Consider the following 119,133-nt stretch of genomic DNA (forward strand, 5'->3'; position numbering starts at 1 on the left):
ACCCCTATTGATTTTGGGGTCACTCCGTCAAAGGTCAAGGTCACAGGGGCCTGAACATGGAAAACCATTTCCGATCAATAACTAGAGAACCACTTGACCCAGAATGTTGAAACTTCATAGGTCGATTGTACATGCAAAGTAGATGACCCCTATCGATTTTGGGGTCACTTCATTAAAGGTCAAGGTCACAGGGGCCTGAACATTGAAAACAATTTCCGGTCAGTAACTTGAGAACCACTTGACCCAGAATGTTGATACGTAATAGGATGATTGCTCATGCAGAGTAGATGACCCCTAACGATTTTGGGTCACTCTGTGAAAGGTCAAGGTCACAGGGGCCTGAACATTGAAAACCATTTCCGGTCAGTAACTTGAGAACCACTTGACCCAGAATGTTGAAACTTAATAGGATGATTGGTCATGCAGAGTAGATGACCCCTAACAATTTTGAGGTCACTCTGTGAAAGGTGAAGGTCACAGGGGCCTGAACATTGAAAACCATTTCCGGTCAGTAACTTGAGAACCACCTGACCCAGAATGATGAAACTTCATAGGATGATTGGTCATGCAGAGTAGATGACCCCTAACGATTTTAGGGTCACTCCGTTAAAGGTCAAGGCCACAAAGGCCTGAACATGGAAAACCATTTCCAATCAATAAATTGAGAACCTCTCGACCCAGAATGTTGAAACTTCATAGGATGATTGTTCATGCAGAGTAAATGACCCCTATTGTTTTTGGGGTCACTCCGTTAAAGGTCAAGGTCACAGGGGCCTGAACATTGATAACCAGTTCCGATCAATTACTTGAGAACCACTTGACCCAGAATGTTGAAACTTCATAGGATGATTGAACATGCAGAGTAAGTGACCCCTATTGATTTTGGGGTCAGTCTATTAAAGGTCAAGGTCACAGTGGCCTGTTCATGTAAAATCATTTTTTGGAAATAACTTGAGAACCACTTTACCTACAATGTTGAAACTTAATAGGATGATTGGACATGCAGACTAGATGACCCCTATTTATTTTGAGGTCACTTGATCAAAGGTCAAGGTCACAGGAGCCTGAACAGTGACTTGAGAACCACTAGGCCAAGAGTGTTGAAATTTAGCGGGATGACTGGACATGCCAAGTAGATGATCCCTATTGCAGCCAACCATCAGTGTCTCTTTGACTTTCGCTCCTGACCCCTATTGACTTCTTGCCTATAGGACTTTGCATTGGGGGAGACATGCGCTTTTTTACAAAAGCATTTTCTAGTTATTTTATTGTTGAAGTGTTTCCAGAAAAATGCCTACATTTCTTGGAGTTTACAATATCGCATAGCTACCTAGCTATCTTTTGGCAGAAATATACCTTGGCTACTTTGCATTTTGTTCGTATTGTTGAAAAATTCTTCCGTTTGCAGACAATCTAGTTTCTGGTCAACACTTGTGTACTGTGGTCCATTCCATAGGATGATCATTGCCTGTAGTCAGATGGCCCCTATTTTTGGGGTGAAATTATGTGACCTGTCATGGTGAACTGGAGACCAGACGAGAGCTATAACAGGAGACAGCGTGCTCAACTATACCAGTGCTAGATAGTGAAATCAGGCACATCTGAATTATATCACTGGCGTCTTTAATGACTCCAGTTTGTTTGACAATAGTTTGTCTTTCGAAACTTACACAAAGTATAAAATGGACATAATTCATGGATTACTTCTGCAAGAGAAATGCAGCATTTGTCATATGATGTGGCTAATTATGTGAAACAACTATTTTAAGTTTGAACAAAATCCAGTAATAACTGAGATAGAAAAAAAGCATTAAAACTTAACCGTTTAAGTTAAAATATTGGCACCAGAGTTCACAATAAATATGAAAGTAGGACAAAAAGACCACCAATGTCAGTTTAAGGAAATACAAAAAAAATATCATTTGTTTCTCTGCACATGTTTTAACTTCAAGGGAATATTGCACAGGTATGATTGTAATGTTTTAGTAATATATTTCAAAATGTGTAGTCTTTTTATAAGACACTGAAAGGAAATTTGTGTTTATTTAGCACCTTTAAGTTTGAAAGAAATCCATTTAAAAAGCATGAATATTAAACTGACATTTTATTAAAGAAAAAAGGGACCATAATTCAAGAAATATTTGTGCAAGAGTACTTTACCTTATGTTGTATAATGAGGGAGAACTATTTTTAGTTTGATTCAAATTCACAATGTAATGATGGAAGTTTCAAATAAAAAGGGGGCATAATGCATGAAATATTTGCACGAGAGATATGATCCTTGTGTCGGGTGATGTAGAATAATTATTACGTTTAATTCAAATACTTATTGCAGAAATATAGTGAAAATGCACCAAATATACCCTAAAATTTTAAGTAAAAAAGGGGTATAACCCATGAAAAATTGGTATATGACATTTTGTCATATGATGTAAATGATGATGTGGAACAACTATTTTACATTTGAACAGAATCCATTTAGTTCTAACAAAGGTAGTGTGAAAGTGCACCAAAACCTTAACCTGAAATTCGAAGTTAATAGTGGGAATAATTCATGGAATATTCACCAGGTGCTAAAGTTATGGCCCTTGTGTCAGAAGATGCAAGCGATGATGAGGAATAACTGCTTCAATAAATTACAGAGATAACGTGAAAGTGCATCAAAACTTTTAACAAAGGTGTGGACACTGAAAGGATCCCATTGACGGATGGAGTACGATAGCTGTCCATATACTTCGTATGACTTTATCCTTGAATACCTATTCCTGTACTGAAATTAAAAAGATAGCTGATGGGGGGAAAACTTGCATGCTAACGTGTTTTGTAAGTAAATGACTTTGTGACAAGGATCATCAGGATGACTCCTTGGTGAGCAAATTAAGTTTGCTCTGATCAAGGACGATTTTACTAAGTACAAAAAGTTATTAAGACTGATATTTGACAGTTATTAAGGGCTCCAAGTCTTGTGGAATGATTTTCAAACACTGTCTACATCAGTTTTCCAGTTGTATTGACTGTCGGTATGGTATGGCAACATTTCAACTTCAGTGGATGCTCCTATTGGTGATGTACAGTGTACCAGTTTTAGTCGATTACACAAATAATGTACCGGTATTCCGCTATATTTCTATAATCTTAGGCATCCAAGAAGACCTATTCTGCTGTTTGTATAAACTTAGACATCCAGTAGGTTGGGAAACAAGTATTTTCAAACTAGCTGACTGGTGCTAGATCTATAATTATTTTGCTGCTAGAAGCAAGCTAAAGGTATTCGGTGCAGACCAAACCTGTATACCTGCGTATGAATGCAACTTGTGATACCCAACCCCAGACCCTGGCACCTAAGTAGAACCACAGACTTCCTGTAAGCAAACTGGAAAGTTTTATATCGTGAAAAAACTAAACCTTAAAGCAAGATGCGAGTCTCAAATGATTCTTTTCAGCCCAATTAACCATTCTGCCATTGTGACCCTTCACATCAGGCTTTGGCTGTACCAGCAAGAGGGTCAATTAGGTTATTCCTGTCGAGAGAAGCATCATCAGCGCCATGGCTTCCTGACGTAAAAATATATGATCTGTAGGTGGGAGACCTAAAACTACTTTTAAAACATATTCATTCAAAGATCTTCCATAGGGAAGTAGATATAATAATTCATTAAAAATCACTCTTAAAAGAGTGATTTTTAATGAATACTTTTAAAACAGTCGGCCATTTTTTGTTAGCTTCACTGGGCTTCCAGTTTTTTTTTGTCGGTTATATAACGTTACACTTTCCAAACCAGTTTTCTGCACAAACAACTGACACAGACGTTTGATTACACACCTTCTCTACTTTAAAATAATCACAGAGATCATAGAACACATCTGGAAATCAAACATGCAACCTCTGCATTCAGTCTTGTACTTGACAGAGTTTTGCCTAAAATGAGAAGCCTCTAGAAAGACTATGGCCTTGTTTTTTCCCTGTTAAACGATTTACGAAATGTGTTATGTCATACATTTGATACGCAGCCAGAATTTGTCATGTGCCATTTGCTAAGCATTTTTTTATTTCGTCAGCTTCACTTGTATACTGTGAAAATATTATATGTAGGAGCAGGGCCTCTTTTCACCCAAGGGTTATAATTTGAACATTTTGAAAGAGGACCACAAGGCAATGCTACATACCAAATATCAAAGGCCTAGGTCTTGTGGTTTTAGACAAAAAGATTTTTAAAGTTCTTTCCTATGTCCATGTAAAACTTGTGACCCATGGTGCGGGGCCTCTTTTCACCCCAGGGGCATAATTTGAACAATTTTCATAGAGGACCATTAGATGATGTCACATGCCAAATATCAAGGCACTTGGCCTTGCGGTTTGTGACAAGAAGATTTTTAAAGTTTTTCCTTTCGGTTGCCATGGCAACAAGAGTTCTGCATGGAATTCAATTCTTTGAACAATTTTGAAAGGGGACCACCCAAGGATCATTCCTGTGAAGTATGGTGTAATTCTGCCCAGTGGTTTTCAAGATTTATTTAGAAATTGTTGACGGACAGACGACGCACATTGAGCGGTCACAAAAGCTCACCATGAGCCTTTGGCTCAGGTGAGCTAAAAATTCAGCAAATAAAAAAGATAAGGTCGTTTTGCTAGACTGATTTGAAAACTTTGGCCCTCGCGCAAATTTTCAAAATGGGAGTCTATGGGAAAATCACAACTTCCGTAACATTTTCGCAAATAAATTTTTTTCTACAATGTAGATTTTAATGAAACTACTCACAGTTGTAAATAAACATGTGGTCTATAATGTGATGAAATAAAATATATAGGTCTGTGTGCTTATTTTTGAGACATTTGACCATGATTAAAGTGAAACAAACATTTCAAGCTAATTAAAGCCATTTTGAATTATTTAACATGTCAGATGTTTTAATATCATATTCTAACTTAAGAAAAATAGTAACAGTGTCATTGTAATAAATATAGTCACGGGTTGCCATTTATTCATAAAATGAATTTCATTTCTGTACACAGAATCCAGGCTTTCTTCCACGTTTTCCGGATAAAATGTTACGCCATCACTTCCAGTTTATCAAACGTGCAGAACTACCTTAAACAGGGGCTTAATTATGACAAAATAAGTTATGTAACTTGTCCTGTGTGGTCATCTGATGATGCAGAAGACATGTATGAAGTCTGAAAGCATTTGGTCTTGTGAAGGAACCTGCTTACATGCAAAACTTTTGTGACGCCTTATGGGTGATTACAGAAGTTCTATTATTTCAAACAGTTGAGCTTAAAAAGAAAAGTCAACAAGAGAGAAATTGCACTTTTTGTAATTCGGAACACTACAACAAGCAAACAAGATATACAAAATAAGAAAGACAAGCTTAAAGAAGTAATAAAAAGAGAAAATAAAATAATAAACATTATGTTTGTGATAATGGATATGCATTCAATTGTTTTGAAATAATGTAATAGTATTGTTCAAAATAGAGTTTTTAATGAAGTTCTAACCTTCCAGTATCATGAAAAAATTATACAAAACTAATGTCTATTATGTTAATAATGGAAAAATATATCAAAAGTGAACAATGAGTTAACATGTTTACAATGATTTTGTATTTATATTTATACAAGATGGCAGTCAATGAGAATTGCAAGGAACTGTCAGTTAGGTATGTAAAAATACCCACATTCTCGAAACTTAATATTCAACAAATTAACTGTAGAATAATATACTGTATCATTAGAAGAGCTACATGCTGAATTAAAACACAGCCCATTAGCTAAACCATAAATAACTTCTCCCATCTAATTAACTATCATATAAACTAAAGTGAGTGAACTTATTCTTAACTAAGAAAGGGAAACAGTTTTGACAAATGCCGCTGTCCATGCTATTCAATATGTTCCTATGCCATATCGCCATTTAATTATCCAGATGTTAAATCAGCTCATACCTATATAATTATGACTTTTTGTAACACCTTAAGAGTGACTACTATATTACATGTATAGAATATGTACTTTGAATGGAAACTGCAGCTCCATCACCTTGAAGTGAAGTAATAAAACTTGTTTTTATCACATTTGACATCTTGGTGGTGAAATAAAGCCATTACATAAATTTGATAATACACTAGTGTAATAAAGCCTTGACGTTGACATCGATTATCGATAGATGTTGGTTGCATTTACTTGGTCTATAATATTTAAAGAAAGAAGAAATTTTGATGTTTACAGCAGGAAAAGCTTACATGTGATAAATAGAATATTACATTTGTGTCTTTCCACATTTAATTTATTAAACTTGTTGAACAAAATTGATAAAATGCTCGGCGGGTCCTCACATTTTATTATTTTATACAACTCGTTTCATAAATTCAATATGAAAACACTCGTGTTACTGTAATATCCTCTATATAAATGCATCTAGTGAGTCATAGCAACAAGTGAATAATGCTGATATCTCTATCAGAAAGCTTTAACTATTACTGAATAAAACGGCCGGTTTCTCCAATGTTTACAAGCTGAACTTCAATAATTATTGACAAATATTTTATCAAACGAATGTATGTTTAATGTTATAACAAACAATACAAGTGTCAGGGTATTAATAGAATGAATTCTTACATTTTCCAAGTTCCATCTTGAGTGAGATCATCAAATGAACAGAGACAACAGTCCTATTGTCTTAAAATACAGATGGCCATGGAGGCTCTAGTCTGCTCACCAGAGTTTCATAGCTGGAACAGGCATAAATACACCAGGTTTCATACCTGTAGATTTTATACAGAAAAGTGACTAGTTTTCAGGAAGTTTTGGTCTACAGAAAATTCACAATTTTACACTGTAGAATCCAGCACTTCTGATTTATTCAAGAGCTAGTGTTACTGCAGCAATCTACCGGTATGTCACCATAGAACTTAAGCCTGATCTTGTGGCTAGATTCATTAAGTAAAAATTTAAGACGGTCACTCAAAAATTCAACCATTAATAATATGTTATCTTTATGAAATACAACCAAGTCATGAGCCATAACTGTTCTTTCTTGAGTAATACCAAATCTGACCACAAACATTTGGTATAAGTTTCATTAAGATTGCTATAGAAATGCAGTCTAAAGTGTGTAAACAGAGAAGGTGCTGACAAAGAACAGATGAATGGTAGTCATAACAGTTCCAACCTTGGGCACTTTATGCTCAGGTGGGCGTAAAAGATAAATAAATTGTTATTTCAAAAAGCTAAAAAATGTCAAAATGCTGATGAATGTGTTAAAATAATTTGGCTTTATGGCCAGCAGGCTAAAACAATGCGCCGTACATGCAGTAAAATAAAACAATAAGTACAAAAAAAAGAAGTATTCAAGAATAATGCAAAATCAAAAATATGTTTTCGAACAATGTTTATACTTATTAACTAATATACATGACAAGCAGGTAATCCTTAAGATCTGAAACTTGATACAAGGTAACTATTTTACAGCAGTAATAAGTACATGAACCTTGACTTGCTGAAAGAACATGCAAAATTTTATTAAAGGGGCATGCCTCTACATGTAAATCATCTCAATATTCAATTTTTTTTATATCTGATAGCAATTTATTGTGTAAATAATCCCTTGAATCGATGTCATTTAAGTTCAATAACTTTTATGAACCTTTTTGTTTTTACTTCATGAAAATAAATAAAAAAAGACCTAATGAAACAAAAAATCTAGAATGTGCCCCTTTAAAATGAATAAATGTTGATTAGGCATTTTTAAGGCAAGGAACCGTCAAAAATATTCAAATTAAATGAAAGAGAAATCTTCCTCATCAATGAAGCGTAGAAGTAAAAATGATTACATAATGAAGTGTTATCAGCTAGATCATGATGAGATATGTATTTATGTAAAGTCATAATCCTATATGGACTTCAGATATAATAATGTTATACACAATTTTGATCAAAAGGTGCATTTGAGCAGTTTATACTGCAATGCAAAATGTGTGAACAATTTTTATAAAATGATTCACTGAAGGTTATTCAATAAGTTAAAGCGGGATTATTAACTATATATAAATGGAGCTTTATCATGAAGTCTTTACATGTAAATTACCTTTAATATTTATAAATACATCACAAGCTTTTCCTCCCTTTTTGATCTATTATGTAATGCAATATCTTAACCTTTAGCCCACTAAATTTCTAAAATGGACCGGTCCATCATTCAATTCTGGCCATACCATTTATTATTCGAAGGGGTGTTCAATGAAAATTTACTGACTAGAACAGTGCAGAACATGATCAGCCTGCACGGATGTGCAGGCTGATCTTGGTCTGCACTGGTCGCAAAGGCAGTGACTTGCCGCCAGCAGGCTAAAGGTAATTTTTATACATCACAAGCATCTCCTCCCTTTTTGATATATCATGTAAAGCAATATCTTAATAAGCGTAATCATTTATCTATGTTTAAATGTATCAAAAATAAATCATGGAAACACTAAAAGTTAGGACAAAACAAGAGCTGTCTCCATAGGATGACACATGCCCCCGATGGCACTTTGAATGAATAGTTATGGCCGATGTTAGAGTTTAGGACCTTTGACCTACGGACCTGGGTCTTGCGCGCGACACGTCGTCTTACTGTGCCACACATTCATGCGTAGTTATTTTAAAATCCATGCATGAATGGCAAAGATATGGACCGCACATGCCCATCATTGCACTATCATGAAATATGACCTTAAAAGTCTAAGTGTGACCTTGACTTTTGAGCTAAGGACCTGGGTCTTGCGCGCGACACGTCCTCTTACTGTGGTACACATTCATGCCCAATAATTTTAAAATCCATGTATGAATGACAAAGATATGGACCGTACACGAAAATTGCGGACAGACCGACAGACGGTTCAAAAACTATATGCCTCCCTTCGGGGGCATAAAAATAAAATAAGTAGAACATATTGTTTGTATGAATTTTAAATTCATAAACTAGATACAAATATTAAGCAACTATAAGAACTAAATAATAATAAACAGAAATATGAAAATAAAATAAAACCATAAATTGGAACAGAAAACTTGTTTTTCCTATGTTTATAGGATGTCACATTAAACTGAAAATTTGTTAAGCAATGACCTTTATAGTGTATTACTAGTAATCTCTTTTCTTCTTAAGTTTTGATTTAAATTATTCCCACAACAAATGTCTTAAACAACCAAAATTTAATAATACAGTAAAAAAAAACATTGTCTTTTTACCTGTCCAATCAGTGGTCTGAGATTGTACTAATATTATGGCTATGTATTGTGCAAAATCTTTATACTTCATGGACATAAAATTTCTTACCTTTCGGCAAAAATAATGTCGGGTAATTAATTTGTGGATATCATATTCTAAAGAAAAAATTATTTTGTGCTTTGACAAAACTATAAAAATATTTCATTGACCAATAAATAACTAATGACCTTACACCAATTTGACATACACTTCTAACTACAGTGAAATATAACCACTACAGATCAAAATGACTGAAATACCCACAGTGTGCAAGTCTTTGGTATTTTGAGAAAACTGTTTCCATAGAACTGCAACTAGCACCACTTTTCTCATGAATTTCCTTTCTATCTTTTTTGCTCAGCAAAATCCCTTGTAAATTAGAAATCACCCAACAGAAGCATACAATTTTTTAAATAAATATCCTTTAAAATATCACATGTTATGATTTGATCCAAGTATCAGAAATATGGAAATACAAAATTATTGGCAAATATAATGTCTAAATTGGTAAACCTATTTCAAATGATGATGACGAAAATGTGCTTGTTACTTTTCTTTAAATGGCACAATCATGAAGCAAACATTATGTGTAAGTAATTAACCCTTACCCTGCTAAATTTCTCTAATGAACTTGTCCATCTTTCAATTTGGACAGTACCATTATCTGTTAAAAGGGGTGCTTACCAAAAAGATACTAACTGAATGGCAAACAGTGCAGATCATGATCAGACTACACAGATGTGCAGGCTGATCATGACCTACACTGGTCGCAAAGGCAGAATCAGTGGTGTTTAGCATGATAAGGGTTAAAGCAGTATTATTTGAGATTGTTGAATTCAGTTGGAATCACCCCCTAGTGTTATACTGTATACAGAATGTTTGTGTTAGCCTTGGGATTTTATACAACCTCATTCTTACAATGTCGTATTTAAAATGATCAACATGCTTTCAGCCCCTTTGTCTGCTATTAAAACGTAAACTTCTACAATTTAAGAGGACACCTCCCAAATTTAAACTGAAATTGTGTTCCAGTGTTAAAATTTTGTTTTGATTTTCACTGCAGAAACATACAGAAATATTTATATCTTGGGTGTATTTATTAATCCTTCTCAATTCTTGATCATGATTTTAATGTTTCGATACAAAACAGTAGTGAGAGATTCGTAAAAAAATAAATGGTATACAATTATTTATAAATTTGCTCACTACTTAGGAAATACATGAGAAATTTCTCACATAGTCACCCGATATCACTCTACAGACGCAACTGACTTTATCCTTGGTAATTTTCACATCTATAAGCCTTATTAAGCCATTTCATGATTAGCAGCCTTATTCATGGTATTAAGAACTCATGAAACTGGAGTGTTTTAGGATATGATGCAGATTAATATACAAGAACACTTTGTATTTTTGAGTGGCACTATTCATGAATATTAATGAAAATAAATTCACCAAAAAATCCCAATCAAGAAGTACTTAGGTCACAAAAATTTACATAATATATTCTAATGATCTAACCACAATATAAAACTTAGCACTGTCTAACTTCCAAACACTGAACATAAACATCAAACACTGTCCATACTATTGCCTAACAAAACAACATTAATTTTTCCATTCTATCCAGTGATATCCTGAATGTTACATTTCTCTTTGTACAAATACTACTAGTGACTTTAGTCAAATCTTTCATAACTGTGATTCTTTCAAAGCACTTTTCTCAAAATGAGCATCAATAGCATTTTGTAATACATGTATCTTTTGTTACTACTTTGCAAATACTCTTAAGGTACAAGTTTCATTCATTCATAAAAATTTCCTTCAAAAAAAAAAAAAAAAAAAAAAAAGCCCGACTGATGGTCAAATTCAGTTAAATAACAAAAACAAAAAAAAAAACCCATGTAGTTCCAGCAAGTTTTTTTTTTTTAAATGTTCATACTTTTGTAGAACTTACAAGTTATCATGTCAAATAACTAACAAATTATAGTACAACTATACTTAACAGCTGTTTAAGTGAAAAAAAATCACACTTCTTGCAACAACTTATAAAACTATAAAGAAAATCAAAAGCCACTAGACTTGCTCATCACAGAGTTCATCAGCAAGCTGTCATAACCTTCCTGCATCGAGACTGAATTGTAATGCTCCACCATACTTTCTGACACCGTGGTCACATGATCACCCGTGTGATTTGTGTTCTGATGAGTCATGTGACCATTGTTGAACAGCCAGCCATTCAGCTTGCATTTGTTCGACATTGGTTCTACAAGCAAAAATAAAAGTAGCCAGTGTTAGCAACGGAACAGCAAGACATTTCAAAAGCAATGCAGACAGGCTAAAGAAGGTTAAAAGCAATTTATTACACAGAATATGTGAATAAAACATAAACATTATATAAATATAAAAAAGTTTTTTAAAGATAAAACTGATAAATTTTCATTCCCACATACATCAACTAGCCTTTTACAGAAAATTCTGGAATCCAGCTGTAGGTTATAAATAACAACATAGTGGAATTCTGCAAAAATCAACATAATTTGAACTCTGTACATTTATAATATTAAAGTTGGGATGAAAATTTATCAATTTTTTCAGCAAATCCCAACAGGGTGAACACTTATCAGACTAAAGGTGTAAAAAGGGATAATCACTGGAAAGCCATGTTTGGCATACAGAAAATAAACAACTTCTGACTAGGCTCCCCGATGTATATTACAACAAACCACAATTCTCTAAACAAAATGTACATATAAAATTTGTAACATATGTGTGCCCTGCACTATATATAATGTGACATGAAGTTAATACATTTAACAGGCGGGTCTTTAAATCTCAGACATGAAAAGGGTTCAACACGGTTCTGATTAATCTCGCCAAGGTGACCCCTGTCTGCCATCCCTGCCTCATGACCCCATGAAGGGTCACACACCACTGTGAACCCTGATGAATTCTGGGGATTTTGAAAAGCTGAATTAAGGTGCTCATTGCTGCGTGGAGGGGCCATGTTTTCATTACAGTCCATACTGGGTGCTGCGTCAAAGCCATGTGCGAATGGAAGCTGGGCAAAGTCGTGTTGAACACTTTGGCGAAAGACAAAATCTGTGGATAAATATATCAAAGACAGAGCATAAGAAACCACAGTTATAATCAAATGTAAAGCATCAGTATCTTCATGTCTAGACAATATTTATTTGCTATTTGATTAAGTTAGGAATATTTCTTTTACACTAGGGAAACCAGGTAATTTCCAATGAATCAAATTCTAAATTAAATATCAGCTGAAAGCATTACATACAGAACTGTCTGTTGTGTTATTGATTGACATCCAGCCTGTCTGCTATTGAAACATGAATATTTTCCATTAAGATATCTTTCTAGGTGCAACTTTACTGGTTATAAGACTACTGCTAGGCTAGAGGACATATAAAGGACACTCAAATCACTTTCTAAGTGTATAAACAAGAACTGTCAGTGGACAGCACGCTCGACTATTCTCAGTGCTTGATAGTATAATATAAGCAATGAGTAAAACTTTAACATTACAATAAGCATATTCTAAGTCGAAAAGGGGCCATAATTAAGTCAAAATGCTTGATAGAGTTGCCTACTCCTTTTTACAGACTGGGGTCATGATGGTAAACAAGTATGCAAAATATGAAAGCAATACCTCAATGGACTTTGAAAATATTTGGGGTGGTACACAAACTTTAACATTTATTCTAAGTCGAAAAGGGGTCATAATTCAGTCAAAATGCTGGATAGAGTTGCCTCCTCCTTTTTACAGACTGGGGTCATGATGGTAAACAAGTATGCAAAATATGAAAGCAATATCTCAATGGACTTTGAAAATATTTGGGGTGGTACGCAAACTTTAACATTTGTGTGACGCCCACGCTCACGCTGCGCGAGTAGGATAGCTCCCCTATTCTTCGAATAGTCCAGCTAAAAATTATCTTCGTTATTTTTGTAATCTTAATTTAATTCCTCACCTAACTTGAACTATGCATCAGTTGCCTAGTCATGATATTTATATACAAGTCCAATAGGCCAGAACGATTGGGTTTCATTAATTGTAATGACTTAAACGGCACTGCAAATGAAGAGGATATTCCCAGCCGTACCCATCCTTCCCATGTCAGGCAAAAAAAATTATTTCCACTAATGGCTTAGAAATTGTAGGGTAAGTAAGTAGGTTAAACGTTTTTTTTTTTAACAAAGTATGGATTTATCTAACATTTAATAATTACTTTAAGTTATTTAACAACCATTATAACAATTACAATGAGGAAGTTATAAGGACCTTTTTTGTATTCATAGTAGAATAACTGAGTTTAAATTTTAGTCAGTCTTTTGTAAATATATCTGCGTTTTTTCCTGTGTGTTTCACAAGAACAATATAAATTTCACAATTCACAGAATATTTAGTCAGACCCTAATCTTAACATCTTTCTCTATTAAGTTTAACTTTATAAAATACCACATGGCACTATAAATGTCAATATGAAAATTTATCTACCCTGTCCGACAATAATTGTTATTGGACCAAAGCAAAGCTGAGTGTCAATTTAAACCTTAAATTGCTTTTTTTTCAGATTTTAATAATATCTTTGTGGGGTCAGACAGTTAAGCAGAAACAAACAACTTTTTTTCTTGTCCTAAAGGACAAACTGTCAAGTTACTTTGAATAAAAAAATATTGTTGGAAGACCAGTTTTATTGACCAAAAGATTATATCAATGATATCTGATTGCATATTTACACAATCAAAATTTTACATTTGACATTTATGTTGATTTGTTTGCTTTGATGTAACTTTTGTTTATCAAGAAATTCTTTAAACATCATCATCCATCAAAATGACCAGCCTGTTTGTTTACCAGCCTGTTTGTTTACCTGCATGTATTTTACCATACAGAATAAGAATGGGATCTGCATGTTTCAGTGAAAACCCATGTCATGTGTTCTAAAATACAATATGTATGTTAAGGTTTAGGAGTATATCACCAAAACACAGAAACATTCTATAAACGAACAACATCGTTACCAATATTTTAACTGACCATTACATGTTCTGCCGTACTGTCCCGTACTTAAAATATTCTGAAAAAGTTGTCCCCCTTTGAAAATGAATGCCATTTGTTAAAATATAAAAATAAACAATTGCTGAAAACTGTGTTCCACCTAGTTATGTGAAATTTCAACACTCGCACGCTATTTCAAATGCATCAAAACAAACATGATTGTGTAACAGTTCCTTGAAAATGGTGAGTTTTTAAAGGCATTTGACTGTCCGGAAGTGGGGCCCCTTTAGGCAGTCATTTTCTGGAATTCAATGTTTAAATCAGTATACTGACACTTGTTTTGTAGAGTAATATATACGCTATTATTACAAAAACTACAAAACATGTGTCAGTATACTGATATAAACATTGAATTCCGGAAAAGGACTGCCTAAAGGGGCCCCACTTCCAGTCAAACGCCTTTAAAAACTCACCATTTTCAAAGAACTGTTACACAAGTTTGTTTTGATGCATTTGCAATAGCGTACGAGTGTTGAAATTTCACATAACTAGGTGGAACACAGTTTTCAGCAATTGTTTATTTTTATTTCTTTACAAATGGCATTCATTTTCAAAGGGGAACAACTTTTTTAGAATATTTTAAGTACGGGACAGTACTGCAGAACATGTAATGGTCAGATAAAATATTGGTAACGATGTTGTTCGTTTATCAAAAATTTCTGTGTTTTGGTGGTATACTCCTAAACCTTAAAGTCTTGACTTTTAAAAAATGCTAAACTATCATTAAACTGTCTTTAGTATCTTAACCATAAAAAGATTTGCCTAAAAATTTGGTTAAAAATTATATATCTTGCAGCAGGGCATGGCCCGTCAAAATTTCCATACCATTTATCCATCCTTACTTGTGGTGTCTCCAGTAATTTAAATAAAATATTTCTTGATGATTCTATTTTAATAACATCTATCTTAGTCCTAGTTAACCTTACTTTTTTGTTTTGTGACTTTGAAAATAAAAGAAAACCTTTCATTGACAATTAATCACTCTGATTATTTTTTTGAAATGAAGTCTGGAAAACATACATGTATGAAATTTATGACATTGTCTCCATACATGAAATTAGATTGATGTTCTTTGTTTATGTGATACTGTTTAACAGATGACAATATCTTAGTAACTGATTAAAAGATGCACTTGGTTCATACATGTTTAATTCTGGAAAGGTTAGGTTGAAAGGGTATTATGTAAATTAAGTAAAATACGAAACTTGCAAACCCAAGCCTTTTAAGCATATCATTTGTTTCCATGACTATGATGAGAGAACTTAATGTACACTATTGAACACCTAAGCTGATTATCACATTCAACTCTCGAATGAAAAGCCAGTGTGCCTGAAATAAAGGTCAATGAAACTTGTCAGTGACAAAAATAGGTCCACAGATTTTTCATACAGAGAGAGTGTTATGTTGTTCTGCAATTAAATCTTCTTTCAAAAATGTAGTTATATTCTGGTCAGTCTTTTTATTTTGCAGTGTTTGATGCAGTTTTCAACAATCATTCTATTATGTGAATGTGTATTTATTTACATATGAATTTCGGCTGCCTTCATATATGCATGTACCAGTCCTATCAATAAAACATACACTGAATTTAAACACACTATGTTTGTCTTGTATTCCCTCAACCTCTTCTAAGGCCAACTTCTTTACTATTTTTCTAGAAATTTTCTCATTTGCCTCAAATGATTATTTCGTTAACTTCATGTTACAACTTTTCTTCAGTTTTGAATAAGTTATTCAGTTTACTTAAAATCAGTTCAGGATTTCTAACCTTCAAAAACTAACTGGCACAAAATGTCTTCAATTCATGAAGAATGCTTGTTGCCTTCCGAGACTTAAGGACGTATGCTAGAATTTGGTGCGAAAATTTTCCCAATAACAGAATTTCTTCAAACTTTGGATATTGAAGGACAATCATCTAAGAAACAAAAAAATGCAATAAAAATCATAGGTCACCGGATTCGAAAAAGAGTTATCTGCCCTTGAAAACGTCATTTTTGGGGGAAATGCCGTTTTCAAGGGCAGATAACTCTTTTTCGATACCGGTGACCTATGTTTTTTATTGCATTTTTTTGTTTCTTAGATGATTGTCCTTCAATATCCAAAGTTTGAAGAAATTCTGTTATTGGGAAAATTTTCGCCCATCTCATATACAGGGAATTCTAGCGTACGCCTTTAACTTTGATACTTAAAAAGCAGAATAAGTTATTTTTCACAAGTGCTGGGCTCAATAAAGAACCTATTCTTATCTGTCAATGACAAGACCATTAACCTACAAGTCATGTTTGATTTCTTTGACAGGCACGAAATTTGAGAACTATTTTTTTGTTATGTTGGTTTAAACTGATTTTTCACTGCATTTTGGTTTTAAAGTAACCAGTTATTAATCCTGGATTTCTTACCAATATTAACCTGTTCCCTGCAAATAACTGATAACTTCCTTACATGAATCTGCACTGGAGGGCAAATGACCTCAGACATTGTGGAGCCAGTCAGTAATCATGTAAACTATTGCCCTTTGCCAAAGATTAGGACAAGCAATCCCTTGTGCTGTACCCGTTAGGCGGGTTTTGTTCAGCTTCATGTTACATCAACAGTCCAGATCATATGGGGATTTCCTGCTTCAATGATGGAGGATTTTGTTTTTGTTTGGTTTAACGTTGCACCGACACAAATATAGGTCATATGGAACTTTCAGCTTTAATGGTGGAGGAAGACCCCAGGTGCCACTTGGTGCATAATTTCATCACGGGCAGGCACCTGGGTAGAACCACCGACCTTCCGTAAGCCAGTTGGATGGCTTCCTCACATTAAGAATTCAACACCCTGAGTGAGGCTCAAACCCACATTGGTGAGGGGCGAGTGATTCGAAGTCAGCGACATTGACAACTCTGCCATGGCGGCCCCTTCAATGATGGAGGAAGAATCCTGGTGCACCTCCAGGCATTTAAGAACTAAAGGCACTGGCAGAACCTGGGTAGAACCACTGAGCTTCTGAAGGCCAGCTGAATGGCTGAACATGATGACCTGACCGGACTCAAAACCCACAAAAATCCAGAAAGCTACTCACTATTATATACATGGGGAAAAGGTCAATGATTTTGAGCTAGAGGGAAATGTTTTCTTGACAGTTCCAGGAGTATGCTTCCAAAACACTGGATGGCTTCCTCACATGAAGAACTCAACACCCCGAGTGAGGCTCTTTTTACTCACATTGGTGAGGGGCGAGTGATTCAAAGTCAGCGACATTGACAACTCTGCCATGGCGGCCCCTTCAATGATAGAGGAAGAATCCTGGTGCACCTCCAGGCATTTAAGAACTAAAGTAACTGGCAGAACCTGGGTAGAACCACTGAGCTTCTGAAGGCCAGCTGAATGGCTTTTGAGCTAGAGGGAAATGTTTTCTTGACAGTTCCAGGAAAATGCTTCAAAAACACTGGATGGCTTCCTCACATGAAGAATTCAACACCCCGAGTGAGGCTCGAACCCACATCGATGAGAGGCAAGTGATTTGAAGTCAGCAACCATAACCACTCAGCCCCCTAGTAAATGGAAGATTAAAGGTTCGATTCCCACTTGGACAGACTCCAATGTGACCAATAAGTGAGCTGCCACCTATTTAAAGAGTGTTTACCAACTGCACACTTTCCTGATGCCTTAAAGGATAGTATGTGTATAAGGCAAAGGTGGAAATTACAATGACTGGCCCTATATTTAACACTTTACCTTTTCACAGGATATTATCATATATGTAGGAAGGTGAATAACAAGATTAACTGATCAATGAAGTCCGATAAAGTTACATTCTAACCACCATGTGTAAATCATTCACAAATCCAGGGATGTGAAAACTTTCATATTTTTAAATCAGTTAAAGGCAAAAAATCAGTGCACATCAAATAACTGTCTAAACAAAATTTTTCTAAAATCTTCTATCAAATCACACCCCTGAATATGTTAGAAAATTGAACCAATTTAATATAAAATACAAGCATTCATAAATGTTACATGATGTTATTCTGGGATAAGTAAATCTCCTGTATCACTCCTTGATTAGCCATCACTAACCTGTGTCACTCTAGACCAGAGTTAGTGCCCTTGACTACTCTCAATGGAGACCAGAATGTTCTCGACTGAACGGTTCCGTAGAAATCGCAAGCACGGCAAAGTAACTACTCAGGATATTATTATTATCACCGGTTGCCTCCCTTTGATTGGACAACCCTGTCAGAAAGTTCATTAATTATCAACATACTTAATATGCTACAATTATACAATATGCAAAATCACATAAGTACATGTTAATTTGCATGCATCTATGTTTAATATCAACAAGAGGGTTATGATGATCCTGGATCGCTCACTGGAGTAATTGGGCCTACAGCCTCTAGTGTTAACAGGCTTTTCCTTTGATTTGCCCGGGTGACCTAGTTTTCCAACCCACATGACCCAGATTCGAACATGGCACAGAGGTCATCAAGATAAACATTCTGACTAAGTTTCATGAAGATAGGATCATAAATGTGGCCTCTAGAGTATCAACAAGGTTTTCATGCGATTTGAGCATGAGACCTAGTTTTTGACCCCACATGACTCAGGTTTGAGCTTGACCTAAGGATCATTAAGATAAACATTCTGATCAACTTTCATAAGGACAGGGTCATAAATGTGGCATCTAGAATGTTAACAATCGTTCCTTTAATTTGAGCGGGTGACCTAGTTTTTGAACCCACATGACCCAGTTTCAAATTTGGCCTTATGGGATCATCAAGATAAACATTCTGACCAAGTTTCATGAGTTCTCTTGTGTTTAACAAGCTTTTCCTTTGATTTGAGTGAGTGGCCTAGTTTTTGAATCCAAATCACTCAGATTCAAACTTGGCCTAGGAATCATCAAGATAAACTTTCTGACCAAGTTTTATGAAGATTGGGTCATAAATGTGGCCTCTAGAGTGTTAACAAGCTTTTGCTTTGATTTGAGTAGGTGACCTAGTTTTTGACCCCATATGACCCAGATTCGAACTTGACCTATAGGTGATCAAGACAAACATTCTGATTAGTTCTCATGAGTTTCAAACTATAATTGTGGACTGTAGAGTGTTAACAAGATTTTCCTTTGATCTGGCCTACTGACCTAGTTTTTGACCCCACATGACCCAGTTTCAAATCTGACCTAGAGATCATCAAGACAGACATTCTGACCAATTCTCATGAGTTTCAAATTTAAAATGTGGTCTCTTAGAGTGTTAACAAGATTTTCCTTTGATCTGGCCTACTGACCTAGTTTTTGACCCCACATGACCAAGTTTTGATCTTTGCCTAAAGATCATCAAGATAAACATTCTGGCCAAGTTTCATGAATATACAGTCACATATGTGGCATCTAGAGTGTTAACAAGCTTTTCATGTGATCTGAGCATGAGATCTAGGTTTTGACTCACATGACCCAGATTTGAGCTTGACCTAGGAATCATCAAGATAAACATTTGGATCAACTTTCATGAAGACAGGGTCATAAATGTGGCCTCTAGAATGTTAACATGTGTTCCTTTGATTTGAGCAGGTGACCTAGTTTTTGACCCCAAATAACCCAGTTTTAAACTTGGCCTATGGGATCATCAAGATAAACATTCTGACCGAGTTTCATGAAGATAGGGTCATAAATGTGGCCTCTATTCTAGTGTGTTAACAAGCTTTTCATGTGATTTGAGCGAGTAACCTAGTTTTTTAATCCACATCACCCAGATTCAAACTTGGCCTTGGAATCATCAAGATAAACATTTTGACCAAGTTTTATGAAGATAGGGTCATAAATGTGGCCTCTAGAGTGTTAACAAGCTTTTACTTTGATTTGTTTGACCCACATGACCAAGTTTCAATCTTGCCCTAGGAATCATCAAGATAAACATTCTGACCAAGTTTCATGAAGATAGGGTCATAAATGTGGTCTCTAGAGTGTTAACAAGCTTGCCCTTAGATCTGAGTGGGTGCCCTAGTTTTTGACCCACATGGCCCAGATTCGAACTTGACCTAGAGATCATCAAGACAAACATTTTCACCAATTCTCATGAGATTAAACTAAAACTGTGGACTGTAGTGTTAACAAGATTTTCCTTCAATCTGGCCTACTGGCCTAGTTTTTGACCCCACATGACTAAGTTTTGAACTCGGCCTAAAGATCATCAAGATAAACATTCTGGCCAAGTTTCATGAAGATTGGGTCAGAAATGTGGCCTCTAGAGTGTAACAAGCTTTTCCTTTGATTTGACCGGGTGACCTAGCTTTTGACCCCACATGACCAAGTTTCAAGCTTGACCTAGAGATCATCATGACAAACTTCTGACCAAGTTTCATAAGGATTAGGCCACAACTGTGACATTTAGTGTTATCAAGGACAACTGTGGCATTTAGAGTGTTATCAAGGCAAATGTTGGCGGAAGACACACAATGACCGGTCACAATAGTTCATCTTGAGCACTTTGTGCTCAGGTGAGCTAAAAATGTTTTCAGAAATTCTGTATATAGAAATTCATATATATATTGCAAGGCAAATAAGACACTTTTGTAACACAATTATATGAGCGAAGGAGTTGCCCATAAAATCTTCACTCGCTTTAAAAACTGGTTCTTGTTTACAATTTACCTATCTTAAATGACAGACAACATTCTCGACTTCTGTCATTTTTTTTTACCCTTGGAACCATTCTAAGATTATATAAGAAGAAACAACACAGCAACTGATGTCCCCTGCCTAATGATGTACAGAGCAAATAATGTCTCCCGCCTAACTACATTTTGTGGCTTCTTGTTTGCCTATACAAAAGACTAAGCATAAATTTGGACCCGTCTTTTGGTAATGGGTTTGTACTGATGTTCTCATCCTAAGAAATACACTTGTATCTAAAATAGAGTTACAGGCTATATACAAGAGACCATGTGGACTTCCCCTCCTCCTCCACAATTTTTTTTAAAGCCCCTAAATGGATGGCAGTTTCACCTTTGATCTAAAGGCCTTGGTCTCTTACATGTTTCATTTTTAGGAACACTTGTGGTGAATAAAATCAAAATACCTTGACTGATGGGAATGACATGAACCAGAAACAAGGAGGAAGTAACATGGACCAGAAACAAGGAGGCAGTGACATGGACCAGAAACAGGAAGGCAGTGACATGGACTGAAAACAAGAAGGCAGTGACATGGACCAGAAACAAAGAGGCAGAGAAATGAACCAGCAACAAGGAGGCAGTGACCTGGACAAGAAGCAAGACTGCTGTGACATGGACCAGAGACAAAAAGCAGTGACATACTTCAGAATCAAGGAGGCAGTGACATGGACCAGAGACAAGGGGGCAGTGATATGGACCAGAGACAAGGGGGCAGTGACATGGACCAGCAACAAGGAGGCAGTGACCTGGACTAGAAGCAAGACTGCTGTGACATGGACCAGAGACAAAGAAACAGTGACATACTTCAGAATCAAGGAGGCAGTGACATGGACCAGAGACAAGGGGGCAGTGATATGGACCAGAGACAAGGGGGCAGTGACATGGACCAGCAACAAGGAGGCAGTGACCTGGACTAGAAGCAAGACTGCTGTGACATGGACCAGAGACATACTTCAGAATCAAGGAGGCAGTGACATGGAACAGAGACAAGGGGACAGTGAAATGGACCAGAGATAAGGGGCAGTGAGATGGACCAGAGACAAGGGGGCAGTGAAATGGACCAGAGACAAGGGGGCAGTGACATGGACCAGCAACAAGGACGCAGTGACCTGGACTAGAAGCAAGACTGCTGTGACATGGACCAGAGACATACTTCAGAATCAAGGAGGCAGTGACATGGAACAGAGACAAGGGGACAGTGAAATGGACCAGAGATAAGGGGCAGTGAGATGGACCAGAGACAAGGGGGCAGTAAAATGGACCAGAGACAAGGGGGCAGTGACATTGACCAGAGACAAGGGAGCAGTGACATGGATCAGAGACAAGGGGCAGTGACATGGACCAGAGACAAGGGGCAGTGAGATGGACCAGCAACAAGGAGGCAGTGACCTGGACTAGAAGTAAGACTGCTGTGACATGGACCAGAGACAAAGAAGCAGTGACATACTTCAGAATCAAGGAGGCAGTGACATGGACCAGAGACAAGGGGCAGTGATATGGACCAGCAACAAGGAGGCAGTGACCTGGACTAGAAGCAAAACTGCTGTGACATGGACCAGAGACAAAAAGCAGTGACATACTTCAGAATCAAGGAGGCATTGACATTGACCAGAGACAAGGGGGCAGTGACATGGACCAGAAGCAAGGAGGCAGAGAAATGAACCAGCAACAAGGAGGCAGTGACCTTGACAAGAAGCAAGACTGCTGTGACATGGACCAGAGACAAAGAAGCAGTGACATACTTCAGAATCAAGGAGGCAGTGACATGGACCAGAGACAAGGGGGAAGTGACACTGACCAGAGACAAGGGGGCAGTGACATAGAACAGAGACAAGGGGGCAGTGAGATGGACCAGAGACAAGGGGCAGTGAGATGGACCAGCAACAAGGAGGCAGTGACATGGACCAGAGACAAAGAAGCAGTGACATACTTCAGAATCAAGGAGGTCAGCAACAAGGAGGCAGTGACCTGGACAAGAAGCAAGACTGCTGTGACATGGACCAGAGACAAAGAAGCAGTGACATATTTCAGAATCAAGGAGGCAGTGACATGGACCAGAGACAAGGGGGTAGTGACACTGACCAGTAGAAAAACTGCAGTGACATGGACCAGAGACAAGGGGGCAGTGACATGGACCAGAGACAATGGGGTAGTGACATGGGCCAAATGGAAGGAGGCAGTGACATGGACTAGAAGCAAGGGGGCAGTGACATGGACCAGAAGCAAGGGGGCAGTTACATGGACCAGAGACAAGGGGGCAGTGACATGGACCAGAAGCAAGGAGGCAGTGACATGGACCAACAACAAGGTGGTGACATGGACCAACAACAAGGAGGTGGTGACATGGACCAACAGCAAGGAGGCTGTGACATGGACCTGAAACAAAAAGCAAGTTACATGGACTGGAAACAAGAAGGCGGTAACATGAACTGGAAACAAGGAGGCAGTGACATGGATCAGAAACTCGGTGGCAGTGACATAAAATGGAAAAACGGACCTTGTAAACATTTGACTTTCAAATGTGACCTTGGAGCTATAGGTTTCTTTCCCTTGACATGCAAGATGTTTGTGCCGGCCAAATTAGATTATCAGAATTTTGATGCCAAAAGGGTAATAATGTCGAACCATTTTTTGTTGACTCAGATGTAACCTTTAACTCCCAAAGTGTGACCTTGACCTGTGTGACACGGACACTGATCTTGCACTTCAAAATACAATCTCAATGAAGCAACCAGTTTTTCCAGGTAAGGAACATTACTCCATGCATGTAAAAGTAAAATGGCCTTGACAAGATATGACAGGACATTTACCACAAAATTGTAACCTTGGGCTTTGAGAACGGGACCTTTTGATAGGGACCTGGGTCTTCAATGCTTCATGCTTTTTCCTTGAAGCAAACATTTCTGCCAAAGAAAAAAAGATTTTATCGAGCATGTTGCAGTAACAGTCCTTAAAGAATCTGTTAGACTAGGCATGTCAATCAGACATGTTGATAACAATGTTAAGCTTGTCACAAGTCAGTCTGACATAACAAACCCTGATGGATGGCAGAACTATAGACAGGACAAGTACTGGACCATCACCCAATAAACATCTGACCTGTAAGGGTGACTCTTGACTCTGAGTTGCAGTCTAGGACTTGCACATAAGACACCAGCTTGTTTTGGAGATCATGGTGTCAAGTAACACTGTTATTCCTTGACTGGCAGCAGGTTTAATGACAGAACATAAACACATTCTCTATAAACCTTTGACCTCCAACTGTGACCTAGATTTTAAGAGCTTTAGGCCTTAATCTAGTATGTCACATGTCACCTGATTATTGTAAATACTTGTGCCAAATAATATTAAAATCCTCCGAAGAATAACAACTACTATACAGGAAGATTTACAGATGGGCGGATGTGTCACCTTTTTTTCCTCTAAAAAGGACAGGGCAATTACCTTGATCAAATAAGCCTGCATATTTGTTAAATTCTATCTAGAAATACTGAAGCTGTATGACTGAAGTTCTAGTTCTTTGGCAAGCATTATAGTAAAAAGATCCATTAAGCAGTGCTCTTGTAGTTATTACAGAGGAACGTGAAAATCACGCAGAACCCAGAGTAATTAAAAGTAAACGATGCAAAGAAGCTATTAAAATACCAGTTTTAGTGATGATAGAGAAAGTGGTTCGTGAGTTTTCTCTATTCTACCTGTAGATGACAATCTGTGCATAAGACAGCTTAGAAGTAAAAAAAGAGTTAATCAAGGGGTGACAGCAAAAGAGGTCTATCGGCTTCTTTGTTGAAAGGCTCTTACACTTCTTTCACTCTCAACCCTGGATCATTAAATTGAATCAACATTTCATGTGGTTTATCTATTTTAGACAGGACTAAAACCTGTGTCTCAGATTACCATTCTTTACAGTATATTTTCTCAGATTTTAATTTGTCCTCCACACAGAAAAAGACCACTTTCAAAATTCTTTAATCAAGTCTAAAAAATGTATTTTGTTCAAGTGCAAATCAATTGTGTAATATTTGCTGTGCAACACATTTCTGACAATCCTAAAGACTCTATGAAACTAAATATATATCTAAATTGTCAAGATTTTCGAAGACCAAAAAATATAAATAATTATGTATGCTATTAAGATATTTCCTCTTAAAAATATTTATTTCCACAGTCTTACCTCACTGTTCGGCTAAAAAATGTGTTTCCAGACTACATGTGACATGTTCTTACACGATGTAGGAAGACCCTTGCTTCATTAATAAACTCAACCACAAATTTACAACAAGTAACTGGCAACTTACGAAATTATTAAACGGGTCACTTTAAATTCAAATGGTCGAAATATTTATCTCTAACCAAAAGTTGCAAAAACATTTATATTACCATCTTGTCTTGCTCTTTTGTACGAGTCTTCATCAACATCCTCTCTCCCCCTCTTTCTACCAGCCAATGGGATGAGATTCTGCAACACACCATGATTCAGCAGGACATCTCCATTCTGTAATGCAGGGGAGACACCATTTGACATTGCTGATTGGCTGAACTCTTGTGACCCTTCCTCCATCTCCATATCACAGTCTTCTGATTGGTTGTTATTGAGCCCATTTTCTATATGGGTGTGATGGGGTGTGCCATTTATTGCAACATGGGGGTGAGAATGATATGTATTTGTGGAAATAAAGTTTTGACCACTTGACTGGCCTTCAGGAGATGTTCTACCATTATGAAATGAGCTGAACGATGAGTTTGTTCCAATATTTGCTGGGTTGGTGGCAGGTTGATTTTCCTTCTGTAATTGAGTTGCCCTCTCCAAATAACTTGCACATTCTGTGTAACCTGCAGCAGCCGCCACTTCACTCGGCAGACAGCCACTGTAATTCTTTAGCCTGTAATAGAATATTGCAAATTTATCAAAAGCTTTCAAAATATTTTGATGACAAAATACATCAATGACTTTTTTAAACCATCAGCAATGTGAAAATCAAGCAATTTAGCTGTTATTCTTTCGCTATTTAAATAAATTAAAGTAACCAGGCATTCACAGATTGAGACAAGAGCTGTCTATAACAGTGCCTTCAACTATCTGGAGCACTACCACCGAATACTAGCTTACAAAAAATTCTTTAGCAAACTTTCCTCCATTGTCCATTGAAAATTTGTTTTTTGTTTTGTGTAGATGGGTGAAACGTTGCACCAACACTATTATAGGTCATATTTCGACTTTCAAGCTTTCATACAGGTGCCCCTTGGTGCATTATTTTATTTCTGGCAGGTACCTTGGTAGAATCATCGACATTCTGTAAGCCTGCTGGATGGCTTCCTCACATGAGGAGTTCAACATGGTGTCACCCGAAACGATGCTCCAACCCACACTGGTGATAGGAAAGTTTTTAAAGTAATCAGAGTTCAGGGACATTAACCACTGAAAATGGGGCGTAATTTTGCCAAAATGTGGACATAAGTTATTCAACTCATGTAGCCCAAGATTTGTGGATAACCTCAAAACATTCATTCGAGTAGTTTCTGAGAAATATGCTTAGTTTTTAAACATATTTATTGCATGAATTCCTCAAATAACAATAGTACAGTAACCATTTTGCATGCAAAGGATATTGATGAAAGCACATTGTACTTATAAGGTCAATCTTCTATTATAAAATATACACCAAAAACATGGCTTAAATTTACAAAACAAAATAATATTTCTTGTGCAATACATCCAATTTTAGAAGAAAATATATATAAGAGATGTTTTTGAAAATTGTAGACACTTAACATTATATTTTTAACATATAAGGCTCTTTTATTTTATGCTAACTAATGAAATACTGTATTCTATCGGTTAGGAATATATCTCACCTCGAAGTGAGAAAATGTTCACATTTTCACTCGCGCTACGCGCTCATGAAAATATTTGAAATTTTCTCACTTCTCAGTGAGATATATTCCACATTCACTCAAAACAAACAAATATCCTCTATATATTTGACATTTAAATATACAAGCTAGAGTTAAATAACTTGCCCTGTTAAGGCATCCATGATTCAGAATACATGTTCAATTTCAAACAACCTTGGAAGATAAATATTCAAAATTTAATAAAGACTTTCTAGTTAATTCCTTAATTGGAAATGCAAACAAGCTACTGAGAAACAGAAATATTAAGCAGTAACTCTTGTTTCTGCCTAAAAAGGGAAATCAACAACTTGTATTACACTAACAGTATCTCTGAGCTATCCTCACGCCTTTTTAAAAGTTGGATCCATCACCTGAATAACATACACTAAGACTTCCTAAGATGACCCTCAGATGGATGAGAGTGTTAAAACAAGAGCTGTCACATGAGACAGCGCGCTCGACTATTTCGATGCTGGATAGTGAAACTGGGCACATATGAAGAAACTAGAGCTGTCACTGGAGTGTTTAATGACTCCAATTGTGGATGAAGATATTGCACAATAGTCTGAGTCTATGTCAAAAATATTAACTTAAGGTAATAAGAGAGGTAAAGATAAAATGTATCAAAACACTAAGTATATCCTAAGCAAAAAGGGGCATAATTCATAAATATTGGTGCAAGAATTATGCATCTTGTGTCATGGTGTGGGTGATGATGTTGAACAACTATTTTAAGTTTGAATCAAATCCATTCAGTAATAACAGAGACAGAGTGAAAGTGCATCAAAACTTTAACCTAAAATTCTAAGTAAAAAGGGGAATAATTCATGAAAATTGTGCCAGAGTTATGCATCTTGTGTCATATGATGTGGGTGATGATGCTGAACAACTGTAAGTTTGAATCAAATCCATTCAGTAATAACAGAGGTAGAGTGAAAGTGCACCAAAACTTTAACCTGAAATTCTAAGTAAAAAGGTGGGGGGGGGGGGGGGGGGGCCAATAATTCATGAAACAAGAGCTGTCTGATGACAGCGCGCTCGACTATTCGAAGAATTGATTGAAGAATGGGGTCAAAATATTTCCACAGATATTCAGACAAAAGAAATAAATAGATTAGACAAACAATGTTCCTGTATTTCTTTGATTTCGATAAGTCTTGCACTAAATGGCAATGTATGAACCAATTTCAAAGTCCAAAAAGGGCCATAATTCAGTCAAAATAGTTATGTACTCTTGCCTACAGATGGAAATCATAATGATAAACAAGTGTTCAAAGTTTAAAAGCCATATGTCTAATAGTTTTGACAAAACGTGGACTTGTATGAAAACAGAACCAATTTTGAAGTCCAGAAAGGGCCATAATTCAGCCAAAATAGATGACAGAGTTATGTACTCTTTCCCACGGATAGAGACTATTATACTAAACAAATGATAAAAGTTTCAAAGCCATATGTCAAACACTTTACAAAAAATATAAACTGTTACGGAAAACTTTACCAAGATTTCTAAGTCAAAAGGGGCCATAATTCAGCCAAAATCCTTGATGGAGTTATGTACTCTTGCCTATAACTGGATATGATGATGGTAAACAGGTGTTGAAAGTTTCAAAGCTTTATCTCAAAAGACTTTGTCAAAATGTGAACTGGTACGAAATATTAACCCAGATTTCTATGTCAAAAAGGGCCATAATTCAGCCAAAATCCTTGATGGAGTTATGTGCTCTTGCCTATAACTAGACATGGTGATGGTAAACAAGTGTTAAAAGTTTCAAAGCTTTATCTCAAAAGACTTTGTCAAAATATGAACTGGTACGAAAAACTTAACCAAGGTTTCTAAGTCGAAAGGGGCCATAATTCAGCCAAAATCCTTGATGGAGTTATGTACTCTTACCTATAACTGGCCATAGTGATGGTAAACAAGTGTTGAAAATTTCAAAGCTTTATCTTAAAAGACTTTGTCAAAATATGAACTGGTACGAAAAACTTAACCATGATTTCTAAGTCAAAAGGGGCCATAATTCAGCCAAAATCCTTGATGGAGTTATGTACTCTTGCATATAACTGGCCATGGTGATGGTAAATAAGTGTTGAAAGTTTCGAAGCTTTATCTCAAAAGACTTCGTCAAAATGTGGACTGGTACGAAAAACTTAACCAAGGTGTGACGCCGACGCCAAAGCCGTGGTGAGTAGGATAGCTCTACTTATTCTTCGAATAGTCGAGCTAAAAATAAGTTTCAAATCTATATGCCTTTTCAGAGCTCCAGATAAGATGCGTATTTGCGTAAATACGTTTTGAAATTTACAAAAAACGCATTTAAAATCAAACCTACGCGTACTGATACGCATTGAAAAAACGGGATACGTATTTTACTCGATTTAAGTGCGTAATCCAATTTTATCGTAAATCAAGCATATCCTTTTTGTAATCGAGTACAACAAACAAAATGGTGTCTCATAAAAGCAAACGCAAACGATATCGTAAAATAATGCCATTTTCTTCTTCAAGTGTATTAGTGTGTGACAGGAGATGACTCGGACAATGCCTATCGCTAAGCACGTGATCTATGATATATAATGGGTAACTGTTGAAAAAGCCGAAGCACACACATGTTGGTGTTTCTGAAAAAAACATTGACAGTCAAAGTATCACTGGCTGTTGATATATCGCAGTGGTCAGTAACTGAAATTAAGATGTAGTGTAAGATGTAATGTATGCAGTAAACTAAATGTTAAAACTATTTGAATGAAGGCTCAAAAATATTCAGGAAAACAGCATTAGTCGACAAAGGCACTTCAGCGGAGCACATGAATATCAGAAAATTATACAAACAGTTATTATTATTACCCTTTTAAATGATTTCGAATTCTGAAAAACCATTTAGAATTCTAAAATACCCTTTTGAAAAAACATCTAGGAGTAAAATACCATTTGAAAAAAAAAACTAGGGGGTAAAATACCCTTTAACCTAAAATCTTATCTGGAGCTCTGCCTTTTGGCAATAGCTGTATGTACTTGCATGCAAAACTTTAACCAGAATTTTCTAAGTCCAAAAGGGGGCATAATTTGGTCAAAATGAAGGTCAGAGTTATGGGACTTGCTGCTATCAACTAGTTTTATAACCCCGAAGACACATGTGAAGTTTCAATTCAATATCTGCATTAGGTTTGGAGATAGTAACTTGCATGTAAAACTTTAACCAGAATTTTCTAAGTCCATAAGGGGGCATAATTTGCTCAAAATACATGTTAGAGTTATGGAACTTGACCCAGTGAGGTTGGTAATTGACCTAGAAAAAGAATAAATAAGTTTCAAAGCTATATGCCTTTAAATGATAGCTGTATGTACTTGCATGCAAAAACTTAACCAAGGTGTGACGCCGACGCCAACACCAGGGTGAGTAGAATAGCTAGACTATTCTTTGAATAGTCGAGCTAAAAATGGTGCCAGAGTTATGCACCTTGTGTCAATGATGTGGGTGATGATGTTGAACAACTATTTTAAGTTTGAATCAAATCCATTCAGTAATAACAGAGATAGAGTGAAAGTGCATCAAAACTTTAACCTGAAAATCTAAGTGAAAAGGGGGGATAACTCATGAAATATTGGCGCCAGAGTTATGGCCCTTATGTCCGATGATGTGGATGATGTTGAGGAATAAGTATTTCAAGTTTGAATCAAATCCATCAGGTAATTACAGAGATAAGTTGAAAAAAGAAAAAGTGTAAAAAAAACTAACCAAGGTGGGGACGCAGAAAGACGCCAGGTCGAGTAGGATAGCTCTCCTTATACTTCGTATAGTCGAGCTAAAAATACCATTTTTCTCATCCACCAGAGGGTCAACTTAGTCCTGAAACAAGCTTCAACAGAACCACAGTAGACCTCTGGTGTGCAAGAACAGATTAAAACTCTAATCAGTAAAACAAAATGGCATGGTTATAATATCTAAGTTCCTTACTCGAGTTTAGCACCCTGAGATACCAGCAGGCTGACACACTCCATGCTGCCTGTTCTTGCTGCCTTGTGTATAGGGGTCTCACCCATGTAGTCCTGAAATATACACAATACACAAATATTTTACAACTTCAGAAAACTGCTCATTTGGTAGCCATTTAAAGTTCATTGCACATGCTTTTGCAATTTGAGGTATAAATTAAAGCTCTTATAAAACATTATTCAAGAAAAATGGACAGCAATAAAATATACAAAGAACAGCCAATTTTCTCAGTACAAAAGGGCTACATTGGCAAAATGCAAGAAAGTGCAAATTAATGGTTCCCTGCCTACTTAAGGCCACTATAGAGGATTGTTTTGGTTGTTTGTTTGTTTTGGGTTTAACGCCGTTTTTCAACAGTATTTCAGTCATGTAACGGCGGGCAGTTTACCTAACCAGTTTTCCTGGATTCTGTACCAGTACAAACCTGTTCTCCGCAAGTAACTGCCAACTTCCCCACGTGAATCAGAGGTGGAGGACTAATGATTTCAGACACAATGTCGTTTATCAAATAGTCACGGAGAACATACGCCCCGTCCGAGGATCGAACTCACGACCCTGCGATCCGTAGACCAACGCTCTACCTACTGAGCTAAGCGGGCGGGCTACTATAGAGGATTGTCTTTGGCATACATGCATTTTTTATTTCACAGGTGTTCAACAATTATAGTCCAATTCAAATGGTATTTCATCTGTCATAGAGTAAAAAATCTATATATGAAAATGCAAAATGATTTTGCTTTTGTTGTCAATAAAAGCTTTATCCCATTTCCATCTTTTTTATCAGCACAGAAAATATCTTAAGTTAAAAAGTTATAGACCATTCCATGAAATAATAGTAGTAATCATGCATGTGTTGTGTATACAATGTACATCTTAAATCTGGTAGTTCTGGAATTGCATTTCATTAGTACATTCCAATTAATGATTCAAACAAAAGGGCTTGTCAGTGCAAGAGGTAGACAGGGCTTGAAATAAAGGTACATTTTTATTTACCGTCACTTTGTGAAACAATTAACATGAGCTCTGTCGAGCTTTTGAGCAACCCTATTTTAAGAACAGTTAAAACTAATTAATTAATAGGAATAGGAAAATAGAGTATGTCCTCTTGTCTATTTCTTGGGCTGTAATCTCTTGTAATTTCTTGTAACTGTTTTCTTTTTCTAGGCCAATTACCAACCTCACTGGGTCAAGTCCCATAACTCTGACATGTATTTTGGCCATGTAATAGTAATCATGTTAAGACAGTGAAATTCTGTGGCATGTTACATTTTAAAAAACTAGCGTTTGGCTAAGGTGTATCATCTGTAGTGATCTTTACTCACCTTCTAACAATAAACAAGTGTAAAAACATTCAAAGCTGTAACAAACGTCACATACGTCTTATTGTTAACATTCTCCAACACCTAAACATGCAGAATCAACATGAACAAGTGGCTATATAATACAGTATTGCAAAGATCGTGAACAAGTTAAAATTAAGTTCAAGACTTCAAGTTATTAGTTAACCCAACTTAGATTAGTAATTATAAAGATAAGTAAGGTACACCAAGAAAGTTATGTAAAGTGAAATCACAACCATGTAAGACAAGTGTACGAAGAAAGCAAAATAACGTAAAACATGTGCATTTATCACAAATCCATCACTGAGTATAATCATATTCAAATATCACTGAATTTTCCATAATGACATGTAATTATACTTTGCAAGTCCATTATACTTTGCAAGTCACTTTATAACAATAACTTGTGCACATACTTATAAAGGCTGAAGGAAACTTTTTACAACATTTTGGCTTTAAATTACATTTTCATGTTTAACATATAAAATATCATTTAGCGATTCCTTCTTTTTAGGTATGCAGAGTTTCAATTATTACAGAAGCAGAAGGTGGAAGTGGCAAAGCAGAGGGATGGGGGACCTTTAATGTTGAACTTTACTTGCCACAGCAAAAGTAGTCAGACCCACACCACTATAACAGAGGAAAACCCTGCCCAATTCCCCACCCCTCCCTGTTAATGAAACTCAGGTGCATGGATGAGCACCTCAGTAGAACCACTGACCTATAATATTCATTAACCCTTACCCTGCTAAATTTCTATAATGAAATTGTCCATCTTTCAATTTGGAGAGTACCATTACCTGCTGAAAGGGGTGCTTACCAAAAAGATACTGACTGAATGGCGAACAGTGCAGACCATGATCAGACTGCACGGATGTGCAGGCTGATCTTGGTCTGCACTGGTTGCAAAGGCAGAATCACTTGCCGCCAGCATGCTTAGGGTTAAGGCTGAAATGAACAGAAATGAGGATGGCCTTGCAACTGAATTGAAGTCAGAAAGGAAATATTACACTGAATTTATTCTCAAATAATCATGCCTCACAATACAATCCAAGCTGCAGCAAAAAGAAATGGACCTATTACCTGTGCATTTAGATCACATTTTGATTGAGCCAGCCAGTAGAGACACTGTGGGTGACCTCCAAAAGCACTTAAATGTGCAGGGCTTTGAGAAAACCTGGAGGACACTACATCACACCCTTTCACTATTCCCTCCAAGGAATTAGTCAAGCGTCTCAAACAAGCCAGCTACAATGTAGAAAAGTGGTAGGTGTTTCAGTTGAATAAGCAATTATCTCCATAGAAAGGGAATATTTTTAGCTAAAAGCAGCACTTTGTGTCAAAGTAAAATATGCATGACCTTCAAACACTTCCAAACAGTTAATGGCATCAAGTTTTACATAGACTATAGCAATGTATTTTGTGAAAAGGATCAACTGATGACAATTTTTCATTTGCTTCACTGTTATTTCATTGCTCAAAATACTCTTAATTTTTACTAAACAGGCTTTAGTTAACTAACGTATTTTTTTTTGGGTAAATATTTAAGCAATGTAATGCTTTAAATTGGCAAACCATAATGCTGCAATCAGATTTTCAAATATTCCCTTTCAAGTGTTATTATCATAAGAAAACAAACAATACCTGTCTATTTATAGTGGCACCACAGTGGAGAAGCCATTTTAAACAGTGACAATAACCGCCATAAGCTGCTATATGAGATGGAGTCTGGTTTAATCGTTCTGTAGGTGCATCACAATTTCCACCTCTTTGCAGCAAAAGCGTCAAGCATTGTAACTGAATCACATTAATAATAATTTTGAATTATGACACTGACTCATTATAACAGCTCTTGTTTGTAAACAAAATAATTATAAGATTAAAAACAAAATATTTTCTAACATCATTCAAGGTTACTGCATGTCACGAAATAACAAATTTAGTAAGATTACTAATGCAAGTAACGAAGTAATCTAATGCCACACGCCATATTCTCCCCACTGAATAATTGTCACGTGACTACTTTCGGTTTACATTGGCTGAAAATTATTTGGGTCAAGGCCATTTACATTTTTTTTTAGAATTTATGGAAACTTTGTATTCTAAACTGAAACTCACATCAATCATGACTACAAAATTACCTTTCCAAAATATGCTGCCCAATGTACAGGTGACCAGCCGTAAAAATCGTCTTCTTCATACAAATCAAAATCGCCGGCAGACAACAAAGAGGCAAGTTGTTCAATATCACCGTCTCGGCACGCGCGGTGAACTGGGAAACTTCTCCTTAAATAGTCCTCGCTGGCAGGCGTCCAATTTCCATCATCGTGTGACATTTCTATTGTTTTATATGTCTACTTGAGCCTGTTCCTAAATTTGTTGTTTAAAATGTGTGATCAAACACATTTCAAATTTAATTTTTCAAAGTTCATCACCCCCGCCATTCACATGTATGTTTTGCTAATGCGGGCACCTGTTTTGTTTTGACGTCAGTCACATTAATTTTATAAGCGAAATATTAATTTGAATTTTTAAAAATAAATGGGGAAAAAACGTAAAAATTATACCAACAAGGATTTTGTATAAAGTTTATTTGTTTGAAATAAACCTGCCACTGTTCATTCCCACAAAATTCATCTGAATGCAATTTCAAAGAAAAAAGTACCCAATAAATTTTCGTCATAATTTTTCTATTTTATTGGAAATAAAATCAGCTGTCTGCAATTTTCGGCAATGTAAATTTGTAACTTGTGAACAGTCACCAGCTGTATTTGAAGGTTTTAAGTTTTACTCTCATTAAAGGATTAATGTATCATTTCATGTTTAATAAAAGATTAAGAGTTTAGCACTTTTTCCTATTTCCTTTAGTGAATATATATCCGGACATACAAATTCGGACTACAAAAAACATATGCACTTTTAAGCTACTTGTTCCTTGTCTGTCTTTTAGGACAAAAGCAATGATTAGAATATTCTTTCTGTTTATAAGGAAGGTTGAAACCTTGTTATAGCACTGAATTAAATTTTGCTAATGTAGTAAAATACCCAGGATCTAACCCCAGACCTCGTGATCTGTAGGCAGACACTCTTAACCACATCATTGAAGGGTTAGCTGAACAGCTATGGCTGTTGGAAGTGGCCTTTATACCTACAACCACTACACTCCTGTCCTCTAGCATTGAAGGACCTGGCATCAACTGAACCTCCTATCAGTTCCTAGCCTATAGCACGAGGCATCAATTGAACTCTACTATCAGTTTCTAGCCTTAGGCATCAACCGAACCTCCTATCAGTATCAGTTTCTACTTTCTAGCCTTAGGCATCAACTGTACCTCCTATCAGTATCAGTTTCTAGCCTGAGGCATTAACTAAACCTCCTATCAGTGTCAGTTTCTACTTTCCAGCCTGAGGCATCAACCGAACCTCCTATATTATAAAATATGTATAATTTATAATAAATGTAAATATGGTCGAAATTCTTGTACACACCAGTTTTTACTTTCTAAATAATCAATATAATAAATATAATTATGCTGTTAAAGTCTTGCTCTGTGTTGAAAATATTTATAGATTTATATAGGGGCCTACTTTCTAATGAAAAACTGTTTATTTCTCACATGTCACCAGACTTTTGGAGCGCATTGTATTTTGTTACAATTATTATAAATCATCTGTAATTTCCTGTTATAGCAGTGATGAGTCTTCCGCCACCAGTTGCTTGTGGATGTATTATTGGTATATTAGCAGTTCTCTACCACTACGACTTGCTGTTTACAACATTTACTATCTGTGTTCATCTTGCCGTGGGTACACTAGGAATATATCTAGGTGTATCATGGGCGCTGGTACGAGGGAAGCAGTACACTCCACCGGAACTACCCAAGGCGTTAAGGCATCCTCACATCAGTTTAGTTCTACAAAATATGATGGTAAGTCAGTGGCAGAAGGGTCGGCAAAATCAACTGTCCTGCTTGCCCAGCTTGGCTCAGAGCCCGTATGGACATGTAATTATTTCATCATATTTTACTCTATAACCATTATACAGACAAGTAGAAAGTAGCTCTTGGCAAAAACCTATAAGTAAGTCGAAGTCATATTGTCTTTGGATGCAGATTCATCCAAAGCTGAACAAAGTCTATATTTTGTGACAGTCTGGCTGCATGAACCAGGATGATTGAAAAACACTTCTTGGATTTTTTTGTAATCTTTGTCATGAGCAGGTAGCTTTATTGTCACAATGTTTTTCCTGTGGCATCCTTCCATTACCTCCATCATCTTTATTTAAATATATAAAGTGGGCCTAATGCAAGAATTAGCAAATCCTACAGTACCATACTTGATTGAAAAAAGATAATTACTTTATAAGAAAACCCCTGCTATATTCAGACTGCGGCATTGTCAGGCTCCTTGTATATTTTCTAGTTTTCTTCTAGTTTTAAATGCCATTTTGTATCATTTCTGTGTTGCCATTGAAGCATTTGAAATTACTGATTCTAAAGGAAATTTACTGCATTTCAATGTTGCCAATAGTAAAGATGCTAAATTTTCAGTAGAAGATTTATATTAGTTTCCTTTGCTTGGAACAGAAATTGATGACAAACAAATGCCATATGTGGCTTGAACAAATTGATAGTCACTGTGTAATATTACAGTTATACTGACCTGCTCTAGAAACATTTTTGTCTACAGGGTATAATTTATACATGTATATATTGAAAACAGAATTTCTAAAAGTTTGTGAAGGCTACAGCAATGCCAATAGACATGATATTGAGCCGTGCCGTGAGAAAACCAATGTAGTGGGTTTGCGACCAGCATGGATCCAGACCAGCCTGCGCATCTGCACAGTGGTCAGGATCCATGCTGTTCGCTAAAGGTTTCTCTAATTATAATAGGCTTTGAAAGCGAACAGCATGGATCCTGACCAGACTGCGCGGATGTGCAGGCTGGTCTGGATCCATGCTGGTTGCAAACCCACTATGTTGGTTTTCTTATGGCACGGCTCAATTATGTATCTGATACATGTTTTATTTTCACAGGAGGCTAGGTCAGAGTTTAAGCCAGGCCTGAATAAAGTGGTGATTTCACGCAACATGGATTTAGCCTTACAAGATATTATAAATTTGCTGCTGCGTGATTTTATACTGACATGGTACAAGGACCTATCAGTAGACCATGATTCCCTGCAAACATATTTACAGTAAGATATTACTAAGTCTTATTTTTCATACTTTAATTAAGATAGAATATAATTTATAACAGAATCATGTTTTAAGGAGGTAGGTTACCTTTATATTTGTATGTGCGCATGTCCAACCGGAAGCTAACGTGACGGTTTACGACGACGTTTACGACAAACTAAATGTGTTTGTATATTCATTCTTCTGAAAACAAATCATAGACCTGTCATCGATCTGACGCTTTATGGTTTAATAATGCAGAAATAATGAATAAATTGCCGCAGAAACGCTTCAAAACAATGTTGCCTTAAAATGACGTCATGATGTTACGTGTCAGTTACCGCGCAAAATTAATAGCTTTTATCTTGAAAGTACGTAATTCTGTGCATTTTCTTTATTCAAATTATTTTCAAGTTACTTATATACTAAAACTAAGATCTAAAATTGTTCAAATTTCAGTAGAAAATTGTGGTTTCTTGAATTGAATTGATGTTACCATGGAAACGAAGCCCGTGACCTATGTATCTAAATGTAAAATTCAATAGCGTTGACACTAGTCTATTTAGGAAACACAGCTTCGGCTTTTTTTTTTCATTTCAACAATATCCATGAGAATAATAGTAGCATGCTGAACGATTTTTCCATGAAAAATGCCAGACGATGGGTACTGCTGTAAGTATTCTAAGCTTAGAAATTTGTTTGAATAAATGCAGATAACACGAAAATATAACTTACGTTAGAAATAATATGTTTTAAAGCTACATCAACTAGAAAGATAATCTTATTCAATATTATTTTATAAGAAATTACGACAAAAAGCAAGATATAAGCCATTTTAAACATCTCTGTTGCCATGGTTACTTTAAACTTTAAGAAAAATAGGGTACCATGTATAGTGCTTGGTATTTTGCTAATAATATTACCCAAATATTCCATTTTGGTCATTAACAGAATGGCACTGAAGCTGTCGAAAACCCCTATTTTTATACATAGTTGTTTAAAAATGAGAGAAAATGCGTTACCATGGAAACACGAGCCCCGCGACATATACATTTTAAGCTTATATTAGAAAGCTAACGTGCATATTAGTAAAATTATAGATTATGCTGACTTCTACGGATATCAATGAAACTAAAATACACTGAAAAGTGTTAAATATCCGTATTTTCCTTCTTCTTTCAATATAAAATACCTTTGAAGGGTCATGTTCTTCAAACCTGGATAAAAATTGAACTTGAAGGGACAGAGACAAACGAAACTGATATTTTAGCAGTTAAAACTTCATATTACACGAAATACAAAAAGATGCTGCGGTTCAACTAATTTGAATTTACCCTTGTAACAAGGTAACCTACCTCCTTAAGGTATCTTAAAAATGAGCAAAGGTTATATGCCTGTGGAATAAATATTATATGTGGCATATAACCAGTTTAAAGTGTTTAAATATATTAAAACATGGACCTGCTATATTTCATATTGATTCTTATTTGTCTTTTTTGTGAACAAGTAGATGAAATAGTGAAGCACATGTATGATGCCAAATGTAGGTGGATGTAACTTGAGTGTATATCAAAATCCCATTGTTCAAAATCCCCTCCACTGAAAAATGACTGGGTGTTACAAACCCCTTCACACATTTGCAGGAGGTATCATAATCCCCTCTGCGATTAACATTATAGATATATAGATATCAGTGCTCCAAATTATTTTATGTTTGCTAAAGGCATTGTATTTTCGTGCTTTATGCAATAGACTTTTAAGTTGTATATAGTTGTATTTGAACTTGATGAAAGAAGTAAAAATCACAGAGGGGATTATGATACCCCCTGCAAAAGTATGAAGGGGATTTTGTAACACCCTGTCATTTTTCAGTGGAGGGGATTTTGATCAAGGGGATTTTGATTGTCTCCCAGATGTGACATCTACATTTAACAGTTAAAATGTTAAAATACAGGAGGTAGCAAGTCCCATTGTGAAATGGGTTTAGTGAGGGTTTTTTTTGTGTGCCTAATAATTGATTCAGAGTGTGTGAATTAAGAATAACACTGTTCTGTTATATCATCCAGTTCTAAAAATCTTTTATATAAAATAATAGACCAAAACAAAAAAAACGCTCTCTCAGTATAATTGAACTATATTTGTATACATAGACACAGCTTCAGATTTGTGGAAGCAACACAAAATGTTTTTGCATGGCATATTTGATTCCCTATTCTGAATTCTGTGAAGTAACTTTCATGCATTAGAGAATGTACCATGTTTTGCTGAAACAACACTGTTTTATGTCCCCGTGCTTTGGACATCTTAATTGATTGTATATAATTATTCAGTGTTATTACATGACACTTTAATATACAAGTCGCTGTTGAATATATTCAATCATTTTTTTTGAAATAGTTTTCTTTTGTTTATTAGGACAGATTTGTGGAAACTGATAGAGAACGTCAGTGACAGATTGACAAAAATAGACACTGTCCAGTTCATTACACAAGATGTTGTCAATAAACTCAAACAACACTTTCAAGACATTCGATTGGCAACAAAGAAGTATGTTATTTAGCTTAAATTTGTATTGAGTGGTTTGCTGATTAATTGTAAGAGCCTAGTCGAAACCATTGCCTTAGGCAATACTTTTATGTCTTCCAGAAAATTGAAGTACGATTAAGACAAGCTTGTTTTTATGCCCCCGAAGGGAGGCATATATTAGTTCGTTAGTTTGTTCGTTTGTCACAACGTTAACTTTTTGCATGAAGGCACTTTACTCGCGAACCACTGCACCCAGGACCTTCAAACTTCACATGCTGATAGTACTTATTGAGTACATGACCCCTATTGACTTTGGGGTCACCAGATCAAAGGTCAAGGCGCTGCGGGGGCATTTGTCACTATAAGTGACAGCTCTTGTTTGGTCTGGTTGTCTGTCAGGCTCTGAATCCATTACAAAATCCACTCTTCATCTTTATAACCCAAATTAAATGCCACAAATGCTAGCCATACTGAAACAACACAAAGAAAGCAACTTTCTATCATGTTTAAGGTCAAGGTTGCTCAATAAGATCAAAGGTCAAATAGAGATTATATTTATTTTGTTCACTCTGTATCTTTTAATTTCAAATAATTTACAACAAATGTTAACAGTAATAAGAAGATGAGCAAAAAGCAACTTACTTAAAACTTTCATGTTTCAAGGTCAGGGTCGCATATTTGGATCATGGGTCAAATAGGAATTATTTTCTGTCCACACTGTATCTTTTTATGTGGTGAAATTTTCATTTAGAGTTCTAAGTGGTTTGTCTTCCAACAAAACGTTTATTTGAATGCTTTATATAGTAAGTTAATACAAGTATTTGCTGCCTTTAAAACAACTTTGTTGAAAATCTTTATTTAATGATTTATTTATATGAAAAACATAACTTTTAATTGTACTTTTACTGATTTCAGAGGACCGTCAGATGAACCTATGAGGAAGTTTGTGTTACATCCCTGGCTACAATCTGAAGAGCAGGAATTAAACTTCCAGAGAAAAGTCAGCGAGGCCCTCTTGTTGGTGTTTCTGCCAAAATATTATTCCAAGTCTCCACCAATCAGACAACTACTGAGAGAAGTTGTAGCTAATACAGGTCTGCTTAGTTCTTAACCCTTACCCTGCTATATTTCTATAATGGACTGGTCCATCTTTCAATTTGGACAGTACCACTTATTACTCAAAGGGGTTTTCACTGAAAATTTACTGACTGAATAGCGAACAGTGCAGACCATGATCTGACTGCACGGATGTGCAGGCTGATCTTGGTCTGCACTGGTCGCAAAGGCAGAATCATCTGCCAACAGCAGGCTAAGGGTTAAGTTTATGTTTATATTCTGTGTTTGTTGGATTTTGAATCACATTGACACAACTTTAGGTCATATGGCAATTTCTTAAAGGTGCTGCAGAGCACCTGCCAGTGGATAGAACCATCAACTTTCTGTAAGCTAGCATGATGTCTTCATCACATGAAAGAATTTTACCCTATTAGTAAAGTTTTGAGCCAACAGTGATGGGTTGCAAGTGATTTGAAGTTAATGACCTTAACCACTCAGTCATGGAGATCCCTTATATATTGTTGAGAAGAATCTGAGGACTGAGTCCCAATTGTGAGAGTTTTTTTCTGGCTGAAAATTCCATCATACAGTCAAGCCTGTATAGAAAAGAAGAGCAAAAATGTGTGCTTTATTTGTAGACATATGAGCCGCGCCATGAGAAAACCAACATAGTGGCTTTGCGACCAGCATGGATCCAGACCAGACTGCGCAGTCTGGTCAGGATCCATGCTGTTAGCTAATGGTTTCTCTAATTCAGAAAGGCTTTGAAAGCGAACAGCATGGATCCTGGCCAGACTGCGCAAACCCACTGTGTTGTTTTTCCCATGGCACGGCTCATATGGTATTTTAGTTGCCTTCAGTTCAAAATGAGGGTTGTTGTCTTTGTCACAGATGATATTTATCATAAGTTTGACTTTACTGGGTGAAATTACAAAAAGTTATTGGTTTCTGCCGTCGAGTTTCATGCATTAAAATCAAGTTTTTATACTGTACTTATCATTTCATTTTAGTTTAACCTATTAAGAAACTGTTAAAGTTGGGTACTGTCATTACTATTTTTAGAACCAAGACTGAATACATTAACAATTTATAGCAAGTAAGTAAATAAATGATGTTATAATACAATGCATTTTGTTCGTTTCTGAAGAGAGAAAGTAATATTATATTACATACCTGTTAAAAAGCAGTGACCATTTTGTAAACAACCTAAGAATAGATATGTATAATTATATATATTTACATATGAAAGCACGTAACTGTTAAAAATGTAGAATTGCTTAGTTAAGACATACTATTAGGCTAAGCCAGAAATACTGCTGCTATTATATATGTTTACCTTCTGTTGTTAATGCTAACTATGGTTTTTCAGTTCTCAAGCCCTCCATAGATTTGATATGTGACCCAGATTATATCAACCTGCAGTTACTATCATATATTGAATATCGAGAGAAGCTCTCAGAAGACACCAGGAGAACCTATACATACGCTGCAACTTACGAAGATTTTGTTAAAATGATTGAGCAGTACGATGATATTGAACACTTGAAACAGTTAAGGTAAATATAAAAATCACGTCACAGTCAGAAAACATTCCTGGTAAAGTTGTGTCCATTCACCAAAACATTTTAGTAGTGATCAAGCAAGACTGTCAATCTAGAGGTTCTATCAAGATGTGGTGACCTTAAGCTCAAAGGTTAAGGTCACACTATGAGGTGAAAGATTTTACCTTATTTGATTTTATAGCAAATATGCTCTTTTTGAAGTATGAAATTATTCATCCTCCCATTTTCATTTCATGTATGGAAGTTGTCAGTAACTAACTTGTACGAAACAAACGTATAGTTGTGTGACATCTCTTGACTATTACCTAGAATAAACAATGGATCCCTTCTGTACTGTTACAGTGTAAACAGTAATTGTAGAATGACATGTAACAAAAACATGTGTTAAGTGGTTACCTGTCTTAAGCAGCCATTTTGGACTGTGGCGAACAAGGAAAGCAATGCTTTTTTTTGTAATCTTTCCATTATAAGAAAAAACCTCCCAAGGATATGTTTTAAAAATGTAAGATAGAATTTTGCAAGTTTCAGTATTGCAGAACATATCTTTAATATTGCACTTTAATAGTGGATATTTTTCTTCCTTTGACAGGTTTAACATAATGACTGAAATTATGCAGGCCACTACAATCAACAATTTGAAAAAGTCCAATTTTACAGGTAAAATATTTCATACATGTGTTCATCACTATATACATATGGTGACTGGTGATTAAAGGGTTGTCTGCTCAGTTAGGATGTCATGATAAAGAGCCCTACTAGACAATGAACATGCCTTCTAAGATATTATCTGTACTGGTTTTTCCAGGAAGCAGACTCGTTAGTGACTCAAATAAGCTTTAACTTTCACCACAGTCAAGCTAAAATAAATTAGTATAATTAAACTAAACTTTACATACTCATTTTATCTAAAACTATTCTTGCTTTATTGGCAGTATTTATGCAAAAACATTTAAGTGTCATATTTTTTATGTGTTCTGTGGCTTTACCATCTGGTTGAATGTTTTTTATTCTTTCTCCTAAAAAGGAGAAATAATTCAACAAGTTTTTATCAAGTCTTCTACTATTAATTTGAAGAGGGATTAAATTGGAGAAGGGGAAGCGAATGGTTTGACTAGTAATTTAATTTATCAAACCTCCAAAGGTCAGTTAATGTAGGTAAGCACAGTATTCAGCTAATGAAGTACACTATTTGTTACTAGATAATCCAGGGACCAGTAATAGCTGGGGACCAGTAAAAATTACTACATTTGACAGGCCAGTAAAAGATACTCATTTACTGAGATGCAATATTTTTGTTACTAGATAAGCCGGGGACCAGTAAAGGAGAAAGAAGACAAAGTACAGCAAAAGGAGAACTTCTGAAACAGAGGAATCTTAAAAGATACATCAATCAGGTTTACTAATTAATTAAATTTATTCTTTTAGTTGCATCTTTTCATGATATTTTATGGCTACTGTGTAATCTGATATTCAGGTGGCTACTTATTTGTAGATGATTTTGAGTGAAAGAGGAAATCGAATTCTTTGAACAGATGAAATTTACTTTTATTTTATCTTTAAATTTTGAAAATCTATGAAGTCAACCCATGAATAGCCATTTTTAGCTTGACTATATGAAATTTTCAAATAGTAAGCTATTGTAATCAATCTTCTGTCGGTGTCTGCATCCACGTCAAAAGGTTAAAGTTTTACATGTAAGCAGGTTTCTCAGAAACTACTAAGCCAAGTGCTTTCAAACTTCACACATATCTTTGGCATCATTAGATGACCTCCCAGGACAAGTAACATAACCCTAGCTTTTATTTGTCAAAATTATGCCCCTTTTTAAGTTAGAATTTCAGGTTACAATTTTGCATGTAAGCTGGTTTCTCAGAAACTACTGGGTACTTGGTCAAATGCTTTCAAAATACACACATATCTTTGGCATTACGAGATGACTTCTCAGGACCAGTTACATAACCCTAGCTTTTATTTTGTCAAAATCATGCCCCTTTTGAACATAGATTTGTGACAGTTTTGCTTGGAAGCATATTTCTCAGGAATTACTTGACCAAATGTTTTCAGATTCTCCACGCATCTTTGGCATTAAGAGATGACCTCACATAGCAAGTTTCATAACTCTGGCTTACATTTTAGCAAAATTATGCCCCTTTTTCTACTTAAAAAAACTTGCTAAAGCTTTTGTATGTAAGCTGGTATTAGGTAGAAGAGCTTCAAATAGTAAAGTACTGTCATCAGACAGCTGTTGTGAAATGTTATGCTACTGCAATTGATAAGGGGTTATTGACTGTCAGTAAATTATTCTAATTTATGACATGATTTTTATGTTGTGGTTTTATTTATCTGTTGTAATGTAAGTATGAAGCTAATTCAGTCTTTGCCAAGTCTTCTTCATTGGAAATCTAAAGCTGGTTTCCATTGAGGAAGTTTTGTCATTCTTCCTACTTGTAAGTGAGGAAGCTATTCCATCTCTTTATACTTGCATGTAACCTACAACTGGCAGGATATATTGCCAAGTTTGCTCATTAGGTAGAGAGCAGGACTAAGAATCAGTCTTGAGTTCTGTCCCTTAGCAACATGTTTGTTTTCTGCAATGATTTAACATAAGGCAGTGTGTCCAAAGTCTTTCTTTCTCCACTTTTGATCTTCTGATTCAAAACATCATCATGTGAGCAAGTTGTCATATTCTTGTGAAGAACAGAATCTTAGCACTTTTTAGACTATATGCTTATACATGATAACTGAAGTTGGAAAATAGTGCAGACAAACATAAACTGTCAAACATATCATTAAAATAGAACAATATTTCTAGTTGACAGTTGCTAAGGCTCGCTGTGAGAAAAGGATACATAAACTTGGTGGACCAGACTATAAATACTACACAGGGGAAACAGAGGAGGGGAGTAAACAGTCTTCAGCTTTACCTGGCCGTAAGGTACTTGTCTCTAATTTTTTTTGCCCTGACGTCACAAATTATATTGGTTTAGATGTTCATTATGTGGGAGGTTGTGCTTCAATTCCTGGCCAGGCATACAAAATCCTTGATAAAAATGTCTCAGGTAACTCTCTCATTTTGTGCTCAACGTTAAGAATATAGTTCTAGATGTAGTCCGTATGATGAAACTGGAAGGCGTATTTTGTTTGGTGTCTGTGGCGTAATATTCAATTGAGGCAGCACCATAAACACAGGATTTGTTTTCCACTGCTGGAAGTAGACATTGTCATTAAATGAAGGAAAAATGGGTACAAAAATGTTAAAATCTGAATACATACAACTGTTCAATAGTAAGGTTTTGAAGCTGTTTTTTGATGGATTGAAAAGTAAGAAAAGAAGAAAAGCTGGTTTAAAATTATATACATTTATGTGGGGGGCATATATAGTGTTGGTGCTTTCCATTCGTCTGTCCCCATACATCCATATGTACGTATGTCCCGAAATCTTGTGTGTCCAACTCCTCCCACACTATTGGCCTGATTTGCTTCATATTTTCACAGATGAACAAGCTTGATGTGCAGATGACTATAAAGGAAGGAACTGTTGCTGTGACATTTTTTACCACAGTTATGGCCCTTTGATAGTTTTGCTATATAGAATATAGAGAACAATCTTGTGTGTCCAACTCCTCAAAGGAAAGAATGGGTTCAAAGGTGAAGAACCTTGATATAAATTTGCATGTGGCGGAAGAATATCTGTCATGAAAACTGGTTCACAGAAATTAGAAAAATATATCTGCAGTTCTAATCAGTCATCTAAAAAATGGTTTGTAACATTAATGTTGATCAGCTTTTACATATTAGTAAAAAAGTAATGAGTTGATGGCTTTGTTAGTTAATGTCAATGAGGTAAAATTCATAACATTTTACTCTACAAGTGTTTTGGTCATTATTTTTCAGGTGATGTCATTTAGTGTAATAATGGATTCAGCAATTGCTAGAGGATATTTTGAAAATTTTCTGCAGAGAGAAAGCAATGAGTCATTGCTAGGGTGAGAAATAATTTACTGTAGAGTGATATTGTGGATCTTAGTCCCTTTGTCCGATGTCTATTGTTACCTTAATTGTAATGAAAGCTTTAAACCTTGTTTAGTTACTTTAATGTCTCAAAAACAAGAAAAGTGGGCATTTGAAGAGACATATTCAGCAACCAATATAAGGCTTGGTTCTATGACTTGAGGTGAATATTCAATACTTTATTGACTATATGTAGTCTACAGATGTTACAAAGTCTGAGGAAACATAGATTGTACAATGTTCAGTGATAACTCTGATTCTCTTACCATTTATATTATCCTTTCTGAACTTGACTGCAGTTTAGTGATGGTCACTAAGGGAGTCAGCAACTTCCTAAGGTAACAGGATCTGTGTCTTCACTTTAATATTTGAGCATTGCATACATTCATTAAATATCTTTAACTGCATTATTTGTAAAAATGGTGTAAATAATACAGTTTAAACTCAAACTCACTTATCTCAAAATTCCAGCTGTCTCATACATTTTCAAGCCCCATCCCAAAAACACGTGCACAGAATATCATTTAAGTTGAATTTCGGTTATCCCGAAGTAAAATGCTTGATTCCTTGGAATTCTAGATATGGAGTTTCAACTATATATGTTCAGGCAATCATATTAATTTTGTTGCCTTTCAGGTTTTGGAATGCTGTTGAAAAATTGAAGGATGCAGACAAGGTAAATATATATAGCAACAACAACGTTACTGTTCTTTCTTATCCACCTTTTCCTACAATGGCTTTTCCTTGATTTCCCTTTAAATATATGATAATACAATTAAACTTTTACATCTTTCTAAAGAACTTCAAGGGTAGTCAAAGGATCTTTTTGAGTTTTTAAGATATCTTGATTAGTTTTCAATCTTTTATCAAAAAACAATGATTTCGATGGGATATTTCCATAATTGTAAATTTTAGCCATTGTGGGCCATAAAATTTGAAAACTTAAATTTTGATTCCATATCTCACTAGACCCATATGAAACGTTCTGAATATCTTACTTAGAATGAAAAATATCCATACTGACTATGTATCAGTAGCTGGAAAATACTAGCTTCAAGACAAGTGTAATAATTGCTTCATTTGAACAATTCTCATTCAGTAGTTTGATTTGGATTATTCAGATGTTTGGTTTTCATGTCTTACAGTAATCATCAAGGACTAGTGAATAATTTCAACCCAGCTGTATAATTTGACTGAATCAACTTTGTAATTCTGCTGTTAAAGTGTTTTCCCTTAATTTTGACAGTATTTTGTTTAAAGATAGTGTGTAATGTTGTATTTTTAACAGGTTTGGTTTAAAAAGTAATTACATATTTAAAAGATATTCCACTGTATTTTGTCTTTAGAGAACATGCCTGTTAACAATTTTTAAATACTATGTATTTTCATTGCACAATTACCTTTTAGCGTAACATGACTTAATAATATATTTATTTTACAACACTAGAAACAGCATCACCATCTGGGTGCAGACATCTACCAGAGGTATATCTCTAGCACAACAAGTGTTGTCAAGGTGGATAAATCACTTGCCAAGAAAATGGAGACTTTTATGCTGGGTGACTCTGTAAGATACTTTTTAATTCCGTAAAATAGATTTGTTCAGAAGATTGATTCATGGGTTGTCAGTTTGCCTAACAGGTTTTAATTGATTTTTTACCAGTATTAACATTTAGCCTGCTGGCGGCGTTATTCTGCCGTTGCGACCAGTGCAAACCAAGATCAGCCTGCACATCCATGCAGTCTGGTCATGGTCTGCACTGTTCGCTATTCAGTCAATAAATTTTCAGTAAACACCCCTTCAAATAATAAATGGTTCTGCCCAAATTGAATGACGGTCCAGTCCATTATAGAAATTTAGAAGGGTAAAGGTTAATCTGCTTTCTATCTAAGTAACTCCCCGGCATGAGCCATGTATGGAAGACATATGGCTGAACACGCACAGTTTCCAGTCAGTCATCACAGAGAAAATACACCTCGTGTGGTATTTGAACCTACAGTCTTGTGCTGTGCCTATACAGGTAACTGTGCAGGTTCTTTCACATTGAATGGACAACCACTGACTTATTCTAGGGTAGCTAGGTGATAATTACCAGTTTTAATGTTAAAACACACTGAAATTTTAGTCAAGGTAGTATGACCATGCTTTCATGCTTGTGTATTAATAGGAGCGGAAAAATGTGCAGCCCGATACAGGACTCGAACCTGCGACCTTCTGCTTGCAAGTCAGATGCTCTACCAACTGAGCTAATCAGACAATCGATATCATAGACTAATTATATACATTATATACACACTGCTACACTTGCATTCTAGATTGTTTCTTTCACTTTTTGTCAGCCTGATCGAGAGTAAATGTACTCAACAATTCGGACAAAACATATGTTCCAAAGTTGAGAAGTTGCAAATAAGAAAGCCATTGTTGGACAGCCAAGTTGCTTTGGACAGTTTTCAGTATTGATATAAGGGAGAAAGTAAATGAATATTTTTCATATTATTAGACGTTGTAATGCTAAATATTGTAGGGACCAGATGCGTTCTTTGAAGCACAGCAGCAAGTATACAAAGTACTAGAGAGGCAGCATTATCCTTCATTCCTTGTCAGTGACCTCTACCATAAATATGTGACTTTAACTGAAGAGCAAGGAGGGGAGACAACTGGTTCTGCAGGAAAAGGTAATACATCCTCCAGCTGTCAGAGGGGCCTGCTTTTGACATATTTGACTATATGTCTCAGATTTCTATTCAGATCATTAAGGACTTTTTAGGAGGACTTTTTAACCATTAATTAACCATAATCTTGCTGGAAACGATTGATTCTGCCTTTGCAGGCTGATCATGATCTGCACTGTTCGCTATTCAGTCAGTATCTTTTTGGCAAGCACCCCTTTTAACAATTAATGGTACTGCCCAAATTGAAAGATGGACAAGTTCATTACAGAAATTTAGCAGGGTAAGGGTTAATTTTTCTAAATAAATTACCAACGTCACTGGGTAAAGTACCATAACTCTGACATGTATTTTGGGCAAATTATGCCCCCTTTTGGACTTAGAAAATCCTGGTTAAAGTTTTACATGCAAGTTACTATCTCCAAAACTAATGCAGATATTGAATTGAAACTTAATATCTGTCTTCGGGGTTATAAAACTAGTTGATAGCATCAAGTCCCATAACTCTGACCTTCATTTTAGCCAAATTATGCCCCCTTTGGACTTAGAAAATCCTGGTTAAAGTTTTGCGTGCAAGTACATACAGCTATTACTTAAAGGCATATAGATTTGAAACTTATTTTTTCATTTTCTAGATCAATTACCAACCTCACTGGGTCAAGTCCCATAACTCTGACATGTATTTTTGGCAAATTATGCCCCCTTTTGGACTTAAAAAATTCTGGTTAAAGTTTTACATGCAAGTTACTATCTCCAAAACTAATGCAGATATTGAATTGAAACTTCACATGTGCCTTCGGGGTTATAAAACTAGTTGATAGCATCAAGTCCCATAACTCTGATATGCATTTTGGTCAAATTATGTCCCCTTTTGAACTTAAAACTCTTTTGATATTTAACATTTTGGGTAATATTTTCCTGCTTCTGGGACAATATTTCAAATAGTTGAGCTTGGCTGTCTTATGGACAGCTCTTGTTTTGTTTTTTTCAAAAGAAAATGTAGGGTCCTGTTTTATATGTTTTCTGTGAAATTATTGATATTTGTGAGAGCTTATCCCTTATCATGCTGGACATGATTGATTCTGCCTTTGCAACCAGCGCAGATCATGATCAGCCTGCACATCCGTGTTCGCCATTCAGTCAGTATCTTTTTGGTATGCACCCCTTTTAACAGTTAATGGTACTGTCCAAATTGAAAGATGGACAAGTTCATTATAAAAGTTTAGCAGGGTAAGGGTTAATTTTTGTTGTTATGAAGGTTGCTTTAATCCATGAAATTAAATGCCAACAAACAAATAGAACTCTCATTCATATAATCTTCAAAAGGTGAAATCCACTTAATATACCCACACAAAGGAGCCATTTTGGTCAAACCACAAAATTTCATACCCGAGAAATTACATTTTTACACAATAATTGGATCAAAAATTAAGACATGACTATTGTGGTGTTTAAAGATATCCAATATGAATCTTTCGCTAAAATAGTTTACTTTTATATACTATCCTTAAAGGCACTGGCCTCCAGATCGTTCGAAAATAAAAAAAAAAAGATTTTTTTAGATATCTGGAAATTAATGCTGTATTTCTTAAGAATGCTTTGAAACTTAATAACTGACAGACCATATGTTACGAAAACACATGAGAATTAGTTGTTTTTACTACTTTTTACGATGAAAATCGAAAAGCGTTTGTAACGCTATACGTGAGGTAAATTGCTTCAATTATAAATATCTATATTTAACGCACTTTGTACAGCGGTATTGGTAACGACAACGGAAAACTTCTTTATTGCCGCGGCAATCCGGGCTCAATTCCCGACGCGGTCATCTTTTTCTTGATTTGGCATATTACAAATAGTTTAGAAACAAAAACTCATATTCTATTGTTCATAATATGACCAAACTTCAATTTGAAAGAAAGATAATTTTTTAGCCAAAATCTGGAGGTCAGTGCCTTTAAAGTAGAAACCCCTCAGCAATTGAATTTAACTTGACTAAATATATAAACTACATGTAACTGTGTTTGTAGAGCTACATTCACATTTGAATGTCATGATTAACAGTCATTTGTTAAAAAACTTTTTTTCTCAGTTTTATTGGTAGTACACACATTTATACTAGGCCTAAAATAAAATATTGTTTGTTTCCCCATCCCCTACCTACCCAGTGAAAATGGGCCCTACCCAAAAGATTTTATTGCCAAAACCAAACAAAAAATATTTTTTTAACTTTTGGCAATTGTTTAAAGAATAAGTATGAAATCAATCTTATGATCTTTTTAAAGAATACTGCATAACTGATATTTATATATGTATGTCAGATTGTTGGTATTTTTTGAAGTTTTTCTTCTACAATTTTTTGTGTGGATCAATAGTGACGAATTTAAAAAAAAAAAAAAAATATTCTGCCTACCTACCTACCCGAACTTCGTCAGCTAGGGTCGGGATGGGGAAACAAAGAATATTTTAAGTTCGGCCCTATACTTAGCTATACATGTATTTGGTGTGCTGTTTTAAACATAACACAGAAGACTGTTTATACTCACAAAATGTTAATTTTATGTTTACTTTGATACAATGATGTAAGTGTTCATACTTTCAAATATGACTTAGGGTCTAATATATCTTTAACCTGTGTATTGATGATACATTCGTTATGTTGTATTCAGATGAGCTATTCTTCGAGCCAAAGGAAGGTTGGTCGGATGAAGAAGATAAAATGTTCTCGCAGCAGGCATACGAAGCTGAGAAGAAACTTCAACAGCTGAACACAAAAATCCTCAACAAAACACAAGCTCTTGAAGCTCTCAGGAACTCTGGCAAACCTGATCCAAAGGTTAGTCTTTGTCACACATTGTGAAATCATTAATATTTATGGGGTACTAAGCTTTAGCTCGACTTTTCAAAGAAAAAGTAGAGCTATTGCACTCGCCCCATTGTCGGCGTCACCATCGCCTGTTGGTTAAAAGTGCTCAAGGTGAGGTATTGTGACTGGTCATTGTGACATGTGCGTCGTCCGTTGTCCGTCAACATTTGCCTTGTGAACACTCTAGAGGCCACAATTGTGACCCAATCTTTATGAAACTTGGTCAGAATGTTTGTCTTGATGATCTCTAGGTCAAGTTTGAAACTGGGTATTGTGGGGTCAAAAACTAGGTCAGTAGGCCAGATCATAGGAAAAGCTTGTGAACACTCTAGAGGCCACAGTTGTGACTCAATCTTTATGAAGCTTGGATAGAATGTTTGTCTTGATGATCTCTAGGTCAAAATTGAGTCTGGGTCATGTGGGTTCAAAAACTAGGTCACCCGGTCAAATCAAAGGAAAAGCTTGTGAACACTCTAGAGGCCACAGTTGTGACTCAATCTTTATGAAACTTGGTCAGAATGTTTGTCTTGATCTCTAGGTCAAATTTGAAACTGGGTCATGTGGGGTCAGAAACTAGGTCATCCCATAAAATCAAAGGAAAAGTTTGATAACACTCCAAAGGCCACGTTTATGACCCTATCTTCATGAAACTAGGCACTAGGCCAGATCGAAGGAAAATCTTGTTAACACTCTAGAGTCCACAGTTTAAGTTTGAAACTCATGAGAATTGGTCAGAATGTTTGTCTTGATGACCTCTAGGTCAAGTTTTAATCTGGGTCATGTTGGATCAAAAACTAGGTCATACCATCAAATCAAAGGAAAAGTTTGATAACACTCCAAAGGCCACGTTTATGACCCTATCTTCATGAAACTTGGTCAAAATGATGATCTTAAGCCCAATTTCGAATCTTGATCATCTGGGGTCAAAAACTAGGTCACCTGTTAAAATAAAAGAAAAACCTTGAGCATGCAATAGGGGCTGCATTTTTCATTTGATGTGCATGAAACTTGGTCAGAATGTTTGTCTGCATGAAATCTCGGATGAATTTTTATCTGGGTCATGTGGGGTCAAAAACAAGGTCACCAGGTCAAATCAAAGAATAAGCTTGTTTACACCCTAGGGGGGCACATTTTTGATTCTATCTTCATAAAACTTGGTCAGAATGTTTATCATGAAGTCTTGGAGTATTTGAAATCTGGGTCATGAAGGAAAATTTTGTATACACTCTAGAGGCCACTTTTTTGCCCCAATCTTCCTAAAACTTTGTCAGAATGTTTTTCATGAAATTTTTGACATGTTCGAATCTGGGTCATCTGGACTAAAAAAACTAGGTCACTAGGTCAAATCAAAGAAAATGCTTGTTTACACTCAAGAGGCCACGTTTTTTGGTCCAATCTTAATGAAAATTGGTCAGAATATTTGTCTCCATGAAATCACTAGGTAAAACATGTTAACACTGTTATGTTGTGTTACTCAGGTGAGCGACCTAGGGCCATCCTGGCCCTCTTGTTTAGTTAAAGTTTTATAAAGTTTTTACTTCTAATTCAGAGTCAAGCACTGAAAAAAGTCGAGCGTGCTGTCTTACGGACAGCTCTTGTTGTTAATCTTGTGGTTGCATCAGTCCATAAAATATTTAATCCTAACAAAAAATCCAGATTATTGTATTTTTAACATTATAATCCATGAATCCATGTCCAAGTGAAATATCCACTTTTGATGAAACAACAAATTTTGATGCCCACAAAATTTAGAGATATCACAGTCATATGAAATCAATGAGTATGACTGGCATCAGTTATTGACCTCATCAAAATAACCTACAGAGCGTGCAACCAAGGTCACTAGGTCCAAGGTCAAGGTCACACTTGTAGGACTAATACCATGACTTTGTGTCTGCTCCATATCGTCTTAACATCTTGAAAAGATTTTCATTAACCTAGCATCAATTGTTTACCTGACTAATATGACATGCAGAGCACATGACCTGGGTCACTACATCCAAAGTCAAGGTCACACTTAGAGGTCAAAAATAAAATCTGTTTTGTCAACCTATTTTAAAATTACAGTTGACAAATTTATGTCAAATCAGGGCCCACGCTGTCGTTCGCCACCCGAGCCATTTGGCGAATCTGCGATGAAAGTGGCGAAGAAAAATCGCGAGTGGCGAAAATGAAAAAATGTTCGTAATTTGGACCGCCATTTTGTTTCAGACGTTCTAATTATGTTAAAAAAAACAGTTGACTGGTTCCGATAATTTTACCTTATAAAATTAACTTATTTCAGGATAGTACTACCCAGTCTGTGTTTACTTTACATATAACAATGTGTAATAAACATCTTGACACGCGAGAAGATGCAATTTGCAATCAATTAGCAACCGATTATCGGGTTAAAATAATCTTTTTGTTTTATTGTCATTACGACAGATTAAATGATTGATGCATTTAATTTCCATGGATCAAATAATTAATAAATAAATCGGCAAAATAATGAATGGTTTGATGAATTTTTTAACCTTGTGGCCACCGTCAGACAGTATCTTAGTCACAGGCACAGGTCCAGTGTATTTTTTGTTTAATATAAAAATCCTTTTTTTCACACAAATATACTTTTTATATGTTAGTCAAATGAAAAAAAAGATGCAGACAAAAAATCCGGTCACAGTATCATACACGACACTGTGACCGGATTTTTGTCATCATTTTTTTTTCATTTGACTAACATATAGAAAGCATATTTCTGTGAAAAAAGGTGTTTTTTTTATATTAATCAAAATAAAAAATACATTGGACCCGTGTCTGTGATCTTAGTAAGTAATTAGTAAAGGTGTTTGCCAAGTTTTTTGAATGTCTTTAAAAGTTAGGAATGGATTTGAAATGTAATCCTGTATCAGGGTAGATTTCTCGAAAGCACAGAGCACCAAAAACACAGCCCCCGGGCCATGCATTTACATAGTAGGCCCACAACAAAAAGAAGCTGTAATGGAAAAATATTTCAGACAGGTTGCTTCAAACATCCAACAACATTTTAAAATACAAAACTTGCTTTAGAGGTATACCCACTTTCATTCAAAAGTCCCCCTATATAGCTAGAATATCACCATTTGCTTATGGGAAGTAACAAAAATTTTCAATGCGCCGCGGGAAGGGAAACCTCTCCAGCACCCTCCCTACCGTTGGCTCCAACTTTTTTCAGACCAGTGTGGGCCCTGCAAATACCATATAGATAAATGAAGAAACTGCAAGCAGAACATGTTTGATGGATTAATTATTTTGTTACCATTGAACTTACATTATGTATAGGGAGAGAGTTTCTAAAAAAGCTTATAGCTTCCTACTCAATCCTCTATGTTTGTATATTTGTAAAACTGTAACAATTGTAACTATATATTCAATAAATACTGTTTAAACAAATACGCTCATAGTGTGGGAGTGATTAATACATGTTGTATATTAATTGTTTCACAAACAAGATAAAATAAATGAGTATAAATTAAATATATATATATAGATGCAGAAAGTTCAGGAGGAGATGGATAGTGAACTAGCTGCAATGCAAGAAGAGAAAAGAAGATTAGATTCACATATAATGAGAACTGAACAGTGGTGTGAAAATGTCGGCAAGTGGACAGCACATATATATGAAGCTGATGTAAGTAGAATGAAGACATGTGTTGCATTTTCAGACACCTGTATGTTCAAGGGCTTGTAGGATATTTTCAGATGTGTATGGTGTTTTTTCAGACAAGGTAATTTAAGTATATTATATGGAACTGTTACGTTGCAGTATTTCCATACTACTATTAAAGATAATTTCAAATTTTTAATTCACCTGAACCTGGCTGAGCAATTGAAATAGATAGATGGTCCAGTGTCTATCATCGTTCATTTTACTGTTAATAAATATGCTTCTTTATGATACCTAGGTTAAGTTCCTACCAGGATCATCTTGGATCAACAACCTGGCCGCTTAGTGAGAACAAAGTAAATCTTTGTTAATACTTCTATTTTTTCTACCTGATCTGGATGAATCTTGGTCAGAATGTTTGTTGTTATATGGTATGTTAAGGTAAAATTTGAAAATGGGTTATATGGGTCCAAAATACTTACTTGTTGGTTAAAAGATAGAAAAACCTTATTATCACTCTAGAGGCCACATTTTATTCCTGACCTTTAGGAAATCTGGTCAGAGAGTTGTTGATATGAAATGAGTGGCAGTTGCAAAACTGGGTCACCTTTGCTTAATATCTTGGCCACTTGGTCAGATTATAGTAAAACATTATTAACACCCTACAAGTCTTATTTTATCTCCATGAAACATTTTCATGTCCACTTTGTTCCATACTAAACAGAATTATTACCTGTTATAATGCATTGTGCCATGCCATATATTTAAGGCCAAATAGTCAAGGTCAGACATGAGTGACTAGGGGCCATCATGTTTTTAGCTCACCTGTCACAAAGTGACAAGGTGAGCTTTTGTGATCGCGCGGTAGCCGTCGTCCGTCCATGCGTCCGTAAACTTTTGCTTGTGACCACTCTAGAGGTCACATTTTTCATAGGATCTTTATGAAAGTTGGTCAGAGTGTTCATCTTGATGATATCTAGGTCAATTTCGAAACTGGGTCACGTGCCTTCAAAAACTAGGTCAGTAGGTCTAAAAATAGAATAACCTTGTGACCTCTCTAGAGGCCATATATTTCATAAGATCTTCATGAAACTTGGTCAGAATGTTCACCTTGATGATATCTAGGTCAAGTTCGAAACTGGGTAACGTGCCTTCAAAAACTAGGTCAGTAGGTCTAAAAATAGAAAAACCTTGTGACCTCTCTAGAGGCCATAATTTTCATGGGATCTGTATGAAAGTTGGTCTGAATGTTCATCATGATGATATCTAGGTCAAGTTCGAAACTGGGTCATGTGCGGTCAAAAACTAGGTCAGTAGGTCTAAAAATAGAAAAACCTTGTGACCTCTCTAGAGGCCATATATTTCATGAGATCTTCATGAAAATTAGTCAGAATGTTCACCTTGATGATATCTAGGTCAAGTTTGAAAGTGGGTCACCTGCCATCAAAAACTAGGTCAGTAGGTCAAATAATAGAAAAACCTTGTGACCTCTCTAAAGGCCATATTTTTCATGGGATCTGTATGAAAATTGGTCTGAATGTTCATCTTGATGATATCTAGGTCAAGTTCGAAACAGGGTCATGTGCGGTCAAAAACTAGGTCATTAGGTCTAAAAATAGAAAAACCTTGTGACCTCTCTAGAGACCATACTTATGAATGGATCTCCATAAAAATTGATCAGAATGTTCACCTTGATGATATCTAGGTCAAGTTTGAAACTGGGTCATGTGCCGTAAAAAACTAGGTCAGTAGGTCAAATAATAAAAAAAACCTTGTGACCTCTCTAGAGGCCATACTTTTCATGGGATCTGTATGAAAGTTGGTCTGAATGTTCATCTTGATGGTATCTAGGTCAAGTTTGAAACTGGGTCAACTGCGGTCAAAAACTAGGTCAGTAGGTCTAAAATTATTAAAATCTTTTGACCTCTCTAGAGACCATATTTTTCAATGGTTCTTCATGAAAATTGGTCAGAATTTTTATCTTGATAATATCTAGGTCAAGTTCAAAACTGGGTCACATGAGCTCAAAAACTAGGTCACTATGTCAAATAATAGAAAAAACGACGTCATACTCAAAACTGGGTCATGTGGGAAGAGGTGAGCGATTCAGGACCATCATGGTCCTCTTGTTTTTTGTAATTTATCAGTTTTGTATGATATTTTCAGATTTGTATTTCCTTTCCAGATTTTTATGGAAGGAGATAAGAAGGTGCCATTATTTGTTCTAGTCATTCATCTGTCAGGAAGTTCTTCCCAAAACCTACAGAATAGCACCCAGGGCTGGGTTGTCAACAGAAAACTACAGGATTTTTATGCTGTACATGAAAAACTTGTGCAGGTAAGTTTTTTTGCTTCCTAGAATACCTTATGGTTCACAGAAAATTTATGGAGTCTTTTCATAATGAAAATAACTAACTGATAAGCACTTTTAACTGTTTTATGTTTTATTAAAAAAAATAGAGAATTTTTTTTTTCAAAGTCTGTTTTCACCTTGTCAGTAACCTGCTTTTATATTATTACCTAAAGAAGTACATGTAGCAGCAAGATAATGTACATGTAGGTGAAGAGATGTATGTATAGCTTTTTACACATTGCATCATTATACATGTACCTGTTAGACTTCCGTAAAAATGATTGGAATTTGAATGTGTATAGATTGCTGGATCATGGTTGAAAAATAAAGAGCTGCCGAAAGTAGGAAGGTTTACAACAGTAGATGCCAAATTTTTGAAAGATGCCAAAGCACAACTAAATGACTACCTCAAGGTATGTAACTGATATTGTATTTTAAGTACTGTTTAACCCTTACCCTGCTAAATTTCTAAAATGGACTGGTCCATCATTCAATTTGGGCAGTACCACTTATTATTCAAAGGAGTGTTAACTGAAAATTTACTGACTGAATAGCGAACAGTGCAGACCATGATCAGCCTGCACGGATGTTCAGGCTGATCTTGGTCTGCACTGGTCGCAAAGGCAAAAACACTTGCCGCCAGCAGGCTAAGAGTTAAGAAATAATTTATAGCAAAAGAGTGTTTTAACACTATTTATGCACGATGGGCGGTTATACGTCAGGCGTAATAATTTCACGGGGGCACAGCTCTTGTACACAAAATAGGTAAGATTACTGACTTTGAATCACTGTGAGGTATTTGTGTATAGTTTAGAATTAAGTAAATATTTTGTAAAGATGGTAACAGTCTGTAAGAAACACACATGAAATGGTTTAATATACTTCAAAGTAGTTGGGGATGTGGGTGGGGGAAAGTAGGATAATAGTGTAGCATCTCTGCTAAAACCACAATTTTATGACAACAAAATTAATCTGTCAGTCTATTTCCACCATCTCTATGAATGGAAAATGCAGTTAACCAACAGTTAAGCTGCTCGTTTTCATTTAGGAAAACAAAAGCCGTCTTAGATTGTACAGTTATTTTTTGATGTATTAGTAACAGTCTACAAAATATTAAATGATTTCACAGCACTTAGAAACAGTTTGTTTCCGTGATGTTGAATGGCATATTACATACATATGAGGTTTTCTATAACTAGGCTATAATGAAGGACGAGCGTCTATCAGACAGCCAGGCCCTGTATGGGTTTTTGACTCCAACACCAGAATACTTCCAGCAACCTGGGCAGGATAAGAAGAGCGGATTTTTTCTTAAAAATATTTTCAAAAGGTATGTAGCAGATTTCATTTTATCAGCTGCATGAATGTGTGTAGGGTAAGTATAAATCAGGGCATCTGATGAATAGTCAGATATAGGGTAAAGAGCACTTGCAAACACAGACCACCTGGCTCTTCAGACAACTCATTTAATTTCATCTGTAATAATGGGCAATGTATTTTAATTTGTCATTGAAAACTATCTGCATATGAAGGTCACCTATAGGCCGTTTCATATAAGGTCTTTTAATACACATTTGATTGTATGTTGTATTATAGCTAGCTATCTTACAGGACAGTTTATAATGTAAATATTAATTAAAGCCAATGTAACTTATTTTTAAAGATATTTTAAAATTTTGCACATCTTTTTATTGTACTCCATGTTTTTATTTGTTTGTGTTTCCCTTTGGGTTTTTTTAGGTAGAAAGAAACTCTTTAAACTCTCCTCACTTTCCTTGCAGTTGCATGTTGTCTTTCTGCTTGCTAGTTGTAGACACAAAGCTCTGTATGCAAACATTTTGAAATTTTTAAAATACAGTGAAACACCGCTCGCTCGAGGTTGCAAGGGGATGAGCAAAATGCTCGAGTTATCCATGGTTTCGAGCGACCCAACATTGAGCAACATACGAAGAAAAATTGAAGTTTGTTTTACCAATTGTCATCCAGACCATTTGCAGAGGAAACGGTGATGCGTAATAATAACACACTCGTGACATTTTCAAAAAACGTATTACAAATGTTATTTATGATAGATCGTAATTGGCACATGTGAAGAAACAGCTTAGACATTTTTTTTTTATTTGAAATACTGTTATCGAATTCACGATTTTCTTCTCCAAATTAAGATCTCATAATTATCGTCTCAATTTTATGAAAAGGCTATCTTATTTCCTTTATTTGCATGCCAACAACTGTTGATTAAAATATTAAGATCTCATAATTATCTTCTCGATCCCGCAGAAAAAAAATAGTATTTAATAACAATTTTGATCAATAAATTTTTTCTTCCACCTTTCACCAATACACGGCCTGTAAACACTGGCTCGTCCTCTTTGAGGAGATGAGTTGATAAAAGAGCCAATGATACTTCCGAGGAGGCGCTAATGACCGGAACTTTATGCAGAATGTAAACAAAGAGGAAGGGTGAGTAGATTGTTTCCTTTCTCAGATAAATGTAAGGCCCTATTTCAAAAAATAGCCAATGTAGTTCCATTCAGAAATGATTATACTTTTTATATATGCAGGCCATTTTGCAAGGTAAATGCATTCCTTGACGTGAGAACTTTTGAAAGTTGGAAAATGGGGCAAGTTCGAACCAAACGTGGAGATTTACACATATATTTTGTCCCAATTTACACATATAAGAGTAAACATACATTGTACCAAGTTTTCCCATAATGGTATGTTAAATCTGTATTATTTATGTGTTTTAACGGCGGATTTTACCCCTCTATGCTCAATTTTGGCTAAGAGGAGGAGCCAAAGCCTTGGAGGAGGCGCAAATGTCCAGAGTCGGAGCCACTGACCAGTTCATTTCCTGAGTGATGAACACTCGTATAAAGCGTTTTCGTTCTCGCAATGTAATATCTATTTCGTTTTAATGTTTATAATTTGATGCTTGAAAATGTATTATACTGCCCAAATGCACATAATCTACCTAAAATAACAAGAGCTGTCCATAAGACAGCCCACTCGACTTTTCTCAGTACTTGACTCTGAATTAGAGCTTTGCCAGTAAAACTTTATAAAACTTAAAACTCTAAGTTAAAAAGGGGATAACTCTGTCAAAATTCAATCAGAGTTATAGAGATTGTTTCTCCTGGTGTAGACTTTGATAGTAAATAACTGTTTTACGTTTCAAGTCAATAGCTTTGATAGTAACAGAAATATTTGACTTTATAAAAAAAATAACCAACGGCGACGCCAACTCCGACTCCGACGCCGACACCGGTGCGAGTGCAATAGCTCTACTTTTTCTTCCAAAAATCGAGCTAAATATATGTGTATGTATCAGCGCAACGGCTAAAAAGTTTAATGTTTAATGGTCAATTTTATTTTAAAAGTTTGAAAGGAATCGCAAAGAAAGGATGCTCAGTTCTGTATGATATTATTACTTTTGTTCTTTCCAGATGGGTCTGTTTAAAGGCAAACGTAGGATAGGGTTATCATTGACAACCAAAAAGAATGATGTAACATACAAATTTAAAAGAAAAGAAAATAAAGCACAGCAAAATACATCAAATTTAGATGAACAGTTTAGAAATGTAACCATGAGCACCCCAAATAAAATGAAGCGCAAGAGAACGATTGTCACCAGCAATAAAGTGAGCACATTCAGATCTCATTTGCACAAAAATTGTATTATCACCAATCGTTCGCTTGTACAATACACACCAGGACCGAAAATGGTAATACTTCTTGCGGAAATGATGGCGATGTATTCTGCAAACCATTAATCAGCTTAGTATATGTGTAAATTAAACAAAACAGTTGTGCTATTTGACATTTGGTTTTATACTTGCTACTAAGTAAAATGTTTTATTAAACTTTCAACCGCTATTTCTGGGTGCATACATGGCGCTAAATACAACGTTCACGTGACGTAAACACAATATTGTTTTGACGATTTAAGCATTGCTAGTCATGTTAGAATGTACACTTTATTTATAAAACTCCCTCGATATTTTTGCTAATTTGTTTTTTTTTATCTTTTCAGTATATTTATGTCTTTTCTCACCCATTTAGAAACAAATTTTTAAGAGTTATTTGAAAGCATAAATAAAATCGAGTAAGGCAGTGATACTATATAATGTAAATATAAGAAATGATATTTTTTCAAATCAATGAATCGCGCTAGCTGGAAATTAAGTATCAACATACATGTTTCCTTACAAACGTTATTTAAGTAAAATTAGAAAACTGTATTTATAATTCTGTAACTGTAAGTTCAGTAACGGTCAATACCCATTCTTACTACGTAGCATTAATTAAAAACAAATCTGACATCAAATATTGCTTCAACAGATGGCACCCTCCCAGTACTAAATAATAACTAATTAATATGACTTTGACTCAGAACGACTACTGACAAACGGACAAGGATAAGACAAAAGCTGTATGATGCATGCGGTTCGACAGGGGAATAAATATCTAACGTTTTCAGTTTCTTTGTTATCGTTAGAACATCTGGGAGAGGTATTTTGAGTGTTAGCATTTTCATATACGTATATGTAATCGAATTAAGCAACTTACAAGTAAACAATTATATTTATTTAGCATTTGTAAGTACCTAGTGAAACACATATTGCAATTGCATTTCAAGACTACCACAAAGTTAACACTAACTATTAAAAATCCAAAATGCGTTGAACATGAAAACCGTTGTGCATTAGGAAATGTCCCTTTCACAGAAAATATCATAATTATACAACTTATAACGCCATGATAGCCCATCATTAGACAAGTGCAAAAGAAAAGAGAAGTGCAAATATCTCGTAATACATTCTAAGGAAATGAATAGGATGTTGTTAGAACATCATTCATCAGCTGTTTGTAACAATCCAAGGAAAGCATGATAAAGCTCTGGTATGTGAGAATTGATGACACATTAAAAAATCTCCATTTCAAAGTGCTTTGGCTCCCACTCCGGTTCTTAGCGCCTCCTCTGCGGCGGTGGCTCCTCCACATGGTGATTAATGCACATGTACGAGATAAACACGCTAGTAAACCACGTACGTCATGCAGTAGTAAGATATGCTTTTCAGCAAGGTTGATGCAGGGACTATAAAATCTTAAATTTGTGTAAATTAGGGTGAAATATATGGAAAAATGTCTACATTTGGTTTGGACTTACTGTATTTTCCAACTTTCAAAAGTTCTCACGTCAAGGAATGCATTTACCTTGCAAAATGGCCTGCATATATAAAAAGTATAATCATTTCTGAATGGAACTACATTGGCTATTTTTTGAAATAGGGCCTTACATTTATCTGAGAAAGGAAACAATCAACTCACCCTTTTTCTTTGTTTACATTCTGCATGAAGTTCCGGTCATTAGCGCCTCCTCGGAAGTATCATTGGCTCTTTTTTCAACTCATCTCCTCAAAGAGGACGAGCCAGTGTTTACAGGCCGTGCAATAATTAATCTCATTATCAGATCAAATATACCGACAAACTAACATTTAAGATAGTTGGGGAGTAGACCATGCAATTCTCACGGCGTGCGAAAATTTTAAATTAACCAATACATTCTGACCGCCGAAGGTGTGAAAAATTTTGACACCTCTGCTCGTGTTCGCCATAAGCAACAAAGAATAAATTAATACACAGGGACCAGGTGTCATGCTCGAGCGATCGAGTTATCGATGCTCGACCCAGCCATGGTAATTTCACATAGAAAATAGAAGGAAATCGGCCGGGACCACATTAATTGCTCGAGCGAGCCCGGGTGCTCGAGTCATCGATGCTCGAGCGAGCGGTGTTTCACTGTACATTAATTTTGTATATTTTGTGTCATTTTCTGCAGTAACTTGATGTTTGTTTAATATGTTATCTATGCATGTTTTATTTGTCTTTTGCATGAATAATAAAAATGTATAGATAAAACAATAGCTTTTGATTTTGTCACTTGCTTTTAGAATAATTTTCAAGTGGAACCTCTCCAGATCAAAACCCATGATTAACAGAACTACTAGAAAATCTGAAACTCAGGATAAATATAAAGCCTAGAAAAACAGAAGCTCCGGATGAATGAATTCCAACCTACACTGCACAGTCTTCTTCCTGAAATTTCCTCATTTCTACACTTTTTCTTTGATAAAGAATACTCTGGTATAAATCTCTAATACAGATACACAAGTTTGAATGAACTAGGTGCTGTGATGTATTGGACGTTGTAGCTAAAGCGAAGTACGACTTAACCCTTACCCTGCTAAACTTCTATGATGAGCTTCCATCTTCCAAGTTGGACAGTACCATTAACTGTTAAAAGGGATGCAAAACGATACTGGCTGAATAGCGAACAGTGCAGATCATGATCAGACTGCATGGATGTGCAGGCTGATCATGATCTACACTGGTCGCAAAGGCAGAATCAATTGTGTCCAGCATGATAAGGGTAAACATGCTTTAGCAGCCACCTGAATTAGGCAGTCACTTGCCTTTAGTAGGCAGCCAGTTTAACTTCCCCAATTCACATCTGATTCTGGTTTCCACTTGCCTGAAGTAGCCACCCTTACCTGACTGCTAAGCATAGGTTTAACTGTATCACCATTTTATCTGCCTGCTATTTCTGTCAGCCATTTTTAGCTCATCTGATTTTTAAAAAAAAAAAATGATGAGTTATTGTCATCACTTGGTTGGCATCGACCTTGCCTGGTTAAGTTTTATGTTTAGGTCAGCTTTTCTCCTAAACTATCAAAGCTGTTACTTTAAAATTTGCAACACTTGTACACCATCATTAGCTGACTCTGTACAGCAAAAAACATAACTCCGTCCTGCTTTTTGCAAGAACTATGGCCCCTTTTGGACTTAGAAAATCAGATTCCTTGGTTAAGTTTTGTGTTTAAGTCAGCTTTTCTCCTAAACTATCAAAGCTATTGCTTTAAAACTTGCAACACTTGTTCACCATCAAAAGCTGACTCTGTACAACAAGAAACATAACTCCATCCTGCTTTTTGCAAGAATTATGGCCCCTTTTGGACTTAGAAAATATCAGATTTCTTGATTAAGTTTTGCGTTTAGGTCAACTTTTCTCTTTACGGTCATAGCTATTGCTTTAAAACTTGGAGCAGTTATTTGCCATTAAAAGTTGACACTGCACAACAAGTACCACAACTTTGCATTGCTTTTTGCAAATTATGGCCCCTTTTGGACTTAGAAAATCATGGGTAGGTCAATATTTCTATTATAGAGATAAAAAAATCAGATGAGCGTCTGCACCCGCAAGGCCGTGCTCTTGTTACCTTCAGGACCAAGTTGCTCGAAAAAGTACCCCACTAGACTAGATGCCCAATTGATACTTATTATGAATCTACCCTCCATATATTGATGAAAATCCCCTGAATTAATAAACAAAAAGATTGTGGTTTTTCGAACAAAGTGACTATACTGTCTGGTTTTTTTTTTCGAAAAAGTTAACCGTGTGTATTTTCTGGATTCAAAATTTACCAGTTAGACAGCTTATGCAGCGGAAAAAAGGTCTAAGCAACTGGCCAGGTTTTTACATTGTAGTTCAGCTTTAATGGATCATTGATAATTTATTAGATCTAAAAACTTCTGACCAGTTTTCTGCGCTGATCACAAGTTGATGACTGAATGACTTTAGGCCTTGCAGAAGTATTTAAGAAATAATATATCTCATTTAGTGATTTGTCGCTGAATAAATCATTGGAGTTCAGATGTGAAGGAATTATATCATAAGGGCGCAGCCCGAGTGATATAATAATACGCATCTGAACGACAAACAATGATTTTATTCAAAAGCAAATCACTAAATGAGATATATTATTTCGATTCTAACACGTTACCAAGGACTTTAAAGTACATCCTTGACGGCATTCATTAAATACTTGCCAGTTTTCAATCGGTTTCTTTTCCAGCGCGCCGCTATGCCATTAGACGATATGACGTAATAATTGTGATGTCAGAACAGTGAATTGTTGTATAATACTTCACTGTTTTCAGCCTTCTTTGTTTAATAGGAAAATGAATTGGATCGTGTTAGAATAAATGATAGATGTAAGGCACACAGTCAGTTTGATTTACAAGAACAAAAATTGTAATGACAAAATTTTAACCCGACTGTTTACTTTTGGTTACGAGAAAAGCAGAACCAATGTAAGATATTAGAGCCTCCATGCCAGAGCGGCCACTTACTTCAAACCACTTGCACTTTACAGCTTTGGGTTTAAAATATCAACAAGAGGGCAAAGATGGCCCTAGGTCGCTCACCTGATAAACACACCATAACAGTGTTTGACATAGTGATTTCATGGAAACAAATATTCTGACCAATTTTCATTAAGATTGGATCAAAAATGTGGTCTCTTAAGTGTAAACAAGCATTTTCTTCAATTTGACCTAGTGACCTAGTTTTTGATGTTTGTTTGTTGTTTTGGGTTTAACGCCATTTTCAACAGTATTTCAGTCATGTAACGGCGGGCAGTTAACCTAACCAGTGTTCCTGGATTCTGTACCAGTACAAACCTGTTCTCCGCAAGTAACTGCCAACTTCCCCACATGAATTATCAGAGGTGGAGGACTAATGATTTCAGACACAATGTCGTTTATCAAATAGTCACGGAGAACATACGCCCCGCCGAGGATCGAACTCGCGACCCCGCGATCCGTAGACCAACGCTCTTACCTACTGAGCTAAGCGGGCGGGCTCAGTTTTGAGCTTAGATGACTATATTCGAATTTGACATAGATTTGATCAAGGCAATCATTCTGACTAAATTTCATCAACCTCGATTAAAAAATACAGCCTGTATTGCATACAAAACGTTTTTCTTTGATTTGACTTAGTGACCTAGTTTTTGACCCCAGATGGCCCATTTTCAAAATTGGTCTAGATTTCATCAAGATTATCATTCTGACAAAATTTCATGAAGATCAGTTAAAAAATACAGCCTCTATCGCATACATAAGGGTTTTCTTTGATTTGACCTAGTGACCTACTTTTAAACCCCAGATAACCCATTTTCAAACTCGGCCTAGATTTCATCAAGGTAATTATTCTGACCAAAATTCATGAAGATAAATTGAAAAATACAGCTTCTATCGCATACACAAGGTTTTTCCTTGATTTGACCTAGTGACCTAGTTTTTGACCCCGATTGACCCGTTTTCGAACTTGACCTAGATTTCATCAAGATTCATTCTGACAAAATTTCATGAAGATCAATTGAAAAATACAGCCTCTATCGCATACACAAGGTTTTTCCTTGATTTGACCTGGTGACCTAGTTTTTGATCCCAGATGACCCATTTTCGAACTCGGCCTAGATTTCATCAAGGTAATTATTCTGACCAAAATTCATGAAGATAAAATGAAAAATACAGCTTCTATCGCATACACAAGGTTTTTCCTTGATTTGACCTAGTGACCTAGTTTTTGACCCCAGGTGACCCATTTTCGAACTTGGCCTAGATTTCATCAAGGTAATCATTCTGACAAAATTTCATGAAGATCAATTGAAAAATACAGCCTCTATCGCATACACAAGGTTTTTCCTTGATTTGACCTAGTGACCTAGTTTTTGACCCCAGATGACCCATTTTCGAACTCTTCCTAGATTTCATCAAGGTAATCATTCTGACAAAAATTCATGGAGATCATTTGAAAAATACAGCCTCTATCGCATACACAAGCTAAATGTTGACGGACGACAGACGACGGACATCGAGCGATCAGAAAAGTGAGCTAAAAAGTAGAATTCTTTCTAATGAAGGAAGAATCCAACTGGCTTACAGAAGGTCTGTTATTCTATCCAGGTGTCCACCAGTGCCTGAAAAATTGTGTGGGATCTTCTTCCAACACCACCTCATGTACAGTTGGAAAGTATGGCTTAAAAACAACCCATAATTTAAGTCTGAAACAGAATTTATGAGGCAAAAGAAATAACAGATAACTGATTATTAATACTTATTATGTCCCCCCCCGCCCCTTTCAAAGAAGGTGTATATTTTTAGCTCACCAGAGCACAAAGTGCTCAAGGTGAGCTTTTCTGATCGCCCCGTGTCCGTCGTCAACAATTTGACTGTTAACACTCTAGAGGTCACAATTTTGGCCCAATCTTAATGAAACTTGGTCAGAATGTTACCCTCAATAAAATCTTGGACGAGTTCAATATTGGGTCATCTGGGGTCAAAAACTAGGTCACCAGGTCAAATCAAAGGAAAAGCTTGTTAACACACTAGAGGCCACATTTATGACTATCTTCGTGAAACTTGGTCAAAATGTTTATCTTGATGACCTCTAGGCCAAGTTCTAACCTGGGTAATGTTGGGTCAGAAACTAGGTCACCCAGTCAAATCAAAGGAAAAGCTTGTTAACACTCTAGAGGCCACTTTTATGACCCTATCATCGTGAAACTTGGTCAGAATGTTTATCTTGATGGTCTTTAGGCCAAGTTTGTGAATCTGTGTCATGTGGGGTCAAAAACTAGGTCACTAGGCCAGATCAAAGGAAAATCTTGTTCTAATTCTAGTGACCGCATTTTAAGTTTGAAACTCATGAGAATTTGTCAGAATATTTGTCTTGATGATTTCTAGTTCAGGTTTGAATCTGGGTCATGTGGGGTCAAAAACTAGGTCACTAAGTCAAATTACAGGACAAGCTTGTTAACACTCTAGAGCCCACATTTATGACCCTATCTTCATGAATCTTGGTCAGAATGTTTATCTTGATGACCTCTAGGCCAAGTTCGAATCTGGGTCATGTGGGATCATGGGGGTGGGGAGGGGAGTGCATTTTGTGTTCTATGAGCTCTGTTTTCTGATAACAATGGATTGCTCAACCCAGTATCACTGGTATCAATGACTAGCTTTACCGAGATATTAAGGGCATATAATATACAGTCTAACTCCATTTACTCGAACTCCTAGGGACTGACAAAATTTGTTCGAGTTATCGGTAGTTTGAGTCATTGCACAATATTCACTATGCAGGGATTTTGCTGGGACCTGATGACGAGTTTGAGTGCAGGATGGTCCGAGTTCGAGCGAACGAAGTTTGACTGTATCGCAGTTTTTGATAAATTAAGGGTGAAATGCTTGGCCTTTTAGTCTGATACGGCCCATAATTGAATGTCAATGATACTTTATCGCCATATACGGCAGGTACTAGGTATCTCGTACTAGGTTTCCTTAAATTACGGTATTAAAATTCTCAAAGAAGTCCCGTCTTAAAAACATATGCACAAAGTGTGATTTTTATGTTGAATCTCAATGGAACATGCTCAGACTCTTGGAATTTGAGATACCCAGTTTCAACTGTAAGTCCAATTTGACTAAAGTACATATCCTATTACGCTACGCATAGGATCTGACAACGAGCTATTGATAGCCTCGTTCTGACGACCCTTCCGCTAGCCAATCAAAAGCTAACTTACAACATTCTGCAAGCTTTAAAAAGCCTTGGTTTTTGATATCTACAATTTTTATGTAGAAAGATGTCAGATAGCCGGTTAGCTCAGTCGGTAGGGCACTTGCTCTGTAAGCGAGAGGTCCCGGGTTCGAGCCCTGGATTGACTGCAAATTTTTCTTACTCTTTTGACATTGAACAAGTTGTCTGATTGGTTCAAATCAAAATAGATTTGCGAAAATAAAAATAGCAATTTTGGAAACCCAAAATATACAGAAGACAAATGTGAATGGGTCATTCTCAGATCTTCGTTTAGAAGATCAAGTACTTTAGTCAGATTGCTGTAAGTCATATTATAGTTTGATTAAAGTTGCTCAGAAATGTTGATTTTAGTGAATAAACAAACCGGATCTGGATGGAAGTTAAATATCCAGCAGTCCTAAAAGCTCACCATTAGCACTTCATGCTTGGGTAAACTAACAAAATCTACATGTAACTTGTAAGAAACACAATCAGTTTACCCACTTGAATCTTTTCAACATAGTTTTTTTTTTATAGAAATATTGTTTTGTTTTGTTGTTTTCACGGACATATGAACCCATTCTCTGTAAGCAACTGATAACTTAACCAGACACAGAAACTGAATAGTAATTTTTCTGAAAGCATTGGGAACCAGTTAATGGCTTTATAAAGGCTCAAGATCCAGACATCATAAATTCAACTAACATTTAATTCCAAATGCAAAACTACACCAGAGGCATTACATTCAAGGTCATTAGTCCTACATCCCTTTTTCATGGAAGGTGTAGCATACTTAACTCCGTAGGTAAAAGCGCAAGACTTGGTGGATAAGAGAGGTTGGTAATTCAAGTCCAGGTGCTGCCATGTCTGTTCTGTGATGATTCTACAGAAACCAGTGTACCTGAAACCTTTCATCAACCACATCTGGTTCATTTACGGGAAGTTGTCATTTGCTTACAAAGAACAAGTCATTCCTTTTATAGAATCCAAGAAAGTTAAATAACAGACCTTTCAAACAATTAATATATGCTGTTGGCTAACAAATCACTTCAGGTATAACAACCACTGTAACACTAGGCTGCTTTCAGGTCAATGAACAAAAAAAGACACATCATTTTTATGTGTCATATAATAACCTGCTCTAGGCAGTAGTGATTTTAGTTATTTCACAGACAGAGATATTTTTTTTATGAATGTTAAAGAAAAGCAGTCAAGTAGTGCATAGTAATAACAAGGTTTATTTCAACATGCCACCTTTGTGACCTACCTTAAAGTGACCATGCACTGACTTTGGGTCAGTTGTCACACTAAATTTATTTCACAAAAGGTAAGAAGCATCAGTAAAATAATCAAATTTTTGTTATAAATACAAATATAAAAATAATTCTCATCCATCTTCAAATATTTTGCCTACTGTTTGATCTACAAAATATGTAAAACTGTTTTTTGTGTGAAATTCAGCATGATCTTGCAGGAGCAATAAATCAGTTAAAAATTATCCTATTAATTAAAAATCTCCTGTACTGATAGTAGCATATTTTTTATAAGATTTAAGATGTAAAGGCCAAAACTAGATTTTTTCCTGTGTAAAAATCTAGCTAATGAAAAATTCAGGAAAAAAAAAAACGTTGAAGGATTTACTTCACATATATAAAATAGTACAGATATCACAAGGTTTCCTTATATTACAACTGTATTTTTTCCTTTTATACTCGCTATTCATCATACTAACAAACTAGTATATTCAAAACTATCTGACATTGTAATTCAAGTTGATAAAACAGTGACAAATTTATACTTTAACAAGAATGTTTTCTCTTAATGTACTTCTTTTAATTTGTAGTGAATGTTGGCTGTATTAATTTTCATTTTTGCTTTGAGTCCACTAATTTCTGCTGCTTATTCTTGCAGCTACTTGCTACTGGAGTCTTTGGGACAGTCCAAACCTTCATGAGCTCTAATGTTTTCAGCATATTTTTTGAGTCATTTCTTTTGTCACATGTCTGCTCTTCTATTTCTTTGTCTTTGACTTTTACTCGCCTGGGCCTTAGTCTTGTAAGTGTGGAATGAGTTGTGACAGTTGCTGATGAACTGTAATTACTCGCTGATTTGCCTTTTGTTGGTGCTTCGCATAAAATGCAGCCGTAAGTATGTAGAGATGTTGCAATCTTTTGTTCTACCGGTTTCTGTTTTGTACATTTTCTTTTTACGCCTTTATGAGTGGTAGACTTTCCTTTAATCGTTTTTTGTTTCATTCTTTCATGTATTTCATCAGTGAAAACTTTAACTTGTGTGCCTGTGATATGTGTTTGACTAACACCTGTGTCTGATCTCTGATTCACCAAATGCTGGGTTTGTCCACATGCTCCATTAATTAAAGCTTGTGGTGGCTGAAGCTTGGCTTGTAATTTGTTTCCCCGTATTGCTCTTTGGTCCATTTTACCATTTAAAAATGCACTCTCAGCAATTTCAAGCGCAGTTCTTACAGTATCAGTTTCAAGTTGTGTTGTAATTTGGTGATTCAATTTGGATTCCAAATCTGCACTCAATTTGTTTACAATTTCAAATTTCTCATCATTGGTAATAACTGAGATACTTTTTTCCCACTTGTACAAAAGTCTATTTATTTCACGTAGAAAAAATACTCTAAATTTATCAGTTAGCATCCTTTTTAAATCAGTAAGGCCCTGATATAAAGTAACATTTCTACGCTCAGACAAATTAGGTGAACATAATCGATTTTCAAGTTCAAAAGTGAGGGTCTCAATCAGTTGTTGCGTTAGAAATATTTTTAACTGTGATAAAAATTTCTCTGCATTAACCTGTGTTGTTTTGTAAAGATTGCATTTTATATTTAATTTCTTTTGGCTTGAGTCTAGTTCTGTTACAACAGTGGGTATATTGCTTTGGTTTTCTTCACACTGAGACTCAAAAGTACAGCCATCACCTTTGACTTGCTGTGGGGTTTGGGTAATTATACTAATACTCTTATCAATACTTTCTCCCATTTTCATGGTATCTAGTTTTTCTTGTGTGTGGTTTGTAGGGTCTTTCATAGAATTCTTCTCCGGGTGCAGGTTTCCTTTCATGATATCTATAGACTTCACTCCAAAATCATTCTCTTCAATTGGTTCTGATTTTATCTTGATGGTCTCTTTTTGTTCATTTTCTGTGAGGTCTGACATTACTTCAGGAATCTCTTCAGGTTTTCTTACTGAACATTCCTGTTCGGACTGTTTTAATGCTTCTGTAAGATCTGTTGTAATGTCTTCCGTTTCCATGGCTTCTGCTTTTACATCAGTGGTATCTACAGGCTCATTTGCAACACCTGTTTCTACTGGACCTGATTTTACTTCATCAGTCTCTACTGATTCTGTTTTCACTTCCACTTTCTGGTCAGATTTAGTTTCAGAAAGTTTGAAAGAATCACTTAATGTGGCAACTGATTCATTTCTGACACCAGTGCACCTTTCCATTTGTCTTAGTTTGACTGCAACAGCATCAGCAACCAGTTTTGGATCATTTTTGCAATTTTCTGGAATTACAAATGAATCTGAAAATTTTCTTTTATTCTTAGATCTTTCTTCTCTTAATTCAGCATTGGGGTAATTCTCATATTCTTCAAAAGATGTTAAATTACGATTTTCACAGATACTAGAAATATTGTGTTCATGAAATGACTTATCAGAATTACTGTTTGCCACTTGACTTTGTTTTAAGTGTTCCTTATCATTCTCTTTCAATATGAAAGAATCAACAAGTTTTCCATCTTCTTGCTTTTCAATATGCACAATTATTGGTTCAGTAGAAGTGGTATGTGGAGCCGCCTTATTCTCCATTTCATTAATGCCCTCAAGGTTCACAATTCTTTCTGGCACACAATTTGCTGACGATGATTTTGTTTTTGTTGTAGAAAAATAAAGAATTGATGGTATGGGAAAAGGTCTTTCAGACAATCTTTTAGCTTGTTCTAATACATAAGGATATACTGAGGCCCTTGGATAGGATGTTTTTACTTTGGGAGACTTCTTACAACTAGGTTTATTTTTCTTATAACCAGAAGTAGGTCTTTTAGCTTTTTGCTTTTGTTTAGTCTTAGCATTTGCAATTTTGAAAAATGCTTCATCAGTTTGTACTTCAATAGATTTAGAGAGAGGTTCACCAGTTGCAGGAATCTGTTTCAATGGTGCAGAGTCATTTTCGTAATCTATAATGAAAGAATTAAATGTTTCCTCATCTTGATTTTCAATTTTCACAACAGTTGATTTTGTGATGCTTGAAACATGCGAGTCATTTTTAAAGTCTATTTCATTTGCTGCATCTAAACTCTGTTCACTTTTTATATTGCCTTTTATTGAAGATGTTGTTAGTTCTTTAGAATAATTAAATGCATTGTTTTTATTTTTCCTTTCCTCTGGACATGCCATTTTCCCAGGAGATAGAGGTGCTGCAGTTATATCTTCTTCATGAACACTTACAGCATATTTTGCAATAAGCTCTTACTTTGAATGGTCAGTAGATAGCTCTGAATCCTTCAGACTTGTTGTCATCTTTTTTGTACTTTCCTCTTTAGCACTATCTTATAACTTAACTGGAGAGCATGAATTCTGGTCACTTGCAACTCTGTTGTCTTGTTTTGCCTGGAATAAAAAGCAAAGAAACTAGCGATTGTTTTTCACAAATGAGCTGTCATAGGACAGTAATGCTTGACCATTCAACAGTCTTGTCAACTGAATTGATATAAGAAGGTTGAAAAAGGGTATAATTTTGTAAAAAGAGATTTATGTAACCTATAGAATGTGTCGTGTCAGATCATCATAGTGGACAAATATGTGAAGTTTCAATCCATTCCCATTAGTTGGTACTGAGCTAACAGCTTACATACAAACCTAAACCAAAAATTGTCACAAGGGGCATAATTTTGTAAAACTGCAAAGCAAGAGTTATAAACCCTGTGCAATGTATGTCAGATCATCACAGTAAACAAGTGTGTAAAGTTTCAGTCCATAACCTTAACTAGTGGGTACTGAGATACAAGCTTACATATAAAAACTTAACCAAAAATTGCTAAGTCAAGAAAGGGGCATAATTTTGTAAAAAAGCAAATAGAGTTATGGAACCTCTGCAGTGTATGTCAGTTTATCACAGTGAATAAGTGTATGAAGCTTCAATCCATTCCCTCCAGTGGTTACTGAGATACCACCTTACATAAAAAACTTAACCAAATTGGGACGCTGGCACCGACACATGGATGAGTCCAATAGCTCTATCTATTCATTGAATAGTCAAGCTAAAAACATATGTTTTTCACCACTTATCATGCAGAAATTGTAAATTGTCACAAATTAAGGGCCGTAACTCCAGGGACAATCAATGAACCATAACATTCCTACAATATACACTCTAGGCTTGGCAGTGGTAACTTGTGTGAAGTTTGCATAGTTGTGCATATGACAGCATGTTAGAGCTTATTTTCTTCCAGCAGAGTTGTGGCCCTTGATTCATCAAATTTTATTATATTTTTAGCCACTTTCCTTTATATATATAATACCGCAAATTCCACCAAACCTTACAAGAGTGATAAGTGCCACAACATTGTCTTTATTATGTTGACGTATTGCCGGCATGTTCAGCTTCAGTGATTTTCAGCAGAGTTATGGTCCTTGATTTGTCATATTTTGCAGTTTTTACACTACTTGCTTAATAAAGTTATGCTGATTTACCTAATTAGTGACTGTGAAGCATAGATGTGCGTATTATCATAATGTTCTGATGAAATGATTTTCAGCAGAATCTTGACCCCCGATTTGTCAAATTCTTTGATCTGTTCTACTTCTCCTATACAAATGATTGTTATCTCAATTTTGAAATTTTTGTCACCAAATAGAGGTTTTCTCCTGGAACACCCCATATACAGTGCTTTAGGGTCTAACCGATAGCTAACTAATTTTTCCTGCCTTCCAATTCAAAGAAATGAAATTTAGTAGCTTTTAGCTCACCTATCACAAAGTGACAAGGGGAGTTTTTGTGATCACGCGACGTCTGTCGTCCATCCATAAACTTTTGCTTGTGACCACTCTAGCGGTCACATTTTTCATGGGATCTTTATGAAATTTGGTCAGAATGTTCATCTTGATGATATCTAGGTCAATTTCGAAACTGGGTCATGTGCGGTCAAAAACTAGGTCAGTAGGTCTAAAAATAGAAAATCCTTGTGACCTCCATAGAGGCCATATTTATCAATGGATCTTCATGAAAATTGGTCAGAATGTTCACCTTGATGATATCTAGGTCAAGTTCGAAACTGGGTCATGTGCGGTCAAAAACTAGGTAAGTAGGTCTAACAAGAGGGCTATAAAGGCCCTGTATCGCTCACCTGACCTATTGACCTAAAGATCATCAAGATTAACATTCTGACCAAGTTTCATTAAGATATGGTCATAAATGTGGCCTCTAAAGTGTTAAAAAGCTTTTCCTTTGATTTGACCTGGTGACCTAGTTTTTGACCCCACATGACCCAGATTAGAACTTGACCTAAAGATCATCAAGATTAACATTCTAAGTTTCATGAAGATAAGTCATAAATGTGGCCTCTAGAGTGTTAGCTTTTCCTTTGATTTGACCTAGTGACCTAGTTTTTTAACCCCACCTGACCCAGATTTAAATTTGACTATAGATCATCAAGCCTAACATTCTGACTAAGTTTCATCAAGATATGGTCATAAATGTGGCCCCTACAATGTAAACTAGCTTTTCCTTTGATTTGACCTAGTGACCTAGTTTTTGAACCTACATGACCCATATTCAGACTGGACCTTGAAATCATAAAGATTAACATTCTGACCAAGTTTCATGAAGATACAGTCATAAATGTGGCCTCTACAATATTAACAAGCTTTTCCTTTGATTTGACTTGGTGACCTAGTTTTTGACCCCACATGACCCAGATTCGAACTTCACCTAAAGATCATCAAGATTAACATACTGACCAAGTTTCATGAGGATACAATCATAAATGTGGCCTCTAGAGTGTTAACAAGCTTTTCCTTTGATTTGTCCTAATGACCTAGTTTTTGACCACACCTGACCCAGATTTAATGTTGACCTATAGATCATCAAGCTTAACATTCTGACTAAGCTTCATTAAGATATGGTCATAAATGTGGCCTCTACAGTGTAAACTAGCTTTTCCTTTGATTTGACCTGGTGACCTAGTTTTTGATCCTACATGACCCATATTCAAACTGGACCTTGAGATTATCAAGATTAACATTCTGACCAAGTTTCATGAAGATACAGTCATATGTGGCCTCTACAGTGTTAACAAGCTTTTCCTTAGATTTGACCTGGTGATCTAGTTTTTGACCCCAGATGACCCAATATCTAACTCGTCCAAGACTTTATTGAGGGTAACATTCTGACCAAGTGTAATTAAGATTGGACCAAAATTGTGACCTCTACAGTGTTAACAAGCTTTTCCTTTGATTTGACCCAGTGACCTAGTTTTTTGACCCCAGATGACATAATATCGAATTCGTCCTAGATTTTATTGAGGGTAACATTCTGACCAAGTTTCATTAAGATTGGGCCAAATATGTGACCTCTAGAGTGTTAACAAGCTTTCCCATTGATTTGACCTGGTGACCTAGTTTTTGATCCCAGATGACCCAATATCGAACTAATCCAAGATTTTATTGAGGTCAACATTCTGACCAAGTTTCATTAAGATTGGGCCAAAATTGTGACCTCTGGAACGGTAACAAACTTTGCCTTTGATTTGACCTGGTGACCTAGTTTTTGACCCCAGATGACCCAATATCAAACCCATCCAAGATTTTATTTAGGGTAACATTCTGACCAAGTTCCATTAAGATTGGGCCAAAATTGTGACCTCTAGAGTATTAACAGTCAATTTGTTGACGACGACGCCGCCGACGACGGACACTGGGTGATCCCAAAAGCACACCTTGAGCACTTCGTGCTTAGGTTAGCTAAAAATAGAGAAACCTTGTGACCTCTCTAGAGGCCATACTTTTCAATGGATCTTCATGAAAATTGGTCAGAATGTTCAACTTCATGATATCTAGGTCAAGTTCAAAACTGGGTCATGTGCGGTCAAAAACTAGGTCAGTAGGTCAAATAATAGAAAAACCTTGTGACCTCCCTAGAGGCCATAATTTTCAATGGATCTTCTTAAAAATTGGTCATAATGTTCATCTTGATGATATCTAGGTCAAGTTCGAAAATGGGTCATGTGTGGTCAAAAAACTAGGTCAGTAGGTCTAAAAATAGAAAAACCTTGTGACCTCTCTAGAGTCTATACTTTTCAATGGATTTTCATGAAAATTGGTCAGAATGTTCACTTTGATGATATCTAGTTCAAGTTCGAAACTGGGTCACGTGCCATCAAAAACTAGGTCAGTAGGTCAAATAATAGAAAAACCTTGTGACCTCTCTAGAGGCGATATTTTTCATGGGATCTGTATGAAAATTGGTCAGAATATTCATCTTGATGATATCTAGGTCAAGATCAAAACTGGGTCAACTGCAGTCAAAAACTACTAGTCTAGGGCAGTAGGTCTACGTGGTCCGTGTGTCCGTGCGTAAACTTTTGGTTGTGACCACTCTAGTATAAGATCCAGCCTTGAAATTTGGATGACATGTACAGTTTTGCACACCAATCTTTAAACTGTCTTTCAGTGACCATAAATGTGACCTACTGATCTACTTTCTAATATTTTAGCATCAGTTTACCATTTGAAACATGTGGTTCAATATACTCAGGTGAGCGATTCAGGGTCATCATGACCCTCTTGTTTCTGTATATCAAACAGAAAACAGCCATTCTTTTCAAAACATTTAGCTTTTAATAGAAATTCATGTGTTTTTTCTCTCCATGCCATTGTTTACATATGTGCTGGTTTAGGATGTACAGGTTAGCTTTGATCATGTTTTCCATTATTAGTTTAAAATCCACATCTAAACAAACTTCCAAAGATTTTTTTACTATAAATCAGAATAATAATGTATTCTCTTCAAAAACATTCAGCTTCTTAAATTTCTACCAAATACTTTTCATTCACTGATGTGTTTTACATACACACACACTGATTTAGTCAGTAAGGGATAGCTTCGATTTTCATTTGATGACATAATATAAATACTACAACAGGCAAACATTTAAAATATATGTCAGAATGTCTGTCTGCATGCCAGTAAAAGAATGCTATGAAAAATTATACAATATTTCAAGTCTAAATACAAAATTTATCAACCTATCCTCTGTTCCCTAAAATCCGCTATACCCCAGGGCTCCAGATAGTTCTTTTGGCCTATGAGTACTCACTCATGATATTTTTTGCGATTTCATGAGTAAAATCCGAAATTGACCAGGAGTAATTTTACTCCTGAAAATTTGTTAATGTGAAAAAACAGAATTTATAACATATTTATTGGGTATTACAATGCCCATGAATTTGTTTGCAGTTCAGTTTCAATTCAGCATTAAAGTGTTTGCTTCTTTTTTCTCCCTTGGCATGCTTTGGCTTCACACTCGCTACTAAATCCAATAGAATATTCAATAGGGCTGTAACGAATACATTGAGGGACGAATTATGATACGTATCACAAATAAAGGGTGACGAATACAAATATTTATTCATGAATATGAATTCTATACTAAAAGTAAAAGGTCACTGAACATTATGATCGTGGCTTATGCCAACAATAATTACAGTCTGCTGGCTAGATTATAGTACTTTGGTCTTGATTTGGTCTTGAGTCTTCTTAAGTCGACGACTTGTATAGTCCCCCTATACGAGTGTTATCATTAACTGACTTACTGGGTACTAAAAGCACTGAACTAACAATGTTCAAAAGTAAAAAAAACAAACAAAAAAAAACACTGAGTAATCACGTAAGCTTAAAGAGCTTTGGATTCAAATAACTAAAACTGTCAAAGTTCTGTTTGGCAAAAAAAAAATTACTAGACGCAACAAAAACTGACGGACCTCCAATATTCAACGTTGCTCGACATGTTGTTTATATTGACAGTTTTCGGATGTCTTAAAATGGGAATTCCAACAATGTTGAAATCAAATATTATATATAAATTTGATTATGAATTCAATCACATTTCAAACCCAGAAAATTATCTAAAAAAGCATTTTTAGCTCGACTATTCATAGAATAGTAGAGCTATTGGACCCGCTCATGCGTCGGCGTCAGCTTCGGGCGTCCCGATTTGGTTAAGGTTTTGTATGTAAGTTGGTATCTCAGTAACCACTTGTGGGAATGGATTGAAACTTCACACACTTATTCACTGTGATAAACTGACTTATACTGCACAGGTTCCATAACTCTGTTTTGCTATTTTACAAAATTATGCCCCTTTTTTGACTTAGAAATTTTTGGTTAAGATTTTGTATGTAAGCTGGTATCTCAGTACTCACTAATGGGAATGGATTGAAACTTCACACACTTATTTACTGTGATAAACTGACTTATATGCACAGGTTCCATAACTCTATTTTGCATTTTTACAAAATTATTCCCCTTTTTCGACTTAGAAATTTTTGGTTAAGGTTTTGTATGTAAGCTGGTATTTCAGTACTCACTAATGGGAATGGATTGAAACTTCACACACTTGTTCACTGTCATGATCTTACATGCACAAAGCAGGTCCCATATGATAACTCTGTTCATTTTTTTTCCCAAATTATGCCCCTTTTTCGACTTAGCAGTTCTTGCTTAAGTTTTTGTATGTAAGTTGGTATCACAGTATCCACTAATGGGAAAGGATTGGAACTTCACACACATGTTCACTGTCATGATATGACATGCAGTGCAAAGGGTCAATAACTCTATTTGCATTTTACAAAATTATGCCCCTTTTTCAACTTAGGAGTTTTTGGTTAAATTCTTATACGTAAGCTGGTATCTCGGTACCCACTAATGGGAATGGATTGAAACTTCACACGCCTGTCCACTGTCATGAGCTGATAAGCACTATGCAGGTTCCAAAACCCTGTTTCGCTTTTTTACTGAATTATGCCCCCTTTTCGACTTTTGTATTAATTCAATTGACAAGGCTGTTGAATAGTCGAGCGTTGCTGTCCTCTGACAGCTCTTGTATTAATGGTAAACCAACATCAAATATCGACCCTATGTCTTATCAAATCAATGTTGTGAAAATATCCGTTAGGCGGAGTAATACGGAGAAAACGAAGAAATAGTGCGAAATGCTATATAAAATGGGAGCGTTTTCGGTAGATTTCTTGTGTTTTAGGTAAATTCAAGTGATGTTAGTTTGAATCATGCAGTTTTTATTAATATTCGTTAATACCGGTTCGGGTCACGGCGATTAACGAATACAATTCGGACAAAAGTGTATTCAACTAAATCGAATATTTGAATGTATCGTTACAGCCCTAATATTCAATATACCTTTAGCTATGTTTTGGGGATCATTTTTGTTGGTTTAAAGAATGCATAGTGTTTGTTCACTTTCACATTCTTAGAAAAAAGACATTTTTGTTGTTTACTCCGCTCCGGAAGTTGATATTTTAAATCGGCACCTCTTTTAAAATACACTACCATGCCATCAATATTAATCCCAACTGTTTGATAAACGCACGCATTGATTGTATGATAAAGTTTAACCTAGGTTTTTAGAGAACCATTCAGTGCGTATGTTCAATGTGGGAGAATTAATGTTGACCGTGCTCTGTTACATAAAGCATCCAGACGATTCAGATTTTGTTTACGCTAGTAAAAAGTCATTGCCTGCGTTTCTGTAATTAAGTATACATTTCTATGCACTTAAAAATTATCAGACATGCGTATATGCATTATTTCAAAGCGTTATTTATGCTAATACACATCTTACCTGGAGCCCTGTACCCTAAAGCAGTGTATGTATTTCAAGCGCTTTGCGTCACTGCTAATATACACATAGAAGGAAAACTTTCTGCATTGTTTTGAAATGTAGCTTAAGTATTTAAAAACATGCCGATCCAGTAAAACTACTATACCTGTATCGCCCACTATTCGTTGGCAGTTTCATAATAGCCAAATTACGCCTACCCGAATTCTGATACACTATTTTGATTTCCTTTGCATATTCGCATAAAGAATCATATTTAGTCTGTGTGTTATGAGTTTTTCTGTAGGATTATTGTGCATATAACCTCATCTGCAAAGAAACATTATGAAAATTACCATTAGGAGAAGTTATTCGACAGTTGTTTCGGCCGAATTCTTTCTTTTTGTTGTTATTGTTGTGTTGTTCTGTCTGGTAACTCGGGTACGAATTAATTATCATTGTCATCCTCTGTACTGCGCTCGAGTACTCACAGGAGTCTGAAATTCTATGAATAAGATCATAGAAGTCAATCTTTACAAAAATTACCCCCTAGATATATATAAAATTATTTTATATATATAGGGGGTAATTTTTGTAAAGATAGACTTCTATGGTCTTATTGATAGAATTTCAGACTCCTGTGGTGTATTTATTCTTGTGCACTTTTTCATTTCATGACAGGGAAGATGTTTATTCGGATTCGCTGTTGAAGCGACCAAAATTTTGAATATATTGGCAAAATGCTTGGATTAAGTCAATCCTACCATCCAGTCTAATGTCTATTATTTCTAACAAGGGTAGCCAATGTAATGTTAGTGATTATATATTTTCCCTGTGTAATATCAGTTCGATATCTTTTTCCAGTATCTATCTTTGATTTCTGAATTTTGTACAATAAAATATATAGTGCTTGACTGTTTCTGGTATATGACATTCATCACATAGCATTGATTTGTTTGTGTCAATCTTTGACCAGTGTGCATTTAGTATAGAGCGGCCACTAAGTAGCTGGTTGGAGTTCATTGTTTACCACAAAGAGTGTCCTGTGCGCGGACAGAGAGGGGTCCGTTTTCTCATTTTCCACAGAGAGGGATCCGATATGCATGTTTACACCGTGTGATTGATTGTACAAAAAGCCTGTCTATTAACTTCCCCTACCAATGATCTATTTCCTGCAAGTTGGTAAATTTCCTGGATACAGTCTACACTTTCTGATACCTTGTACTTGTTATTTCCTTTCTGTTTAATCTTTTCTTTCATATTATTAACTACACCATTGCTTCTCTCTTCTCTGTGGTCTCCTCAGTATCTGTTATGCTCATTTCGACTGCAGCAGCTTTTTGCATGGGAATCTGCCAATTCATTGTCTCAAAGTTCTTTATGACCTGGGATCCAGTGAATTTCTATGTCATATTTTCTGTCTTGTAGGTTTGCCAGATGTTTCTTTATTGTAATGATGTTTTCTATCATTTTTGTTTGTACTTCTTTACAGAACTCTTTTTTTGAAGCAGCAGTTTTCGTTGTTATAGTCTGTTTCAATAAGTGGAGTATGAAATTTTTAAAGCGTGATAAATGGTAGAGATTTACGTACTAAAGAATAGAATGTTCTGTATACTACATCTCTGTAAAGGGGTAAACAAGAAAGGAATATAGATAGACCATTCTTTCCCTCATTTTTATATGCTCAAAGGGACGCATTTTGTGATGACGCTAGGACGTCCGCCATCCATTTAGTTTCCAGTCCTAACAACTAAGACTGGTTTGACTAACGATACTCGAAAATTTGGCAGGTGCATTGGTGACGTGCAGTGGATGACCCAGATTTTTATACCTTAATTTCGAGGTCGCTTGTTCACAGGTTTGGGTCATACCCTGTACAATACCATTTCAGTTTAATATCTTAAAACCTGTTGACCTATGATTATGAAAATGACATCCACCTAGTGAATGACCCTATTAATTTTGAAGTTTTAGGTCACGATGACAGCTTTGCACAAAATCCGTGGGGGCTGTATTGAATTTATCTGGATATAATTTCTTTCACGGAGGAATATCTCCAAAACATTTTCATGAATTTTCATAACTACACATTTATAAATGTTCTCGATAATATGAAAATCAGGTATGAGCCAGATCACTTCATCCAAGGTCGGGGTCACAGTTTCAAGTCAGGAAGCTTAATTTTGTGTGCGCTCCATATCTTCTTAATCTATGGAAAGATTTGTATGAACCCATCATTAACGTATGAAGATGATATGCAGAAGGCCCAGCTCTGGTCTCTATACTAAACGTCAGTGTCACTTAAAAAAGTCAAAGGTCGCTTTATTTCAGTCGTTTCAATTGACTTTCAAGTACTTACATGTAAATGATCGCCACCATCATATCAAAATCATGCTCGACCCAGGTCTCTAGGAGGTCTAAGTACATGGTCACAGTGACTTGAAGGTCAGAAAAAAAACATTTCCGTTCCATGTTTAGCTTCTGAATCAGTTGTTGACTTCATCAAGGGGATGCGCTGAGTGCACAGATCTGGCCGCTAGGTTCAAGTTCAAGGTCACAGTTAGAGGTCTAAGGTCATGATCGTGACATATCAGGATGGTGTCCAGGGGTATTAACTGGATTTAGTGATAGCTCTACATTGAGCATAATCTGATATATTTTTAGCTCAGACATTTTATTGAAAGATGTGTTAAGTTTGTTTAAATCATGAAATGTGTGAGGGAAAAGACTTTTATAACATTTGAATAATACACAATTCTGTTATTTTTATTTTTCAGTTTGCCAAGTATTGGCCAAGACAGCCGGGATACAGAGGACGACTTGTTGTTTAGTGCTGAAGACAGGTATTACATGTCAAAATCAAATACGAGATTCTCATGTTGATGACTTTTACGATAAATAAAGTGGCATATACATATACCATATAATTTTAATCGCTAGTGACTAGAGGTCGAGCACTCATTGACCTGAAAAAATTATACAGTCTGTGAATATAAAAATTCTTATACTACACTATATGAGATGGTTGTTCAGATGCGCAAACTTCTTTAATTGCAATGACAGTTTTTTTTATCAGAACGTTAAAAATAGATAGGTCTTTGTTACTCGAAATCATTGAGTTTACACCAGAGCGAAGTGCACTGTTGATCAGTAAATGCTTGATGGATTGGTGTACACATTCATTTAACAGATATATTTTGTCAGTATGCATGTATATGATTTTACAGGACGGATGATAGAAGTAAGGATTCGATTGCAGAACCTTTGTATGATCTTATCAATGAAGTCTATGAGCTAAAAGGCATGTTTAAGTGGCTGAGAAAGAGTTTTATTGCATTTGTTGAAGTGACTTTTGGAAGGTCTATAAACAGGTAATCTAACGATAATAGTTCTAAGTATGAGTTATATGGCATGTTCAAGAACTAGCTTAAAACAACGGCTGATTGCTGTGTCTTGAAAAGACATCTGAAAGGTCTGTAAACAGGTTAGTCAACGATAAAAGAGTCTTGAATGACAGACTTAGAATTCTTTCTGAATTTGTTGGAATTTGGATGAAATTTAAACATGTAATTCGATTAGTTAAATTAAGGTGATCAACCCACGCGACTTTTGGATACCGTACACACGGATTAAACGTCTCTATTCAGGTAACATTTTGCCTATATTTTCTTTATCACTGGACAGATTTTCAGTAATTTAAATGCATCAAAGACAACAAAATGGGTGCTTTCATCCACAAAAAGCATCTCCCATCCGTTCTTGATACTTTTCACTTATTCACCGCCCAGCTGCTTTTCGTGGACTGACTAGATATAGTAAAACTTTCGCATAGACTGAGAAAACTACTGAGAATCGAAAGCAGACGTTTCAAGTTGTGCGGAGGAAAGCACTCATTTTCTGTCTTCGACACTGTCTTACGACAATCCGAGAAGTAATAACGAAAATATAGGCAAAATGCTACATAAATCGGGAAATTTTCTCCGTGTGCACGATATACAAAAGTCTCATGGGTTGGCCACCCTGTAAATCGTAACACTCCCGTCACAGATAACATTTTGATGGTAGACAACTCGGGTGAAACGAAACAGGTACCTCGCTGATAAGTAACTTGGTTGTAACATTACTCCCTGTTAGCAAGTGACTAGCATGTAAGTGTAACTCTGACTCTGTTTAAATATGTATTGATGACGTGTGTTATTGAATTTGTTTTACAGACAGCTGAGGGAAACAGTCGACTGGATTTTCTCTGAGCCGATGATCATTTACTATATCAAGAGTTTCAAAGATTCCATGTGGCCAAATGATGTGCTAGCTGAACCATTACCTTCCAGGTCAGATGAAGAAAAATTGAGGACCAGATTAAAAGCCAAGGAAAAGTTCTTACTCATTCAGCCAGGTACTATAAATGACCTGTACATGATTAACTTTTCTGGGCATTCCGTTTATTCTAAACATAGCTTTGCTGGATGTATATGTAGTAAAATAACCAAGACGCCTAAAATGTAAATACATGTACACACATCAGTTAAGCAGCGTATCCCGGATATATAGAAAACGAGAGTAACGAAAAAAAAAAATGAATTTGTTTATACATAATAGAGCAGTTTTTAAAATTTCTGTTTCCAGAACATGAGGTAATCTGTAGATGTGGCCTTTTGAGATTTTATTTAAACAGAATTAATACTGCTTGATTAGGGAAAAGCTGTGCAATAAAAGTATCAGTTTGAGACATGTCTAATCAGTTTAAGCACTGCGTTCCAATTTACTTCCGGATGGGGATAGCAATTTATGATAGAAATATTATCTGTGTGACTCTGTATGACAAGTGTCCGAATCATATACAGACTACTTTCTGTCTAGAAAGGCATTTCCAGTAGCTTATAAATAATCATATGGAAGTCTTAAATGAAACATATTTGTGTCATAATTGAAACATGAAGCCTATGTTGAAGAGCACGAGTCATTTTTGCAGGAAATATTTTGAAAAGTATATAATGCATTAATCAGCTTCCCTTTCATGCGAGCTTACTTAAGTGACCGCTTTGTATGTTTTTAGTTTTTACTATTTTAGTATAAATTTTTTAGCAGCCCAAATAGGTCAAATGTGTATGAGCTTGACATTTTCACGCTATTTATTCAGCTGTGATAAACTTTTTGCGTTTCAGATGCTGTGAAAACTCTTGTAGGAGAAGAAAACAAGAGACGAGGAACAATAAAAATGTTCGAGGTTCTTCAGGACACAAGACTTAATAAACAACTATTTTATGTAAGTGCTTTGTTGTTTATAAGAAGATATAAATTAAGAGTCATAGTAACCTTTAATGAATTTGCCCTATTACTATTACTATTGGTACAAAATATTATATTTTTAGTTGAAAGCTAAATTGTGCCACAGTTAAATAAATTTAAAAAAAGCTGGAGTTACATGTACTTGCTGTGCTAATGATTATAGACACTTCTATTTATTTGTATACGGCAGTTAATGTAAGAGGACTAAATTTTGCTAGTTCAGCTTGTAGTACAGACATGATTCATTTACGAGTCCATTTAAATAACTTTGACTCGGCTTGCAAGTTTTGTATGTGTAAAGTCTGAGTGGTATATCGTGTTATCAAAACAGGGCTTGTAACAATAATAAAATCTGTAAAAAGATCTTCAGGAAGCATCGAATGCAACCTAGCCAAAAATAGTAGACTCGGTCTGTTAATGAAAGTCACACAGCTCGCACACTCGACCTTAATTTTCCAAAACTGAAACTTCAATTCAATTTTCAGGCATTACTGCTATTGCTTCTTCAACACCTTATACCAGAACTGGGTGCCATGTTGACACAAGATGATGCTGTAGAAGACAGTAGTGATGTACCTGTTGTAATAAGTGGTGAACAACAGACTGATGTCAAATGAATGAACAATGTTCTTGGAAGTTCATAACTGTCGCTTATATTATGTTTGGTATCGCTAACAACTATTATTTACGATACGGAGGTCACTATGATCCCAAGGCGGCAGCTATAACCTTAAAGCTGCTTCGTTGTAGCAACGTGGGATGTGCAATTTCATTTTTTCATTTCTAATGCATATTTACACTTACTTGAGGCAGCTAATTTATAACAAGTCCAATTGCAGTATAAACACTGAAGGTATAGATTAGTTTGTTAAGTATATCAGAAAGGGTAATGCAAGGAACAAAAACTTGAAAAACGGCTTTGATATTGTTTTTTTCCCAGGAAATAAGCTGAAGATCGTGGGTACTTGCTACAGGTATTGTACACATGCTGACCTCTAGGCAGTTATCATATATTGCATCTTAAATGCTTTTTACATTCCGAAGATTTTTTTGTGTTTCGTTGTCTTTCCTTGTTATTCCAAATAGATGTCTTTCATTTTCATAAATTGTTGCTTAAACTGTAGATTCTTCATGTAAGGAGAAATATTCGTTTTTCTTGGTCAGTATATAATTGTAGTGAATTTAGAAATTCTCTCAACTGCATGTTTCATACTGGTACAAGATATTGTGAACTGTGATGATCTTTTTGCTTACTTATATCTTTAGTGAAACTCTGATTCACATTTTAGTATAACTGAGAGACATTTCTTTAAATTCATAAGAACCTTTTCTTCACTGTCCCGTCTCTAAACTAATGCAAAGGTCTTTAAGAAATGCGACAGTAAAAGAGTACTCCTTGCATTTCCATTCCATTTGCTGTGATCAATGTCCTCAAGGGTCCAAAGAAAATACATTTATTTATATTTTACATCATGTAACTCGATAAATCACCTGACACATCCAAATACTGCTTAAAATTAATTTGAAAACCAGATCTGCACGAATCTTGTGGCCAGACACGTATTGCCAGAATTTGCTCGAGTAACGCTAACAGAATTCTCAATTTATTTATCAGTTTGCTGACTTCCTGGCTACGCGTTTAAGCCGGCAAAGCATCATCCTTGATCAGTAATTCCCTTTTGAATGTCTTTTTATGGTATGCCAGGTATAGCGTCATTGTCGAGAGTGTTTATGGCCCTTTTTTGACATTGACAGTGTTCGAGGATAGGGAACATTCTCACTTTATCTTGAGACCGTTTTTAATGATGATAGAATTTGTATATATTACATTGTATTGTTTTTGAATAAGAATGTATATGATATTTTGTTTATTGTTTTACAGATATTTGTGCAATAAAACATTTAAAGTAAAGCGTGCAGTTGTTGTTGGTTACGGGTTTAAAGCTGTGTGTAGGTATATACGGCAGCAGTAAAAATCTGTTTCATTGACCAGAATGAACTTGTTCTCGGCAACAGTTTCTATTACACTTGTAAATCGGTTCTTATTGAAAGAGAACCTGGCAATTGAAATGACAGTTAATTAGATTAAAGCACACAACTGGATAATATTAAAAAAAACGACTTAAATTTCCAGCTTTTGATGTGGAGGAAGACCCAAGGCGCCTCTCAAGGCATTTTTCATATAGGAAGAGTATCTGGGTAGAACCACTGAACTTCCATAAGCCAGCTCAACGGCTTCTTGACATAACAGAAGTCAACACCCGAGTAAGGTATCGAACCCCAGTTGTGAGGGCAAGTGATTTGAAGTTGGCCACGGATGCCCCACTGTTTGGTTTATACTGTCATGTTAACTCGAAAAGCTGTGTTGTTTTTATCATTATTTTAGATCATGTACAAAGAGGAGTTGCAGACATCATTTCTAATACGTTAGAATGTTCACATATTTAATTCAGTAAGACACCAGCAATTTTTATGTGGAAGCTTTTGAAAATGTCTACCGGGATGGGTTGCCACATCAGTTGAAAATTTTAGTTTTTCTCCTTTGGTTAGATTTGTATATATTTTGTCTACTAATGGTTTCGTTATATTCCGTATAACCTGGGGCTCGGATCTATATGCCGGGGTTAATTGAAAACGCTTTTAACATTGACTGACTGAACTACTAGGCTATTTGCAAAAAGAAAAACTCCCGTTTGTTATTCGTTTGAACCAAGCATGAAAACTACAATTTTTTACTTCGACACATCGAGGCATAAGTACATAGGAGTTTGGCTGACTGGACTTGTAATTTACTTCGGCAATATGTCGAATTTGGCTTAAAAGGACTGAAAATGCATACATATATAGGAGTTTTGACGGGACTTGAAAACTTCTTCGAGATAGCCGGAATTTCGAAACAGGTGATTTCGAGATAATTATCGAGTTCAAAATCTGTCAACAGAAATGCAACATCTAACTACAAAAAGCCGTCTGAAACTACTAACAGATGACAGAATGTGATTAGATAACAATATCAAACTTTAAAGAACAATGTGAATATCTTACAAAATTTTATGTTAGTTAACAAGCGGACAATATCGAGTTTGTCTTTATTACTGGTTTGTAAGAGAGAGATATATATAGGCATTAAACTATATCAAAGGAAAAAAAGTAAAACATATCATTTACATGAACATTTACCATTTTCCCCTAAAATACGGTTGTCAATATGAGATCAACTTACAATATCAGTACCCGTAATGACAATCGTGCACATCCGTAGAAGTTTGACACGTAAGACACTCGTGTTTTTCCGTTACTATCTTTTTGTTGTGGGCCTACTTTGCGATACATGGCTCTATGGCTGTGTTTGGGGTGCTCTGTGCTTCCTGGAAATCTACCCTTACATTTGATCTTTTACATGGTTGATGCATGGATGATACATGAATGACTCCTTTATAATCCTGCAATGATTTATTGAAAACCATCGTACTATTTCGGAGATATTAATTTTTGTGCACCGCCCCCCCCCCCCCCCACCCCGCCCCCCTTGAGTGGTGGGGGCATATAGATATGGTCTTGTCCGTCCGAAGTTCGTGACACGCCTAGCTAAAAAGTATTTGATATAAATTGATGAAACATTGCAGGAGTCTTTATCATGATATGAACTTGCGCACCTCCTATTTTTCGTCTGGCTCCACCCCCTATTTCTAGAGTTACGGCCCCTGAAATAGAAAAAAATGCACATTTTCACCTTGTGACACGCCTAGCTCAAAATGTATTTGATATAGATTCATGAAACCTTGCATGAGTCTTAATCATGATATGAACTTGCGCACCTCTTACTCTTCATCTGGCATCGCCCCGTATTTCCAGAGTTATGGCCCCTGAACTAGTAAAGAAATACACATTTTCTCCTTGTGACGCGCCTAACTCAAAAAGTGTTTAATATAAATTAATAAAACTTTGCATGAGTCTTTATCATAATATAAACCTGCGCACCTTTTATTTTTTGGGTGGCTTCTCCCCTATTTTTAAAGTTATGGCCCCTGAAATAGTCAAAATTGCACATTTTCGCCTAATAATGTGCTTAGCTCAAAAAGTATTTGATGTAAATTCATGAAACCTTGCTCGAGTCTTTATCATGATGTGACCTTGCACACTTGGTATTCTTCTTGGGAATCTTAGTGCTTATTACAGAGTTATGGCACTTGAAATAGCCCAAATAGTGGATTTTTTGTTTGTGATGCTCATAGCTCAAAAAGTATATGGCCTAGAATAATAAATCCTTTCCATAAAATGTTTGTTGAGGCTATACCCCCTTAAGACTGCAAACATTTGAATTATTGCCCCTTATTTGTGGCAAATGTACCAGTGGGGGGAGGGGTGGTGGGGGGTCACACCCTGTGTCCTACAGACACATTCTAGTTTTATCATGTGTAGTCATGTACATGTATACTAAGCTAAATGCACATACCTATGAAACGCTAACAAAAATCTGAAATAAGGGCGTACATAACAGTATGTTGTTCTTCTGAAATACGTGCAAGGAAGATACTCATGCAGTGAACTGCATATTTCATATGGGAAGTCTGTAGTATCAGGGAAAACTGTTTACAAGTGAGTTAAACGAGAGAAAAAGACCAATGGGGTCAAACGCACTGAGGTTTTCAAAAGATGATCGCAAAATGGAGACCTGGATGAAAAGTCGACCGTAGACCAGTAATTGCAAAAAGAACTACGTGTAAATGTGTCATAAAGGTTTTGTATTCCATCTTTTTCTAACTAAATGGATAATGTTGTGCAAACTCCTACACCGTCAGGAAGGTCAGTCACTGGAAAGATTTATATAGTGACAATATATATATAGTACTTAAAACTGTTGAAATAAAATACAAAAAAAGCGTCCTAGAACTGGTCTTCGCGGTCTTCAGTTGTTCCATGACAACGCTGCAACTCACAGAAGTGCCATAGTTCAAACGTTCCGGAGGGATGAGAAAGTGGCACAAATCAATCATCCGGCTTATCCTCCACGTCTAATTCCTTGTGACTTTTTCCACTTTCAAGGCTAAAAAAGATGCTGGCTGGGCGCAAATATTTATCGAATAAAGCACTTGGGAGTGGTATTTAACATACCGAGGGAAGACTATTCTGCAGCGTAAGGGCGAATATGTTGAAAGGATAAACTAAATTTGAAGTCTGTACACATACTGTGTGCCATATTTCAGCATGTGTGAATGGCTTTCGTATATATTGTCTGAGAATTAACATGAAATTGTTTATATAAATAGCTTTTGAAAAGAAAAGTGCATATTAAACACTGAAAAGTTGGCAGGCTACAGAAAAATTTAGAAATCTTACAATAAAAACAACACATTTACCACTGCACTGCAAGACTTAGTATTTTAATAGATACCTGCATATATATATATAATTGAACGCTGAACTATTATCAATATATTACAACCAAATAGTCACTTCCGTTTTTAAACATTATCTGTGTTTGTCATCAGATAATCCATGAGAATATATTAACAAACTACTTAAAATTAAATTACTTTTGACAGGAACAACCACTCATTTCGTAATATATACATATGCACCAGGTTCTTGGAAAAAATTAAAACACGTATCATTTAAATATGTTAAACTAGCATACATTAGAAATATTTGAAATTATTTTAGCATTTCTTTTCAAATGAAGAGGAATACATATGAATACGTTTTTGGATTGTTTATAGTCGTAATATTTATTAAGAATGACACAAGGAAACAATAAGAAAACCTCCCATATAATTGTAATGATCTATATGGTGAATTCCGAACAAAAGAGGTTTATTTGTAAGTTTTGCACAAATTCATTTCACCGGTATCGTGAAAAAAAAAACGTTGTGAACAAATTATGAAACACGTCCTCTAGAGTCTGACTTCTAGGGACACTTCGAGTGTATCAGGACCACTTTCTCTCGGCCCTGTCTTCTGTGAAAACTTCTGGCGTATTTGGGGCCACATCTGAGGAGATTTCGAGTGTATTTGGACCACGTTTTTGTGGAAACCGGGTATATTGGGACCACTTTCTTTACACCCCGACTTCTGTGGAACCTTCGGGTATATTGGGACCACTTTCTCTACACCCCGACTACTGTGGAAACTTCGGGTATATTGGAACCACTTTCTCTACACCCCGACTTCTGTGGAAACTTCGGGTATATTGGGACCACTTTCTCTACACCCCGACTTCTGTGGAAACTTCGGGTATATTGGGACCACTTTCTCTACACACCGACTTCTGTGGAACCTTTGGGTGTACTGGGACCACTTTCTCTACACCCCGACTTCTGTGGAACCTTCGGGTGTACTGGGACCACTTTCTCTACACCCCGACTTCTGTGGAAACTTCGGGTGTACTGACTACTGGGACCACTTTCTCTACATCCCGACTTCTGTGGAACCTTCGGGTGTACTGGGACCAACCCAACTTCTGAGGAAACTTCGGGCATATTGGAGTCACGTTCTCTTGAGCCCCACTTCTGAGAAAACTTCCAATGGACATATCAGTTAAGATTTTGAAGCTCTTCTTCAAGAAGTCTTAGGCTTAATCGCTACAGTATTTTACAACTAGCACGACCGTGATCAGAGAGACATTAACATACAGCGTACTTCATAGAAATGATAAATAAAAAATATTAAAATTACAATGGAAGTGACAGATTTACAAATATTAGTATCTGTGCTTCTATGCATTTTCATCGCAGTCGGGGTTTCTGGAAACATTATTTCTTTCATAGTTTGGACAAAAGGTCAAAGGTGTTCAAGGATGTCTTCTTCAATCTACTTCAAATTTCTGGCAGTCGGTGACGTCATGATACTGCTTGTGCCTGGCGTTGAATTTTTGCTAATATTAAATCCATTCAAACCTATAATTTTTCGTGAAATGAGTACTTTCTTGTGCCGACTTCTTAACTTTTGTATCAATTTCGGCTTCGAGCTGTCGGCATGGATTACAGTCACTTTAACAGCTGAACGGACACTCTCTTTGTGCTTTCCATTAAAATTTTATAAGTTCACACGACTGAATGCTTGTAGAATTTTCACAATATCCTTCATTAGCTTAGTTTTAATTGCTGCAAATATACCTTATACACTTGAAATGGACATAATTGATTCAGAACAAACGTTCAACAGCAGTGACGACGTACTGACACAAAAATGCAACTTTTCTACAGAAGCTGCTGCATATATATTTATGGTAACTGTTCTCTGTTTTCATATAGCGATACCAATACCTCTATCTGTCGTCTGCAACATTATTATCATTGTTAAGTTATGCAAAGGGCAAAAACTAGCGAGCTCGAACACTGCACGAAACAAGAGCATAAAACATTTAACTATTCTCACTGTATGTATAAGTGTCATACATTGTCTGTCAACTCTCCCGGAAAGTTTCCTCTGGTTTGGAATAATACCGGCAAATAACAAAACTAGAGTTTTAACAAATGTATGTCTTTACCTAAATAACAGCGTTCACTGTCTGCTGTACTGGTTCATTGGAACTGAATTCAGACAGGATTTAAAATGTATTTGCAAGAAAGGAATGTGTACATGCTGTAGTACAGTTGGTAGAACACAGGCATAAAGGTGTCGCCAGTGAAGATATGTTGGCTATATTCACAGCACACTATAGTAATTGGTGTTTGAAAGCTGCACGCCTTCAGATTAATGTTGAATTTCTCGAAATTCAGGAAATGATTTCATTAGTTATTAATTACAATAATAAAAAAGTGTGAATTGATTTTAAGGACTTTCTATCTATAAATGCTTTCATTGTATCAAGCCGAGCTCTCTATAAAGCATACTGACCCTACATATTTCCGTAGAGGGTCAGTAACAAACCCAATAATTTAATAATAATAATAATGCGACAGTGTTTTATTACTCGTAATTATGAAAAGCATATTTCATAAAATTTGTGTTGCCAGATTCAGACTCCTAAACATTTCACAACATGTACGAACGTTATAGGATGGATTGTCTTGTCAATCAAAAATATACCTACGGAAGCCGGACAGAGACGTGTACGAAACTCTAGCGCTCGAATGTTAGCATGTATGTGGAGTTTGTAAAGGGAAGGAATGTTTGTGCGTTTTTATGTCTTTGTTTTACCATCATTTCCTTACAGGATGCTGTATGCGTGGCTTGCTGCTTCTTTGAATGTAGCATTTCTTATTGGACGTCTGTCCTCGCTTTTTTTAAAATCATGAGGCTGTAATGACAAAGGTCCAACACAGAAAAAAAACATTCAAAGAACACTGTCGCCCATACCCATACAGCACCACACAGTGCACTATACAGTGGTAAAGGTAAATGTACTCACACGTGCTTCGGTTCAACACCTGTATACATTAACACATATCACTTGTATGATCCAAGCATACATAGAGAAGAAACGCAGCAGGGCACTGCCTAGGAATGGTCAGTGGCAGAAATACCACTGGGAATTTAAGGTAGCTTACTCAGCCTGTACGGAAATACGACCTGTTTTACAGCTATAAAACGTCAAATGGAGAAATATCAGAAACCCGTTTGAAATTTACAGGTGTAAAACAACTGCAGGTCTCAGATATACAGCTGTAAAAATGTAGTCGAAACTTACAGCTGTGAATTGGTCATGTCTCAAAATCACATCTGTATTTTCTTGTTAGGGAAATGTGAGTACTGTCGGCCATCTTTAATGCATTTTGGCGGGATATAACTGAAATTCACAGAGGCACCACACCATCTAAAATATTGGAATTTTACCCAAGTTTCAAGGATGCAGCGTGCCCCCCCCCCCACCCCCCACCAACACACACACACACACACACACACACACCGCACTCCCCCACCCCCAACAAGCATCAGAGATTCAAGCTCACTGTACGCATTTTAAAATAATCATTGAAAACACATCTCTTTAACAAATGTTATATAAAATAACAATATCTGAAATACTGTTGAAAAATGGCGTTGAACATCAAACGAACGAACAAACAAAAATAACAGTCATGACAGATTTATTTCGTGTTGAGAAAGGGATTGCAATCCTTTAATAGTGTATGTAATGTGATTTAACGCTGAGCAAAATTTAAGGATGATCTTGTTTTAATTACTGTTCTTTTTGATCTTTTACCAATGTATTTACATGCATATATATATAAATGTATGTGCTCTTTGGTGTCTTTGTAAAGAACGTTTGAATGCACATATTTTGTATGAAAAAAGTTGCTATATAAATGTGGTATAATAATAATGATAATAATAATAATAATAATAATAATAATAAATCTACACTTTTGTTAATATTACTGCATTATTTTCTTTTCTACGAAAACTTTTTTTTTTGCTATTTAAGTTCAACAACGCAATAAATTGTCGATGGAAACATGTAATACTTTGTATAATTTTACGATTTTCTTAATTATTTACCCTTCTATTTAAATAAAGACATACCAATCTATTATGGTACGTTTTTATCCTAAAAATTGTTGGTACAAAAATTTACCTTGGCAAAAGGGCTTTGTCTTAAAACCAAGTCCAAGCCTGACACATTTAGCGTCAGGAACATGCCCCTAATCCATTTTTCCGTAACTCAACAATTTTGGGACTTAAGGTGTCCGATCCACAAATAAGTAAGTTCTATAACAGTGCTATTAAAATATATCAAATATTGAAGCTTGGTAAGCTCACACAATTTTGAAATCTTTTCAAAGTGTAATGTCTACTGAAAAAGAAAATATAAATTACATGACAAAAATATGTTACAGAATTTTATTGGTTTTACTTTATAGTTTTCAGTGATACTTCAAAAAATTCCAGTTATTACAGTGTAAGATTTATTAATTCGCAGCCAAAAACATGACTGAAATGATTCTTGCATATTATCTATGGTCATCTTATTTAGGACTTAGTAATTCAAATGATACCAAAAACATGGGACATGGGTATCGAATTTTACCTATTTGTGGACCGGATACCTTAAAAAAGATCCGAGACTGTAACCATTACTTGTACGTCACCCGATCTAGGTGCGTAGCACGGTCATAAAAAGTAGTTACCATTTTTTCTAACACTGTTCTTACTAGTATGTCGTGTTAGAATCGAAATAATAAGTTCCCAAGTCTTTTAAGGCTATATAGTTGCCCGTCCAAATTTGATTACTATGGCAAAATATATCTGAAAGAATAAGTTTTGTTTTTTCTCATATTTAAGCCTATGTAGCACTAAGTTACTCTTTGGGATGGGGCCAGTTTGACCCTGGGGCCATGATTTGAATATCTTTTGTAATTGTCTGGTAGACAATGATGCACACACTCACGTGACCTACAAAACACGAGTTTTAGCTAAATGTATTTCGGTATCAGTACATCTGTAATCTTGTATGATATCTAAATTCTATCATGCGAAAAATATCGCGTTTTCGCGCTATTAATATCGTGTTTTCACGATTTCACCCATAGGACGACAGCGCGAAACCACGATGGCCCTAACGGAACACCGTAAATAAATGTCCCCACCACCTTTTACTTGAAAAAACAAAACAACTCCAAAGTCTTAACGTTTGTATTACAACAATATATAATAAAAATAAAATATCTAAAGTAAATTGTTACAAAACCAAATGATAACCAAAAACTTAACTATGATTCAAGGTTTTACATGCACATTATTTTGTATACATACTTATAATACCATATATATAATAAGATCTCAAATAATTGTCCCGTTTGAAAAGCGTTTAACCACGGATAGGAGCGCTTTCTTCAAAGAGTAAACGGTATCTGATTGTTAAGTGTATAAGCTCGAGATCTATAAAATAACATACAAAAGTATGAAATGAATAGCAAACAAAATGTACTGTAAAATTCCTGTTTTAAGGGTATATCAATCAAATAACTAGTAAAAGAAACGATAATCGAGTTAAACACGGTTTAAAAAAGATACTGACTGAATAGCAAACAGTGCAAATCAGACTTCACGGATATGCGGGATGATGGTCGCAAAGGCTAAATCAATCGTGCCCAGCATGATAAGAGTTAGAATAAATACCACCCCCCACCCCTCAAAAAAAATATGATCATATCTAACAGTAAACACATAAATGTATAAAAGTTGGTTATGAATATTAGGAACAAATGAATAAAAAGGATGAATGGTTATACTTATTAATATATTAATATAGTTAATAATTCTTATTTTTCCTTCTAATTATATACACATATAATTAATCAAAGTTATTAAAACAACCTTTTACAATACTCTTATTTACAGAACTTATAGCTAGTTTTATCTGACGTGTGTTAATACCATTTATCATTTAATGCAGTTTAACTTCCACCTTTTTCTTCTGTTGCCAAACTTCCTTATTTTGTTTTATATATGTATATTATGCACCATGTTATAAAATGTTGAAATATGAAATAAATAAATGAATGAATGAATGCTCTATTGTCATAATCCAAGTGCTTCCGAGTGCGGGTTTAATAAATTACGCACGTCCTTCTACTGAGACACAGGACTGCATTTAGCAATTCTTGCCTCTGTAAGACTGGAAACAGGAAGACATTATGAGAAGTTAGCTAATGGTGGAGGACAATTTATGTCATTTTGCGGCGTTCTAGATGAAGCCCACAGTCTGCTAAAACGTATCTTGTGTAACGACTAACATGCTAATAAGTTTGAAACTGGAGCTTCCTTTTACTGAAACATTCAAAATTAATTCTACTTTCTTTAAATGTTTTAGACCAAGCCTGTTCGACCATCTTCTTCTCTATTTAACATCAACGTCCAAATTATTACAGCAGTATAATAACAACAATATGTCTTTGACTTGATTTCACTCCCACAAAGTCAAACATTTGATAAACATATTTAAGAAACAATGTGGTGTTTCTATGGAAGCCCTTGAGGGACACTTGACTTTCGTACTTCCCATTTTTGACTTCTAACTTTTGCACTTTTCACTTCTAACTTCTTGACTTCTTACTTCACACTTCTAAATTCCGCACGTCTGACTTTCGCACTTCTCACTTCCAATTTCCCGACTTTCTACTTCTGATTTCTAACTTCCACACTTCTTACTTCCGACTTCTTGACTTCTTACTTCCGTCTTCTAACTTCCGCACTTCTGACTTCTAACTTCCACACTTCTGACTTCCAGCTTCCTGACTTTCGACTTCTTATTTCCATTTTCCACACTTCTTACTTCCAACATCCAAAGAGGGAAAGTTGAAAGTCAAAAGTTTTGAAGCCGGAAATCAGGAAGTTAGAAGTCAGAAGTGCAGAAGTGCAGAAGTGCAGAAGTGCAGAAGTCAGAAGTTGGAAGTTGGAAGTCAGAAACCAGGAAATTAGAACTTAGAAGTTTGAAGTTGGAAGTTGGAAGTTAAAAGAGTGGAAGTTAGAAGTCAGAAGTGAGGAAGTTGGAAATCAGAAGTCAGAAGTCAGTAAGTTAGAAGTTAGAAGTGTCGAAACTGTAACTAAGAAATGAAAAGGTCGCAAGTTATAAGTTAGAAGTTAAGTAATTGGAAGTCTGTAGTCGGAAGCGAGGTAGAAGTGAGGAAGTTGGAAGTAAGAAGTTTGAAAGGTGGAAGTCGACAACTTGCAAGTGAGAAGTGCAGAACTCAGAAATTAAAAGTAGGAAGTACGGAAGTCAAATGTCTCTCAAGAGTTTCCATATGTTTCAGATGTAACATTTCCTATGCGTAAGAGCTTTATTTTTAGATAACAAATAGAAACTAACTACATTAATTTGTAATGGTAACATGTACATGTAACACAAATATCAGCTCACAAAAACGTTATAAATCAAGTTGGTTCTTTAAACATGAATCTCACAATTACATGCTAAACTCTTTAAACATTTTCAAAAACATTTTATAGTCTTCTATCAGATTTAACAACACAGGAAGTCAAAATTAAGGCGGGTGTATTTAACCACAGACTGAAAATTAGACTTGTAATTCTTTCATTTAGAGTCCATTCAAACTTCCTTAATTAAAACAGGTTAAATGTTCTTTGAAAAACAGAAAAGAAGGCATAGATGTAGTACATGTTTTATAAGAGGCAAAATGTATGTCCAAACATATCAATTGACATTTCTAGAAAGTCTTCCTAAGTACTTCATTTGAAAAGTTTTTACACAGTTCGAGAATAGTGGTCAGTACAGTATGAAATGTTTAACACTATTCTGTGGTTGCTGAAACTACATTATGTGAAACAATAGCCGCTGTTCTGAAAAAATGTAAACGAGTATAAATGAAGTCGCTTTGCATTATATTTTGAAAGTTCAATATTTAATCAAATAAAACAAGCCTAGTAGTTTAGAAAGTCTATTTTATCAGGTCAAGAATTGATGAGCACACATTTTCCCATGTTGTTTTCAGTACATACTCCCCGTTTTCTTCTGACCACAATACTCTAGCGTTCTTACGATAAAGTTGTTTCATAGCAGGTGACATCATATCCTCATCAACGTGCCCACGTACCATCAGAACGATAGGCTTTCCATAAATATGAGCTTGATCAAACTCACTGCGACAGTACACACTTGAACAGTATAAATCTGATATTAATACGACCATAACACACGAACGCTCTAAGCATGTCGCGATTTCGTCATGGACCATGCGGCCAGGCCGGAAGTACTTGTCACCCGTGCATATTAGATTTCGGTTTATTCCAATTATCTGCTGAAGGGTTTCATTCATTTGATTAATGACGTAAGTATTTACGAAATTTTCATCGTCACTACTATATCCTAGAAAAGCCACAAATTCATACGCATTTTCGCCGTCTCGAAGGCGACTCAGAACTTCTGCTTTGTTTTTCCGGTGTTTCATTATTTTTCTTCTCTTGTAAATTATAACTGAAAGAGATATTATTACTAGTAATACAATGCCAACTGTTATTGCGGATACCTTGATATGTACCTTTCTCCGACACAGCGTTTGTAATTTTTCTAAAGTTGCTTTATTTATTTCTTCCTTTGTGCCATTTTCCTGTTGACACTGGAGATCTGTGTTGGTTAAATTCGATTTAATTGCTCCCAAAATCCAATCAATAGAGTTCCGATCTCCACATTCGGCACATGATATCGGATTAAAAAGTAAAGTGATCTCTATCTCCTGAGTGCCATTCACGAAATTTAGCAAGTTATTCAAATTATTTAAAGAATCCTGTCCAAGTCTGACTATATTGTTGTTGCAAAGGTTTAGCTCTCGCAGATGCTTCAGTGTTCCAAGGTTAAAGGTCACATGTTTAAGCCAGTTGCTTGAAAGGTCGATTACTTCCAGATGCATGTTGCCTTCAAAAAATGTTGAAGGTAACCTGCGTAATCCGTCGTTCGACAAGTAGACAGTTTTCAGCTGTTTGAGAGGCTTTAGTAAAGTTTCAAAGAGAGTAAAATTCTCTACTGCCATAGCATTTATGAAATTGTCTGACAAATCTAAACTTTGCAGATTTGGAACTATTGCTAACAGACTTGGATGGATAAATTCCATTGAATTTTCATACATTTCTAACTTTTTAAGAGTTGGAATTGAGTTGTTACCAAACACAACTTGACAATTCAGTCTTTCTAAGTTGTTCTTGTTCAAAATAAGCTCTTCCACTTTCCAAGTGAAAGGAATATTGACAAAGATCGTTACATTTTCAAAACAAATTTTTGTTTCATCCGGAATAATTTTTGTAAAATCTAAAGTTTTAGTTAAGAATAACATATTTATAAAGTCCACTTCTTTCAACGTGCTGAAATTGTATGCAACATCTGAAAGTTCTATCAGTCCTGGAAGTAATAAAAATAGGTTTGATGGTAATGTTGCATAACTTACATCAATTGTTTTGAGTCGTTGAAAGTTCTGGTGTTCCAACCCTTCAATATGGGCATATCCTATTTTTGTGTTGGAAACATTGAATTTTTCCAAATGTTTCATATTTTCAAGAATTTCTGTAATACTTACAGTTGTAATCTGGGTGTCACTGGCTTCAATTTTCTTAACAGGCTTGTCAGATAAAGCATCAACAAATGCTTCATCCAGTTGCAGATAGTTTGAGATATAACCAGCATGGGACAAAGAAATTTCTGACAAATTTGGAACTTTTTCAGGACCTTTAAGAGCTTTGTTAAGTTGCGTCATGTCTAGTCTTGAACATCTTCTGAAATCAAGTATCTGCAGTTTTTCTAGCCCAACAAACGCATTTTCATTGAGATCAAAGTTGTCTAAATGCAAGTGTAATTCTTTAAGTTCCTTTAATGCGGAAAAACATTCCGACTGCAGCTGAATAGAAGCAAAAATAGACTCATCAGTTAGAATATCATTAATTTCCAGAATTGTAACATTTTCCCAAGTATTTGACTGGAAAGTTCTTCCGTTGCAGATTCTTTTTGAAGGAAGACCATCCGAATTAGAATTTTCAAACCAGTCTACAATGTGAACGACTGTAATGCCTTGTGGTATTTCCTGCGGTATATAATTACATTCCAGTGTTAAACCTGTTTGTTCACATGTTTGTTTTTTAATTTCACCTGAGTCCACAGAGACTACTTCAAAAAATGCTGACAGCAGGTACATTGCAAAAATTGTTCGTCTCACTTCCAATCTTCATTTTAGACATGTTTATAAATGATCCCGACTAATCATAAATGTTTTCCCCAGAATAATTTGATATACTGAATGACATGGTATAAAAGTTTTTACATGCACAGTAATTTTATGATCATGTCATATTGTTTCCACTGCGTTAAATCGCAAGATAACAGCGATGGTCACGATAATGTATTGAATAAAATTATTTTTATCACTAAGTATTATACGTATACTATTCCCCACAAGACACATGGTACTCTACATGTCAAATCCAACTAAAATTCAATAAATTCCAATATTAATTTGATTAACACTTCTGAAATATACTGTTGACTGCACGCTATCTTATATCATACAACGTAATCTGTATACATATGTGTATTGCCATACGTTGAAAACAACATGAAGAAAACCATTCAGTCAAGAAGATCTTGAATTTACATGATATCAACTTCTTTTTATTGAAATAGTCCACCAGTACTTAAAGTAAAATCAATGTCCTTCAAATACGCTGTCTGCGACATATTTGCCATCTGGCTGTTGGTTACTTCCTTTAAATTTAAACTCGACTAAAGCACAAGTATCATTTAAGGCAATTGAAATTTATATTTAATTTCGTTTAAGCACTTAACAAAGCTACGTTTTAGTACGAAGGCCAACTAGGGAATTACCTCTTTTCAATTTAAAAATGTCAGTTAAATTTTCTTGTTTTTTTTTCAATAGCACATAATAACAAGGTAACTAGAGCGTGGGGTAATAAGAATGCAGCAATAGGGAAGTAAAGCAAAGTTACGTTAACATGATATAACACACCAACCAATCAGACCGGGTTGGGCTTGGTTTATTTGTAGAGAATAGTCTGGTGTAATTTATTCAAATTACAAGTAATTTGTATAGGGAAACATAAGTTTCCGTTGAAGAAGTATCATGTATGGTGGCTGATTTGTGTCATTTTATTATTTCGTTCTTACGTATAGCGTCGCAACGACAAACGTCGATATATAAATATAAGTTTAGATATCTGCCCGAGAATATCTGACATTACCCATGCCCAAACCCCTCAGTGAAATGTGACTTTGACCTTTCAGATGGAGATCTGAAGTTTGCTCGCGAGAATCCATCCCACCGAGGCAAGCATAAAGAATTTTTTTCAATGTAAGGCAAAGTTGTAAAGTGGACAAAAATGAGACTGACAGACGGACGCACGCAAATTTCCCTCTTTCTTGCATACCGGACCGGGATTTCCGGTATTTTTACCGGTGCTGGAAAAGTCCATCTTACACCCCGGGATGTGAGATGACTCTCGTGCTTTAAATGACGTATTATATACGAACTACATATATGTAGAAGATTTATGTATTTATTTATATTTTATTTCGAAAAACGGAATAAAAATCCAATACCTTGACAGTTCCTTTTTGTTCCTGATAGTATATTTCTCGATTCAAAACACGTTATTTTATCAAATATTCATAACGTTACGCTGGAACTGATAAAACAAAACCGGAACTAAACATTGTTATTTGTCATTGAAACGTCATGACGTCTTTCCTGTTTACGGACGTTGATTTCCCGCGCTTTGTTTAAATACGCTGCTATAAGAAATAGTTCTAAAAAGAAAGCCGTTCGACTGATTTTATTTTTATTATTTTATCTTGATATCGGTATGCAAGAAAAAGATTCTGTCACTGGTTATAGGTGCAGATGGGAATATCCGGCTCTCGGGTAACTGTTTAGGCGGTAACTCGGTAGGAACCTCGTTACCGCCTAAACAGATACCCTCGAGGCTGGAAATTCCCATCTGCACCTATAACCAGTGAAAGAATCTTATAATCTATATGTCATGAAAATAAGCTTGTTATTTAAAGCTACACATCGTGTCACTGATGGACTCACTGATCGATTAAAGGTAGGGGCGGTTTCATTGGGGTGGGGGCGGGGTTGAGGTAAGAGTGAGCAATTTTCTCTACGACTTAACGAAATGGCACAAATCAGCCACCATAATTATATGATCTAGAAAATTTCTTCAAATACTAGTAGTTCAATTTGATTAAATATATGAAGAAACTGTGAATTAATAGCTGCAAATATAACTTATCATTCAATGCAAATCCTTCTTTGTTTCATATAAAAACCCGTAACTTCAGGTCGTATTTAGAACATCACTTTTACCTGCAACTATTTTCTAAAAGTTCTATCATAGTTTTACTAAAAATGAAAAGAAGGTAGGGAATTGAATAGTTCCTAATGAAATGCCAGTCAGTGGTGATCTTATAACCTTTACTCTTGTCCGCGCAATAAATTCCTACTCCCGTTTTCGATCTGCAAAACTCGCCATCGTTGATGCAGAATATATTCTACCAGAGAAAAGTGTGATTAAAGCATTAAATGGTAGAATAAGCCAGCTGAATGACACATTATTGTAGTGTTACTAAGTAATCTATAGGGTAGATAGCAGCATCTAAAATCGGTAAGGTGAAAGGTAAGTGTCTATATTGACGGCCTTGTTTTCTCAATGCGTATTCGGGTTTATGATGCTCTAAACATGAAATTAAAAAAAATACAAATGCGAACGGCAATTATTATAAATATACATTCTGTACATTTATTCAGAGCCTGAAGTTCTTGGATGACAGTCCCTACTTGACTTTCAAAACCTCACACAAACGTCTGTAATCACATATGTGTTTCATTACATACCATCATTAATACATGCCTAATATCCAGTTGTAAATTTACAAGTCCTGACCGGTCGCAAAATAGCTAAAGTTCTAAATTTGCTAATTTTCAAATCGCTACAGAAAATCCACTGTAAAAGATAGCACAAACAATTGTACACAGTTTCTTACAACAATAACACAGTAAAATCTGAAAATTAACTCAAATAGTTTTGCCCGTACCGTTTTTAACTATTTTAATTTTCCCGAGTCCCCTGCCAACATGACAGCTCCACTCTAAGCTAGCCAAACGAATATCTCCACATGTCACCTTACCATAATTCAAGGTTAAAGCGTCAATTCTTGTGGTCTAGCGTCGAGTCCATGGGGTCTAGCCTTACTGATCACAGAAATCGTTATCAAACTTTGGCGACAAGAAACATACAGTCTTAACAAACCTATATCATGTATATGATCATATTTTGTGAACTGTTGACAAGCTTGTCTTTTTTTTTCGTTTCCCGGAAAACTATTTTTTAATATGACTGTATTAAGTCTCTCCGTACTTATATTTTCTGGTCCTTTCATTGAGATAGGACCTTTCAAAAAATAACTTTTAACTATTCAATAATAAAGCAAACTTTTACTCAGTATTTCACAGTGAAGATATTTCATTCCCGCATGTAACAAAAAGCCACATTTATTTACTAGTGTTGTTGTACGTCACAGGTAAAATTATTAAAGGTGTAGAGAATGAACCTCATTTTTTCGAAAATAAGAACACATTTAATAAAGCAGAGAAATTGATCTTACGGCCTTCGAATAAGAAAAACATATTGCAATGTGATGTTTATTAAAGTTTGTTCGCAAGGAATGACAACTCTTGTCTCACATGAAGGTATTTAATCAGATACTTTTCTATCAGTCTACTTCCCTTGCACTATCACAACTGAATGGGGAAAATAATTACAATGTTTTATTTTTTCCACTGTAAGTAAGGGGTGGGTGTGGGAGGGCAGTCGCACATCGCATTACTCCATGTGAAAGGATTCCATCAAAATGAGTCTGTTATTATTTTTCTTAGTTGCGTTTCATTCTTCCAAAGGATCTTCTCACGCTAACGTTTCGAAATAAATGGCACACAGTGCAATTTTGTAAGAGCAACAACTATAAGTTCACAACGTGAAAAAGTGAATATTCTAACACGATCCGATTCATTTTCCTATTAAACAAAGAAGGCAGAAAACAGTGAATTATTATACAAAAAATCACTGTTCTGACGTCACAATTATTACGTCATGGCGTCAAACGGCATAGCGGCGCGCTGGAAAAGAAACCGATTGAAAACGGGCAAATATTTGATTAATGTCGTCAAGGATGTATACACTTAAAAATCCTTGGTAACGTGTTAGAATCGAAATAATTTATCTCATTTAGTGATATAAATCATTGTTTGTCGTTCAGATGCGTATTATTATATCACTCGGGCTGCGCCCTCGTGATATAATTCCTTCGCATCTGAACTCCAAACAATGATTTATTCAACGACAAATCACTGGATGAGATATATTATTTCATAGCACATAGTAAATTGAAATATGAGTCCTGACTGGCAACATTAATGTGTTGAAAAGAAAATTCAACTTTTAATAAAATATCTTGACGCCTGAAAAGATTGTAGGCAATACAACAGGGATGAGAAATTCTAATTGTCACTAATGTATGATATAATGTAAACATATTTACCACTGCAAGGCCCAAACTTTCAACAAATATACAAGCACGATTTATCTAAACAAAACAAATGTATCGGTATATTGCAATCTCATAATAACATCCGTTTTAAAAGGCATTATCTACATTTGTATCGGATATTTTCGCGTGCACATTATTGTATATAAGTTTAAATTGAATTAATTAAGGGCAGGAACAGCCACTCAGATCATAGGATATACATATGTGTATCTCTCATATAAACATGTTGTTGAGCTATTACTTATAAGAAATAATGACGTTAAGATATTGAACGTACAATGGAAGTGACGGATTTACAAATATTAGTATCTGTGCTTCTATGCATTTTCATCGCAGTCGGGGTTTCTGGAAACATTATTTCTTTCTTAGTTTGGACAAAAGGTCGCAAGTGTTCCAAGATGCCTTTTTGTATCTACTTCAAACTTCTGGCAGTTAGTGACGTAATGATACTGTTAGTGCCTGGCATCGAATTTTTGCTACGATATAATCCAATTAAACCTATAATATTTCGTGATAGGAGTAATTTCTCGTGCCGATTTTTTAACTTTTGTGTTAATTTCGGCTTTGAGCTGTCGGCATGGATAACAGTTATGCTAACAGCTGAACGGTCACTCGTTTTGTGTTTTCCATTAAAATTCTACCAACACTCAACACGTAATGCTAATAGAATCTTCATAATTTCGATTATCAGTCTCATTTTAATTGCTGCAAATATACCTTATATTATTGAAATGGAAATTATTGAGTCGGGACAAAACGCCAACAGCAGTGAGGCAAAACTTACAGAAATATGCAACTTTTCAACAGAAACATCTGCATATATATTTATGATTACTGTGCTCTGTTTTCATATAGTGATACCAATACCAATAATTGTCGTCTGCAACATCATTATCATTGTTAAATTATACAAAAGGCAAAAGCTAGCGAGATCGAACACTGTTAGAAATATGAGCATAAAACATTTAACTATTCTCACTGTAAGTATAAGTGTAATACATTGTCTTTCAACTCTTCCAGAGACTCTGCTATGGTTTGAAATTATGCCTACAGACACTAAAACTATACTGTTATCAAACGTGTGCCTTTACATAAGTAACAGTGTTAATTGTCTTTTGTACTGTTTAATTGGAACTGAATTCAGACACGATTTGAAATGTCTTTGTAAAAACAGTGTTTGTTCATGCTGTAAAACAGACTATAAAACACGGTCATGCGTCGTCAGTGAAAGGCCACAGCGAATATATTTAACTTAATTAAGCTATGTTCATTGATTTAAATGAGCCGCACCATGAAAAAGTCAACATAGTGCGTTTGCGACCAGCATGGATCCAGACCAGCCTGCGCATCCGCGCAGTCTCGTCAGAATCCATGCTGTTCGCTTTCAAAGCCTATTGCAATTGCAGAAACCGTTAGTGCGCTGGTCTGGATCCATGCTGGTCGCAAAAGCACTATGCTGGTTTTCTCGTCGCCAGATGTAATAACTGGATTTTAGACTGGACCCGTATAACAAGAATAGATATTGTTAATTCACTTTTAATCATACACTCAACAATTATATACTGTACTCTGAATCTCTCGCTGATACATACAATATATATGCTTTACAACAGAGCCTACAATGATGCACATGATTGGCTGAGAGTATATACCAGGCGGGTGCGGCTCAAATAACTTTCTTTTCGCCGGAAATGTGTGTATATTTCTGATAAATGTAATATTCATGATATTTTTCAATATCTTACATGAAATGCTGATGAAAAATATTGTTCATGCTCAAATTTGTAATGATAAATTAATGATTTGCCATTTATTTTGTAAAAAGTATAACTGTAAATAAATAGTTAATGATATATAATACCTCCGTAGAATAAGATATTTGTAGCTTTTTTCCGAAATGTACAAATTTCGAAGTCTGGACTATCTTTTCAATAAAACATATGTACTAAAACCGAACAGAGACATGCATACGAAAAAATTATGTGAAATTATTATGTGGTAAGAATATAACGCACAGTGTCTACAAAATATCGTTCCCTTTTTCAAATGAATGGAAAGAGCTAAGACATTTGCATGGGTGAACACACAAAAATACGAGTGTGATTCCTGAAGGTTTAATTTGTCATTTTAATATACATGTATTTTGTTTGTTGTATTGACACCAAGGGAGGATCCAGAGGGTGTGGGGGTGGGGGGAGGTGCCCTCGACGCCCACACCCCAAAATCGCCGGAGCATAGGTCTTCTGTTCTGGGTGAAAAAAGTGCAAAATATGCATTTTTTTCCCGCTCGCTACGCTCGCATACGTACTTTATCTCTTGTTCTGGGTGAAAAATATAAAATAAGCATATTTTTCTCGCTCGCTACGCTCGCATAGGTAATTTGTCTTTTGTTCTAGGTAAAAATAAAATATCCATTTTTTTCTCGCTCGCTCAGCTCGCATAATGAAAATCCAAGTTTGCATGACTGAGCAGTTACAAGTTACAACGCTCTTTACCATTTCTATGTTTAATAGCCCTCGATTTTGTCACAAAACCTATCCTTTTTCAGTACCAGATAAAGTACTTCAGAACACCCAGAATGCACTAGATAGATCTATTGTTTTCAAATTTTTCGGGGGAGCATGCCCCGGACCCCACTAGTTACGCCCCCATAACACCAAAACCTGTATCCGTCCTTGCACACTGTTACTTAAGGTCAAATAACGACCTTGAAACTTTAAAAATACAGGGAGGATATTACATTCTTGCATATATACGAGGCGGAGATTTCCGGTATTTTACCCGTATTACGAAGTACATTTATCTGGTAATTTATATTTTATTTAAAAAAAGAAATAAAAATCCACTACCTTGACAGTTCCTCTTTGTTCCTGAGACTGAGTATATTTCTCGATTCAAAAAACCTTGTTTTTTAAAAAATAATTAACCTTACGCTGCAACTGATAAAAAAAAAACGGAAATAAACATTGCTGTCTTTGGAACGTCATTGCGACTTTCCTGTTTACGAACGTTGGTTTCCTGCGTAAACAACGGATAGATGTAGAACGGTTTTTAATTTCTTGACTGTGTACGTAAATTACGGTGAATTACATTTTTTCCAAAAGAAAAGAGTTTTATTTTGAGGTATATTATTTCCGTATCGTATGGCCTGTCTCGAATTCAAAGCATTGCACAAATGAGCCGCGCCATGAGAAACCAACATAGTGGCTTTGCGACCAGCATTGATCCAGACAAGCCTTCGCATCCGCGCAGTCTGGTCAGGATCCATGCCGTTCGCTAACGGTTTCTCTAATTGCAATAGGCTTTGAAAGCGACCAGCATGGATCCTGACCAGACTGCGCGGATGCGCACTATCTTGGTTTTCTCAGGGCGCGGCACAAATTATTCTCGCACACCAGTATGTTATGTCGGGCAAAAATTAACAATTGTCTAATAAATGTTTTAATAAGACAGTACAACTGTTACAACTCACGTCTCCATGATGGCTATGAGAAATAAGGTTTGCGGTATGTAAGAAACAAGGTTTTTCCACTTTTTCATTACCTCTCTTGAACAGAATCACCATGCCTGCTATCATTTTGCTTTATTGCGTTTTATGTTTCCAAAGGATCTACGCATCACGTGAATTTAATAGGACGTCTGCCTTAAAGCCTAGCCATCAGTCTAGCACATTAGGGAGAGTGCGGATCTACGGATCGCGAGGTCTTGAGACCGATTTGCGTGAGAGGCATGTGTTTTTAGTGATAATTTGATAAAATACTGTGTCTGAACTCAATTGTCCTTCACCTCTGATTCATGTGGTGAAGTTGGCAGTTGCTTGCGGAGAACATATTAGTATAGGTACAGAATCGAAGAACTATGGTTTTGTTAACTGGCTGCCGTTACATAACTTAAATATTGTTGTAAAATGGCGCTCAACCCAACACAAGCAAACAAACCGTCATAAGTATATCTTGAGTTAAAAATTAAAATGAAATCAGTTAGGTTACGCAAACTTATGATAAAAAACATTACTGATAAGAAGCATATTTATTTATGATATCAATGTGTCGTGTTTTATACATACAAAAACGCCTTAGATAAAGAGATTACCATACATTAACAATTAACAAGTTCCTCAAAGGTAAGACATTTTTTAACATTACATATGAGAAGAGAAGCATGTGTTATTTTATAGCAGCATATTTACTCTTAAGGTTTACGAACAGATTTTGCTTTAACTAGATAAATATCAAGAATAGTACCTGGTTACCTTGTTGTTGTTTATGTATATCGGATAAAATGTGCTATTTTAGAGGCTTAAATTTACTTTACTACCCTAATTTTTTGAGCATGTTACCGGAAACAAAGAATTTTTAGGCCTTATAAAAGGTTGGCAGTATTTAAAAAAATAACCATGCAGCCAGGGAGACAGGCTGAGGTCCCCAGAACTGCCACAAGTTATTTTTTTTCCCTTTATATGTTTACCTTTTCAATAACTAGAAATACAAATCTTAATTATCTAGTTAAGTTAGTTCTGTACGTTCGGATCGACATTTTTTACAATGAAGAATTTTATTAAACTCTTATTTTTCAAAACTTCAGAATATACTTAGAAAATTCAGCAAATTAAAAGGATAGGGTCGTGTGCTTGATTTTTTGCAAGACTGATTTGAAAATTTTGGACCTCACACAATTTTTCATAATGGAAGTCTATGGGAAAATCATAACTTTCATAACATTTTCGCGAATAAAAACTTTTCTACAATGTAGAATTTAATGAAACTTCCCACAGCTGTAAATAAACATATGGCCTATAATGTGATGAAAATACTATAGGTCAGTGTGCTTATTTTTGAGATATTTGACCATGATTAAAGTGAAAGGCACTTTTCATGCTAATTTTAAGACATTTTTAAATTTTTTTTAACGTGTCACATGTTCAATATCATATTTTAATTTTAGAAAGACAGTAACAGTGCCATTGTAATAAATGTACTCACAGGTTGCTATTCTTTCATAAAATGATTGTCAATTCCGTACGCCGAATCCAGGCATTACTCTACGTTTTCCGGATAAATGACGTTACGCCATCACTTCCGGTTTATTGAGCGTGCAGAATTACCTTAAAATTTGTGTTTCAAGTTACTAGTATTGGACAATCGGAATACACTGGATACATTCTGGGTTCGAAGTGAAAAACGCTAAACTGGTGGCAGTTTTAGGCACTATGTGTACTTGGGAATATTATCTTAGTAAAATATTGATCTGACTGGAAAAAATCACAAACATTAACTCGATAGCCAGGTGTTTATCATGTTTATCGCGATACTTGTCGAGCTAACGTAACTCTGATTGCAAAGCATAACAGGTTATCTTATTGTAAAAATGTGCACCATAGTTATTACATTTTTGCTTTATTTTAGAATTCTTAAAATAACTAGTCTGGGGAAAAATAACTTTATACGGTTCAAAATAGATTTACAAATATTAAGGATATATTAAAGATAATAAAATGTATTATTAAATCAATCTTTGTTTGCAATTTCTCAGGAAATCGAGCAGAAAAAGTTTACGATGGAGGAAAAAATGATTAAATGTATCATGTTTGATCAAGATTGTTTCCGTGATGTCCGTATGATTGCTGCTGAACGAATTCAGGATGAGTGGATAAATCAGCATCTAGAGGCGCTTGTCAGGGTTTCAGAAGAAGATTTTAAATCTCATGAAGACACGTATGTCTTCGGCAATAAAGAACTTGTTTTTGACATCAGTAAGAATGATAGAGAAATGTTGAACAAATTGAAAGTGAAAAATTTAGTTTTCCTTGGAAGTATGCTTGATGGTTTGTATTTAGAAAAAGGATTTCCAATTTTCGATGATGGTATTTCTGTGGTCAATGCAACTGACCTTGATATTTTGATAGAATATGAAGGCCTTGATATTGTTGACTGCAACACTTTTTATGATAAAATGGAAAAGTATTTATGCCTAGAAGAAACTTCAAATCCTGGTTATTTCAAATTAAGACTATGTCACCCAGCCACCATATATAAAAGACAATCTGCGCATTTAAATGCAACAAAGGTGAAACACAAGCTTGCAGCTGAGCTAGCAGCATCAGGTTTTGTTTACGTAAGTCACCAACCGTTTGAAACATTTACAGGAGCATCCCTCAATGGAGTTATTGATGACGAGCTCGGAGTGATCGAAACAGATCTTGTAGCCGCTCTGACCATGAAACAATGGCCAACAGTTGCTGAGTCTTTTATCTCTAGACCAAGGCGTCATAGCTGGCCTACCAAAAGTCTTTTAAAGGCTATTACTGATAAAGGGTGTGGTTTTGTTGCTAAAGCGTCTCACGATAGTATACATACAGACTATCAATGGAGAATTTCTTTTGCATCATCCGAAAAAATGTTGGTAAGGTCACTTTCTGACCATCAGATTCGTGCATATCTATTCTTCAAATCGATTTTGAAGAAGTATCTCGACGGGTCAGACGGTATATCGACATATATGATGAAAAACATATTGTTTTGGACCATCAAAAGAACAGATCACACCATTTGGAGAGCAAATAACATATATTTCTGTGTTGACGCCCTTGTTAATACTCTTAGCGTGAGTTTAGAAAATGGAACACTCAACAGTTATTTTCTATCAAGTCTAAATTTGATTAATCATCTTGATCAACAGTCAATCAACTCGCTTGCAGAAAAAGTTTGTATTATCCGAAGACATTTATTATCAGTACTTCTGAGGTGCACAGAATCACCACAATTTAAAGGCATATGTGAAATATCATTTTCCCACCTGTTGGGCTGTTCTTCTCAAGAAATGGATTCAGTTTTAAGCATGGCATATTTCTCGATGTATTTATACCTCAGACTTCAAGTAAAGAGGTACCAGATCAAGTTAGGTTTACAAACATTAAAGGATTCTTTCAGGAAGCAATGCAAGAGTATGTGTTATGAAATAGCACCAAGAGCTGTGTGGTACTTTCTAGAATCTATAAAACTTCAACCAGATTCTTCCTTGTACGACCTTGACATTGAATATGACGGATCATTTGTACTTGGTATCAATGGAATGCGAAGAAAGGTGATTCATTTCTGGCAATGTCCTTTGTATCAGGGAATTTTTAAGGAAGTTATACAAACTCAAGAGACTGTTGTCAACTGGAATGTCACAGAGATCCCGGAAATGAACGAGTTTGTGAGTTGGGTAGATATGGTGTGTCAGTGGTCTGGAGGCATTTCTATCACGCATAACAAAAGCAGTATAATTGAATATCCTCACGTCGAGCTTGATTGAAATGGTGTTTTGTTGTATGGTTTATATTAGTATTCGTCTGTTTGTTTCTTTTTTTTTTTTTTGACGTCGTGTTTCAACAGTATTTCGGGTAGTTAACCTACTCAGTGTTACTAGATATGCACTAACCAGTGCGCCGCAACTGTCAAGTTTTCCACATGAGTAAGAGATGGATGACAAATACCTTCAGATGCAATGTATTTTATCAAATCGTCACGGAGATGATACGCCTCGTCCGGGGTGCGTACTCTCGACCTCTTGATCAGCAGACCAGTGCTCTCCCTTCTGTGCTATGTGTGCGGACTATATTTTACTAGTATATAGGACAGATTCAGAATGATATGTACGGAGTATTGTGTGTACGGAATATGGTGTGTACGGAGTTTGGTGTGTGCGGAGTATGGTGTGTACGGAGTATGGTGTGTACGGAGTTTGGTGTGTACGGAGTATGATGCGTGCGGAGTATGGTGTGTACGGAGTATGGTGTGTATGGAGTATGGTGTGTGCGGAATATGGTGTGTACGGAGTATGGTGTGTGTATGGAGTATGGTGTGTGCGAATTGCATGTGTACAAAGTATGATGCTTACTTCTTACTTTCCATTTTATAACATGCACCGTTGTTTTCAGTTTATCAAAGACATGTTACTGTGCTTTACTGAAGATAATTCAGTTAGTCCAGCGCAAAAAGTAATATTGCAACGTAATGCAACCTGTTTGTTTTTTTAATGGAGCATGCTAGTGATATTATAACTGTGAAACAATCATGAATAATACTGAATGGCAGTAAACTGGTTAAGAACTGCAGATATTATAATTTCTAGTCCAGCTTTCATGTACGGTGCTATGTTGCAGTAATTAACTTGACTACTCAAAAAAAGGTAGAGCTATTGGACTCATTCGTTCATCGGTGTCGGCGTCCCGATTTGGTTAAGTTTTTGTATGTAAGCTGGTATCTCAGTACTCACTGATGGGAATGGATTGAAACTTCCAACACTTGTCTACTCTCGGTACTCTCTGATGGGAATGGATTGAAACTTCCAACACTTGTCTACATGGATTGAAACTTCCAACACTTGTCTACTCTCTGTACTCACTGATGGGAATGGATTGAAACTTCCAACACTTGTCTACTCTCGGTACTCACTGATGGGAATGGATTGAAACTTCCAACACTTGTCTACTCTCGGTACTCACTGATTGGAATGGATTGAAACTTCCAACACTTGTCTACTCTCGGTACTCACTGATTGGAATGGATTGAAACTTCCAACACTTGTCTACTCTCGATACTCACTGATGGGAATGGATTGAAACTTCCAACACTTGTCTACTCTCGGTACTCACTGATTGGAATGGATTGAAACTTCCAACACTTGTCTACTCTCAGTACTCTGTTGGGAATGGATTGAAACTTCCAACACTTGTCTACTCTCGGTACTCACTGATGGGAATGGATTGAAACTTCCAACACTTGTCTACATGGATTGAAACTTCCAACACTTGTCTACTCTCGGTACTCACTGATGGGAATGGATTGAAACTTCCAACACTTGTCTACTCTCGGTACTCACTGATGGAATGGATTGAAACTTCCAACACTTGTCTACTGCGATAAGCTGACATGCATTGTACAGGTTCCACAACTCTGTTTTGCAGTTTCACAAAACTGTATCCCTTTTTGATTTATAATTCATTCAGCTGACAAGGCTGTTAAATAGTCGAGCGTTGCCGTACTCCGACAGCTCTTGTTTTAATGCCTTGTAACAATACGAATAGAATTGCTAAATACATATGTAATATTCTGTATTTTGCAACGTATGCATTCGGTACTTAAGACTTCTGGCAGCAAGTGATTCTGCCTTTGAGACAAGTGCATACCAAGATCAGCCTGCACATCCGAGCAGTCTGTTCTTGGTCTGCATTCTTAACACTTCAGTCAGTAAATTTTCAGTGAACACCCCTTTGAATAATAAGTGGTACTGTCCAAATTTGATGATGGACCAGTTTATTCTAGAAATTTAGCAGGGTCAAGATTAACTACGATAAATATATATCATATCAGTATTACGTGGTTAAGATTTTTTTTGCAGAATGGAAGTCTTGTGTTTTATGTATTAAACTAGCGGGACTGACAGTGCACCACACGATACCGTATCTGTATATGCTTTGAGAAATGCCTTATAATGTGCATCTGTCCATTTAAGAATTTAGGAAGTTCACTATTACAATTAAGAGTTTGGTTCACTTTCTTCACATTCTTGCTGCAACGTTTTACATATCGTGTACCACAGAAAAGTGGTCTCGATTTATCCGGCTAGTAATAAAAATGTTACAATATACTAGTAAGCTATTCGTAGTAACAACAAAGGGAAGTGATTCTAAGCACAAGGGAGCCTCGTGGTGGCATTTGTGCCAAGTTAAATCAAAATCCTTTATGCATGAAGAAGAAATGCTCCGGACAAAGTCATTCTAAAATTTGACCTTTGGCCTCTGTGACCTTGACCTTAGACCTAGGGACCTGGTTCGGGCGCATGACACTTCGTCTCATGGTGGTGAACATTTGAACCAAGTTACATCAAAATCCCTCCATGCATTAAGAAGAAATGCTCCGGAAAGTCATTCTTGAATTTGAACTTTTACCTCTCGACCTTAGATCTAGGGACCTGGCCCCGTGTTCACAGAACATTCTTCGGTCTCAGCTGAGTTTGAGTCTGAATTCTAATATCAATTTTACTAAAACTTCAAGATTAAAGTCCAACTGAGACTGGCCATCAGTACTGAATAGCCACTTGAAAATAGTTATAAACTTAAAATTCAGTTTTCAACATGCTATTTATATATAAATGACAAATAAAGTTTCATTATCAAACTCAGCCGAGACTGAAAATATTTTGTGAACACGGGGCCTGGTTCTTGAGCGATTTGGCTGGTTATCGAACTGGCCGAGATATTATGCCCACAAACATTGTCAGCAACTTTGGTGAAGATCCGATTGAAACTGGTTGACTTAGAGAGCGGACAATGCTAAATTCGCTGGTTTTTCGAGTAATTCAAGGGCCATAATCCAAAAGTGCCTAGGGTGATTTGGCTGGTTATCCTACTTGGCCCAGATATTATGCCCACAAACAGTCAGCAAGTTTGGTGAAGATTCGATGAAAACTGTTCGACTTAGAAAGTTTGGTGAAGATCGAATGAAAACTGTTCGACTTAGAGAGCTGACAAGGCTAAATTCGCAGTTTTTCGAGTAATCCAAGTGTCTGGGGTGATTTGGCTGGTTATCGAACTTGGCCGAGATATTATGCCCACAAACATTGTCAGCAAGTTTGGTGAATATCGGATGAAAACTGTTTGACTTAGAGAGCGGACAAGGCTAAATGCGCTGTTTTTCGAGTAATTCAATGGCCATAATCCAAGAGCGCCTGGGGCGATTTGCTGGGTATCGAACCTGGCCGAGATATTATGCCCACAAACATTGTTAGCAAGTTTGGTGAAGATCCGATGAAAACTGTTCGACTTAAGAGTGGGCAAGGCTAAATTCGCTGTTTTTCGAGTAATTCAAGGGCCATAATCCAGGAGTTCCTGGGGCGATTTGGCTGGTTATCAAACTTGGCCGAGATATTTTGCCCACAAACATTGTCAGCAAGTTTGGTGAAGATCCAATGAAAACTACTGACTTAGAGGGCGGACATACTTTGGACGCCGCTCCCCCATGAGTGTTCACATAATATGCCCCGCTTTCAGAGACGGGCGTATAAAAAGTGGCCTCTAAAGTGTAAACAAAGCTTTTCTATGATTAAACCTAATGACCTGTATTTCCCTAAGTGACCCAGATACAGATCTATTCAAGAAACAGACAAACATTCTGACCAAGTCTCATGAAAATCAGGTAGAAAATGTGGCCTTTTGAATGGTAATAATGTCTTTCTATGATCTGGTCTTGTGATCTAGTTTTTTTTACATAGATACAGTAATACAGTTTTGAACTTGACCTAGATTTCATACAGACAAATATTTTGTATTACTATGAGAATGTTTTAGAAGGCGTCCCAAGACTTTGCATCAAAATTTGGATAAAGTGATAAACGCAGTGTGTCTTATATCTTTGTTGAAAACATCTTATTTGGAACGTGCTGTTGTAAATACTTGGATCAGACAAGAGCTGTCACAGGAGACAGTGCGCTCGACTATTTCGATGCTGGATAGTGAAACTTGGCACATCTGAGGAAACTAGAGCTGTCACTGGAGTGTTTAATGACTCCAATTGTGGATGAACATATTACACAATAGCCCGAGTCTATGTCAAAAATTTATCAACTTGAAGTAATAAGACAGGTAAAAATAAAATGTATCAAAACACTATAGAAGTATAATCCTAAGCAAAAAGGGGCATAATTCATTAAATATTGGTGCCAGAGTTATGCACCTTGTGTCATATGGTGTGGGTGATGATGCTGAACAACTATTTTAAGTTTGAATCAAATCCATTCAGTAATAACAGAGACAGAGTGAAAGTGCACCAAAACTTTAACCTAAAATTCTAAGTAAGAAGAGGGAATAATTAATGAAAAACTGGTGCCAGAGTTATGCACCTTGCGCCATATGGTGCGGGTGATGATGTTGAACAACTATTTTAAGTTTGAATCAAATCCATTCAGTTATAACAGAGACAGAGTGAAAGTGCATCTAATTTTTAACCTACAAATTCTAAGTAAAAAGGGGAAATAATTCATGAAAGATTGGTCCCAGAGTTATGCATCTTGTGTCATATGATAAGGGTAATGATGTTGAACAATTGTATAAGTTTGAATCAGATCCATTCAGTAATAATAGAGATAGAGTGAAAGTGCATAAAATTTCAACCTGAAATTCTAAGTAAAAAGGGGAAATAATTCATGAAAAAATGGTGCCAGAGTTATGTACCTTGTGTCATATGATGTGGGTGATGATGTTGAACAACTATTTTAAGTTTGAATCAAATCCACTCAGTAATAACAGAGGTAGAGTGAAAGTGCACCAAAACTTTAACCTGAAATTCTAAGTAAAAAGGGGAAATAATTCATGAAAAAATGGTGCCAGAGTTATGTACCTTGTGTCATATGATGTGGGTGATGATGTTGAACAACTATTTTAAGTTTGAATCAAATCCATTCAGTAATAACAGAGATAGAGTGT

General features: G+C 35.8%; 4 protein-coding genes across 9 annotated transcripts; 1 reads left to right on the top strand and 3 right to left on the bottom strand.

Annotated features, from left to right (window-relative positions):
- Window positions 1-5,300: 5,300 nt before the first annotated feature.
- On the bottom strand, window positions 5,301-34,712 carry LOC123558669 (ankyrin repeat domain-containing protein 10-like). 5 transcript variants are annotated; one of them, XM_053544363.1, is made up of 6 exons: window positions 34,366-34,711; window positions 33,308-33,472; window positions 30,846-30,937; window positions 25,375-25,877; window positions 18,397-18,552; window positions 11,376-11,514 (listed from the first exon to the last, which is right to left on the bottom strand). In XM_053544363.1, the coding sequence occupies exons 1-5, from the start codon at window positions 34,558-34,560 to the stop codon at window positions 18,437-18,439; spliced, it is 1,071 nt and encodes a 356-aa protein (XP_053400338.1). In that variant the 5' UTR covers window positions 34,561-34,711; the 3' UTR covers window positions 11,376-11,514; window positions 18,397-18,436. The 5 variants fall into 5 exon arrangements, with proteins under 5 accessions (XP_053400337.1, XP_053400338.1, XP_053400335.1 ...); XM_053544364.1 differs by lacking the exon at window positions 11,376-11,514 and adding an exon at window positions 12,218-12,350; XM_053544362.1 differs by lacking the exon at window positions 18,397-18,552 and having other exon boundaries at window positions 5,301-11,514; window positions 34,366-34,710.
- A 136-nt stretch (window positions 34,713-34,848) lies between these two features.
- LOC123557979 (sorting nexin-25-like) lies at window positions 34,849-88,568 on the top strand. Of its 2 annotated transcripts, none has more exons than XM_053544358.1 (23): window positions 34,849-35,001; window positions 35,915-36,153; window positions 37,264-37,424; window positions 39,820-39,951; window positions 40,846-41,024; window positions 42,356-42,542; window positions 43,138-43,205; window positions 43,851-43,942; window positions 45,361-45,483; window positions 46,443-46,534; window positions 47,196-47,235; window positions 48,007-48,126; window positions 49,085-49,235; window positions 51,899-52,065; window positions 55,607-55,747; window positions 57,909-58,061; window positions 58,379-58,489; window positions 59,276-59,406; window positions 84,145-84,210; window positions 84,595-84,738; window positions 85,582-85,763; window positions 86,533-86,633; window positions 87,142-88,568. In XM_053544358.1, exons 1-23 carry the CDS (start codon window positions 34,866-34,868, stop codon window positions 87,271-87,273), a joined length of 3,048 nt encoding a protein of 1,015 aa, XP_053400333.1. In that variant the 5' UTR covers window positions 34,849-34,865; the 3' UTR covers window positions 87,274-88,568. The 2 variants fall into 2 exon arrangements, with proteins under 2 accessions (XP_053400333.1, XP_053400334.1); XM_053544359.1 differs by having other exon boundaries at window positions 34,933-35,001; window positions 35,918-36,153.
- Window positions 70,727-81,804, bottom strand: LOC123557980 (uncharacterized). The gene is made up of 2 exons (XM_045349824.2): window positions 81,724-81,804; window positions 70,727-74,144 (listed from the first exon to the last, which is right to left on the bottom strand). The coding sequence occupies exon 2, from the start codon at window positions 73,929-73,931 to the stop codon at window positions 71,370-71,372; it is 2,562 nt and encodes an 853-aa protein (XP_045205759.2). The 5' UTR covers window positions 73,932-74,144; window positions 81,724-81,804; the 3' UTR covers window positions 70,727-71,369.
- Window positions 88,569-99,999: 11,431 nt separating the features above from the next.
- Window positions 100,000-102,240, bottom strand: LOC123558672 (toll-like receptor Tollo). Its single transcript, XM_053544782.1, has 2 exons — window positions 101,500-102,240; window positions 100,000-101,190 (listed from the first exon to the last, which is right to left on the bottom strand). Exons 1-2 carry the CDS (start codon window positions 102,238-102,240, stop codon window positions 100,000-100,002), a joined length of 1,932 nt encoding a protein of 643 aa, XP_053400757.1.
- Between the last annotated feature and the right edge of the window lie 16,893 nt (window positions 102,241-119,133).

This window comes from Mercenaria mercenaria, chromosome 5 (assembly GCF_021730395.1).
Source record: "Mercenaria mercenaria strain notata chromosome 5, MADL_Memer_1, whole genome shotgun sequence".
Taxonomy (NCBI): domain Eukaryota; kingdom Metazoa; phylum Mollusca; class Bivalvia; order Venerida; family Veneridae; genus Mercenaria; species Mercenaria mercenaria.

Bases quoted from the DNA above. Each gene is read 5' to 3' on its own strand.
- LOC123558669 (XM_053544360.1), bottom strand. From the start codon at position 34,560: ATGTCACACGATGATGGAAATTGGACGCCTGCCAGCGAGGACTATTTA. The intron at 33,473-34,365 runs GTAATTTTGTAG...TCTACATTGTAG, and splicing joins GGGCAGCATATTTTGGAAAG to CTGGCTTGTTTGAGACGCTT. The intron at 30,938-33,307 runs GTAATAGGTCCA...TGTATATTTCAG, and splicing joins AATGTGATCTAAATGCACAG to GACTACATGGGTGAGACCCC.
- LOC123557979 (XM_053544358.1), top strand. From the start codon at position 34,866: ATGCAATTTCAAAGAAAAAAGTACCCAATAAATTTTCGTCATAATTTT. The intron at 41,025-42,355 runs GTCTGCTTAGTT...ATGGTTTTTCAG, and splicing joins AGAAGTTGTAGCTAATACAG to TTCTCAAGCCCTCCATAGAT. The intron at 43,206-43,850 runs GTAAAATATTTC...TTTTGTTACTAG, and splicing joins GAAAAAGTCCAATTTTACAG to ATAAGCCGGGGACCAGTAAA.
- LOC123557980 (XM_045349824.2), bottom strand. From the start codon at position 73,931: ATGGCATGTCCAGAGGAAAGGAAAAATAAAAACAATGCATTTAATTAT.
- LOC123558672 (XM_053544782.1), bottom strand. From the start codon at position 102,240: ATGTACCTGCTGTCAGCATTTTTTGAAGTAGTCTCTGTGGACTCAGGT. The intron at 101,191-101,499 runs GTAAGTTATGCA...ACTCTTAAAAAG, and splicing joins AACGACTCAAAACAATTGAT to TTAGAAATGTATGAAAATTC.